Here is a 144,179-nt window from a genome sequence, read left to right on the forward strand (position 1 = left end):
GGGACAGTCAAAGGTTAGAGCAAATCACTTACACCAGCTTCATTCAACAACTACGCACTGTTTTTGAACACTCTGAAGGAGGAAAGAGCGCTGGGGAACAGCTGCTAGCGTTGCGACAAGGAAGGAACACAGCCGCTGAATTCGCCCTGACGTTCCGCACGCTGGCTGCACAGACTGTATGGGTAGAGGATACTTTGAAGGTGCTGTTTCGCCAAGGTCTGAGCGTCGATTTGCAGTCGGAACTGGCCTGCCGGGATGAGGATAAAACTTTGGACCAATTCATTGACCTGACTATCCGCATTGATAATCTGATTCGCTCACGGAGACCCCCCCGAGTCACACACAGCGCTCAGTTTGCTCCAATCAATGACCACGAGGAACCCATGCAAGTTGGCCAAGCTCGTCTGTCTCCGGAGGAACGAGAACGCCGGTTTAGGAATCACCTCTGCCTCTACTGTGGTCTGTCTGGTCATTTGAGAGGTGAATGTCCTACCCGTCCATCACCTTCAACTCGCAGGGTGAGTTTATTGATTTCAGCCACTTCCCACAACAACTGCTTTGACTTACCAGTTACGTTAACGTTTCAAGCACAAATTATTACTTCCAAGGCATTAATAGACTCCGGGGCGGCAGGCAATTTTATTGATGAGGAGTTGGTACGACAACACAGCATCCCACTAATCCCATGTAACTCTCCTTTGGCAGTGGCAGCGCTAGACGGGCGCCCTCTGGGGACCGGTCATGTACGACACACCACCACCGACCTACGTCTTCAAGTTGGTATTCTACACACCGAAACCATCCGTTTCTTTGTCATTCACTCACCTCATAATCCGATCATCCTGGGCTTTCCGTGGCTACAAGACCATAACCCACAGATCTCCTGGCAGGACAAACAGATTCTGCAGTGGAGTCCCTCATGTCTCTCCCATTGCATCCGACCCGTCAAGCCGCTTCCTGTCCGATCCACCATCATGCATCACACCCTTGATCAATCACCCGGTATTCCCTCAGAGTATTCAGACCTCATGGAGGCATTCAGCAAGGATAAGGCATCCCAGCTACCTCCTCATCGCAGCAGCGACTGCACCATTGACCTGATGCCAGGCACAGTGCCCCCTAGGGGGCGCATCTTCCCTCTCTCTGAGCCCGAGGACTTAGCCATGAAAACCTACATCCGCGAAGAACTGGCCAAAGGGTTCATCCGATCATCCACATCACCCGCCGCTGCTGGTTTCTTCTTCGTGGGGAAGAAAGATGGAGGTCTTCGTCCCTGCATTGATTACCGAGGTCTCAACGATATCACTGTCAAATTCAGATATCCTCTTCCCCTGGTACCAGCAGCCCTAGAACAACTTCGAACGGCCCGCATCTTCACTAAGCTCGATCTTCGCTCAGCCTACAACCTCATCCGCATCAGGGAGGGTGACGAATGGAAGACGGCTTTCTCCACCAACAACGGGCACTACGAATACCTCGTCATGCCCTTCGGGCTGTCCAACAGTCCTTCAGTGTTCCAATCATTTGTTAATGACATCTTCCGAGACCTGCTCAACCAATGCCTGATAGTTTACATTGACGATATACTCATCTATTCAAATTCCATGGAAGAACACGTTCAACACATACGCCTAGTCCTGCAACGCCTCATCGACCACCAGTTATACGCCAAGGCAGAGAAGTGCGAATTCCATCAATCCACCGTTGCATTCCTTGGGTATGTCATTAGCGCTGAGGGCGTGGCCATGGATGAGAAGAAGGTGAGGGCAGTCGTTGAGTGGCCACAGCCAACAACCTTAAAAGAATTACAGAGATTCCTGGGGTTTTCCAACTTCTATCGGCGGTTCATAAGGAACTTTAGTCTGGTTGCAGCACCACTCACATCCATGACAAAAGGGGGGAGTAGCAAACTCAAGTGGTCCGCCGAAGCCCTACAAGCGTTCCAAGATTTAAAGGAGAGATTCACGTCAGCACCCATCTTGCACCATCCTGACCCACAACTACCGTTCGTGGTGGAGGTGGATGCATCCAATACGGGCATCGGGGCCATCCTCTCGCAAAGACAAGGTAACCCACCTAAATTATTCCTGTGTGCTTACTTCTCAAGAAAACTGTCTCCCACAGAACGCAACTATGATGTAGGCAACCGGGAACTGCTGGCGATGAAGGCAGCATTTGAGGAGTGGAGGCATTGGCTCGAGGGAGCAAGACATCCATTTCTAGTTCTAACTGATCATCGCAACCTTGAGTATCTTCGATCAGCTAAACGCCTCAACCCCAGGCAAGCCAGGTGGGCTTTGTTCTTCACTCGATTTGACTTTTCCATCACTTATATTCCAGGTTCAAAGAATACCAAGGCAGATGCCCTGTCACGTCAATATGACAACACGCCCACAAACAATCAGCAAGACCCCATTATTTCTCCCACTCTTATCGTGGCTCCAGTTCAGTGGGACATCATGGCAGAGATCGCCCAGACCCACCAACAGAATCCACCTCCCCTAGCATGCCCAAGGGACCGGACATTTGTTCCGCCGGAATTCAGAGAGAGAGTAATGCAGTGGGTGCACGCCACCAAGAACTCCGGCCATCCAGGAATCACTACCACAGTCAGATTACTGAGGAACCGATTCTGGTGGGATACATTGCTAGCCGATGTCACCACCTTTGTGAACGCCTGTCAGGTCTGCGCCATGGCCAAGACACCCAAGCAACTTCCCGCTGGTCTACTGCAACCGTTACCCATTCCACATCGCCCATGGTCACACATCGCCATTGATTTCGTCACAGACCTCCCAGCCTCTCAAGGTAACACTACTATTCTGACGGTCATTGATCGTTTTTCTAAAGGATGTCGTCTCATCCCTCTACCCAAGCTTCCCACTGCCTTCGAAACTGCCGAACACCTCTTCCATTACGTATTCCGATACTATGGACTCCCGGAGGACATCGTCTCAGATCGGGGACCACAATTCACCTCAAGGGTATGGTCAGCCTTCTTTAAATTGCTCAACATAAACATAAGTCTCACTTCTGGTTATCATCCGCAGTCTAACGGACAGACAGAAAGACTTAATCAAGAGATATCCAAGTTTCTCAGGATGTACTGTCACCAGAACCAGACAGACTGGAGTCGCTTCCTTCCCTGGGCGGAATATGCACAGAACTCCATCCTTAAACCAGCCACCAAACTCACACCTTTTCAGTGCACCTTAGGATATCAACCGCCGCTGTTTCCTTGGTCCGGGGAACCATCTGAAGTCCCTGCGGTCAACGACTGGATGCAACGCAGTGAAGACATCTGGAACCAAGCTCACGTACACCTCCAGCGAGCCATCAACCGGGCCAAAGTCCAAGCAGATCGTCATCGACGTCCACACCCCAATTACGCTCCGGGCCAGTGGGTTTGGTTATCCACACGCGATCTGCGCCTTCGACTACCCTGCAAGAAACTCAGCCCCAGGTATGTGGGTCCATTCAAGGTCATTAGACAGATTAATCCAGTTTCATATCGTCTTGAATTACCAGCCACTTACCGCATCTCTCCTACTTTCCATGTATCTCTGCTTAAACCGGCTGATGGTCCGAGGGTGGAACAGGAGTCCAGCGAAGCAGGCCCCCCACCGATGATCGTGGAAGGCGAGGAGGCGTTCTCTGTGCGGGAGTTGCTAGATTCCAGACGCCGGGGACGCTTCATACAATATCTGGTCGATTGGGAGGGGTACGGTCCGGAGGAACGGTCCTGGGTCAACTCAGAAGACATTCTGGACCCCAACTTAATCAATGACTTTCATAGGACTCACCCGGAGAAACCGGCCCCACGACCCAGAGGAAGACCCCGGCGTCGGAGGTGCGCCCGCGTCAGGAGCCGCTCGCAGGGGGAGGGGCTCTGTCACAACCGCTGGTGAAGAACCCACCGTCGGCCATCAGAGGTCACTATCACCGGAATACTGACTCTCGTTCCCGGACTTCATTTCCCACAATCCCACATACCTGGCCTGATCACCTTGCACCTGACTCTCATTACAGACTATTTAAGCCACACACACACACACACACACACACACACACATTGCGAAGTCTTGTTTTGCCCCGGGCGACATTTCTGAGCGTTCTTCCTTGTTTCTGATTCTGCCTTGTGTACAACCCTGCCTGTTCATCGACTCTGATTGTTCTCTGCCTGCCCATTTGATTATTGTTTGCCTGGACCTTGATTTCTCGACTGTTTGCTGCCTGCCCTGATCTCTGCCTGTTATGACCACGATTCACGTCTTGTCTCTGATAGTGCTGTTATTCCTGGATAATCGATCTAAGCCTGTTTGCACTGTGAGTTTGTCTAACTTTAATAAACTGCGAATGGATCTTACTCAACCTGAGTCTGTGTTACAGCTATATTCCTCATATTAGCCTAACATATTATTGTATACCTCTAACTGTAAAATTCTGTTCAAAGTAATAGCCGTCTGTATATTTATTCATAGTACATAGTCACCTGTAAATTCTGTTTATAGTAATAGCCATCTGTATATTATATTCATAGTACATATTCACCTGTAAATTCTGTTTATAGTAATAGCCATCTGTATATTTATTCACTGTATATATTCATCTGTAAATTCAGTTCTGCTTATAGTAATAACCATCTCTCTACTTATACATATTTATATATATTCAGAACATTTTTATGTCCTGCACTTACGCAACCATTGTATATCCTGCACTTGCTGCTATTGCACTTCTGGTTAGACCTAAACTGCATTTCGTTGCCTTGTACTTGTACTTGTGTAATGACAATAAAGTTGAATCTAATCTAATCTAATTATGGTACTCTCTAAGAAGAAGAAGAAAAACGAAAGTGTGAAGGCCAAGTATGTTAACCCATACTCAGAATTTGTCCTCGGCATTTAACCCTTCTAAGTAAATGCACACACATTAGGAGCCATTTTTGCTGTGGCGCCCGTGGAGCGGTTGGGGGTTAGGTGAGAATCGAAACTGCAACCTTCGGGTTACCAGTCTGATAGTTTGAAATGTAGCAAACTGGCAGCTCCAGTAGTAATGAAAAGATTTATCTTAAACTCTATCATGGAAACTAGCACGTCAAAACCTTAATTAAACTATTTAATAATCAATAAAAAGGGATTTATGCCTGTATGATATTACGATGTACCCACATTGGACCAGCGATTTGGAAAATGGATGGATGATTCAGGGACAGGTGCCATCTTTTGGAGAGACATGGAAATTAATTTGGCGTGACCGTCACCGTGCATTATGGGTACTCTCTAGCTATCGAGTGTGCATCGATTATACTTGTCATTGCAGTGCACTATGGGATTAAATGAGAGCCCTCGATAACGCCCACGTTTCTTAGACAAATGGCACTACAAGTGGCTGTTCCCTCAAATAGTGCACTTTTTAGGTGCACTATATACTGTATATATAGATTACACAGCAGAGCCAATGCTACATACACACACAGATGAGCAACATATATATATATATATATATATATATATATGTGTGTGTATATATATATATATGATAAAGGTAATATAGTACATGTAACATAGAGCTCATGCTGCTCTGATAGACTTACTGCTGATATCAAGTGTTGTTTACATTTAAATGAGCCTCATCATTCTATGTCAGTTGAATAATATCGAGTTGATATTTGAAATCAACACAACTATTTCTGAAGCCTTGAAGCCTGATCACACGTGCTACAAACTCTTCACAACTCTACAATTTGGTAAGTTTTATCAGTTTGTCCAGTTTGGAAAGTGTGTCTACAGTCATCATCATGAAGCAGCGTCGCCAGAGAAGAACCAGGGCTCTTCCCAAACACCTGAGAGATCACTCTTACAGCTGCATCTCTGAGAAAGCTCAAAGTCCCACAGGTTTGGAAGAGCGCTACGTGAAGAACGCTGCTGTCCTTCCTGACATCCGTCCACGTCCAGCAGCCTGGGTCTCTTCAGTGGACGTGTGTCAGCAGGAAGAGCCTGTCTCCATCCACGGCTACAGCGTGGAGGAATACCAGGACATCTACCGCTCTGTGGTGGAGCCCATGCTGAAGACACGCAGTGGACGGTGCCATCGCTACAGTCTTGAACTGGGACTGAAGATCAAGCAGCGGCTGTGGGAGGCACTCAACCGCCCTTCAGTGGTGGAGACGGAGCAGCCTGATGGACACGTCCTGATCACTGAGAGCTCCTCCACAACCAGCAGAAGTTGCGCTCCTCGAATCCATGTGGACATCAGTGAAGAGCCCGAGCCTGAGGAACCCCGAAGAAAGAAGCCCAGACACTGATTCATCACAGCGTCACCTGGAGTCTCCCCCAGCGGGACCAACCTTTGTAAATACTGTATATAGTTATAGAGTAAGCTTATAGCTCTATGAGTAAGTTTTATTTTGTAGAGCCAATTTTATGTTTATAGAGTAAGTCTTTTGCACATTGTTGTCTGGTTGTTAGGATGTTTCTGGTGATTGTCAATGCGCTGATATGCGGTTTCTAGGTTGTTTGAAGTGGTTTTTAGCGCTTTGCGTCGTGGTTGTCGGGATGTTTTGTGTGGTTTCTTGATTGTTGACATGCGTTTGCCAAGGTTTTCTGTGCGGTTGTTAGCGTGTTGCTTTGCGGTTGCTGGACACTTCTGAGTGGTTTTTCATGCATTGGTACGTGGTTGTCAGGATGTTTCGAGTGGTTGGTTAGGGTAGGGTAGGTTAGGTTAGGGTAGGTTAGGTTAGGGTCTCTCACACGGTTTGCAGCTTGACGTGCTGTGAGGGCTTGTGTGCATCAGTGATGCTGAGAGCTACGCCACTGGTACTTCACAACTTCTGATAGGGTCACCCCATAGTGGACAGGTCTCAGCTGAGGTGCCAGACGAAGACAAACCACCTGATTCTGGACAGCAGAAGATTGACCTGATGTTCCTGGAAGAAGATCACTGTCTTGACACAACAACAACAACATCAGAATTACCTGAATGGAAGAAAATTCAACCTGATTATGTGTGGAAGTCATCCATGGATCGATGGAAGCAACCGATGGAACAGAACAAGGTAACACAAGTTGGTTTAATATTAGCAAAGGCTTCTTTCTTTCTTCAGCATTTCTGTAACAGCGTTCGGTCAATCAAATCTGAGGACCACTAATTATATTATAATTTCTTAAATTCTTGCATACTTGTGATAAATATGAAATAATTAACTTCAAAATTCAGGCACAATCGCATATATAAAGGCGAGCAGAGAAAATTATTAAAATACAATTAATAACAGGTAAACACTATCACAGTAATCTGAACTTCATAAACTGTTCTTCATACATCAATAATCAAAATGTACGTTAAAAACCAGAGGTGGACGAAGTACTTAAAGTACAAAAACGTATAAAACATTCCTCCAGTAAAAGTATTTAGTACCCCTTTTCAATTTTACCTGAGCGAAAGTACAGAAGTACTTGATTTTTAATGATAATTAAGTAATGTTTATTTTGTCATTTTATACAGGCTTATATAATTTAATTTAATTTCATATTATATATATATATATATATATATATATATATATATATATATATATATATATATATATATATATATATATATATATATATATATATATATATATATATATATATATATATATATATATATATATATATCCATAATCCTTTTTCTCAAAATAATTATGAATGATTATGAATTGGTAAATAGCCAGCACTAGTCAGTAGGGAAGATTAGTGGATGCAGATACATAATATGTCATGTGCGTTGACAAACAATATAAAAACAGACACTAAATGCATAACATTTGCTATAGCAGCGGGGAAGATGAACGGGCATGTGTTATTTTAATCTGTGTTAGAGATGCTCGATTTGGGATAAAATGAGAATCACAATTTTTTTTCAAATAGAGATCATGATTCTCCCACGATTCTGAACGAGATGTTCACCCCTCGGGTCCAGACTGCAAATGAATGTGGGAAGTTTAGCCACCGCTGGCTGATCCTGCCCTGGCTTACATTCAGGGCGGGATGTAAATGTAAAAACAATTAACCTGAATTTGGGTCAAACTAGTTACCATCATTTTCTCACATTGCCATTAACAGTATTTTCTAATGTCTCTTTTTGGTCAATTTAGATTGTTAACGCAGATTTCATACAAAAAAAAAAAGTTAAAATGTTATGGTTAAAAATGTTAAAAAGACCAAAAAACAAACTTAAAAAACAAACAAACAAACAAAAATAAATAAATAAATAAAATAAATAAAATAAATAAAATAAATAAAATAAATAAAATAAATAAAATAAAATAAAATAAAATAAAATAAAATAAAATAAAATAAAATAAAATAAAATAAAATAAAATAAAATAAAATAAAATAAAATAAAATAAAATAAAATAAAATAAATAAAATATAAAATAAAAAAATAAATAAAATAAAATGAAATAAAATAAATAAAATAAAATATAAAATAAAAAAATAAATAAAATAAAATAAAATAAAATAAAATAAAATAAAATAAAATAAAATAAAATAAAATAAAATAAAATAAAATAAAATAAAATAAAATAAAATAAAATAAAATAAAATAAAATAAAATAAAATAAAAACTTAGTAACTCCGCCAGAGTGTCTCTTTTGGGTCACTTTTGCCGGTCCCAAGCCCGGATAAAGGAGGAGGGTTGAAATTGTAACATTAAAAAAAACAAGAATCAACAGAAGAAAGTTCATTTGTAGTTTTAAACATATTTAGGGTGTTTTTTTAGTCACTATTTGTGTCTCTCACGACGTTACTCCTCTCTCGTACAGCGTCCATAGACTTGATAGACTAGTTTGTTTAGGCTAGACTATAAACATGAAATGCGCAGAGTCTAATGTCAAGCATTAATTTACAGCAGTACCACGTTTAACAAACATTTGTCAAAAGCCTAAAATCCAGTTATTGATGAGCTGTTTGGCATCAATGACACGGGTTTAGATCAAGTTTAGAAATCCGTCAGTTTTCGGTTGTCTTGCATATATGTGGCTTTATCTGAATATTTAAAGGTCCTATGACGTGGACTTTTTAATTATTTTTATAATGTTTCCTGAGGTGTACTTATATTGTTAGTATGATTTTTACATCATAAAATGTCATAATTTAGAAATAAAAGGAATTTTTCTATCCTGATTTCAGCTCTGGCTTGAATGCTCTGTTTGAAGGGGTGTGAGAGGCTGTGAGACTTCAGTGTAAACGCCCACTGCTGTGATTGGCTGACATTTTTGCATTTGAAATGCATATTACATGTGGAAACCCTCTCGAATACTTTGACTACGTTTTTTTTACTATTACAGCTGTCGAGATGAACGAATCGTGAAAGTGTTGATTATGGCATTATTTTTAGATCTTTCCCATCACATGAAAGTCTGCAGTGATGAGCATTGAGTACACCAGGGCCGGCCCGTGGCATAGGCGGAATAGGCAAATGCTAGGGGCGCCACTCATCCATAGGGGCGCCAAAATGTATTTCTGATACTATTTTATTCATATTAATTTGAAATATTACCAAATAAAGCGCAAAAACACTTAACTAAACCCCCCGCATCCTCCCGGTCCGCTTCATCAATCTCCCCCGCCGAGCTACTTGAAGTGCGTCAGAAATATAACGCGTGATCAGTTTAACGTTGGGAATTTGTTGTGTCGCGTCGCCTCTCGCCGCATCTAATGTACACAGGATTGCTTTCATTTTTTAGGGTGCTTGGCCGCTCGCTCCAGGTGTAGACACGGTGAAAGTTGCCTGATAATTTATGACGGATGGCCGAATTGTAGTGTCATAAAAAACAGAAGCCCTCTGATGCAGGCAAGATAAGGGAAACACTGCAAAAATGCTCTTCTTATTTAGTATTTTTTGTCTTGTTTCTAGTCTAAATTTCTAAAAATTCTTAAACCAAGATGCATTTACTAGATAAGTAAAATAATATTTTTTCTTAAGTGAGTTTATGCTTAAAACAAGCTAAATTATCTGCCAATGGGGTAAGAAAAATAATCTTGTTTCTGATTGAAATCTTGTTTCTTGTTTCTGTCCCAAACAGAAATAAGATCATTTTTCCTCACCCCATTTGGCAGATAATTGTGCGGTTTAAGCTAAAACTCACTTCATTTTGATTTTTTCCCCCCAGAAAACAAGGGAAAAATGATCTAATGTCATTTTACTAGTAAATACATCTTGATTTAAGAATTTTTTGATGTTTGGACTGGACACAAGAAAAAATTACTAAATAAGAAGAGCATTTTTTGCAGTGTAAAGACAGAGGTAAAGTGATGAAATGAACAGTTTATTTAATTGCATAGTAGTAAAATACTAATGTACGCTAATTAATTCCAGTTTTACCTTAAACTATATGCAAGCAGCTGTTCTGGGTTCTCCAGTGGCCACAGACAGTGTATTTTGTCAAAAAAAATCATATCTGTTTTTTTAAACGCATGTAATATCACTTTTTTAATAGCCTAATGTTTTTACTCTACAGTTGTGCAGTTTTAAGGGGACATATGGACATATTTTAAAATGTATTTGCAGAAATTAGTGATGATATTTTTATACAGGTTTATTTAAAATAGCAACATTTTATGTACATTTCACTTTTAATATAAAAATTTCTCAGTTTAATTCATGGTGAAAACATGAATGTGCATATTAGTGGAAGTTTGCTGCCATCTACTGGAAAACAAACACTTTTTCTAGTTCTCAATAGTTTGTGCATGAATGCTAGATGCAATTACTTGTTATTTGTGTTTAGGCTGTAATGTGGCGTAGGTGCTATTTTTGTATAGTTTAACTATCATCAGCCTTTTAAAAAAATTAATTAATAATAATATCATGAACATAATGATGGGGTAGAAAAGACTGGACATCATATAAAACAACAACAATAACAATTCAAAAAACATCAATGCATTAAAAAAATAAAACAATACCAGTGTTTCCGCAACTTAGACTGAAAACATATAGTGCTAAACCTTGATACAAGGGGCACCAAGTAAAATCTTGCCTAGGGCAGCAAATTGGTCAGGGCCGGCCCTGGGGCCAGTTGCATAAACTAAGCCATTATGTTAAGACAGTGTCTTAAGATCTAGTATGAGCCACTAGCAGTTAGGCAAGTGGCATGCAGTCTTACTTTTCGTATCAAATTAAGCCAGTTTATGTTTTTATGTAACTGATTAAAAAAAATTATGAACAGTCTTGAAGAAAAAAATGTATGTCTAACTTGTAAGACTAGTCTTAACGGTTTATGCAACCTGCCCCTGGAGTACACAGACAGTCTGTTGATCGTGTGAATACAGTAATCTCGTCATTGCAACGCTATTTCTCTCACAAAATGCTTTCACCCCAACTAACAGCAAACACAACATCGATATGAATACAGTAAGAGCTTCATTGTGCAGCATAACAGCGTCATTCATTATAACGGCAGTTTGGGCAAGTGTGCAGATACACTCGCGACGTGTGATTGACAGATCCGAACATTATAAAGAGAGTGTTCTTCGATCGGTCTGGCTTGATTCACTGATGCATAAACAGTATTAAACGATTTAGAAAGAAAGTCTGTGTGAACTTGAATAATTAGCTACACATCAGAAACCACTGATCACAGATCAGGCATTAAGCCTGTGCTGACATTGCGACTGAATTAAATGTAAAAAATAAACTGAATCCATTTCTCCAAATTCTCTGGGTGGGAAAAGCAGAGAAAGGGGAGGTAACCTTTCCCCGTATGACGACATATTGGGAAGATTCTAGATTGGCCCATCTGAGCTTTCATTTTCTCAAAGGCAGAGCAGAACACCCAGGACTTGGTTTACACCCGTCACAATTTCTAGCCACTGGGGGACCATAGACAGGCTAGGGGCACTCACGATAAAAAAACTCATAAAGTGACATTTTCATGTCATGGGACCTTTAATACGTTTTTCTTGTTGGTACAGCCATGCACAAATTCATTAGTTCAGCATTTACAGTTTACAAAGCAAATTTGGAGTTGACATGTCAGTGTCATTACATTATTCAAATTACTGACAATAGCAAAGTTTTTTTATTAGCTTTTGTAAGGCAACCGTATTATTACATTAATAACCTCACGCATTCTGTCGCTAATACTCTACATCTCCCCAAGTAACACTGTGGTGATTTTCATGTTGCTCAACTGTTTTATTCTTTAATTCTGTTTTATTTGGTCATGATTTTGGCATATAATTATTAAAGAATGAAACAGTTAAGCAACATGAAAATCACCACAGTGGTTCTTGGGGAGGTGTAGAACAAGAATCATGTGATTTAATTTGATTTAAACATGAGGGCAGGAGAGCTGTCAGTCAAATAAATGTGAAAAAGTAACTCAGATATTTTGTTGTAAATTTGAAAAGTAATGCGTTACTTTACTAGTTACTTGAAAAAGTAATATTATTACGTAACTCAAGTTACTTGTAATGCGTTACCCCCAACACTGGCTGTATGTATGTTTTTGACTGTACTAAAGCCTAAAAATACCATAATATGTTTCAGTGGCGTAACTTTGCTTTGAAAAGTGGTGGGGACACCGGGACACCGCACAACTTGTTTTGCTATGTGTTTATTTAAAACACACACGTGTTTATTTAATACGGAGACGCATTTCTGCCACATACATATTATTTTTCCACTCAATTATGTAGTAATAACGAGATCTTATGTCATAAAAACGACATAATTTTCTTGTAATAACGAGATTGTATGTTGTTAAAACTACATATTTTTCTCCTAATAAGGACATGTGTTGTATAGTGATGTGTGTATATATATATGTCTGTATCCATATTAGAGAATTTATTTAGCCCATGCCTTTGTCACTTGTTTGAAAAGCAGAAGCAAGCTCAGCGTAAAATATCTCATCCGCTGCCTGTATCGGTGGCAATGCCCATAGCACGAAATTGTTGTAGCCTAATTTATTGATGTAGCCTATAGTTCTTAACAGAGCAGGTGGCCATGGACCGCTCATGTGGCGTAACTTTAACCTTGTAATGACGGACCCCGGTGCAGCCACAAATATCATAACTATCTATAAGGCCTACTGTAATTAAGACATTTTAGAAATGTATTAAAAAGAAAGACGCTTTCAGCCTTACTCAACGGCTGCGGAAACAGGCCAGTGGGTTCAATGCATTCCCGGCGTTCTTATTTTGCTTCCGATTTATTAAATATAGGCTACAGGCAATTAGTTTATGAAACCTTGATCAAAATTAAAATACAATTCACTTTTCATCATCAACATATAAAAATTAAAACAATAATATAATAGGCTAATATTTAAACATAACTATGAATCTAAATAGGCTACGTTTTGCATGTAGCCTACTCCACTCCAAACGCTTAAAAAATGTATTTTGTTTATTAAACAAAACGTTTTTAATTTCAAATTTAATTTCTAAATTCAGTTCATATTTCCAGCAAAACGAAATTCCAAGCCAAAATAACAAAGTGGTAAAAAAAACTGCAACAATGAAAAATATTAAAGAATTCGTGGGTGCTTTCGTCGGCATGGAGTGGGGTCAGACATGATTTCTATTGAGTGTTGTTTTGCAGAAATCATTTCTTTAAAGTGAATTTCGTTTTCTATAAATTGTATTTTAATTTTGATCAAGGTTTCATAAATGAATGGCGTGTATATTTAATACATAAGAAGCAAAATAAGAACGGGATTGACGTGCGTAACGAATCCACTGGCCTGTTTCCGCGGCCTTTGAGTAAGGTTGAAAGCATCTTTCTTTTTAATACATTTCTAGAATATATGTAGCTATTACAGTATAGCACACAATATACTGTAGGCCTATTATAGAGTTATGATATTTGTGCACCGGTTATGCCACTGATGCTATGGCACCTGTTACCCGTAACGAAGTGGTAAAACTTTGAGTTACCACCATGCAATTTCAAACATTTTGCTCGTCTCTGTATGTGGCAGGCTGGCAGCAATGCGTCATAATAACCTGCCGTAAAAGTTGATCATTCTTTACAGATGGCGCGGTATGTTTGGAAAGAAGACGAGTTCTTTATTAAACTCATAAAAAAAACAATAGAATATAAAATGCCACAATTTATCAAGACCTTGAAGCAGATAAGAGAGAGAAACACCTCGTATGTACCGCTCAAGTATAAGGGGCTTTCCTTGCCATCAGTGCTTGAATAACACACGCGTCTCCTTCCAGTTAAAATAATGCGTGCGGTGGCTGGGATATACATAAACCTAAAAACATACGTGGCATAATTTTTGGAATGACTTATCACGTGAGGAAAAAAAATGTTTTAGTCGCATAACATCATGATGGAAACGCTGTCATTTCGCAATATTTTTTTTATCGACTATTAGGAAATATGGCAAAAGTTTTGCAAAAATCTGTAATGGAAAAAAAAGCTTCCGACCGGCGGAAAAATGTGTTAAATGAATGTATTACGATTTGTAGATCGTGCCACACCTTCCGCAATCTATATTTCAATTACTTTTAAAAAGTGGTGGGGACAATATCGAGCCTGGCAAAAAGTGGTGGGGACATGTCCCACCCGTAAATTACGCCTATGATATGTTTGCAGATATTAAAGAAACATGCTGAGTTCACAAACTCGTCTATCTGAAAAGCAATGCTATAGCCAGTTATTTTACTTTGAAATGTGCGTTCCACGTCAGAATGTCTGTGTTTGTTTTGGTCTGTGCGATAACGCACATTGCCAGTTTACCCAATAGTATTTTGACACCACAGGTAGCCGGTTTGCATAGCATAATTGCTGCCATGGAAACAAATAGCAAATAAACTGGGTCAGAGATCGCAAAGCCTCGGCATCCATCTAAAAATCTCTATGAACGGAAGCACATTAAAATGCGGAAAAATCAACTCATCAACTTACAGTGTGTAAGTCTCCTCGCGGTCCTGTTGTGTGTCCTCACAACCCTGGCAACCCGCTTGAGTGTCGAGTCTGAGGAGGAGGAGGGGGCGGGGCAAACAATATTTTGAATTTGGACTGCAGTACCCATTTCAAACACAAAGATGTCCTTCTTACATACAGCACCTTTAAGCATTTCAGTGGCCTTAAACAGATCAGATTCAGTTCACAAACAATTGACAGTTGTGACCTAAATATTTTCAGTTACAATAATTAATCCTAAAATTCAAAATTAGTAACTTCCTTTTCACCATTAGCCCCACACTCAGAGAGGATCTTGGCTAGTTTTCAGTCAGACTTGTAAATTCCGTTCACTGGAGACTCGCTCTGAACGAATCATTGAATCAATGAGTTATTGACTCGAGAACAGCTGCAATCCGATCAGTCCAATTCACAAATTAATTGTTTGATGTGATTTGCGAACTGATTTAACAGGATGATCGGACAGCGCTTTTGTGTGTCTGAGCAGCAATAGGTAACAATATCTTTTATGAAATGTAGTGGAGTAAAAAGTACGACCTTATGCTTTGGAATGTAGTGAGTTTAACAGATAGCCTACTTCAAAAAAATACTTTGTTACTGTCCACCACTATTAAAAACTAGTGATGTGAGTTGATTAAAATAATTAACCACAATTAATCACAGGCTTTGAAAGTGTTTCACACTTTCACACTAGTTTTGTGTTTCACAGAAAAAATAAAGGCATAAAGTTTTGGAGCAACATGACGGTGAGTAAATGATGACAAATTTTTACTTTTGACTGAACTGTCCCTTTAACGTCGGTGAGCTTGATTTCCTGAAGGCCAGTTTAAAGAGTGCTCTGCTTTTGCTTCACAAACTCGATTCATTTTTGAACTGGATAATCGACCTGCAACCCCTTTTTAGGGTTGTGCTCTACCAGTTATGAGCTCAACATCCAATGAAGAGGTTATTAAAGAGTTCAGAAGAAAAAACGTGTCTATCTGTGTACTGTAGAAACCATCAGTGAGGGAAACATCTAACAGCAGAGAATAAAGCATCACTTGCCTCTCATTACTGATGTCAACGAATGCTACTGCATGACTGAAGACAATCCACCTGATTCTGGACAGCAATACCTGCACAATTCAGCATTTACAGCCTTCATGACAGACACACTGTGACATTTTTACTCCTCTTCCTCTTGTCAGTGTCATCATTTCTTCGTATTTTTTCCTTTATGATATTTTCGTCAACAGTATGTTTGAATTAAAAACGTTTAATTAATGTTATCATTCATATTCTTTGTCACGTTTTATCGTTGAAATAAAATAAAAAAGTGGAAGTCGTCATAGTTGGGTAAACTTCTATAGCGGTGAATGAGAGACTATAATGTGTGTGTGTATATATATACAACTGCAAACCAAACGTGCAGTAAGCATGATTTATTTTTGTATATATGTATATACACATTTTTTTTTAAAAACCTATTTGACTCTAAAATTGCCAGAAAATCAAAGCCATAAGTCTAACCAAGATGTATTGCCTGAATAATTATGTGCCAAATACAGTAAAAAATTAAATATATTTACAGAACAACCTGTACATGATTTTACATAAAAAATATTTTAAACCAGCAAATCCAATACATTTTCTCTGCTGAATTAGCAAGGCCATGTTGCTACTGAAATCTGTTTTGAACTTTTAACATATACTGACATCATACTGACATTAACTTCTTTTATTTTAATTTTAAATGCCCTTGATGGTTCGATCCCAGAGATGTGGACATGCAGTTCCATGAGTAAATTGGTAAATTGTACACATTTTCAGAACCAAATGTGGGTCAATTTGCATACAGCTGGTACTTATTTTCTTTTAAAGAGGAATATCTGAAGAACAAAATAATTATGAAACTAGAAATGTATCTCGTGTTTTTCTATCAACACAATTGCATAGAACATACAGCATAGAACACCAGAGTGCCATAAATATTCCTTTTTCCAAAGTTTGCATGCCTGTAACTCAATTTAAGATATCTTAATATCTTTCTAGATTATCATTCTTAAGCTTTCCTTTCGAAATCTTCATTTTCAAGGTCCTACATAGTTCAGTCCCATAGTTATTTGGACCGCAATGTGACTCCATGTCCAAGTTGTTGAATTTTACCCATTTTCAATGGTCAAGAACCCAATGTGGGTAGCTTTTTAAACAGCTGATAGTTATTGTGTTTAAAGAAGAATGAAGAATGAAGGACAAATAATATTGAAACTAGAAATGTATTTTTTCCTACTGAATACAACACACCTCTCTGAGTGCCAAAAACAAACATTTTCCCGAAGTTTACATGTCTTTAATTTAAGAAGTCATTTTACATTTATATGATGTCATTTTAGATTCTTGTTCTTTATTAAAACATTTTTTAAATCTTCATTTTTAAGGCCCTATGGGTCGATCTCATAGCTATAGGGATGTCAATGTGGTAACGCGTAGTTACGATACTGCGTATTTGAACTCTTGCTAGCTTCAGAAGCTGTTAAAATGAACAAAATCCCTTCTTCCAAATATCCCTGAAACTGATTCAAATATAGAGTTATGTTTTATGAAATTCTTTTAATAGAGGTAAACAAGATATAGTTTAAACATGATTTATTCTTCAGTCATTCCTCTTTAAATGCAATAAGTCAGCTGTGTGCAAAGTGAGCCACAACTGGTTTTCAATCACTAAAAATGGGTAAAATTCTACAATTTGAACATGGATCTGCTTTGAGATCCCCATATGTATAGGACAAAACTATATAGGGCCTTAAAAATTATGATTTCAAAAGGAAAGTTTATTAAGAATGAGAGGATATTAAGATATCTTGAATACTTTTTGAATTACAGGCATGCAAACTTGGGAAAAAGAATAATTATGGCACTCAGACAGGTATGTTGCAATTGTGTTGATGGGAAAACATGAGATACATTTCAACATTATATGTTCTTCAGATATTCAAAAAGAAGTAAGTCAGCTGTATGCAAAATGAACCATATTTGGCTTTTGGCCACTGAAAATGTGTACAATTTACCAATTACAATTGGCCACATTAACCATATCTCTGGGATTGACAGGGGCTTTAAAATGAAAATGCCAAAAGGAAAGTTTGTTAAGAACCAAAATCTAAAAGGATATTAAGATATCTTAAATACTTCTTGAGTTACAGCAAAAAAACACAAGAAGTGCCTTTTCCCATTTTTTAACTATCACCGTTGGCATATAATGTTACAAAGATTGCTAAATCAAAAGATTTTAATAGACCTTAACTTTACTAATAGGCCATCTTTCTAAAGTAATTTTTACCCCTCTGTAATTTGGCTTCAAATCTCAGATGAAAGTTGTCATTTTGACCCCCTCTACAAAATAGTGGATTTATTTTAGTCATTATTTTGGCTAATATTTCATTCGTCTTTGTACAGAAAAAAATTGAGCTGGGGAAGTTTCTGAAATTTGGTTGATTTGACACGAAATTGCCCAATTGGTCTATAACATATGGGGCCCTATCTTGCACCCAGCGAAATTGAGCGCGCTTTTCCCTCCACAGAAGCACGTCGCTAAACTAGTGAATGAACTTGCGCTACCTGGGCGGTTCAGCGCAAAAAAGGAGGCGTGTTCCGGCGCAAACAATCCCTGGTGCTATTTTGCTGTTCCATTAAACAATTGCGCCACTGACTAGAAAAAACCTAGTCTAAAGTCAGTGGCGCGTTGCGCGTTGTTCATTATGCTATTTTAAGGGCGCATGCTTGACCATAATGTATAGCGTGCACAACGCGCATACACTTTGCTCATGTAATCTACACAGATGCAACAGTTATTTTTGCAAAACATAAATTGTTACACTAAAAAATATTAACACATGAGATGACGGAAATCATTGTGGTGTGCCACGAAGATGTGAAAAAATAGGCATAAATCTAGCTTACAAATGATTCAGGCTAATTGTAGTCTAATAATTAAGGAGACCTGTTTGCCCAATAGTGGCAACTTCTGGCAAGACATATATGTATATAAGGACATCTAACAAATTGGTTTGTCCGTCAAGAACCAGGAAAAAAAATCGCTGAGGGTGGACGCAGCGATGTCCTCTGCTGGCGTCAGGTCCTGAGTAGAGGCAGATCCACCTCCCGTTACACGGCGTGCCCGATTGATGCTGGCAAGCTTGGACTTTCCCCGTCTTCTGATGTCATTGTAGCGCTTGCGGCACTGGTGCGACGTCCTGGGGATGCCAGCTGATGAAACAATTGTGGCTATTTCCTCCCATGCCTGTTTAACCGACGCTCTTTTGGGTGGGTTTCTTCCATCCCCATACAACACAACTTCTCTGTCTTTCACTGCTCTTACAAGCACCCCAGCCAGCACAGTCATGTGGGGCCCATATGGGCGTCACCTGGGCTGTCTAACTGGGGCCCAGCCAGTTTTGTCCTCAGTTTCCATGTAGGCCCCACATGGGCTAGCCCAGATGAACTGAACACTGCTCAGTGTGCACACTACAGGCTGTTAAATGTAACTGAATCAGTGTTGGAGTTAATGAGATAATTAAGTTATTAATAGAGTAATGACTGAATATTACTGAAGACTCCTGATGATAACAAGCAGAATCACTGAAGGACAGAGAAACACAAAAGACTTCAGACACAACTTCACAAAAGCATTATCAGCTTCCCTTTTTACCTATTAGATTGACTTTCTGTCATCTTAGTTTTTATTGATAATTCCCACTGAGCAAAGGCGTCCGTTGAAAAGACGTCCACTGAGGAGCCAGAATGAAAGTTTTTATGACGTCTGTTTTTGACGTGTTCTGCACGTCCGATATAGACGTTCATGGAACCTCAGGGTTAAAAACTGTTTGAATGTGCTCATTGTGGACATATTTTCCATTTGTAATTGCAAAGCAACTCACAGACAGTGTGTGTTTGTCCAGAAATCATGAAAATAAAAGAAACTTAGCTCACACCTTTAGACACTTTAGACAATTTAGCATCTGTAATTCACACATCTTTGGATCGTGAGAGAATCGTGGGATTCAATCCAGGATCTTCTTGCTGTGAGGAGACAGTGTTTCCCACTGAGACACTGGTGCTGCCCTTAATCACAGACATAAGACACACTTTGACTATTTCTGTCAGACGTCTACAGAAGCTCTTACTGAGAATTAACAGAGGTTTAGATGTTGATGTTTATGGTGAATTTGAAGTCACCATTGTGGTGGGAAGCGTTTGCTTTAGTTGGGCTCTTGGTCCCCATATCTGTGTTAGCTTTTCTTTGGATGTTATAACTGTGTGTGTGAAACACAATACTTATGGCTGAGAAAGCAAAGATAAAGTGACTTCAGGTGTTGTCAGCTCCTTGTTGATGACTAAATCATCAGAAGTCTAGAATCTGATTTTGTGCTTTTGAGTTTTAGGTTCTTGTTCGGCAAAGAATAATTTGTTTATATAATATAACCTTGTGAATCCACTGTATTGACACCAATAGCAATAAACAAATCACTCATCCTGAAAGATAATAAAACAGCAGGTGCACATTGTTTTGAGAAAATATTTCACATAGTCACACGCAGACATCAAGATTTTGCATATGATTCACAACAACGGTGACAATCAAGCATGAGTTTTGTACTTTGAAGCTACCCATCATGCATTGCAGCATGAAGTTTTTTTTTGTTATAATTTGTCACCGTTGTTGTGAATCATATGCAAAATCTTGATGTCTGCGTGTGACTATGTGAAATATTTTCTCAAAACAACGTGCACATGCTGTTTTATCATCTTTCAGGATAAGTGATTATTTTATTGCTATTAGTCCCGATACAGTGGATTCACAAGTTATAGTATATAAACAAATTATTATTTGCCAAACAAGAACACAAAACTCAAAAGCATAACATCAGATTCTAGACTTCTGATGATTTAGTCATCAACAACGACGACGAGCTGACAACACCTGAAGTCACTTTATCTTTGCTTTCTCAGCCATAACTATTGTGTTTCTCACACACAGTTACAGCAGCCAAATAAAAGCTAACACAAGTACAGGGACCAAGAGCCCAACTAAAGCAAACGCTTCCCACCACAATGGTGACTTCAAATTAACCATAAACATCAACATCTAAACCTCTGTTAATTCTCAGTAAGAGCTTCTGTAGACGTCTGACAGAAATAGTCAAAGTGTGTCTTATGTCTGTGATTAAGGGCAGCACCAGTGTCTCAGTGGGAAACACTGTCTCCTCACAGCAAGAAGATCCTGGATTGAATCCCACGATTCTCTCACGATCCAAAGATGTGTGAATTACAGATGATACGTTTTCTAAAGTGTCTAAAGGTGTGAGCTAAGTTTCTTTTATTTTCATGATTTCTGATTTCTTTTGTCTGAAGTCTTTTGTGTTTCTCTGTCCTTCAGTGATTCTGCTTGTTATCATCAGGAGTCTTCAGTAATATTCAGTCATTACTCTATTAATAACTTAATTATCTCATTAACTCCAACACTGATTCAGTTACATTTAACAGCCTGTAGTGTGCACACTGAGCAGTGTTCAGTTCATCTGGGCTAGCCCATGTGGGGCCTACATGGAAACTGAGGACAAAACTGGCTGGGCCCCAGTTAGACAGCCCAGGTGACGCCCATATGGGCCCCACATGACTGTGCTGGCTGGGACATCAGTCTCCTCGGTTGAGAACCGCTCCTGGCGTGCGCCTGGTAAATACGCCATAATAATAGCAATCCATAATGGAACTTGCGCACCTGCTTTTACAGGGAATGTTGGATGACGCTCTGATTTAACGTTTATTCACGTTACGCCCAAACCACACCTATGAATAATGAAGCTACTTCAGACCAACCCATTTTAGATTTGCGCCGGGCGCAAGAGCCATTTATCCCGCCGGGAAAATAGCAACAGCGCCGAGACCCGCCCACAAAGTTACTTGAGCTTCGCGCTTTGACACTTGCGTTTCAGATCGTTAAAATAGGGCCCATGGTCTATAATGCAATAAACATTCATTTAACAGCCTAGAACCTAAAATAAACATAATAAATACAATTTGTGTCAGGGAATTCTGGAAATTTCAGTTTATGGTTTTCACTGTAAATTATGAAATGATTTGTTCTTTTTACTACATTTAACTGTATTTTAAGATAAGCTCTATTACAGTCTTTTACAGTTAAAATTACAATATAAACACACTTGAAATAAGACAATTTTGCAATCATCTGGAGATAGTGCATAGCTCATTTACAAATTGAGTCTGTGTTGTCTTGAGATTCATGTGGAAGTGGTAAAGCAGACGTTCTAGAAGACCTGTGAGGGGTTTGAGGACGTTTAGGCTACTTTCATAAACTGTAACCATTCCCTGAAGAAATCGGAAAATTTTTATTGAGCTGTTTAATTTACCCAAAAGAAACTTTATAAGAGCAGAGGGCCCTTGAGGCTTTATCTTCGTTTTATCTTCCCAGATCTTGCTCACATATAGTGCTTTTAGCTGAAAATATGATTGTGGCGGGGTGGGCGTGGTCCCGCGAGGTCTGTAGCGGGAGAGAGAGGGTGGAGCCGAGCGGTCGGTAAGTAGGTCAAGTGCAAATGACGAACACCTGTCTCTGATTGCAGTAATTGGCGTGGAGAGACCGCATATAAGCGGCTGCCGGGAGAGAGATGTGAGAGTGAGTTGGACTGGGACTTGCTGCAGTCTGTGAGGCTGAGAGAGACCTGGACTCGGACTGCACACACCTATGGGAAGGAGAAAGTGATCCTGCAAAGTTATGAGTGAAGAGACAAGCCGTCTGATAGAGAATTGTTCCTGAGAGTTTATTGAGAAATTGAAATGCCCACGTGCGTCCTTTTGTTTTGAGTTTACCAAATAAAGATTGCAAGTCCCAGTCTCGCCGACCCTGTCTTCTTCCTTCCTGCCCACGAATACAACGAACCGCGTTACACTGGTGCCGAAACCCGGGAAGGAAGAAGTTCGCCGCCGCCATGCTAACTCCGCCAAGAACGCCACTTGCGGACATCGTCCAATCGCTCGCCGGTCTTCATCAGGAACACCATCAAGACCTGCTGGTCGTGAGGGAGGAGCAAGAGAAACGCTTCGAGGCTCTCCTTCGCGCCCAGCATGAAGACCGCGAGCTGTTCCGGAGCTGGATGGACCGGGAGGTTCGGGCCGTCCCCACCCCCACAACGGACTCAACCGCCGCCGTGCCTCTCAGCAAGATGGGTCCACACGATGACCCAGAGGCCTTCATCGACCTTTTTGAGAGGTCCGCCGAGGTCCAGGGATGGCCCCAGACGGACTGGTCAATGCGGCTACTGCCGCTGTTGTCCGGAGAGGCGCAGATAGCCGCACACCAACTACAAGTCCAGAACCTCCTGGTCTACAAGGACCTGAAGAATGCCATCCTTCAGCGGGTCGGCCGGACCCCCGAACAACATCGCCAACGCTTCCGGACCCTGGCACTCGACGAGTCCGGCCGGCCCTTTGCGTTCGTGCAACAGCTCCGGGACTCCTGCCGCAAGTGGCTGATGGCCGACGGAGGCGACGTCGAGGGAGTCATCGACCGGGTGGTGCTGGAACAATTCGCCGCGCGGCTCCCGAGGAAGACCGCGCAGTGGGTCCTGTGCCACCGCCCGACGTCGCTGACCCAGGCCATCCAGTTGGCGGAGGACCAGATGGTGGCGTGCCACGGGGTCGGCAAGCCCCTTCCTTCGGCTTCTCTCTCTCTCTCTCTCTCTCTCTTCTCCTCCCCCCCCTGTTCTCTTCAAGCCTGTCCCTCTTCCCAGGTCTCGCAGCGGGCTCCTGCCCAGGCCGGCACCGAGGTGGAGAACAGGGCTGCCCGCGGAGGTTCCGGCAGCCCCTAGACCAGCAGCTAGGGGAGGCGGAGCGACCAGCGACCCGTTCCCCACCACATCCGCATCGGCGCTCTCTCCGTGCCAATTTGGGGACCTGCTGCCAGCCACTAGAGTGGCGGGGAAGTCTGGGCCGGCTTGTTGGCGTTGTGGGGACCCCGGGCATTTTATCGATCGGTGTCCGGTGATGGAGGTGGGGACATTGATCCGGGTCCCCGACGCGCTACAAGCTGCCCCCGATCAAGCTGGCCTGTACCAGATACCCGTGAGTATCAAGGGGGGTACTTATCAAGCTTTGGTGGATTCAGGTTGTAACCAGACCTCCATCCATCAAAGTTTGATTCAACCTAAGGCGTTGGTTAATGGCCGCATGGTTAAGGTACGGTGTGTGCACAGGGAAGTGGTGAACTATCCGTTGTTGCCCGTGGATATTCAATTTCGGGGTAAAGCGCATAGTGTGGAGGTTGCAGTTAACCCGCACCTCCGGCATCCACTAATTTTGGGTACCAATTGGCCAGCATTTCATAAACTATTGGGGCACTTGTGTGTGGATGCCTCTTGGGGAAAGTGTAAAAAAAGGAAAGAGACGGTTGCTCAGTTGGGAGAGGTGGATTCGGGACCTCTGGGTGCTCTTCCGGGGGAACAGAGCGGTCTGGAGCTACCCACGCTCACAGACCGCGATGATTTTCCCCTGGAGCAGTCCCAGGATGAGTCGCTTAAACATGCGTTTAGTCAGGTCCGTTCCATCGACGGCCACCTCCTCCACCCTGACCAGCCGCTCTCTTATCCTTATTTTTCTGTTATAAAAGATAGGTTGTATCGGGTGACCCAAGACGCCCAGACAAAACAAGATACAACCCAGTTATTAGTGCCTAAAAGCCGTCGGGAAATGCTTTTCCAGGCGGCTCACGCAAATCCAATGGCCGGGCATTTAGGACCAGCGGCTACACTTAACCGTCTAATGGCCCGGTTCTTCTGGCCGGGCATTCACGAGAATGTACGCAGGTGGTGTGCGTCTTGTCGTGAATGTCAGTTGGTGAATCCACCGGCCACCCCAAAAGCACCATTGTGCCCGCTCCCTTTGATGCAGGTCCCCTTCGAACGAATTGGCATGGACCTCATCGGGCCATTAGAACGGTCAGCACGTGGGCATCGCTTTGCATTGGTTCTGGTGGACTATGCAACACGATACCCGGAGCAGTTCCGCTCCACACTATTTCGGCGAAAAGTGTAGCGAGCGCACTGTTTTCATTAATCTCCCGGGTGGGAATCCCGAAAGAGATTCTCACCGATCAGGGCACGGCGTTCATGTCACGGATGATTCGCGAACTGTATGAATTATTGGGCATTAAATCGGTTCGCACCAGCGTCTATCACCCACAAACAGATGGTCTGGTGGAACGATTTAATCGCACGTTGAAATCCATGATTCGTAAGTTCGTTCACGAGGACGCCAAAAATTGGGATACGTGGCTAGAGCCTCTGTTGTTCGCTGTTCGCGAGGTACCGCAAGCCTCCACGGGGTTTTCCCCCTTCGAGCTTCTCTATGGACGCCAGCCTCGGGGGGTGCTGGATGTTCTTAGGGAGGCTTGGGAGGACGGACCTTCAGCGAGCAAAAATGAGATTCAGTATGTCCTGGACCTGAGAACAAAACTCCACACTTTGGGGCGGCTATCAATGGAGAATTTGTTACAGGCTCAGGACAAACAACGACCGCTCTACAACAGAGGCACTAGACTGCGTAAATTTTCACCGGGAGATAAAGTCCTTGTATTACTCCCTACTTCGAGTTCTAAATTACTCGCAAACTGGCAAGGGCCCTTTGAGGTCACACGGTGAGTTGGCGAGCTCAACTATGAGGTTGTGCGGTCAGATAGGGACGGGGCACGTCAAATCTACCACCTCAACCTCCTTAAAAAATGGTCTGAGGCGGAGTCAGTGATGCTTGCGACGGTAGTGAGTGGAGAGGAGGATCTCGGGCCGGAGGCGGTCCAAAAGCCTCAATCTATCGCTCTGGCCTCGGGTGGCCTCGGGAGGAGACCACCTCTCACCCTCGCAGCTCCCTGACGTAAGTCGGTTACAAGCAGAGTTTGCTGACGTGTTCTCGCCCCTACCCGGCCGGACCGACCTCATTCAGCACCACGTTGAGACGGAGCCGGGCGTGGTTATTCGCAGCCGGCCTTATCGCTTGCCTGAACACAAGAAAAAAGTTGTTCAGGCAGAATTGGAAGCTATGCTAGACATGGGGGTAATAGAAGAGTCCAACAGTGACTGGGCGAGCCCGATTGTTTTAGTACCGAAATCTGACGGCTCGGTCCGGTTCTGTGTGGACTACCGTAAGGTAAACGCGGTGTCAAAATTCAATGCTTATCCAATGCCAAGGGTTGACGAATTGCTTGATCGGCTAGGTACTGCTCGTTTTTATTCGACACTGGACTTAACAAAGGGATATTGGCAGATCCCCTTGTCTCCCTTATCCAAAGAAAAAACAGCTTTCACCACGCCGTTTGGATTACACCAATTTATCACCCTTCCTTTCGGCTTGTTCGGGGCTCCTGCGACCTTCCAGCGTCTGATGGACAGAATTCTCCGGCCGCATGCTGCATATGCCGCTGCCTATCTAGATGATATCATCATCTATAGTGCGGACTGGCAGCGTCATATGCAGCACTTGCGAGCTGTCCTGAAGACGCTGAGAAGGGCGGGGCTCACGGCCAACCCAAAGAAGTGTGCGATTGGGCGGGTGGAAGTAAGATATCTGGGCTTCCACTTGGGACATGGGCAGGTGCGTCCCCAAATTGATAAGACCGCAGCTGTTGCGACCTGTCCGAGACCCAAGACCAAAAAGGAGGTTAGACAGTTCCTGGGGCTAGCGGGATATTACAGGAGGTTTGTGCCTAATTATTCGGAGCTCGCTAGCCCGCTGACTGATCTAACTAAAAAGGAGGTACCAGATACAGTTCAGTGGACGGAGCGGTGCCAGCAGGCTTTTACCCAGATAAAGGCTGCTCTATGTGGTGGACCGCTCCTACAGGCTCCTAACTTTTCTCTCCCTTTTTCCCTACAGACTGACGCCTTGGACAGGGGGTTGGGCGCAGTCCTATCCCAGGAGGTGGAGGGTGAAGAGCGGCCGGTGCTGTACATCAGTCGCAAGCTCTCTAAGAGAGAGACGATGTACAGCACCATAGAGAAGGAGTGTTTGGCCATCAGGTGGGCCTTTCTCACCCTTCGCTATTACCTCCTCGGGCGGGAGTTCACCCTCTGTTCGGACCCCGCCCCCTTGCAGTGGCTCCACCGCATGAAAGATACCAACGCGCGGATCACCCGTTGGTATCTGGCGTTACAACCCTTTAAGTTCAAGGTGGTCCACAGGCCGGGTGCTCAGATGGCTGTGGCCGACTTCCTCTCCAGGAGGGGGGGGGGGGGGGGGGGCATGCAGGCCGGATGGCTCCCCGGCCTGAGACGGGCAGTGGTGGCCGTGGTCCCGCGAGGTCTGTAGCGGGAGAGAGAGGGTGGAGCCGAGCGGTCGGTAAGTAGGTCAAGTGCAAATGACGAACACCTGTCTCTGATTGCAGTAATTGGCGTGGAGAGACCGCATATAAGCGGCTGCCGGGAGAGAGATGTGAGAGAGAGTTGGACTGGGACTTGCTGCAGTCTGTGAGGCTGAGAGAGACCTGGACTCGGACTGCACACACCTATGGGAAGGAGAAAGTGATCCTGCAAAGTTATGAGTGAAGAGACAAGCCGTCTGATAGAGAATTGTTCCTGAGAGTTTATTGAGAAATTGAAACGCCCACGTGCGTCCTTTTGTTTTGAGTTTACCAAATAAAGATTGCAAGTCCCAGTCTTCCTTCCTGCCCACGAATACAATGAACCGCGTTACAATGATTTATAATAGAACTTTCCCAGCAGAAGTAGAATTTCAGCAAGAAAGATTCTGTAACAAGTCGGCTGTGTAAATGGCCTCTGCCTTTCTAATTTATATGCTACTTTCCATCAAAAGTTGCACAGCTCCTTCGAATTATATTAAAGTCGCAGGACAGATTTTACTTTGTGTGAGTTGTGTCAATTGCATGAGAGAACATACATTAGTGTCTTAAAGGGATAGTTCACCCAAAAATGAAAATTATGTCATCATTTACTCACCCTCAAGTTGTTCCAAACCTGTATGAGTTTCTTTGTTCTGCTGAACGCAAAAGAAAATATTTTGAAGAGTGTTTGAAATCAAGCAGATAGAGCAACCATTGACTAGCATAGTATTTTTCCCCCTACTATGGTAGTCAATGGTTCCTCTATCTGCTTTGTTACAAACATTCTTCAAAATATCTTCTTTTGTGTGAACTATCCCTTTTAGAGAAAATACCACTGAATATTATTTAGGCTTTGATGAAGTCATTCACTCACTAACATTTACTTTTTAAAGAATAAAGTGGAGGGATTACATTGAGTAATGTAATGTAAATTCCTCTGTGGCCCCCTGAACTGCCTGATCCGCCATGGCATCCCACGCCTCGGGCCCAGGTCCGCCCACGCCTCGGGGCTCAGGTCTGTGTCCGGTGCCCCTGCCCCTGTGTGTGTGTGTGTGTGTGTGTGTGTGTGTGTGTGTGTGTGTGTGTGTGTGTGTGTGTGTGTGTGTGTGTGTGTGTGAGTGAGTGAACATGCTTGTTCCATATTGCATTTGTGCTCTAGTATTAGTACTTCATTTATGTATGAAAATCTTTCAGATTTATGCCAGTTTTGTTGATTTTATTTGCCAATTTCAATAAAAATACTCTCTGTTGCAGTCACACACATTTGTGTGTGTGTGTGTGTGTGTGTGTGTGTGTGTGTGTGTGTGTGTGTGTGTGTGTGTGTGTGTGTGTGTGTGTGTGTGTGTGTGTGTGTGTGTGTGTGTGTGTGTGTGTGTGTGTGTGTGTGTGTGTGTGTGTGTGTGTATGAGATAGAAAGTTGGCTCTACTTTGTGTTTATGCTCTAGGACCAGATCTTGAAATAAATGTGGAAATTTTCAGATTTATACTGGATTTAGTTAATTGGATTTAGTTTTTGACAAAAAAAGTGAAAAAAAATATATATATTTTTTACACTTTCCCATTCATTTTCAATGTGGGGTCAATCTGACCCCGAGGGACTTAAACTGTAATTTTTTTTTACACACCTTTAGAACAACCAAATCAAGCCCAGATTTTTTGTGCATGTTTAGATAGATTATTTAGGAAAAGTCACCGAGTCTCATGGCCCTGAGATGAAGGGAACACTTTTTAAAAATGGAGGAAAAGTCCAGTGGGGTCAGCTGGACCCCAAGGGACGATTAAGGGTTAAGCCTTCATGTTTGCCATGTGTCTTTGTCTGATATTGATGGTGTAACCACTGTTGGTGAGTTTTATGGTTTGCCAAGTCTTTGTTTTATATTTTGATTTTGGAATAAACTGTACTTGGGTTCTTCAACTTGCCTCTCAGTGGATTAATGTTATAATATCGTTCTTTGAACAACTGTTTGCAAGTTTTATAATTTGTTAATAACATGCAACATGAGGATAGCTGATGTTTGAAGTTTACACTGATGCTGTTTTTCTCAATGTACCCTGAAGATATAGGATGGTGTATTATGCATATAGCTTTGAGATTGACATTCCTGTGATTACATTCTCCACAGGTTCAAAGAGATATCATTCTTTCTTCCTCAACCTCGCTCATCAGTCATGCACGACTGAATTATGACTGTGGAATATATGGAAGAACTGCATGCACTTTCATTTTCATTGCATGCAAAATTCTTACTTAAGTCCTTTTTAACATATTAATATAATATTAAATAAATACATCTCTTTTGTCACAAGAGCTTCCATTGTAATATATCTGAGCATAACTTTGAGAGTATTAGCAAATGTTCAAATGAGTTTGATATTTGAGAATATTCATGCTGTTCAAAAATTAAGCAAGGGTGTTTAATATTCTTCAAGATCTCGCCTGTACACAGTTAATAAGTCATTAGGCAGCGATCAAAGATTGTGCCAATTCACAGTCCTGCTCTTTTGAGTCCTTTATATCAAGTGTTTAATTTGATGTTTCTAGAATTTGCTTTGAATAGGTTTTTCTAGTGAACAACGTTTTAGAAAAAAAAAGGGTGGGGGGGGGGGGTTTAGAACGTGTATATGTGGTTCAGAAATGTTACAGATGTAAATTCACTGTTAGTATCTGCTCTTAGATGCTCTGGGTAGACAAATCTAAACAAAACATTAACTAAGTAAAACATAATTAACTAAATTAAAAAATCTAAATACAATTTTATTAAATTATGTTTACTAGATTCTGTTGGGTCGGGGTGACCCAGCCAACAAAGGACCTTCACATGCACATATATGCTTAAAATTCAGATCACACTGCCTCTGTCTCACTGAACACCTTTTGGCTTTAGTGATACTGTTTCATAATGTTCTATCTGTGCATCGATGGGGGTGAGCAGTGGTATGCATCACATAAAAGCAACATAACATAAAATAATCCGGAGGATAAATTTACGATTTTTTGTTAAAAGAAAGCTTGTCAAAAATGGAAGGAAAAAGAGCAGGTCTGTCTTGTTAAGGAAGAGAAATTCTTCCCTACTGTTATTTACATCCAGGTGTTCAGCAGGGGTTAAGATGGTGGATAAAGCACTGCGTTTGATCTGTAGGGAAGAATACGTCATCCATTCTGGATAAAAAGTCAAAAAACAAATGTGTGTGAAATAGATTGGAATAAAGCAAAGACACAAAATCCATCTTACCTACCTAGAGACAGAATGCAACACCCCCACACATCCATGATGGAAAGAGAGATGATGGAACTAAAAGATCTTCCTTTTCTCTCTCCCACTAACAGGACAATTAGTATCTGTACCTACAGAGCTGAGATCAAAGCAGGTGTGGAGATGCTGCAGAGGATGGTCATAAGGTGTTTTTTTTTTGTACAATAATGTGTGATATGTGGGCTATTTGGTCAGTGAGTAATGCTTAGTTGGGAAATAGTGACCACAGCACATAGCTTTCTTCTACTTGCTTCATGTGATTTTAGATCCATCTATCCTTGGACACTGAGTGGGTTTTCAATGCGTGTGTGGTTCCCAAAATGTCCCCACAAAGATGGTAACCCTTACAAAAAAAGACGTTTATTCAAATGTGCTATTAGTACACTTCTTTTAAACAAAAAAATAAGAAAGTGTATTTTCAGTCTACTTTTTATGTACGTCTCAGAAATATAGGCCTACGTAAATTTTCACCTAAGTATACTTGATTTATATTTATACTGAGAAAAGTCTAAGTAGGCCTATATTTTGACTACATGTACTCAATCTTTTGATCGAGATATACTTAAAAGTATAGGCCCTAAGTAAAGGTATTCAAAGTATACTTGGATTGTAGTTGTGTTTACTCTTTTGATCGAGTGGCCATACTTTTATAAACTTACATCGTTTGAAAATATTGATTCATAAAGAAAATAGATATGTTCTTAATTCGGAATTTTTGAGTATGCTAGTCCACTGGTAGTGTATAGGAATTTACTTCAAATCTTCTTTGCTCTTTCCCCGCCACTGCCTGAATCTCCTGACTACTGACACTTAAACTAAAGAGAGGCAATACATTTGTACGTCTTCATATAGGCAAACTGTGCCATGTAGGAAATCTCTCAGATGCCAAATGAGTTGCTCTTCCTCACGCTGTGTCAGCATGATTTCCAAGCCAATTAGGAATAATGAGCAACACCTTTCTCACATCACACCATATGATGCGTGTGTTAACATGGGCAGCACAAAAATTACAGAGGAAATGCAACACAATGCAATATTAGCACTACACTCGTTCCTCAACAACAACAAAAAATGCTGCTTTCTTTGAGCAGTCTGTGTTGCTCAGCACGTTGTGTTCAACTTCCATTTCATTGTAAAAATCTGAATTAGATTTTGGTATCACTAGTTGTAGTCATGTAAGTTATAAAATGTGTATGTGAATTTCAGACAACAAAGCTAACAAAAAAGAACATTCAGAACATTCGTCTCAAAAGCACCAAATCGAAGTGACAATGAATCTCACCTTGGATGAAATAAGTATAGCTTGATGTGAATTGTGAGTGCTTGCAAAGTGTCAGCATGACATAAAGTTCCTTTGTGAATATGATGGCTATAAAGGCTTTTATGAGACGCAAACTAAATACACCCCAATCTGTTCCGATACAAAGTCAACTCTGCTGTTGACATCCTTGTAATTGAGTGATGGTGTGACGGATGTGTTTGAAAATGCTCTCTGATGGTTCACTACACAAATCATATTCCCCTTGTTCCCTGTGCTTAGCAATTTTCAGAATAAATGACTGGTGATTACTCTTCTTTGACAAATCCAACAAAAACAGATATATAAAAAAGTTTTTCAGCTAAATTGTATGCATAGGCCTATATAACAATTGCTTGCGATTTGCAATTTACTTCTGATTAATCATGCCCGTCTTTGTTTAAACAATAGATAATTATTTTTATCATATTCAACAACCCACATATGTATAGGCTACCTCAGTCATTTTTTATTCAGCAGAGTTATTTGAGCAGTACGATATGTACATTTTTGCCGCTAGAGGTCGCTTATTCAAAACAAAGGCGTAGCTTGATGACGGCTTGATTTCGCGGGGCTTTTATTATGCCACGGATGACCGCTTCTGCTTCTTCCGCTCATGCCTATGTGGGTAACCTTTTTTTTATCACATTACATTTGAGTTTTGAAAGTTATGTTATGTGCGTTCGCTCGCCGACTTCTATGAGACACTTGTTGCACACTGCAGTAAGCTAGATCGATATTAGGCATAGTAAAACATGGTGACTTTACTTTAAAATATATAACATTATTCTAGTGTTTTTTGGATATTTAAATCCAAAAATCTTACATACATATGCCTTCAAATCATTTTTCAAACTTTTGTAATAGAAACTAGAAGTGTCATTTAAAATGATTACTTATGATTAATATGGTGTAACCAAAATTTGTAAAAACTGCATGTTTTTAATTAAAATAAGTAATATATCAGTACATGTTGTACACTTCGATGTTTAGCTATTTGAATATCATTCAATTATTTTAATATTTAAATAATTCAGTTAACTCTTTGGAAGGCCCCTTAGTGGGCCCAGACCCCTGGTTGAGAACCGCTGCTTTAGATCTTCCCCTTTTCACTGGTTTCCGACTAAAAATATACAATAAATAGTGTATTTTCAAGTTATTAATTGTGAAGGAACACAGGATATTTCGTCTGTCTCTGAGATAAACAGCATTTCTCTGACTATGTTCATTCTGCCCATTATTACATTTTGCTTTTACCATGACAATTTAAAGCAGCAAGTGCTGTAGACCTCAAAACTATTTCGCTTTATTTATTTAGCTCACGATATTTAACCTACAAGAAGAGCTTAAAATTATATGCATTTTAAATGCTTATTTACTTCCCAATTGAGCCTGCTTTTTTCTCGTTTTGGTAGTTTGGTAGTTTAATATTAAATCATCCTCAAACACACTCCATCTAAAACTGTTTCACATCATTGCCTAAAAATAACAGCAATTTCAAATAACCTTGGCATTCACTGACTTTTTTACTTAACCCTCCATACCGTATTGATCACTTGTTATTGTAGAAGGGAATTGTTCCTGCAGTCACCTCTTGCGGGTCTATCTTTGCCCTTATATAATGTGCGAGTCATTCTGACAATCCCATGTATACTGACACTAGAAGGAATGAAACATCATTCACCTTTAAGACCATGTCAAGATCCGTTCGAAAGACCTTGAAAATAATATAAAGCACCAGGTTTAAACCACACAATTTAGAGAGTCTGCCAAATGGACCGGATCGCTATTTGCTGGGTCAAAGCATGGTCAATTACTCAAAGCCACCTGCTACAAGAGCAATCCTGAGTTCTGGTCAAGCTCTCCACACCTCTCTGACAAAAAGCAGACAGACTTCCAGCTGTCCCATGATATGCAAAATAAAAGCATTGCACAAGTTCCCATTGACTAGAGAAACACAAGAGCAATAAGAGAAGTTTGACTGCTGTTTCTGACCCTCACACAAGTTGAAATGTGTGAGTAACTGAGGACAAGATTAGTTTTTTTTATAATGACCAAAATGCTGTTCATTGGCTAGCGATGCTTAGAACTTCTCATGTTGTCCTGTAGATGGCAGTTTATCCTCTTTAACCCTAAAATGGGAGTCACAAACATTTGAGAGGCTGTGTGGAGAGGCAGGGAGAGTGTAGGTCTCATTTCTTGGTTTCATGTTGAAAGGGGGTTTGTTGTGAATATTTAGATCTGGTGACTTTGTTTAGCTCATGGGCAGCATTTAAAAACAACATGACCACCTGTAGTGGGAAATCTACTCACCTTCAGATAAAAGGAGATATTTCACATATTTACAATATTTGGAGGGGACTTGCATGTATAAAAAAATGTTGATAAGCGTTAGCTTATAACGTTTATGTTGACATTTTATGAATTAAATTTTTTACTTAATTTTACATAATCTGTCTGTAAATGTTTGTATCCCACATGATACGTGGCTCGTATATGCAATTCATTGCAAATCAATGATAATTGAGAGATGGACAAATAAATGTTCCCCAAAAGCCTGTTGTGTCATATTTGTAAAAAAAAAAAACGGTGTATGAATAATGAAGTAAACCCAAACTTCAGTCCTGTAAATATTTATTATTTACTTGATAAAAACCATTAAAGATTTCTGAGCAAAAAAGACTTGATTAATAAAAAGTAGAGACAGAAGGCATGAATCAGTGTATACAACAGTTTTGATCATTTAGATAATTTATAGGCCCTAGAAATGTGCGTGTTACATATGATACAATAGGCTATAATATATTCATAAATATAGGCATTATGCTTATTGTTCAACAGAATTTTACAAAGAATGTTTAGTTTACCAACAAAAGTTTATGATCCCTTCACATTTTTTTTCATCGAGAATCACAAATGAACACAACTTTTATGAATTTTAAATCCTAAATACAATCGTCAGAAGTAAAAAGCTGTTAAAAATGAACTTGTCACATGACTTTAATGTCACCATCACTAAACTTCTGACTTTTCTTTAATTCTTCAGTTAAAAAACATTTCCCCCCAACCTGTTCTGCATTATGACATTCTGACAACCCTGTAGTCCCATTTAGCCACTTGTTAACAAAAGCCTTTTACAAGATAAGCAAAAACTTTTTTTTTTAATTACAAAGAAGTATTACTGATGTATGCTGCAGAATAAAACTGGAAGTGCTTAAATGCTGACTCGTTTCGGGGTTTTGGCCTACAAAAATACGTCATCCCTTAGTTGTCTTTTATTAGAAGAAAATTACGTGTGAATCCATCACTTGCAGGAATTTAAAGATTATTAACTTCTTCAGCTGGCAGCGACTCAGTGCTTCTCCTCCTATCAAGATGCAGTCCATATACTCTGTCCACTGAACAAGCTCCTTTTGCATTATTTCTTAAAGCACATTGCTAGACAGTCAGAAGAAGTGAAAAAAACAGCAATGCTAATCGCTTTCTTTAGTGTCAAATCTTTATCAAGCTGCATGCGTTTGTACAAGTGCATTTCTGACACCATGTTGTATTTTCTTAGAAGAAAATCACATGTGAGTCCATCACTTGCAGGAACTTTAAGTTCAATTCAATTCATATTTATTTATATAGCACTTTTCACAATACATATCGTCTCAAAGCAGCTTTACAGAAAATGCATGCGTCTGCATTACAATTTAGAGTGATTTGTTATCAGAGGAGACTGAGTCCAAGTTATGGATTTCAGAAAATACATACAATCGTAACAATGTATTAATAAACAATGTAATAATTTAAGGCAGAAACAATGGGCTCATTAAAGAATACATGTTAACAATGATTATATAGAAAATGTTTCCTTGAGGTAGAGTTGAGAGTAAAATCTTTATCAAGCTGCATGCGTTTGCACAAGTGCATTTCTGACACTAAATGAAATTAAATCAGGATTGAATCAGGTTGCCAAGCTCCAAAATTATAAAAAGCATCATAAAAGTATAATAAAAGCAGTCCTTACGGCTCATGAGAAATATTTTAAGTCTTCTGAAGCAGCTTAATTTAAGTCATTATTCACTGAAAATCTATAGTCTCCTAAAAGCTATTCATAAGAATTGTTCTTTTGAGTTGGTCCTGCCAATGAATTGGTTGATTCAGTTCACAAAAGCTGTCTAAGTTATTCACTCATAAATTAGATTGATTCTTTATCTCGCTGATGAAGATATCATATGGCTTCAGAAGACCTGGAGAAAAAAAAGGTGAGATCAGAGTGATCTCTTATCTCCTAAAGAGATCCAGGGCTTGACATTAACTTTTTTTGCTCACCAGCCAAGTTACTAGCCACTCAGAATTTTCACTGACCACAATTTCGACATTGATACCATGGGGAAAAACTGCCATGTAGACATTTTTAATATTATCTCATAATTTGGCAGCAGGTAGCCTTTATTAGGCTGCTGTCACTTTAAGACATATGGATACACTATACTGTTACACATGCATTTTCTTTCTAAACTGTTCATGTTCATTTAAAAAAAATGGCGGCTTTGGGTGTGCGCACAAAAACTGCGGGAATTAGTCAAATTATGCGCAATACACCAAATCCCACGCCGAAATTCAAGCCCTGTAACACCAACAATATTCCTCCGGAGCAAATGAAACGACTGAGTGAAGGGAGGCGAGTTTGTTTGTCAACTCGCTGATAGAGATATGAGAAAGCGCAGCTGGTATGATGTATCTATTCTGCGGAAAATGAGTATTAGAAGCGTTATTTCAGTATCGAAAAATCTATATTTTTTGACAACAAAAATAAACAGAAATGTATTGTTTATTTATTTTTTTACATTTTTAAAGACTAATGTATACATAATAAATGTAGCTTATATATTATATATAAAATTCAATACACCAAAGTGGCTAGTGAATGTGTTACACACCACTGCTGAAATCCACTCGTATTTGGCAGGTGATAATGTCAAGCCCTGGTTGTATCGGTTACCCATTTCATTCACACCTTACGTTTTCATTTCCTGCTGCTTTAGGAAATTCAGCCAAATGACATTCGTCACAGATTACTGCTACGCTAGATGGAACAGACGTTTAAATGGGCTTTAGATAATATCTATCTAAGCCTTTACGTCTTGCAACAAAAAATACTTTAGAATTTCTATAGCTTTTGAAAATATCAAAAACTCAGGCTTGAAATCAGCGCATTCTGTTGTCTGGTCAGTTGATGTTCTGTTAAAACATTTGACACAGCTCTGATAAATATCATGGAAAATCATCTGCCTCACAAGATCCCACCAACCGAGGTGCTGGATTCCTGTCGTTCTCCAATCACCGACACCAGACCAAGAAGAGCTATTTATGTCTGTGCTGAAACACGAGGTCTGCCCGTGCTGGTCACTACTGGCATCAGCACAGGCTGAGGCTTCAAAAACTTCTGAGTAATAAAAGTTCTTAAGACAAGGCGGCTCTTCAAAGCTTTATCTATAATGATAACGGTTAAATGATCCCACAGACTGGATGTTTGAGGGCAGTCGGGACTAGGGCGAAAAACAAGCAATAAAGCATTTCTTGGAAGCAGGGTTGGTGGAGTTTATTCTAACCAAGCAGCTTTGCACATTCCATGGACATTTTCCACCTTGGTGTGAAGAAATGATCAGTTTATGTGCCACATTCACCTTGTTTACAGAACATAATGCAACAAAAGCCTCTTAAAACCACTTTAGTACCCACTGAAAATCAAACTTTCTAGTGTAATATAACAGAGAAATAAAAATACTCGCACAAATCACTTCACAAAGACATGAAGATATAAAGGTTTGAAGTAAGTACAGCTTTGTGTTTAGCACTTACAATAAAAATCTGAACAGCATGTGCAACAAACATCTAACATTACATCATCAGCAACTAGCGTCTTTCCAAACTGTACCAAAAAAAAGACAAATATATAAAATTATTCTCTTTTTCATTAAAAAACTAAATATGTTTGACCAAATTGCAAAACTTTTTTTAAATTATTATTATGGCTAATACTTTGCTGTCAAAATAGCTCAATACAGAAAACAAAAATACATTGTAATATATATTACATGGTCCTTTTTCTCCTCAATTTATATATTATTTTAAAAACCAAACAAAGCAAAACATTTTCTATTTACATGTTAATAAATAAATCAAAGTTAAGAGAAGATTTTGGTCCGTTAATGTTGGGAGAACTACTTCCAGAAGCTGTTGAAACTGAATTATTTAATTTTCAATTTATTATTATATGGAAACTACTCTGTGCTTCATATGCATTATAAATGGGCCTATATCTAAACCACACGGATAGGCTTTGTTTGCATTCAGCATATTAAACGGCACCTCACTTTTTTCTTGACAGCCACTCTGAAGGCATATTTGTTCAGAATACTTGTTGTAAATCATTTGTGGCATGAAAAATGATGGAAACGGTTGCACACAGAATGGCAAAGGTTGCCTGACACAGCATATCTCCCAAATTCATTTAAAGTCCACTCAGGATTACTGTAAAGCACTGCTTTCATCACTCGGCAGGACAGGTCCACATTTCCAGGCCATTACCAACCCTGGCAGGATCACTTCACTGTTTCACTGAAACAAAAAGATCATTAGACACATCCATTTGAACTAAAAGTTGACCTGACTTCCAAGCAACCAAGGTCTGAACAGCCACACATGTCAAACAAGCATTTTATAATTTACACGACAACGCAAGCTTTTAAATTAGGGTTTCCAAAGTGCAAGTTTTTGAAAACAATATCGTTATATTCTCTGTGTAAACAACAAAAATACGAATTTGAGAAAATGGTGATGTCATGCGCATGCGTATTATGTCTTCAGTCTATAGGAGTGTAGTGGCATCGCCATCTACTAGCCTGGCAGCATAATAAAAAGTGTTTAGTCGTTCACATGGATCCTTGTGAACGGAGAGCGGTTTGACAACGTTGTCATCTGTACGCGAAAAAAGGAAAAACTTTGTTTGTAGAACATATAGTTGTTGTATAAACAAATCCCTAAAAAACAATTAGCAAAACTATGGCAGATAAAAGAAAATATGACACAGATTTCATTAAAGGGTTAGTTCACCCAAAAATGAAAATTCTGTCATTAATTACTTACCCTCATGTCGTTCGACACCCGTAAGACCTCCGTTCGTCTTCGGAACACAAATGAAGATATTTTAGTTGAAATCTGATGGCTCTGAAAGGCCTCCATTGGCACAATGCACGGTTCACTCTCAAGACCCTTAAAAGGTACTAAAGACGTCGTTACAAAGTCCATCTCACTACAGTGGTTCTAAAATAACTTTATGAATCGGCGAGAATAGTTTTTGTGCGCAAAAAAACCCTAAATAACGACTTATATAGTGATGACGATTTCAAAACGCGGAATCATGAAGCTTTGAAGCGTTATGAATCAGTGAGTCGAATGAGCAGTTTGGATCGCCAAATTTCAGCAGTTTGGCGGTTTGACACGCGATCCGAATCATGATTCGACTCACTGATTCATAACGCTTCGAAGCTTCATGAGGCCGTGTTTTGAAATCGTCATCGAGTCATTATCAAGTCGTTATTTAGGGTTTTTTTGCGCACAAAAACTATTGTCGCCGATTCATAAAGTTATTGTAGAACCACTGTAGTGAGATGGACTTTGTAACGACGTCTTTAGTACCTTTTAAGGGTCTTGAGAGTGAACCGTGCATTGTGCCAATGGAGGCCTTTCAGAGCCATCAGATTTCAACTAAAATATCTTCATTTGTGTTCCGAAGTCTCACGGGTGTCGAACGACATGAGGGTAAGTAATTAATGACAGAATTTTCATTTTTGGGTGAACTAACCCTTTAAATACAGGTTCACTTGAAAAAAAGATAAATGTGGCTTGTACTGACCACAGTGTGTTTTATGCAGTGAATTATTAGTTGCAAACAGCATGAAATCCTAGAAAGAGAGATTCAGAAACCAATAATACCCCAATTAATTAATTAATTAATTAATTGTTCTGTTCTGTTGTCACGTGATTTAAAGTCTGAGTCCTAAACTATTTGAAAACCACTGGTCCTAATGCAATACAGAGGCAGGAGAAGAATGAATACTCACTTCATACAGCATTAGTGTCACATGTGTCGACCGGAGCAGCTATATCTTCATGTGTATTTAGTGAACTGAGCTTCTCATCTTCATCACTTGTTTCCTTTTTTCTCTTCTTCTTTCTACATGGTTTATATCGTTTACTGTGAAACAAAATAGGAAGACGGTAAAAAGAACAACATTAAAGATGAAATAATCAATGAAGACCGACACTTTTAAAGGGGTCCTATTATGCCTTTTTTACAAAGTCTTAATTTTGTTTTTGGGGTGTACTAGAATATGCTTTCATGCTTGATTGTTCAAAAAACACATTATTTTTCACATATTTTACATGATTACAGCACCTCTCTCCCCAGTCTGGCGCCATTTTTTTCATTTATTTCTAGTTTTGCTGAAGCCCCTCCTTCTGAAATAGGAAATGTGTTGTGATTGGTTAGCTGGCCCAGTGTGTTCAGCACGGGTTCGGGAAATGTCATAACAGCAAACTCTAGTACTCAGATGTTAATATTAAGCATGGCGTCAATTTCAAACCAATTCAAGCTTGATTCAGACTTAAGAATTTTAACAAACGAGGATCGTCCAAAACGGATTTCATGCACAGACTTTGTAAGCACGGATTTCACAGGCCGTTTCAGAGTGGTATGTTTGTTTTTTTGTAACTTTCTTATACATTTTAGATACTATGTTATACACCATTTAATCATGATATTTGTCAGAAAACTATGGTAATACAAACAAATTTTTCGAAGGGCCGGTGAACAGCCTTACAAAAGCTACACTAAACACTATATCAACAGTAATGTTGGCTAGCAGGCGAGCAGAGGCAAAGCTCTACCCATTGTTTACATCGTAGCAACAACATAAAACATATAATTGGAAAACTACAAATAATAAGACATACAAGTTGTGATCCACAAACAACAGATTGTCCTGATAAAGTGGGAACTGCTCCATTTCAGGAGAAGCTTTTGTGCGTAGCCTGTATTGTACGAAATACTTTATATATAGAAAGACAGTGCACTCTGATTACTTATGAATGGGAGAAAGTGTAACGCCCAATACAGCGAATAAGCCCTGCCTTCTAAATGAAAGAGCCAATTGTTGATTAGTAAAGTTATTGCTTCACTGCAGCTGCCATTAGAAGATCCAGTTGCTATGGAAACAGGCAGTGTTCTGTGGCGCGCATTTAGGATTGCGCATGCGCATTAGCTTTGTCCAGGCTGAAAAATTTATTTTTTTGTCATGATTCAAGCGTTTAGAAAATAAAATTCATGAGCCAGTTGTCAGATTTCATTGGTGATTTCAAATATGAAATTTAATCGTAAGTTTGGCAAACAGTTTTGGAGAAATGTATGTTTCCCCATTCAAAGAGATAGGGGGAGCACTTGCATGCCCGAGAGGCGTTTCAAAGATGGCCACCGAGTGAAATGACTTGCTAAATGAATTTTAGCAGCATCTAGCGGTGAGGTTGTGAGTTGCAAAAACACACCTCTCACCCCTCCCTTTCGAGGCACATAAAGAAGCTACAGAGGCCGACACAGGAGAAAAAGGTCGTCGTCGGAGAGAGCAGAGAGTGACGAGCGCTCTTTAGAGAAGTTTGTCCGTTTAGGGCTTCTGTAGAAACATGACGGCGCAAAATGGCGATATCACTGTAAGGGACCCGCGGTCTATGTAGATAGAAATGGCTCATTCTAAGGTAATAAAAACATAACGGTAAATTAAGTAAGGTCTTTATACACAACTAAAAACATAGTTATGTATATTATATTGCATTTCTGTTAATAGATCCTCCTAAATACTACACAGGGACTTTGATTGTTCTGGAAGCTGTTCTCCATAAAATGTGCAGCACACAGATAAACATTGCGGTTATATGTTCAGGAAAAGTGTTTAAAATCAATTTAATAGTTCGTCAGCCTTAGGAAGGTCAAACAAATGAGTTTTGGAAAAGTTGTGGAAAAAAACAGCATCTCTTCAACATAGCGACAACACTGTCTTCTCTAATGAAGCTCAACCAGGCCTCGCCCCCTTTTTTTGCGTATTCTGTGGGCGGATATTATTTAAATTAGTAACATTGTGACAGACACAAAGCCTGGAAAAAACGTCTCAGGTTACTGGTGTTACCTATGTTCTCTGAATTGGGAACGAGACGCTGCGTAGCTTATGACGCAATGGGAACGCCCTCTGGGTGTGCCGATTGTCTGAAGCCCTTTTAGAATCACGCCAATTCATTGGCTGATGGCGCGGGCGCGCGCTCCATCTGCTCCTCAGATTTCTCTGCCTAAAAGGAAGGCCTGTCGCCAGTGTTGGGAATAACGGCGTTATAGATAAACGGCGTTACTAACGGAGTTATTTTTTTTAGCAAAACGAGTAATCAAACGAATTACTGTTTCTCCTGTTACAACGCCGTTAGCGTTACTGAGGGAAAAAATGCGGCGTTAGTCGCGTTACTATAATTGAGCTCACTGAAGCGCTTTTCATCCGAACAGGCTCTCTGTCAGTCGGACCTGCAACGTGTGTGTGTGTGCGTGTGTGTGTGTGTGTGTGCGCGCGCACCAGCCATGCGTGTTGGGGGTGGGTGCGGTTGTACACATCACTGATGATGATTGGTGGGTGGGAGACAAGGTTGAAGTTGATAGGTTGAGTTCACACCTATTTTTTTCACGGTCTATGGTTCACACACACACACACACACCTATGACGCACACGCATATGCACATTCAGCGATGGTCCAACGACTTCAAAGGTAGCTTTCGCAAACTGGAAGTATAAGCGCTACTTTTCCCTCGTTGAGGTGAAAGGTAAGAATATTTAAGTAACGTGAAGCTTATGCCCAGGAAGAAAGAGTCTCTCCACGTCGGTGGCAAGTGATTCTGAAGCGCCTCACATCATCATATGCCACAAAATTAGTGGCTAAAAACCCAGGTGATAACGTGAGCTCCACCAAAGGAAAGTATAGTACTGATAATATTTACACAATATTTGTCTCTCACATTGTCCCACAGCAACATTACAATAGTGTACATTAATGTACAATGTTTTATAATAATAATTTATTCTATTTAGTGTCCAATTCATTCATTTAACATATCTAATATTGGGGGCATCCAAGTTATTTGACATATTTTAACGTTTGAAAAAAAAAAAAAAGTAACGCAGTAATTACTTTCCTTGGTAATTAGTTACTTTTATAATGATGTAACTCAGTTACTAACTCAGTTACTATTTGTAAGAAGTAACTAGTAACTATAACTAATTACTTTTTTAAAGTAACGTGCCCAACACTGTTACACCAGTAACCCGAGACGTTCTCTTTCAAAGGTTCACTCAACGCTGCATAGCTTATGACGCAATGGAGAACGATATACCACACACGCCAAGCTAAGCGTTGCCATATCTGGCTCAAAGAATACCAGATAACCTACATGGCCGGATCAAGCAGATAGAACATGCGAACCCGGTATAGAATCTCACAAAAGTGTGCGGGGAGGACCAACCTGCCGCTACACAAATGTCCTCCAGAAGAGACCCTCTAAAAAGCACTTGAGAGGATGCCACACTTCTGGTAGAATGTACCCGAATGCTAAGAGGTGAAGGTATACCATGCACCTCATATGCCAGCGAAATAGCCTCCGTCACCCAATGGGAAATCCTCTGCTTCGATGCGGCAAGCCCGCGGCGGCCAGCACCGAAGCATACCAAGAGCTGGTTTGATTTTCTCCAACCGCCAGACCGATCCACATAACACTTCAACGCTCGGACAGGACAGAGCAAATTAAGCTTTTCATCCTCTTCTGAGGCGAAAGGAGGAGGGTGGAAAGAGTGAAGGGTGATAACCTGAGAACAAAACGAAGTGGACAGAACTTTGGGCACATAACCTGGCCTAGGTCTTAAGGTTACCTTGACTAGACCAGGAGCAAAATCCATACAGGTCTCATTAACAAAGAGGGCCTGTAGGTCGCCCACTCGTTTCAAGGAGGATAAGGCTAACAAAAGGGCAACCTTGAGAGTCAGAACCCATTCTGGAGCTGACTCAAAGGGCTCAAAAGGAGCCTTTGTTAGCCCCTCCAGGACAACTGAAAGGTCCCAAGAGGGAATACCAGGGGAGTGTGCTGGGCTCAGGTGCCTAACCCCTCGCATAAAAGACGAGACTAACTTATGTTTGCCCAGAGGGACCTCATCCAACTCCCTACGAGCAGCAATGGCAGCGACGTAAACCCTAAGGGTGGTGGCTGCTGCTCCAGCGGCAAACTTCTTCTGCAGGAACTCCAGTACTGTACCCACCAGACAGCTAACTGGGTCCACAGCATGGGATGAGCACCATGACTCAAAAACCCTCCACTTGGAGGAGTAGAGCCTCCTAGTGGAAGGAGCTCTCGCACTCGCAATGGTCTTCTAAACATCAGCAGGGAGACCAGCGTCTAGAGCTAATGGCCCTTGATGGGCCATACCCACAGCTTCCAAATCTGAGTGAGGATGCCAAATCCTGCCCTGAAGCTGAGACAGTAGGTCCTCTCTGACCGGGATCTCCCAGGGGGGAGAGTCTAGAAGGAGAACCATCTCTGAGAACCAAGTCTGGGACGGCCAGAATGGGGCCACAAGCAGGAGGCTGACTCTGCTCTCCCTCACCCTGCACAGAAGCGCCGTTTGATGGGCGGAAATGCATAGAGCTTCAGACTGGGCCATGGGTGCGTGAAAGCATCAATCCCCAGTGGCGCTGGGGAGCTCAGAGAGAACCAGAGCCGGCACTGGGACGATTCTTTCGAGGCAAAAAGGTCCACCTCCGCTCTGCCGAACACTTCCCAAATCTGAGATACAGTTTGAGGGTTCAACATCCATTCCCCCGACCTGAGCTTCTGCCTCGACAGAAAATCTGCTGCGAGGTTCAAGACCCCAGGTACATGGACTGCTCTCAGGGACAGGAGTTTGTCCTGAGCCCACAGGAGGAGACGGCGCGCATGCCTGTCCAGGGTGCGTGACCATGAGCCCCCTTGGCGATTCACATGAGACACCACCGCCATGTTGTCCGTCCTGACGATGACATGGTGTCCCATGAGAGAGGGGAGAAAGTTCCGAAGGGCCAGGAAGACAGCTCTCAGCTGTAGGCAGTTTATATACCAAGAAGGAACCTCCCCCTCCCAGACTCTGCATGCTGGTCTGCCCTCGAATACCAAATACCGAAACCGAAGGGCTAAAAATGGCCGCTTCGTGAAGGCAGAGAAATCTGAGGAGCAGATGGCGTGCGCGCCAGTATAGTGTTGCGACGTAAGAGCGTCGGGGCGGCGCCCGCACCATCAGCCAATGAATTGGCGTGATTCTATTAGGGCTTCAGACAATCGGCACACCCAGAGTTCCCATTGCGTCATAAGCTACGCAGCGTTGAGTGACTCTATGAAAGAGAACACATTGTAGTCCAAACGAGTTGTTCGTTGTAGTTCTTGGAAAGTGAATTCTGTTAAATAAAATATCTCCCTTTGAAGTGGACCTTGAGCTTTGAACCTTCCAGATCTTTTTTATGCTCAAACAGCAACATTACACACTAACTAAAGTTAATAAAGTGAAAAGGCATAATAGGACCCCTTTAAGCTTGACTATGTGCAATGCTCTTAACAGTGTAACACATCACTCACTGTGTACAGACGCATATGAAGACGATGAGCAGAATCAGAGAGACCAATCCTGCAACCACACATGCGATGACTATTTTTCTTCGTTCTTCCATGCGGTACTCAAGATCAAGATATTCGCACCTACTGCCGATATATCCTGTTTCACATCTGTGCAAAAGTATAAAAAAAACATTATTCAACTTCAACTTTTAACTAGCTCTGATTGGTTGAGTGATGGACAGGTCAAAATCTCACCTGCATGAAGGAATGTTCTGCTCCTTCAAAAAACGACAAACACCATGGATACAGTAATGCCTATAATCTTTTGGACATATAGAGAAGTGCCCACTCCATGTGTGGTCATCTTTTGAATCTGTAAAGCAGGGATATATATCACCATCAAACATTCACTACTGTTCAAAAGTGTAGGGTCGATGATTTTTTAATGTTTTTGAAAGCAGTCTGTTATGTTCACCAAGGCTGCATTAATTTATTTATATACAGTAATATTGTGAAATATTATTACAATTATTATTATTATACTTTTTAATAGTTTTTAAAAAGCTGCATTTTCATAATCCATTACTCCAGTCTTCAGTGTCACATGATCCTTCAGAAATCTCTAATAATGATGATTTGGTGCTCATGAAATATTTCTTATTTTTATAAATTTTGACAGTTTGAAAGAACAAGATTTATTTTAAATAGAAATATTTTGTAACATTTTAAATGTCTTCACTTGCACTTCTGTGCAATTTAAAGCATCCTTGAATAAAAGCATTCAATACTATTTTGTCTAAATAAATAAAAAATAAAGGTTACACTTTATTTTCAAGGTGATGTAGTTACATTGTACTTACTCAAATAAGTACTGAGTAATATTAATTGACTACATGTACTTACTATAAAGTTACGGTTAGGGTTTGGTTTAGGGTTAGTTGTAATAATGCATAATTTACTGTGTTTACTATAGTAACGTGTAACTACGTCACCTTAAAATAAAGTGTTACCAAAATAAACACCAAAAACTAAAATCAGTCAAGTGAACTTAGGCATCACAACATTATAATGTACAGCATGAAAAACGTTTTATTAGCTAATAATGGCAAAGGTAATCTAAATATAAAAATAGAAAATGTGAATACACAATTAAATATCCAATATCCATCAAAGTAATACATTAAAAAACAAGATCAGCCAAATAACTAATATAATATAAAATACACAGTACTGTAATTAGGGTTGTCCGTTTACTCATTTACAATATTGTGTGCGTCAAAGTTCAAAGGACTGAGCTAGAAAAGAGACAGCCGTTCTACAGAAACTGAAACGTGAGCTCTGACTTCAGAATGAACTAAAAGTTGAATGGGAAAGGATCTAATTACAACCTCTGGCCACGTATAACATGATCTGAGGATTACCTGCGGTACAGAGATGCTAAACTTGAGCTTGGGAGTATAATGCTATCACTTCTTAAATAAAATGACATGGTTTGAAGGGGACTAAGACGCTGCATTGTTATCATAACAGTCCAATTTTCCTCAGTAAACAGATTATGAGCTAATACCTTCATGTTAGTGAATACTTTGACAGAATTTTGTGATCAAATAACACCAGCTTTTGCATGCTATGAAAAAATCTTCTCATTTAATATTCTATTTATCTCTTCAGCAGGTGGTCAAGCTATCAAGACTTTCATGTCAGGATGAAACCCTCCCCTTTTTCAGTCAGTGTTTTCTTCAAAATACGCTTTCTTCATGAGGTGGAATCTATAGAAAATATCTCAGGCTTGGCTTGCTCATTATTTGAGAAGAACAGGTTGGGGTGCCATTGATATTTACCTGTGCAGTTGCTGCTGTTGTCATGGTGATTGCAGGACACAGTTCTATTCGCCGGGGCCTTTGTGGTATTCCATTCAGCCTGGGAGTATTTGCATAGGACAACAGCTGAGGGCAGACAACAAACAAATCACAGGTTGCACCACGCATGTTTCCAGAACTGGCATTAGATTGCTTTGCAGGATTCCAGGCAAATGTTACACTGGGTTATATCGGCCTCTCGCTTGTAGTTACACTTTAAAAACCCTCCCTCCATGATTAACCAATAGAAGGTCTTGTAATGAGCCAAACTGAATTCCAGTGCTAAAAATAGAAACTGTCATATAGTATAAAAGAAGTTAACTCTCGATGCCACGAGCACATTAAGTAAATAAAGAGCTATTTAAAGAAGGAAAAGTTGGCAAACGGGTACTTCTAGAATCTACAGTCGCTTTGTAGACGAACAAAACAGTTAAAGGCGTTGAATACAAACCAACAATGGTGAATCGTACCTGTGATTATTCCCCAAATGAACCTGCGCGTCCTGTCCATTTGTATTTCGCGTTGCGCGTCAAACTGAAGACTCCAATCCCCGTGTGGCTTCAGATTCAGATGTCATGTCGTTCATTTTTAAAGCGATTATTTTATTGAACGACTACAGTGAGTTGCTAATAACTTTCCAGCAGTCTTCCCAAAGTTTACATTCGGGTTTCGTCAAGCTTAGAGGAGAGTGAACGACGGGCTGCCTGGAGATTTTTGAGGCGTGCGTGGGAGGTGCTAGTGCCGATTTTCTCCGCCTATATGTGTGAATGACTTCGGGTTTTTATACTATTTATTAAGAAATTATTGTATGTATTATTATTATGCCTTCTATTAGGCAAAGGATTCATTTTGATACATAGGTCTATTGCATAATGATATTTGGATGCCTATTATTTCATAGCTTTTGCTATGGTTATGCAAAACAATTATCTACATTTAAAGATCACGAATAAAAAAAGTTTACTCAAGAAAAATAGTTTGAGATCAAAAAAATAATTGACAGTAGCTACTGTAGACCACCCATTGGAAACCACAGGACTCCAAAAATATAGCCATAGGCAAAAAAATCGCAGCAAGTGTTAAAGAGAGAGAGGAACACACGTTCAATAAAATAAAATATTTTTTTATTGAGTGCTGGATGAAAGAACCAGCAACATCACACAATATTATCCTGAAGTGGAGTACCAAACTCTGACAGCTTGTTGAACCCCCCCCCCCCCCCCCCCAGAAATCTCAGAAGAAAAATGCAACAGAAAAACGTCAGAGACAGACAGTTTTCAGATTATTGAGCCACACGGGACGAATTGCAAAATTTGAGAGAGAAAATACAAAGTTCTGTCAAAGTTCATATATTATGTTTATGATTTATTAACAACCAACATGTTTCCAAGAAGAACAGGAAAAATTGAACACTTCGTATTTGTGTGCCCTTGGCGTCAAAAGTTTGAAAATCCCTGGTTCAGATTCATTAGTGTATAGAAACTTCAGTCAGGCTAGCCCAAGGGGAATCCTGAGTCTCTGACGTTGCCTAAATCCCCTCATGTTTCCAGACGGCGCCTCTTAATGAAGCTGAGAGTGCTCTGTGGACACGGCACGCTGCTGGGGCGAGGGCTTGTGTTCATTGGCCGTGGGATTTCTCGTGGGAGATGGAGAAGATGTGTGGCTGGCAGGGGTCGCCAGAGTCTGCTCTCCCCGTCGCACACAAGCCGCGTATTATCAGCCCCTCTGCAAACAACGACCCCTTCAGCAAATGTCATGCCCAATTTAGCACAGACACCGCGACCGCAGTGACACGCGTTCATGAGAGATGCATGTAAACCACATTTTCAGTAAAATGTGTACTCATATAATAGTACAGAATGATATTATTTATAAATATAATTTAGAACTGAACATGTATGCTATATAGACTAGAGAACAACCACAACAAGGATATCTTGTAAAATAATAATATCCTGCATAGAATTGATGAACCTCCTTAATGAACCTTTGGGGCAAAAGGATATGCCAAGTAAAAGATAAAGGATTTATCCCAAACAAACTAAAACAACGAATAATACCTGTGGTCTTCTTCATTCATACATGAACTGTAATGTGGCCTGCAAAATTAATCTTGGCCAATTCAGCGTCTCAACAGCAGTAAACATCGCCGCCTGGTGGGCAAAACCACCCACTGCAAGGTTTATTTATCCACTAATTTTGATTCACAAATTAGGCATTTAAGTGATTTAAACTTCAACTGCAAAAAGAGTTTAAAATCCCCTTAGCAAACCGACAGGTGGCTTACGAGTAAAACTAAAGTCATTAGCCTACTCGATAGCCACCCTCTTTGGGACAATCAATATGCTGGTGGTTTATTTTTAGATGAGGTTATGTTCTTTCAATCCAATGCTCTTTAAATCTTTTGAAATGTTTACATGACAAAACTTGTCACTGTAACAAACCTCCCCGACATTTAAACAAATTGATTTTTTTTTCAGATTTACACAAGCATCAAGAGTGTAATCACAGTCTAGCGATATTTATACCAGCTGTGTCCTCACTTAAACCCAGATGTTTCAACCCTCTAACACACTCTCTGCTACAATCATCACCTCACATAGATTAACAAGTGCAACGGGAAATCTTAAGTCTGCCTTTGAGAGGATTCTCAAAATCTAAATTGAGCTAAATCTAGTGCTTTGCACATAAAGACGTGAATCACACAGACAGAAAATGACTAAGAATCAAAAGGCTTGATTGCTATAGTGCCTGTCTGCATGGATACTCGATCACTTCCACATGTCAAACAAAATGTCCTGACAAACGAGCGCTTTGCTGAAAATCAGTTTATTTTAACAGACGTAAAATAGATTAAATCCAGTCCCTGTTGAAACATTCTTGAGTGGCTTCAACACGATATTTATAATAAATAGAAATTTTCATAAATAAAAAAAATGCTGATTTCATATTAAGAGACTGATTAATTTCCTTCAAGATTAAAGTTTCCTCACGAAAATAATCTCACAGCAAAATATTTTGTCATTACACATTTCGTGTCCCTGATTCTCCAGTGAAAGCAGTCTTTATCCGAGCTCATTTGCATACTGGAGCTCGTGCTTCAATCAGAACATAGAATGCAAATGAGAACCCAGGCAGCTTAATGTGTTCTCCAGGCGGCAGTTCATGTCCCTCCAGTGGAGGAAGTGTTCGGTCATCCACCATCTTTAGCACTTGTCCGTTCAATTTGACTGACCTAGAGATGGACAGATTTAACAGTCTTTAGGTTGTTACCATGATAGTTAATGCATAACACATCCAAATGCTTTAATCATTTTAGGTGTTTTTTCACCATTTTTAATGACATTGACTCATTTTAACCAGTCTTGAGGTGACTTTACAAATGACCTATTAAAGATACATTACATTACATGTAGTCGTTCTAATCTTCGGCTAGCAAACAGATTTATAGTAGTCCAGTCCAAACATTGTAAGATCATGAGACATTACCTGGAATAAAGGCTCTGTTCACCGGCCTCAGCTGACTGTAGCACAAATGCTTCAATGGTGCTGTTGGCCATATGGACGGGCAGACTAATCGTGGCTTCATTTTTGTTTAGGTTTAAGGCAAATAAGGTCACGGCACCTTGTCTGTAATGTGTACTGGAAAGGATATATGATATGTTAAAAAGGGTTAACCATTGTTTCTTTAAAGGTCCCATGGCATGAAATTTTCATTTTATGAGGTATTTCAACATTAATATGAGTTCCCCTAGCCTGACTATTGTCCCCAAGTGGATAGAAATGTTGATCAGTGTAAAACCGAGTTCTGGCTGTCTCTCTCTGCCTTTGAGAAAATGACAGGCCAGACGAGCCAATCCTGAAGTCTCCTGGTTTGACGTCCAAGCAGGAACGGTTACCCAGAGGTGGACAGTAACGAAGTACATTTACTTGAGTACTGTACTTAAGTACACTTTTTGAGTATCTGTACTTTACTGGAGTATTATTTTTTAGAGATACTTTTACTTTTACTTCACTACATTTGAAAGACAAATATCGTACTTTTTACTCCACTACATTTATATCAAGATCCTCAAAGTCAAAAGTCGTTTCTGTAGCAGCTTTGAAAGTCAGTGGATGATTTTTTTCTTCTTTAAAATGTTTTTTTTTATTTTTTATTTATTTTTTTGCAGATAGCCTATCAGTAATCACTCATGTAGGGTCATGTGAAGTTTCCTAAAAAATATTTGAACACTGATCAGTTTATAGCAAAATGGAAGAAGACGGTTCCTTGGCACAGTGTGTGCATCCATACATGGCCAAAAGTGTGTTTCAGTTTTCTCAAAAGATTAAAGATTAGTTTAGTTGGCATATACTTGACGCATGTCTCATAAAATGTAAAAAAATTTAAATGTCTGGGAGAAAGAGAAGAGTAAACAGTTGGGAGAATATCGGATGCATATCAGAGTATAGGATCCATGCATTCAGCCTTAAAGTAACAGCAGCTTTATAAAGAGAGTTGTAACTTTTACACAAGTATTGAAATCAGACATCCCAAGTCTCCCGGAAGTTCTGTCAGTCTCCCGCAAATTGATAGCGGCTCCCTGATGCCCGCAAATTAGTTAAAATCTCCCAGAATCTAGAGCGGGCACATGCGCACATTAGAGAGGGAGGGGGAGCGAGAGACCTTGCGTGTGTGCCTCGAGAAGCGCATGTAAGACAGAGAGCATCCTGATTTCGGCAAATGACATTTCGCAGGTTGGGATGTCTGTGAAATGAGTTTAAGGTAGTCGTATGCTAGGATGTCGGATGGAGCATCACTGACTGGCTTAAACCACCGTGATGGCATAATGTGCATTTATACATCAATGCAACAATAATAAAATAATGCATTGACATACAAAATAAAATGTACTTTTAATACTTAAGTACTTTTAAAAACAAATACTTCTGTACTTTTACTTAAGTAAAAATCAGTTTTTAGAACTTTCACTTGTAACAGAGTAATATGTGACCAGTAGTACTTTTACTTTTACTCAAGTAATGGAGTTGTGTACTTTGTCCACCTCTGCGGTTACCTCCCTTTCCTCCGCCCAGAGAATCTGGCACGCCCATGCAAACGCTCAAGAGATCATTACTTGTGAACGAGTGAATGCTGGCAGTTTCTCAGTGTTTGGATGTACAAATGAAAACAGAAGTCTTTTTTTCAGTTCCTTCTGATCTGTGATCAGTGATTTCTTATGTGTAGCTAATTATTTATTATTCGTGCACACACTGCGGCCTCTCTCTCTCCCGACAGAACGGTGTTTTCGTGTTTTCTATTTTGTGAGTCAGTGTTTTTGTACGTCCTCGTCGCGTCTATCTGTTCTTAAATGTGCATACAGTCGGGAGTTTCTGCTTAACATCGGCAGAGCCACATCTTTAGAGATAAACCTCACGCATGCCGAAGCTCGGCCTTCAACATCCCCGACCCCCAGTACTGCATCTGGCCCACAGCGGAGGCACCAAACGCAGCGTGAGATTAAGCAGAAGGGGGGTAAGCGTGAGGGTATCCGGCTAGGCTAGCCAGCTTTCCCCACAATAAACTGGATTACATTCGATTACTGCTGTTGTGTCTTTGTTTGCGCTGTGTAAGTTACTCAATGCGCGTCACTGACGCTTTTCATATGATTGGAACATATCTAGAAATAATGCTTTAATCAAACTTACTAACTCGTTCATCTCGCTGTAGTGGTACATTGGATGTGTTACAAAGTTGGTAGAATAATGATGAAGACGGACTCGGCGTGACTGGGACTCGTGTTTATTCAGAACTCTCAGATACAAACACAATAAACTCGCGCTGACAGACAGCGCTCTCATAACTCAGTAGTTACTATAAATAACTTTGTTAGCAATCGCTCCGTCTCCGTGATGTCCGGTTCGCGAACGAATCATTCTTTTGAATCGGTTATTTTTAGTGAACCGAACCAGTTCACCAAATCGGACTGAATCGTTCTAAACGGTTCGCGTCTCGAGTCAGCGCTGATCCATAATTTACTAAAGTTACTAACTTTCTGACATGAGTGACAGCCCCTCCGACTAGAAATAAACTAATAACCTGAAGTATATTCTAGTAACTACAACAGTTCACCCTGAACTGAGACATGCTGAGAGAACTGATGAGAAGTGAACTCAGGTCCATCCGTCTCTGGCAGCAGCTCGTGCGTCGTAGACCTCGTTAAACCACGCCCCCTCCGCTCATTTCAAATGCAAAGATGTCAGCCAATCACAACAGTGGGCGTTTGGGGGACACACCTCTTGAAACAGGGCAGTCAGCCACAGGGCAAACAGCAGTATAGACAAAATGCCTTTTATTTCTAAATTATGACATTTTATGATGTAAAAATCATACTAACAATATAAGTACACCTCAGGAAACACTATAAAATAATAGAAAAATGCCATGCCATGGGACCTTTAAAAAAATATTGTGAGTAAGAGAATACAAGTACCTTTTTCTGTTAGTGCAGTGAAGGTATACCCGTACTGGTTTCTTTAGTCCAGAATATGTACGAACTTCTGCTTTTAAGACCTCTGGACCGACAAGCCTTTTGTATAGCAATGATAGCCAGTAATCCTGCCATATGCACAACATAGTTTAAAAGAGAGAAGGAAGAAAAAAAAGATAATTGAATTGTCCACATTCCTGGACTGATACAGATGTTATGCAAGAAAAAAAAGAAACACTCACTGGAAGGGGATCTAGGTTATCATCCACTAAATGGTACGTGCCGGAACCAATTAACACCTGTCTGATAACGACATCCAAACCAAGCTTAGCAGCAAGTCCCAGTTTGTCCAGCCACCTTTAATAAATATACTTTATTTATAGTGTGCATTTATTCAGATAGGATGCATTACATGGATCATATTTCATACGTGTACATTTCAAATGAATACTGTTGCTTTTGTACTTTCTTGTTCATCAAAAAATCCTTAAATGTGGTATGGCTTCCACAAAAATATTAAGCAGCACAACTGTTTTCAAGATTGATAATAATAAGGAATGTTTAATGAGAACCAAATCAGCATATGATTTCTGAAGACTGGAGTAATGGCTGCAACAAAATCGATTTCTAAGATCTAATAATAATCTTTCGTAGTATTACTGTTTTTACTGTATTTTTGATCCAATAAATGTCATTGTGTCATGTTCTTATATTTAAACTGTTAAACACATTATCATTACTTAAATGCAAAACCATTTAATTTAATTATTACAACAAATGGAAACTCATGTATAAATAGAGTAGAACTGACTTTTTCATTGTCATTTTTATAAACTGATGCAAAGGTGCAGTAAGCGATTTCTGAGAAACACTTGATATGTAATACCCACCCAAGCAAACACACCCCTCCCTTCATTGTGAAGCCCCCAAAATGCACAAACACGCGATGCAAGAATGGATGTCTCTTTATCACGGCTGAAGCAAAGCAAAATAATGATTCACGCAAAATAATGCAAAGATGATGTCAGGACTCCTGGGTGATCGTGTGTGTATGTATGTCTTACCTGTTGGTGGTGGTTCCTCACTGGTTCACTGGCTCCTCCCACTCGTTTCAGTAATTGTTCACCTGTCGTGTCTCATCAGCTGTTCTCTTTTTATAGCACTCTGTCCTGTCTCTCGTCGCGTGCTCATTGTCTTGGTTGGTTTCAGTCTCGCTGTCCGAGTCCAGTCGGTAGCTCTTTCTGTTTCTTCAGGTTCGGTCGCAGGCATCTGGAGGCTCGTCTTAGCCCAGAGTTTACCCGCCTGTGGATATTGTGAACTTGACCTCGAGTGAACTTTGCTCTGTTTTCTGGTATTACTGGTGCGCTTTGTTTTCAGGCGAGATCCAGTATCATCCAGGTTCCTGTGAGCTACCTTTTTCTGTCGGACGTTGTTTTGCCTTCCGTCCAGTGTTCTGAGGTTATCGTCAGTCTCTCGCCGTGTGAGGATTTCTTCCCGGTCACCGACCAGAGTGGATTACTTCGTGGGACGCCGCGGGTGGTCTCTGTGCCGGGGACTGTGACTTTGTGATTCATCTGACGCTCTCTTTATTCCTCTATAATAAACATTGAGAACTTGCATCTGACTCCGAGACTTATTCTGACAGAATGAGCACGCCACCGATGGAGTCAGCGAGTTCGGAGAGTTCGGATACGATGTACACCGCACTTCAGCAGCAGGGAGTGATCATTGATCAGCATGCATCTCTGTTGAATGAAGCTTCCAGAGATTTTCGTGTTCTGTCCGGACAATTTACTGAACTCAGTACCCGGGTAGACCAGATGGTTTCCCAGGTCGGTGAGCGTTTTCCTCCTGCACCAGTCGAAAGTGCACCTGCAGACCGCGAGCCACACGCGGCGACACCCCCGTCCTTCGATGGCGATCCCAAGTCTTGCCGGGCTTTCTTACAGCAGTGTTCCCTTGTCTTTGCCCTTCAGCCACGGCGGTTCGCCGCTTCATCATCTAAGGTGGCGTATGTACTGACACTTCTCACCGGAAGGGCAAGGCAGTGGGGAATGGCTGCATGGGGAGCCAGGGCTTCGTGCACGGCTTCGTTTGAGGCTCTTGAAACGGAGATGTTGAGTTTATTTGATCGGTCACTTCATGGGGACATGGCAGCAGCCGAATTAGTGAGACTTTTGCAACGGACCTCTTCCGTCACGGATTATGCCATCGCGTTCAAGACGCTAGCCATCACCTGCGGCTGGAATGACGCTGCATTACGGGCTCAGTTCCTCGAGGGTCTCAACCCTGCTATCCAGGATGAGATCGCTGCACGGGATCCGCCGACATCTCTAGAGACGGCGATCGATCTGGCGTTGAGGATCGAGACACGCCACCGTCAACGTGACATCCGCCGGTCGTTTCGTCATCTCGCCGTCTCTGAACCGGTGGAATTCCCCGCATCTTCTCTCCAAATGGAGGAACCCATGCAACTGGGCAAGCTCCGTCTTACTGCCACTGAAAGACATCGTCGTCTGTCCTGTGGTTTGTGCTTATATTGCGGTAAGGCGGGACATATCGCTGCTGTGTGTCCGGTAAAAGAGTCTGCCCGCCGATGACTTCGGGAGTTTCGGTGGGCGTGTTGTCATTAAAGTCTCCCGTAAGCTGTACCACACTTCCAGTAATCATAAACTATAAACAGTCTTATCATTCACAGGCGTTGCTGGATTCTGGTGCGGAGGCAAGTTTTCTGGATGCCGGTGTGGCCAAATCATGGAATATTCCTTTTATTCCTCTGTCTTCTTCTCTCTCCGCCTGGACTTTAAAGGGACAGCATATGGCTGTTATCACCCATCGCACCCCCCCTGTGAGTCTGTTTGTTTCTGGCAATCATCGTGAGGAGATTGAATTCTTTTTATTAGAACATTCTCAATCACCCGTCATTTTAGGGCATGATTGGTTGACCAAACATAATCCTCACGTTGATTGGCAGAACGGTGTTGTGTTATCTTGGAAGTCTTCGTGTCATGTTTCTTGTCTCGGTCCTGCTCCTTCTCCTGTTGTGTGTTCTACTTTTCAGGTTCCGGATGTTGATCTCTCGGGAGTTCCGGCGGAGTACTCTGATCTGCGTCGGGTGTTCAGTAGAGCTCGGGCCACTTCCCTACCTCCTCACCGGTCGTATGATTGTGAAATCAAACTTCTCTCAGACACTTCTCCGCCTAAGGGTCGCATATTTTCCCTATCTAAACCAGAGAGAGAGGCTATGGATAAGTACATTAACGAATCTCTTAATGCCGGTCTCATTCGCCGCTCCTCATCTCCAGCTGGCGCTGGATTTTTCTTTGTCAAGAAAAAAGACGGGTCTCTTCGTCCGTGCATTGATTACAGAGGGCTGAATGACATTACTGTTAAGAATAAGTACCCCTTGCCTTTAATGTCATCAGCGTTCGAGTTATTACAGGGAGCGCACGTGTTTACCAAGTTAGATCTGCGCAACGCTTATCACTTGGTACGTATCAAAGAGGGCGATGAGTGGAAGACAGCCTTTAATACACCATCAGGGCACTGGGAATACTGCGTTCTTCCGTTCGGTCTTTGTAACGCACCGGCTGTCTTCCAAACCATGGTCAATGAAGTGCTGGGTGACATGATTAACAAATTTGTCTTTGTGTATCTCGATGACATTCTCATCTTTTCTCCCTCTATGCAGATACACACCCAGCATGTTCGCCAGGTTTTACAACGGTTGTTAGAGAATCAGCTCTTTGTTAAGGCGGAGAAGTGTGAGTTCCACCAGGAGTCGGTTTCGTTTCTGGGTTTCGTAATAGCCGAGGGAGAGATTCGTCCCGATCCCGCTAAAGTTAAAGCGGTCGCCGAATGGCCAGTGCCCGACACTCGTAAAGAGCTTCAGCGATTTCTGGGTTTCGCCAACTTTTATCGGCGTTTCATCAGAAACTTTGGTCAGATCGCTAAACCTCTTACCGCTCTTACTTCCTCTAAAGTGTGTTTCCGTTGGAATACTGAAGCTCAGGAGGCCTTTGATGAGTTAAAGTCCCGTTTCATCTCTGCACCTGTTCTTTCTATTCCAGATGCGGCGAAACAATTTATAGTGGAGGTGGATGCATCTGATGTCGGGGTAGGCGCCGTTTTATCTCAGCGATCCTCTGTTGACGGGAAAGTGCATCCGTGTGCTTTTTTCTCTCATCGGTTAAACCCAGCGGAGCGAAATTACGACATAGGTAATCGGGAGCTGCTGGCGGTTAGACTCGCTCTGGGTGAGTGGCGTCACTGGTTGGAGGGAACCTCGGAACCCTTTCTGGTCTGGACGGATCATAAGAATTTGGAATATATCCGTTCAGCCAGAAGATTAACATCTAGACAGGCTCGCTGGGCACTTTTCTTCGAGCGGTTTAACTTCACCCTCTCGTACCGGCCGGGGTCTAAAAACACTAAACCTGACGCTCTCTCCCGTCTGTTCGAGGGTTCCGGTTCGGAGCGGACCGAGACCATTCTCCCGGAGGGGAGGGTGGTCGGTGCCCTCGTGTGGGGAATCGAGCAGCGGGTGAGAGAGGCCGGCCGAGAGGGGGAAGTTCCGGAGGGGTGTCCGGCGGGTTGTCTATGGGTTCCTGAGCGCCTACGTTCCGATGTCATCCGGTGGGGTCACGAATCCAAGTTTGTCGGCCATCCAGGAATTCGGAGAACGTTGGCTGCCATCCGTCAACGTTTTTGGTGGTCTTCTATGACTTCGGACGTCAGACAGTTCGTATTAGCCTGTTCAGTCTGTGCTTGTAATAAAGCATCTAATCAACCTCCCGCTGGTCTGCTTAAATCTTTGCCCGTCCCCTCCCGCCCCTGGTCTCATATAGCCCTTGATTTTGTCACCGGCTTACCGGCGTCGAATGGTAACACTGTCGTATTGACTGTGGTGGATCGTTTTTCCAAAGCGGTTCATTTTATTCCCCTGCCTAAACTTCCTTCTGCCAAGGAGATGGCTCAGGTTTTGATTAATCACGTCTTTCGGTTACACGGTATTCCGACTGATGTAGTTTCAGATAGGGGTCCTCAGTTCATCTCTCGTTTTTGGCAGGAGTTTTGTAGACAGATCGGCGCTACTGCCAGCCTGTCTTCTGGTTATCATCCGCAGACCAATGGGCAATGCGAACGGGCTAATCAGGATCTCGGTCGAACGCTTCGCTGTCTGTCGTCTAAATATCCGAATTCTTGGTGCCAACAGCTTCCTTGGGTCGAGTATTCTCATAATTCTCTTCCCGTCGCATCCACTAATTTGTCTCCGTTTGAATTATCTGTCGGTTATCAACCTCCTCTTTTCCCATCACAGGAGCCCGACGCAGCGGTTCCGTCTGCTTTAGCTTTCGTGCGCAGGTGCAGACGCACTTGGAAGAAAGCTAAATCACTCTTGTTGCAAAACTCCAGACGAACCAAAGCTGCGGCTGATCGTCACCGGCGACCTCCACCCCGTTATGTGTGTGGACAAAAGGTATGGCTTTCCACCAAGGATCTGCCTCTCCGTGAGCCTTCTCGTAAGCTGGCTCCTCGTTTCATTGGGCCATACAGTATATCTAAGGTCATTAATCCGGTAGCGGTCAAGCTTAAGTTACCTCCTATTCTTGGTCGGGTTCACCCAGTTTTTCATGTATCCAGGGTTAAACCTGTGATTTTTGCCCGGAACAATCCCCCTGTCTCTGCCCCTAAAACCCCCGCCCCTCGTCTAGTGGATGGTGCTCCTGCCTATACTGTTAGGAGATTACTAGATTCTCGTCGCAGGGGCAGAGGTTTTCAGTATTTAGTGGACTGGGAGGGTTACGGTCCGGAGGAGAGGTCTTGGGTTCCGGCCCGGGATATACTGGACCCTGGTCTGATCGAGGATCTCCGTCGGCGACAGGGTGAGTCTCCTCCATGCCCGTCCGGTGCCGGTCATGGGGGGGGGGATACTGTCAGGACTCCTGGGTGATCGTGTGTGTATGTATCTCTTACCTGTTGGTGGTGGTTCCTCACTGGTTCACTGGCTCCTCCCACTCGTTTCAGTAATTGTTCACCTGTCGTGTCTCATCAGCTGTTCTCTTTTTATAGCACTCTGTCCTGTCTCTCGTCGCGTGCTCATTGTCTTGGTTGGTTTCAGTCTCGCTGTCCGAGTCCAGTCGGTAGCTCTTTCTGTTTCTTCAGGTTCGGTCGCAGGCATCTGGAGGCTCGTCTTAGCCCAGAGTTTACCCGCCTGTGGATATTGTGAACTTGACCTCGAGTGAACTTTGCTCTGTTTTCTGGTATTACTGGTGCGCTTTGTTTTCAGGCGAGATCCAGTATCATCCAGGTTCCTGTGAGCTACCTTTTTCTGTCGGACGTTGTTTTGCCTTCCGTCCAGTGTTCTGAGGTTATCGTCAGTCTCTCGCCGTGTGAGGATTTCTTCCCGGTCACCGACCAGAGTGGATTACTTCGTGGGACGCCGCGGGTGGTCTCTGTGCCGGGGACTGTGACTTTGTGATTCATCTGACGCTCTCTTTATTCCTCTATAATAAACATTGAGAACTTGCATCTGACTCCGAGACTTATTCTGACAGATGACAGGCGAACGAACGACAAGAGCAAAAAACTAACATACAGTACACAAGAGTATAAAGCAGCACACCAGCTCCAGACAAACAATGGTGTCAAACCAAAAATGTCTTGTTACTAGTGCTGGGCGGTATACCGGTTCATACCGAATACCAGTATTTATTTTTGTTATGATATGAATTTTGATTATATCGCAATACTGGTATATGTCACTTAAACAACGTTCGGAACAAGGCGTAGTGCGCATAGATATACATAATAAAGGCTAGATGTCTCACAGCGGAGTCTCTAACTGAAAATAGTTCAGTGCAAATGTAATTTCTTGCAGCTTTCTGAATGGTTGAGACATACGTCATACGTTATTTTATCAAAAATAAAACAAACTAAAGGCATATGCATAAATCCCATGATTCCGTAGCTGATGAATAATTTTTTACAATGAAAACAACTTTCCCCAGTGGACAATTAATACATCTATCTATCTATTTATCTATCAATCTATATTTCTCCCTAATTGTCTATCTCTCTGTCTATCTAATTGCATCTATATCTGCTCCGCCAGACGGACACATTGACGAGAATATCAGTTTTGTACATTATTTCGTTCTGTTTACCATATTATTTATGAGGATGAATTGCATAACATGCCAATATTATTGCAGAACCTATTTCACAAATATGTGTTAATTTGCATTTCTGTTGTAATTTTCGTTTGATTTTGTTTGTTTTACACTGCAGATCGATAAAACGGGTGTTCGTGTAGGCTGTTGATTGTAAGACTTGCTTTGTGAAGTCTTCATGTTATTTATGAGAGGCAGTAGGCTATTGCCATTTCTTTTACACAACGGTCTACAGTTTCACACACTTTCTTCCATCTGCCGACGGTGTCGCCATTTCTCATTTCACCCGTTTTTGTGCGTACGCCTGGGTCAGAGCTTCCGTGAAGGACCGCACATATTCCCGTCAAGTTTGCTTTTTATAAATACCAATTATTGCGTAGAGAGCGGCGTACGCCTTCTTTTGTGCGTATGCAACGTTTATAAATGAGGCCCCTGGTCATGCATAGGGGGGGGGAAATACCGCCATATACAGCGAAACCGATATAATAAAAAAAAAATACTGTGATATAAAATTTTGGTCATACCGACCAGCACTACTTGTTACTGTAGCTAACATTACAACAACAGCATATATTGGTTCTGTGAAACAGCAAAAACCAATGTTACTCACGTATGGAGCAGAAACTACGTCTGTTTTCAGGCCTTCCCGCTTAGGTCTCTCCAGTACTGGAAAGATTTTATAATATTAATGCAGGTCCTAAAGCTCATGCTTGATCATAACCCTTATAGTTATATTCCTCTGACCTTGTCTCTTTTGTAATGTCTCTCAGCCATCTCTCTTTCTACGGTATTTCTTCAAATCTCCCTCTTGCTCACGCTCTCTCCTCCCACATCATGAGTGGACACGCCCCCTGCTACTGATTGGCTACGAGCAGTGTTGGGGGCAACACATTACAAGTAACTTGAGTTACGTAATCAGATTACTTTTAAGTAACTAGTAAAGTAACATATTACTTTTAAATTTAAAACAATATCCGAGTTACTTTTTCAAATAAGTAATGCAAGTTACTCCGCAAGCTTGAATTTGCATTTCTTTCAGCCTGAGGCTTAATTATTTCACTTTTGGTGTGAAAGGGCCTTTACATTAGCCATAAATATATCTTTTTTGTTGTTATTAAAAAACAAACAAGCCCAGCCCAGAGTAAAAGTAACACAAAAGTAATGTAATGCAATTAGTTTATTTTTTAAGGAGTAATGCAATAGTGTAATGCATTACTTTTAAAGGCCCACTGAAGTGCCTTGAAACGCGCAGCATTATTCAATATGGTGACGTAATTTCCCCTGAAATGGCTCCGTTTCGTTAATACCGCAGTTTGACTAGAGCCTTTCTGTTTGGTAAAGCCAGTTTCCTCCTTATCTCTAACCGTTTCTCATCATAATATCCTCCATATCGCTTCGAAATACAGCATTCTGTGCAGAATTTAAATGGGTCCGATATGTTTTGTTGTCTGCGTCGACTCGCGCATATGATCCGTGCTACGCTCTCGTGTCTCTAGTCAGTGTCTCTGTTCTAGACTATGTGTGTGCGCAGCGGCGGTGCGCGTGAAAGTAACGTGAAACCAGACTTCGTTCGCCTCAACTGAAAGTGCGCTATGTGCCATTCCATTCACCATGTAGAAAATAGTAAATGTGTGAACAGCTGACCGATTTCAGCAGCTGCTTCAGTGTCTATTTATAGTGTAGGGGGCGGGGCTTCAGATTCTAGAGAGCATTTGATTGGACAGAAGATTTGATGAGAAGGTGAAGTCTGCGATGATGTCATCAACATCTATGATCCATTTTAACGGAAGTGAGAGACTGTAAGTTTTGAATGATTATATCTCCAAAATGCTAATTTTGTAATTGTTTTGGAACACATCAGCTTATTCATAACCTTAAGGCTAACATAGTCATATCCTAAAAGCTAAAAAACTTCCATTTTGATTTCAGGGGGCCTTTAAGAGTAACTTTTTAAGAGTAACGCTCTGATCCACTTTCAACAGTGTTTCTCAGAAATCACTTACAGCACCTTTAAATACACATTTAAACATATTGGAAATTTTAATTTACTGACAGACTTCAAACTGGTCTGAAGTGAAAAAAAATTGGACTCACATAAAACCAGCTACAAATGTGTCTGATAGACCAATGGCACCTCCACCATATGCCGAACTTGTCTCTCCCAGCCAAACCTTCTTCCCCGGAGAAACAGATTCAACCATCTAAAGGCAGAGTGTTTATCAGTTAATTTCAGCTAATTTATCTCTCTGACATTTCTTACCGTTTAATGTGAGAAATTTGGATGCCACAAGAGAGTTCCTATTTTAATATATTATGCAGAATTACTCAAGTACCTCGAGGACCTCATTAATTTTTGTTGCCAGAGTATCAAGCACATGAGGGTCAAGGAAATCCTGTAAAGATGTGTCTCTGCCATTCACATAATAGCTGTTAAGAAGGAAAATGGAAAACAAGTTCCAGTACGAAGACTCAAATATGATTTCTTTCTGATTTTGCGTAAGGAAGTAAATCATAACTTACTGGTGCCAGGTGCATGCAGTAATGGCCTCTGCTCCAGTCTCCAAAAACCTATAAAAAGTGAATGTTCAATCGTGTCAACTTTATTTGATTGCCAAATCCAAAAGACAAGAAGCCACTCTGAAAATATATTTTAAAAACACTTACCCAGTTAACAAATCTTTGCGGTGATCTCGTGGCTGACTAACATCTGGTCCATATAGACCTGATGAGCTGTAGACCGCAGATTCCTGAAGGATTTGATGCAAACGGACAAAATCCTGACCGAGCTGGTACCCATCCACTCTGATCCCAGCTTTTTTCTCATAGCTGTTGGGTTCTAAAACAAGAGATGTGATGCTGAGGTGCCAACTTAAATACAAAATAATACCAAAATATTATTAGCCAATTCAAAATTACAACATCAATCCTAATCAAACAGCAATATCCCAAATCCTACCATTTCCCAGCTCCCAGGACATCACATACTGCCTGGACTCACAGTACTTCAACAGCAGTTCTGCATTCGTGCTGTCCCATGTGTTTTCACTGGTTCGGAGCAGAGCGTTCAAACCAAAGATGAGGTCTAAACCAGAGCAATTTGCAAAGGCATACAGCAGATCGACAGCATATTCTAGGAGAAAGACAGACACTTGACTTTCCCTTTGACAGTTTTGATCATGATATCATTGAAAATATGAATACATTAGTTTCGGATCAGTTGATGGACTCACAAATGTTTTTCTGATTTATTGATCATGATTGTTGAATTAAATGTGTTACTAAAGCAACTTTACAACTGATCATGGAAACATATACTTTTTTTATTTTTTTTATTTAAATTATAAATATCCACGGTTTCACAGACAAGGCTTAAGCCTAGTCCCAGACTAAAATGCATGTTTGAGCTGTTTTTACTGAAAGCTACTTGGCCATGGCCTATCTTAAAATATGTAACTGCTATTGTTTTGTCTCAAGATGCACACCAGTTATGTTTTTTTTTCTAAGGCATGTTTATAAAAGCCACTTAAATGTCCTTATTAAACCAAGGCCTAATCCTGGCTTAATCTAAGATCTGTCTGTGGAATCGGCATATGTTTTTGACACATAAAAATATGGTCCAGCATGAAACTTGTAATTGTTGTGCCCTGACATGACATTTATATGTTGCTAGAGAAGTGAGAACACTGTTTTGCTGTACTGACTCATGATAAATTCCCAATTAGGTAATTATTTGACAGAAGTAGAAATAAACTTACCAGAGAATTCCGTCTTTTTGTAGTTTCCCTCTAGTTCCTCCACAAGTAAAGTCTTTGACTGTAAGACCCATTCTTGCTTTAACCTATTTTCCAGCAATGGAGGCAATTCAAGTCTCTTACATACATTTCCTGTAGGAATGACATCAGATGTGCTAATTAAATTAATCCCATAATAATAATATTTAAAAACACACACAAATGAGTAAATATTATTTAAGTGCAATGTCTACAGTGGCCCTAAACAGTTTTATATTAAATATATATATATCGCTTTATAATTAAATTTACATAAATATTGGTCGAAAACTTAATACAAAGAATTTGGACACATTCTGGTTGTCAGATGTGGAACATGATGTATTTTGCTAAGAAGACACCCGTGTGAATGACTTGCACTACAGATCACCGTGGACCCAAGCCCAAAGCGAAGGTTTAGTGCCCAAATAAATCCAATACTAAACGATAAAATAGATCGTACATTTGTAGTATTTAAACATACTATTAAGCAAGGAACTGTCTGTCTTCGTGGTGTTTCGTGTGAAATGTTCCCTCATTAAAGCAAAACTGGAATCATGCTGTTAAAGTCAGATGACAACACACCGCAGTCAGCTTTCTGACTGGAGGATGTGGTTTAACTCGTGTTATTGATGCTAAGTGAAAGAGGTTACCTAGAACAGCTCTGCTGCTGTTTTCCCCGGCTTGAAAATATCTTCCGCGTGGGTTGAATTTCATAAAATCTTGTTTGGTACCTCCAAATCGCAGAAACGCTGGCATCAAGGCTTTGGCAAGGGTTCTTAACTTTGGTGAACTACATAAACATCACATCACTTCTTTTAAATTTTCATCACAGCTTTATTTATTTGAGGTCTGCTTTAAAACTTTTAAAGGACTTACTTTAAAAGGTTCAAGAACTTCTCCTCGGCTATTAAACTCGCATCTATAGCCACGGAGAGAAACCTTTCGTCCACCCTTCGGGCCACATTGGACAGATCCAGATCAACACGTATGGACTGAACATCTTCGGCAGATATCACAGTTTTGGCCTCGTCACACAAAGAGCGAAATAAAACAAGAGCGACAATCGTGGAAACTGCTGTGGCTGCAGACTTCATCTGTTCAATCTGCCGGTGTCCTCATTCAGTGGTTAATTGCACCGGTTTCACGCGCTCATCTAAAACACACAGGCGAAATAAATATGTTTTTTGGCACCTACTTCCTTGTTTCTTGTTTGACTGTACAAAAGGAACCGGTCTATGACAAATTATTTGAAATATCTCATGCCAGTGACTCATAGGCGTGGCTCATGGCGCATGGCGCATTCATTATTTGCATACCTTACCTGATTGGCTGGAACTCACAACATTAGAGGCAGTGCTGGAAATGTAACACGCTGTTTGTGTGACTGACTGGTGGTTGTAAAATCGTTGGATATAAAATAACACATGATCATGGTAATCAATAACAGAGAAGTTACAAAAATCGGGGTTACTTCCATTTTTATTTCAGCCAGACATATAGGCACAGAATAGTTTACATAATGCCGTATATATGAAATAATATACATACTATTTACAACATATAAATACAAAATAAACATAATAATTTACAAAGATGGAAGATCAGATGGCAGCATAAGCAGGTCATCCACCTCCTCCTGCAAGGCCTCTGCTTTCTCTTTTATTAACATCTGAAAACAAAGTTAACATGAATGAACAAGTGTTTTCTTTTATACATCATCCAAAAATGGAATTCCTTTACTCTGAAAAAAAAAAAAAAATCTGATGTAGAAGGAAAAATGTACTTAATGTTCTGGGCTGCGTTTCTCAAAAGCATTGTGAGCCATGTAGAGACTATTGGTGGCAATGATTCTACGATTTGGCTTAACTCAGTCAGCTGGACTTGACGATTTGGCATGATCTTGGATTGTTTGGTTCTTTGAAGCTCATCCTGGACTTGCTGTCATAGCAACAGGTCTGTAAGCTTAAATCTGCTCAGGAGCAGGATTATTTCATGTAAACAGAATTCGATGGCATCTTTTTAAGCAGTGTTGATGCTTAAAATTTGTCCCAGCCACTGCCACTTTATTACAAGAGTTCCTAACTGAACCAGGGACATAAATACTAATAATATAAAAATGTATTTGAAAATAATCTTATAATGTTGTGTATAATACTATAGACACAGCCACTTCATTGAGAGATATATTTGTGATGGAATAATTACTTTATAATTTTATTGGAGTCTTGCACGCATGCTGTAAAGTTAATCTGAGCCGTGCATTAATTTGAGTGATGACGGATATATTTTCCGATATTATCCGAGTGGCTTGATGCAGCGCAGGAGATGCAGATAACTTGACTTTATTAATACTGTCACGTAACAAATCTGCTTCAATTTTTTTTTTAATTAAATTCATTGCCAATTACAACATTGAAATAAAAATGTAAAGGGTGTACAAATACTATAAAATTGTGAATATAAATAATTGGGAATCATGTTAAAAAAAAACATGATGCACATTTAATTTATCTATTATAACTTTTATGTTGTTTCCTTATAAGGTCCAGAATTTTTTTTAATTATATGATGTCCAATGCCAGCCAATCGCTGCATTGCTGATCATGGTTTTGAGTATCGATACATCTGCCCTCTTCAGGGAACACAGGAACGTGCAGTAATCTCAGATTTAATCCAGAATTGAATCCTTGTTTTGCATCTTTTTGAGGGGTGACAACCCTGACATACTTCATTATTTCTTTTTTGTGTGTTCCACAGAAGAAATAAAGTAATGTAGGTTTGGCTTGAGGATTAATACATGATGACAATTTTTATTTTGGATAAACATTTTGCATGTTAATATGGAAATATAATGATGCTATATAGTGCAATATTGTACTTACTTTCGCTGATGCAATTATTTGATTGGCTTGTCTCTTGAAGAGGTTTTCAATAGTTTGGACCAGAATTTGTGGATCTGCGTTGGCGAGATGTGCCAATGTCTTGTAACCAGCGTTATATAGCTGCTTAGCACGATGCTGAATGAAGAAGAACAAAATAAAAACACACAAACTGAGCTTTAAAGCAAATATTCTGGTCATAACTATTCTAGAGAAACTGAGCAGCAAGAACACACACCTCCATGACTCCACACACCTCCATGAGTGGAATGAGCTCAGCCTGCACACAGTAAGTCAATCTACGGGTCAGCTCTGAGAGAAGAGACTTATAGGCCCAAAACTCCTCCAGCTCCTGAAATGGACAGACAAGTCTCATAGCATTCGAATCAATAATTAACTGCAAGATAAGAGCAGATGTAGATATGTAGGCTGATATGTCTTAGGGCGTAATCACACCGGGCTTGTTTGAAGCCTTTGTTTTGGAACCTGGCACTTTTGTCTCCCTTAGTTCGATTCAATTAGGCATATATACGGGGGGAAAAAAAGTGAGTCTCTGCCCGCTTGAAAACAAACTCTGGAGTGTGAAATGTTGTCGAATGGCTCTTCACAAAACAGGTGCATTGCAAGAATGCGTTGATTCCCATCACAGCTAGGCAGATAAAGCCACAATAAGCCCATGGAGCTAACTTGTCAAACCATCTTGATGGATGATACTATGAGGAACATAAACAGGTGTACTCTGACCAATAAGAGGATAGTTTCACTCACGTGACTTACATTGCATAAACAATTTTGGTACGCTTTGAAACATTACCAAGAAGAACGTCTCATTAAAGGGATAGTTTACCCAAAAATGAAAATTACCCCATGATTTCCTCACCCTCAAGCCATCCTAGGTGAATATGAATTCTTCGTTAAGACGAATACAATCTGAGTAAAAAATATCCTGGCCTTTTCAAGCATTCTAATGGCAGTGAATGGCAGACCAAAAAAGTGCATCCATCCATTATAAAAGTAATCCACACGCAGTTCCGGGGGGTTAATAAAGGCCTTCTGAAGTGAATTGTTGGGTTTTTGTAAGAAAAATATCCATATTTAACACATTATAACGTAAAATATCTAGCTTCCGGCAGATCGCGTTCTGTATTCAACTTTCAAAAAAACGTAGCTGGCGCGATGATGACGTCGGACGTAGCGTGCACATTTTGAACTGCAAGAGGCATTACACTTTCTTCGTAAGTTGAATACAGAAAGCGGTCTGGCGGAAGCAAGATATTTTACGTGATAAAGCTTTAAATATGAATATTTTTCTTACACAAACCCATCGATTCCCTTCAGAAGGTCTTTATTAGAAGGCCCCCAGAGCTGTATGGAGTACTTTTATAATGGATGGATGCACTTTTCTGGGCTTCAAATTTTGGGCTGCCATTCACTGCCATATATAATGCCGATTTTATTTGTCTGACATAAGAATGTCATATACACCTAGGATGGCTCGAGGGTGAGTAAATTATGGGATAATTTTCATTTTTGGGTGATCTATCCCTTTGTTTCAAAACAAAGAAAACAATCTACAGGCCTGAAAAGCCCTTAAATGCTGCCTAGATGTGCCACAAACCTCAGTGAAGTGCAGCACGGAGGACCCGAAGGCAGAAGCCGAGCTGAGGAGAGTCTGAACAAAGCCTCTAGTCAGCTGGAACCTATCGGACACGTTCCACAGGTTTGTCTCCTTCAGTAGAGAGTACAGCACTAGTGCCAGATACAACCTATTCACTACCACAATGTCCACAGACTGAGACACAAGTAGAAGAAAGAGGAACAAACTCAATCAGTGTGAAATCAAATATAACAAATATAAAAAAAGAACGTTTCCCCTCAGAAACTTAAGTAGGGCTAAATGTAGATTTAGCGTTAACACTGCAAATCTTTTAAGAGAATTAGGATTTAAGTAATACTATATGCAATTCTCAGCTAATGATATCTTTCTTTTGAACTCTTTGGCTTATTATATCTAGGCTGTTTAATCCCAAACAAAACAAGGTCATGAATCGGCCATATGTATTCTGAAGCATGAGAGGAATGCTTTTTTTACTAACCTTCCTCACGCTCTGCCCCGCTGCCTTTCTAGCCACAAAACTTTCAGGCACTCCGACTGCAGTGGCCATCTTCTGCTCAGCAACCGACAAATTTGTAAACTGGTACAATGAAAAAAAATCAGATACACATCAGTTGAGACTAAGGAAGAGCACAATAATAGTCAACAAACACTGTTACACTGTTGTTGTTTTTTTAAATAAATTAATAATTGTATTCAACAAGAATGCATTGAAAGTAAAGACATTATAGTGTTACAAAAACAATCTACTTTAAATAAATGCTGTTCTTTTGAACTTTTTTATTCATTAACCTCTTAACAAGCGCCCCATTTTTGTGGAATTTTTTGAAAACGATATACCCAAATGAAAATGTCTGCAGCTCTTAAACCCTATGGTCTATATTCATAAACCTGGTCTTATTTTAAACTAGACACTTGAAATATTGCTACCCAAGAGTCATAATAACTCAAAGTAATATGGGAACAGAGTAATATACATGTAAATATACATGTAAGTGACTCACGTTTTTTGTTTTTTGTTTTCAATTAGGGAAAAAAATATTATAATTTAATGTTAAGAGCCTGAAAATAACTTAAATATAAAACTGAATGTCTAATCATGTCATGATTCAAATATGAGGATGATTCTCTCAGTAATGTAGCTTCTGTGAGCTTTTATGTCAAGAAAAGTCTAGGCGTCATTTCAAAAAGGCCATTTATTTCAGAACATTTGCTATTGTAAAGAGTAGTTTTTCATTCAAATAAATCTGCAATAAACTGCAATATACTACTAATTATAATGGATAAACAGTTACTGAAAAACTAAAGCAACTATTTACAGAGATTACAAAGTGTAAAAAACTCATTTAGCTGATGGGAAGCGTCAGTGACAGACTGCGCGCTCCACTGCAGTTGCGCCATGGAGAACGTGCAGCCAGCGCGCAAACAGTATTCACCAAAGCCTACTTACGCAAACTGCGCAAGATAATGCCTTTTGATTGGTTACTAAGTCCATCAATCAAACCTTTGTTGAAAAGGCATTGGCTGGGCACCGAGTGCCTTTATCCAACGAAAACCATGGGCGCAATGATTGACAGCTCACCAAGCCTGTAAGGTATGGAGTCAAAATAGGGCCACATATATCTGCAAAATAACACAATGTTTTGCAAACAAAAAATATGTTTTGCAAAAAAAAAAAAGTTTTGCAAAAAAATAATAATAATTTTGCAAAAAAAAATAGAATATTGAGAAAAAAATGCTTTTTTGCAAGTAAAAAAATAGTAATTGCAAAAGAAAAGTTACCACTGAGAGGAAAAATAAAGTTTAGCAAAGTAAAACTTGCAGCATTGACTTTGCAACACCTTTGCGCCGCTCCTTTAAATCTGCGTTTCCGTCATCCGTGCCTCTGAGGCGCAAGCTTTCCTTTGCGCTTCATTTTTCTTTGCGCCTCGCTTTGTCCCTGATTTGACGTGGGGGAGGAGTCAAGAGGTTGGGGTGTGTACATGGGTGTGTACAAGGGACGAAGGCGCGTCCTTCTCGTTACGTCAATCAATACAATCTGACTTAAATTTGGCCACTCGCCCTTGAGGCTGAGCAACTGTGCTGATCTCTCGCTGTCTCAATTAATTTGCCCAATCTCATTCACTTTCTATGCAGAGGATGATCCATCGATGTCTAGCATTCTGGTGTAAGGGTTATAAATACCCATGTTGCATGCATGCAGCTCTCAGCTATGTTAACTAACCAAACTACATCAGGAATCATTTCTTGAATCTGTCTGACACATCATCAGTGTTGGGGTAAAGTGTTACAAGTAGAGCTGTCAATTTAACTCATTAATTAAAAAAAAACACATGATTAAAAAAATGTATGCAATTAATCATGCCCAATATATTCTTGTGTTCAAAGACAGTTAGATGATATGCAGCAAAATGACACACAGAGGTCTCGAGATCCATACGGTCTGGGGCTCGCGCTGATGACTTAACGAGAAGGACGCGCCTTCGTCCCTTGTACACACCCATGTACACACCCCAACCTCTTGACTCCTCCCCCACGTCAAATCAGGGACACAAAGCGAGGCGCAAAGAAAAATGAAGCGCAAAGGAAAGCTTGCGCCTCAGAGGCACGGATGACGGAAACGTGGATTTAAAGGAGCGGCGCAAAGGTGTTGCAAAGTCAATGCTGCAAGTTTTACTTTGCTAAACTTTATTTTTCCTCTCAGTGGTAACTTTTCTTTTGCAATTACTATTTTTTTACTTGCAAAAAAGCATTTTTTTCTCAATATTCTATTTTTTTTTGCAAAATTATTATTTTTTTTTTGCAAAACTTTTTTTTTTTTGCAAAACATATTTTTTGTTTGCAAAACATTGTGTTATTTTGCAGATATATGTGGCCCTATTTTGACTCCATAGTAAGGCACTTCCTCTATATGATGCATCCCAGAAGAGTCTCTGATTGAAGGAGAGAGACGGGGGAGGGTTTAAAATACGTGGGAGAAGCCATTCTAGCAGGGGGAGTTTGCCAGACACGGAATAGAATCGATATTTCATTGAAAATGGACATGATTGATCACGCTAACTCAAAACTCTCTTGCAAACAACGGAGGATTTTTAGTTGTTTCCCTATTTTTTCGTTGTTTTGGATTAAAAAGTGGGATGCATTTTGAAGAATGGACTCTTACACAGAGATGTATGCGGGTGTTTATTGGATTCGTCCGATCTGATCTGAACGACAGGAGATGAAAGATGAGTAACGCTGATATTTTTCTAATGTTTACATGGCCGGTCCTTTAGTGTTTCATTTAACCCTTTCCTCTCTGGTGTATTTATTGCAAAAACAAGTTCAGAACATGAATCTTGAGTGTTTTAGCTTTCAAATGATGCATAGTTTGTGATAGTTGATTGAATATTTTGTATAAAACAAAAGTAGATAAAAGTACACACCCCCCCACTTCCGTCAACCCCCCCCGTCCACGAACCGGTGCGGGTTAAGAAGTTAAAGAATACTGAAAAAATGCATCATGGTTACCAGAAAAAATATTAAGCATCACAACTGTTTTCAACATTTATAATAATAATAATAATAACAATAATAATAATAATAATAATAATAATAAAAAAAAATTCTTGAACACCAAATCAGCATCATGTGATCATGTGACACTGGAGTAATGATGCTTGAAAACTCAGCTTTGCCATTCACAGGAATACATTTTATTTTACAATATATAAAAATATACAACAGTTAAAATTTTACTGTTGTTTTTGATCAAATTAATGGAGCCTTGGTGAGCATAAGAGACTTATTTCAAAACATAAAAAAATCCCCAAAATGTTGCACATTGTATAACTAAAACAGATTTAACCCGATGAAACATCTTACCAGTCTGAAGTAGATCATCCAATCTGGCTTGCATTGGTGCACCATGTCATATGGAGTAACCAGATACACTAAGTGAAGAAAACTATTGAGGAGTAAACCCTCCAGCCCCTTCGATAAGTCTCGGTACAGCAGATCGCAGTAGTTTAGGTCTACTGAACCTGAAATGGCAAATAATAATTTAAATGAAAAACATTACAAAAGGGAGGCTCTAAAAAAACAGTGATAAATAATAAAAACAGACAGTAGAAATTAACTGACTGATCTCTAAACAAGGTCATATTGCCACCCAGTGGTAAATGCATTAAATTCCTTCAGCCACACTCTATTTTACCTTTGAATGTTGCTCTCCCAAGCCTGGTGATTTGGAGAATGGTTTCATTATGTACATCAACAGAGGCTTCAATGAGGCTCTTCTGCTTCAAAGTCTCTATAGACTCCACTGTAAGATCCCACAAACTCCTCTCTGGACTGACCTGAGCATCCTGCACACTAAGCAGTGTGCCTTTCATGAAATCCCTCACTTGTTCTACAGTTGTAGTTATCTGAAATAAAAGGAAACAGTTTAGAGTTTGCAACTGTAGACCAGACATAATTTCTCATTCATTATTACATTAAAACATTGCACATACTTTCAGGCCGACGAGTGACAGGATGAGACTGAGGAGGCCCCTCCCTCCATCATGCAGCAGGTTACTATAACACTTCTCCATCGGTGCAGACAATAGATCTTTGGCCTGATGAACATTTTTATATAATTAATATAATATAATATAATATAATATAATATAATATAATATAATATAATATAATATAATATAATATAATATAATTAATATAATATAATTAATATAATATAATATAATATAATATAATATAATATAATATAATATAATATAATATAATATAATATAATATAATATAATATAATATAATATAATATAATAATATAATGCATATTTTTGTGTCCAAGTGCATAATTTCCCTTTAAAATAATTGGATAAATTCACAACATTTATCACTTTATTCTATAAAATAAAAAAATGTATTTAAATTTAAATAATGAATATTATTTTATGTTTTTAATCATATTAAACCCCCAAAATGTCAGGTGGTGCAACTGTCCAAACAAATGAACAGACTAAGAAAACTATTTAAAATGGTGTCTTAATAATAATAAAAATACTATGGCATCATTTTAGTTTGAAAACTTTCATATAAACACATTTGTATAAATATCAGTAGTTTTAAAGCTGTTGAGATAATTGGAAAACATTTTTCAAGCAATTTTTTATATTCTCAAATGCTGGTAAAAACTGCTAATTTCAAGCATGGGTAGGTTGGGACACTTTCCATGTCAGATGGTACAACTACAGTATATACATGCAACTATTTGGTTGTACTGCCTGACATAATAAAAGTCAAAAAATATATGTAAACACTGAAATGTTAAACAACTGTTTAAACACATGTTCATGGCTCAAAAATATGCATTACATCAGGTTTGAATCTGTATTTGTCAATGACCCATATTAACATATATCTGTGTGTTTTTTTTTGTTTTTTTTTACCATGTTTATATCTTTGTCCTGCAGGATCAGGATACTCTCACCCATGGCATCAATACCCGCTCGTCCTGCTCTGCCCACCATCTGTTTGTACTGACTTCTCTTTAAAAACTCTGCAGCTATATATGGGGACCTCAAAATCACCCTGAGAAGTGGTACATGCACAAGATTAAGAAACCCCTTTCAAGTATTTTTTCAATTCAGTTTTTAAAATCTCTTTTAGTCCAGGTTTGAGAACAATTTAATCTGGACCACTTGGGTTGGAAATGCACAGGCCTAGACAAACCTGCGTGCAGGGAGGTTGATGCCAGCAGCAAGAGTAGAGGTGCAGGTGAGGAGGCAGAGCACTCCTGAGGAATAGGCCTCTTCCACCAGCTTCCTCTCATCACTGGTCAGTCCGCTGTGGTGGTAGGCCAGGCCAAAGGGCACAGTCTTCTTTAGCACAGGACACAAGGATCCATTCCCATTGCTCTTCAGTTCACCCAGAAGTGTGGCTTTCTCTGCCTGCTTGTGTTTCAGAAACTCCCTTAAAAAAAGCAGAGGTTTAATTTAATGTCAATGACAAAAAAAAATGTAAAAGCACTTGAAGGACTTTAAAGGTCTACGCACTTATTTAAATACTTGCAGATCATTCCAGCTAGATTCTCACAGTTCTTCTTGGTGGCACAGAAGATGAGGCAGGACTGCTGCGGGATGACTTCAGTAGCCAGAGCTATGATGTGGTCAGGGTCCATCTTCTGCATTCCACTGGAGTACTGGGAAAGTCAATCGCACAAAAGTTCAATGAGCTAAGCAGATCAATATCTTATTGAGTAAAAGAATTTGGTATTGAAGAATACCTTGAAATCCAGGAGTCGTGAGAAACTGAAGCATGTCTCTTCCTTTGGTTCAACATCATATATGCTATCTTTTATTTTTACATACTCTTTCAGCTCAACCTACAGAATAACCAGTTAGTTATTTGAATTGAGTTAATCAAACTCAAAGACTTAAATCACAGTCACACAGAGGTCATTCTTACAGGCCGAAAGTCATTGGTGTAGTTTTCAGCATTCAGGAAGGTCTGAAGATCTCCCACATTTCCTAGTGTTGCACTCATACCAATAATTTGAGTTGACTCTGTGTGGAAACAACAACGGGGTTATCAGAATCGGTAAGGAGTGACCATTACAGAGGTGAAGTATATGTGTGAGTTTAAGAATACTCACTGCTCATGTACAGAATCTTTGATAAAGTCATTTCAAGAATTGCTCCCCTGCTCCCATCACCAAGCATATGGAGCTGAAAATAAAAAAAAAGATACATTCATTTAAAAAGCTTATTTTACACTACCAGTCAAAAGTTGTTAGAAAAACATTGTTAGAAAAATAAATTCTGCTAAAAAGTATTACGGTTTCCACAACATTATTAAGCAGCACAACTGTCGCTTAAAGAAGAAATATATCTTGAGCAGCAAATCAGCATATTAGAATGATTTCTGAAGGTGTAATGATGCTGAAAATTCAGCTTGGTCATCACAGGAATAAATTACAATTTCAAACATATTAAAATAGAAAATAAAATTGTATTTAAATTGTAATAATACTTCACAATATAACAGTTTTTACTGCATTTTTGATCAAACAAACAAAGCCGGGGTAAGCATAAGCATTAAAAATCTTACCAAATCAAACGAAACCTGTATCAAAACTAAATCAAAACACAATTGGTTTTAGAAATAATATTAAATACTTTAATAATACATTTGTGGTACACACCTCATCCACAACAACCAGGCCAATATTCTCTAGACGGTCATTTTCAATCAGTGAATTGACAAGACTGTGTCCCTTCTCAATGGTTGTGATGTACACAGAGTTTTTATTTCTTCTCTTGACTGGAGGAAACTTCCCTTTACTGCCAGCATACTCCTCGACCATGAAGTCCAACTCAATTCCAAAGCTAGACAACCCTCGAACCTAGAGGCAAATCAGTGCATCATACAATGATACGTGGATTAATCCAAAACTGCTTAGATAATACATAAATCGTGCATAAATACATACCTTTTCCTGAACCAAGGATATGTATGGCAAAATAAGCAGGGCATCTTTCTTTCTACACAAGAGCTCTTTAAATATGAGAATCTCTGCCACTAGAGTCTTTCCTCCACTTGTTGGTAAAGAATAAATTAGATTTCTCCTTTTTTGCACCGAATCCAGACTCAAACACGTTTTCTGCCACTCTGAAAGCAAAAGAGAATATAATATAATAATAGAATTAAAAACACTGATTTACCAGCTGCAGATGAAAGAAAACCAAAATGGAGAGAATGTGAAACACTTACCATACAAGTCCTGGATTCCCTTCAACCTCAAAATAAGATCTTTAACCTTGGATGGGAGACCAAAAAATGGGCCCAGGTCTCCCTCAGCTGATATGGACTCCATAGCCTGCATGGCAAAACTCATTTCTTCCGTCATCACAGCTTCCTTTTGTTGTACTGTCTTGGAGACGGTGCTGGATGTTGCTGCATTATCTATCAGCACTTTCTTAAGATGATCTTTCATGCTTCTTCTGGCTTTTGAGGGTGGCTTGTTGACATTGAGATCTGCATGATTGACAGCTGGCCTGTTCACCAAATCAGGGGTAGAGGTGTTATGTGCACCTCTGGAAGGGCTTTTGTGCGGGGTTGTGATCGCTTTTTGAAATTCAAGTTGAGAGCTTGGCAAAGCTCTCGGTGGTGAGTCTCTGAAATCCTCTGCTAAGATAGAGTCTGAAAGATCATCCTCACATGGGTTTGGAGTCTGCTGATCACGACACTGCCTCATCTGGAGCTCCACATCTTCAAGCTTAGCCAGAAAGGAGCTGTCACCCACAATGCTGTCATAACCGTCAAATAAGTCCTCGTTGTCACTGCAGCACTGGTCAAAAACAGAAAAGCCATCAACATGATTGAAAGTTGAAACGTATATCTTTCAATGAAAAGAAAGAAGAGGCTGCTTACCTGCTCTGTGCCTTTATTCTCAGCCATGTCTTCTCTGGAAGTGCATTTAGTTGATGTGAAACTGGACCGCTTCTTGGCTGGAGCGATGTGACTTCTTATGCTATCCCTTGATCTTTTTCTTGAGGACGAAGTGTTGCGTTTTACCACAATGTCGTGTATGTGGTTGTCAGAATACATTTCTACCGTAAAGATACTCCTCACTGAGATTACAGCATTGTGTGATATTACTGACGCGGGGTCAGTAACTGACAACAGCAACAAAGAGCCAAAGCTGTTTATTCATCCATTGCAAATCTGTATCATAGCGAGGAAACGTTAACTAACCTTAGTCAGTCCATGAAAAACCCCAACCCTAAACAAATAACTAAATATATATTGTTGCATAAAATAACGCTGGAATACTGAGCGACGATACAGTAACTAATGTTTACCAAAAAATGAAGACTTTCGAAAAGCGGAATGTTGGAGATAGCCAATGGAAGTTCGCCTTTGGACCACGTGACTGTTAAAGTGTCGAGACGAGAAAAAGTAGAACAAAAGTCCCTTTAGAATGCAAAAAATATCCATATATCATATTTTACTTCCACTAATTCTTTATTATTGAAATGTTATATCCACTTTTTAAAAATGCATTTAAACGTAATCTGTCTGAAAAAAGAGTTGCAAAATGATCAAAAACACTTGTAAAATCTTTAACACTTCAAGAGCTTTTTATACAAATGTTCTATTCTTTATTCTATTTTAGTTACCATTGATTCATCATCTGTGAAAGTTAAAGTTTATATTCAACAACATTTTTCACATGTATCTAAACCTCCTTCCAAAAAAAAGGTGAAACACGCTGATTGTGAAACAAGTCTTTTCACATGTATTTAAACTTCCTTCCAAAAAAAAGGTGAAACACGCTGATTGTGAAACAAGTCTAATGTTAATTCTTGCAAGATGTTAATATTTTACTTCAGATATTTATCAATTTCCATCTATTTATCTTTCCCAACATAGTTCGCTTACTCCGACCCTGTAGGTGGCGGTAGATCACAACAAACCCTAACGACTCTGCAGAAGAAGAAAGCAGAAACTGTCATGGTGGCCTCCTAAACAGACCGAGAAATGTTTGCCCTTTCTTTTAGTCGCCTGGTATTACAGGCTCTTCCCAAACAACCAGTCACACCAAGGGCTACAGGTATCTTTGCAACACATTTTTTACCCCAACCTTCTTATATGCAAGATGTTTTGATAATTATTCTCTTTTTAGTAATTAATTATTCTCGTACCCAGATGACAAGTACATTTTCGTGAGCACGCTTATGAGATTAGCAGTAGACATTTAATAATGTGATTAACATAGGCGTTAAAGCAAGATATAAGAAGCGGTCCTGATCTGTTTAACAAAATTTGAAGTATGGCAGCATGTCAGAATATTTCATTTGATCTGTTCCAGCACAATGCATCAGAAGTGTGACAACATCTCAACAAGATCCGCCTAAGAAAGATGATATGGTAAGCTTTTTACACGTGTTAAATTGTAGTTTTCTTAAACGGTTTGAATAATTATTTGCATTAATATTGGAAAATGATGTCTTATCCAGCCTATCAAAATGGAAAACCCATACAAGCAACCCCCTAAAACTTGCATCCTCTGCAATATAACTGTAGACTTTAAAAACGTTCAGGTTGGTCAAATGAACAAGAATATGAATATTTGTTATTTATATGTTTATTGTCATAGTAATGAAAGCACTTGTTTGGATATCTTTCTCCAGCTGTTGTCTCAGTTCATTTCACCACACACGGGCAGAGTATACGGCAGACACATAACAGGTGAGAGGTGTATGGGTTCAAATATTCACTTTAATATTTTTTTAATAAATGTGATTCAGTGATTAAAAACATAACTCTTGCTCACAGGCTTGTGTGGTCGAAAGCAGAAGGAGGTATCGAAGGCAATAAAGAAATCTCGTTCAATGGGTAAGGATTCATATCTGTAATTTGCTGATTCCGTTTTTCTTTTTTTTACTTTGACAATGAAGTAAATATGCCTGTGCTTTCACTAAAATATCCATGTATATACAATCAAACCAGAATATTTGACTAACAAAGCTTTGTCCTATCCACAGGTTTTATGTCAGTCACTCTGAAGGATCCACAGTTTATGAAAGACCCTGATATTTGTGGTATTAAACACATTGAATAGGTTCTGTATGAAGACTGTGACTTTGTAGGCCATCTTTGTGTTATTGTTTCTGTAAATCTGTGGTTTGTAAAAACATACAAAATGGTATGTAAGAACTCCTAAACATTGAAACAATTATAATAACCAGAAGTTCATGTACTACTAAAGGGAAAACACAAATAAAATTGATCAATTAAATAAAAACACCACATTTATAGATTTCAGTTTTTAATTTAAGGTAACATTTACAAACAAAGTTTAAAAAAATGATATTAAAGAAAATAGTGCAACCTTAGTTAAGCACGCATATCAAGATAAAGGCAACCTTCCAGGTATAAAATTTGTAATGCTTTCCAGTCATGGCTAGATAGCTGTACAAATAAGAACAAGCTCGATTTTATCCTTTAAAAGACAGGAGAGTTACTTCTGCTCTGTCCATTCATCTCAATCTCTGTATCTGACCCGCTCTCAGAGGCTGACTCGCTGATATCATTAGTTTTCCTCTTCCTTTTAAGCCTCTGAGGAAAACCAGCAGCGAGGCATTTTTTCCTAAGTCTGGGGGCTACGTCCTTCCTCCTGGTATGTTGATTCTCCAGAATCAGAGGCAACTTGGTGGGAATATCAAAGTTATGGTCAGAATTACAGCACAGTTCTAATACAGGGAAGCCCTGAACAGTGAGGGTTTGTGTCCGTAATGAGGGCGCATTGGGGAAGAGAGTTCTCAGTGCTGAGCATAGAGGAATGTTCTCTTTGGGTTCTTCTGGAGAGGCACACTTTTGGGCTGAAATACAATGTTATTCATAGGGTTACAATCTGTGATGACAAAGCCTCAGTTCATAGTGTACTAGCCGTAAATGATTTGATCTGAAAATCAGGATATTTATGGTATCGAACACTTTGCATAGGTTCTGTATGAAGACTATAAGGGGATGTTTACACGACAGTTTTTGTTGTTGTTTTTTTTCTAACAACGCAAAACTCTGCATTGTAGCTGTTCATTTACACTCCAGCGGTGTTTTGGAATCCAGAAAACTGGTGCCATTATCATCTATGTGTCAATGTGTTCAGTCTAATTTGGTTCTTCAAACAAATTTGCGGATTTGATGAAAATATCTGGATTAACTGGTCACAGATTGGCAAATTAAAGGGATAGTTCACCCAAAATTGAAATTATGTTTATCTGCTTACCCCGAGGGCATCTAAGATGTAGGTGTCTTTGTTTCTTCAATAGAACACAAATGAAGATTTTTAACTCCAACCGTTGCAGTGTGATAGTCGTATTAATGCATGTCAATGGGGATATTTTATTTCTGCGAGAAACCAAACAGTATTTGTTTTTTTTACCTCTTATCAGACGAATGTCATCTAGTTTTCCCAGCGCCATAACTAAGGATAAGGTTAAAATACTGGCGCGATCAAAGTTATATATATACTTAGATGCCTCATTCGACCTATCCGCGCAGGCACTAATGTTTTTTGGGTGAACTATCCCTTTAATGACAGATGTATCGATACTCAAAACAGTGATCAGCAATGCAGCGATTAGCTGGCACCAAGACAGCAACGTAATGACATACATTTAAAAAAGACATGATGAATTTCTGGACCTTTATAAAGAAACAGCCAAGATACATAAATGTTATAATAGATACATGAAATGTGCACTTTTTTTTTTTACATGATTCCCAATTTTTTATTTTCAAGATTTCTAGTATTTGTACAGCCTTTAAATTTTTATTTCAATGTTGAAATTAGCTATTTCATTTGATTATTAAATAAAATTATTAGTTATCTGCATCTCCTGCGCTGCATCAAGATCATGCCAAATCGTCAACAATCAAATCCAGCTAACTGAGTTACCGACGTACAAAGAATGGACCCCTAGATTGCATAAGTGTTTTTGTGGTTTTTGCAGATCCGCGTTGAACGGGGATCATTTTGACAACGTTGTCGTCTGTACATGAAATATGCAAAGGAAAAACTCTTCCCTTTTAGGACAATGTCGTGTAAACATACCCTAATATGCAGACCATTTCATGTAAATCTGTGGTTTGAAAAACCATACAAAATTATATGAAATGAAAATTATAATAATTTGATAAAACAAATGAATGTTGTATTATACTACTATCCGGTTGTTAAGTCTGTCATCACGTGGCAGCGCTTCTGGGTCCAAACGCTCTCTCTCATACCACAAGAAAAACAACAAACGGTGCTAATATACACACACAATGTGGTGTAATACTACAAAAAAAATTATAATCATAACCTTTATCTCCATACCAACATTCCAGACGGCCAGACAATGATTCATCTTTTATAAGTCGTTAAAATATTAATGTCTGTGACGCTGTGAGCACAGAGACTGTTGTGTAGACTGTAAGTATTTAACTTTCTAAAATGTTTGATGTTTAATATTAATAAATAGCGCTCCTAAACGGCCGTCGATGGCATTCTCAAGTGAAACGATTTGAGGCTTGGACCCAGAAACGGCGTTCCTTATGTCACGACTTAACAAGCGGATAAAGAGAACAAATAATATTCATCAATTATATTTAAAAATTAGGGTTACAACTGCTACATTACAACAAGATCTGTATTCACACACTAAAAGACTGAAGCTCTTTTATGTTTTAAATCTGCAATGAGAAGCCTCAGTTCACAGTGTGCGATTGGCCTTGGAGGCATCAATATAAAGTGCACTAGAAATAAATGATCTTACATTCATTTTTCTCAGAGTGTCTCTTCTGTTTCCCAATCGACTCCTTTAGTTGTGTGACGTCTTCTTGAAGCTTCTCAACTGCCCTTTCACTCTTCTCCACTTCTTTGCACACTTTCTGTATCAAAAAGATGGATATGAAAGGTTATATGATTACAGATATTCAAATCGCACAGGAGAACTTTCGCAACTAATGTGAAATGTAGTTACTAACCTGCATTTCTGCTAATAAAGCATCGTTCATGTCGCTGACATTTCTGACCTCTTTTAAATCGTCCCCTGAGCAGAAGAATTTGGTCCTGGCAGATAATAAGAAATTATTTATCACTTCTAAAGAAAATGATTATGTGGTCGGCCATGTGTTTTTATTGCATTGCTATGTGGTTTCAAGGTTAGTTGCCCATGATTCTCTAGTCCTCTTTGATCTCTAGATATAGAGGATATGCATGTGACGTCACCATTGACCGGAGTGACCGTGTTTCCCACTGAGTGGCAAAAAGACTGAGCATTGGTTTACAGCGTGAAAGCAGCGAAAAACACATCTAAAACGGGAAAGAGCTTTGAGATTGACTGTACAAATAGAGTTGACAAAAAATCTGAGGTATACTTTTACAGACTGCCGAAAGCTACAGAAAAGAGAAGCAAATGGATCAATTCTGCTCACTGAAACAACTAGTCTCCACGCAGCGAAATGATTTGCAGTTATCATTTTGTGTCAATATGTTGAATTTTGGGGTAAAATCATACCGTATATATTGTATTGACAACTCATGAGTTAAATATCCATAATCTTATATTCTGCATGATTTGATGGTTTTAAATAAGCACCGACAAAAACTATACAAGTTTTAGCGCTGGACGATACGACGATATATGACATTGATATAAGTGATCATCCGGATTTAGACCTACCTATATTGCCAATTTGCTTCATGTATTTCCCCAGCGTTGAAATCAGGAACATATAAATGTCAGGAAACACGATTCCTGGCTGCATGTCAATATCCATGGATCACTAGATGCTGGGTAAGTTGTAAGGAACACTATATGGAGTCCAAACTTTATTTTAAACTGATAATCATTTGTTTTACTCATATACTCATATGTTTTCACAGTTTCCCCTATTAAATCCAGTCACGCAGCAGCTCTTTTGCCACCCAGTCTGGCTGGGGGGGCATGTTCCGGCGGGAAAGTGATGTGTGATGAAAGTCAATGCATACCCTCTATTGATATATATATATATATATATATATATATATATATATATATATATATATATATATATATATATATATATATATATATATATATATACATACATATATATATATTATATATATATATACACATACAGACATACATACATATATATACATACATACATACAGTACCTGTCAAGTATGGAAACATTACAATTTTGTAGTGTTCTTGAAAGAAGTCTCATGCTCACCAAGGCTGCATTTATTTAATCATAAAAACAGTAAATACTACAAAATATTAATACAAATTAAAATAAGTTTTCTATTTGAATACACTTTGAAATGTAATTTATTCCTTTGATGGCAAAGCTGAATTTTCAGTATCATTACTCCAGTCTTCAGTGTCGCATGATCCTTCAGAAATCATTCTAATATTTGATTAATTTATTAAAATATAAAGGCATTTTTAATATTAATAATATTTCACAATATTACAGTTTTTAACTGTATTTCTGCTTAAATAAATGCAGCCTAGGAGAGCATTAGGGGCTTCTTTAAAAAAATATTTAAAGAAATTTAAGTTTTCCAAACTTTTGACAGGTACTATATATGTTTGCTTTGGCAAGCACAACTAAAAAGCCTTTAATTGCAATTAAAATGTATTTTCTGAATGTACCTGTGTTGATTAACAGCTTGACTCTGTCCTAAAGATGGACATGTGCCTGAAACTCTCCAGTAGTCTTGTTGTTCTAGGTTTCCCAGGTTGCTCACCAAGATGGGGATATTGTTGTACTGGCTGCATGGAGATATCACGTACATTCAATTACATTAGTTCTCTACGCTTCAAAAGTCTTATTTATGTTTGTGTGCCAGAGTTGAGTGCATCTCACCTGCTGTGCCATAAGAACGCTGAGAACTCAAGGCGATGTGTGGAGCCTGAAGCTGTTGCCTGAGAGGGTGTGAGCAGCATGAAAACGAGTTCCTGATTGGACAGAATCTTTCTCATATTCTGATGAATCACTTGTTCCATGAAGGTCATTTGCTGTCTGGTGTTTCTTCGTTGTCTGTACCACCCAATCACATTCTCCTTGACACAAGTAAACGTGTAGGAAGAAAAACACGATTTGTTAATGCAAATAATGTTTTGATTTATTCAGTAGTAGTAAAAAAAACAAATGGGTTTAGAAAGTGGAAAATACCTTTTTGTACTCAGACAAAATGTGTCTTATTTTCTGCTCACTCACATCGCCAGCATTACTGTAGAAGCTTTCAAGAGGATTGAGGCAATGGTTAAAAAAAAAAAAAAAATAGGCCTATATCAGCTTTTAACCTCTATATCAGTGATTCTCTGATAACTGCTGAATGTAAACATAGTAAAACTGTATACATGTATACTTCTTTTTTGTAGTTCATGGAAATATGAATACATTAAATATTTGATTATCAGTACATATTTAATCATTTCTGTATTATAAACAATTTAGTATAAAATTGCCTAACCACTTGATGTCCAAATGTAAAATCCACTACTGCTTTATATGAAAAGAGGTTTGTGGAAAAATCCTAAACAATTCACTTACCTATGCAGTTTATGGCAAGGGATATGTTTTTGAATATCTGAAAAAAACAACAACAACATGACACTAGGGTTTTGTTGTTATGGCTGTCATTCGTCATGTGATATTGGTTCCTTCTGAGCATACTTTGAGTTTCGGGTTGTGACTATTATATGAAAATTTGAAATAAGTAGAGTCAACTTACTTATAGTGTGCTCAACCTGTATGTGATCAATTTGTGAATCTGTAATCCTACAGTTCTCCTCCCCTACACTCTCTCCAAGAATAAGACCTTCCTTTAAACATAGTACAAATATAAACAGAAGTTATGAGACTGAGGGGATGCTTAGCGAATGCATTTGACTTCTTAGGTTTGCTATTTAGTGCAACCCCAGTCCCACGGTCACATTAGGACCTTTGCCACTTACCACATCCGCATCACTGTTCAAATGATGAAACATCAGTGAACTCAGCACGAAACCCGATATTCGGACAGTTGTGTTGAATTCCTCCATGCTTTAGGAATAAACCGTGAGTTAACTATCGCAACATCATGGTTTTAAGTTAGAGTTACTAGGCTACATGTATAAACTTTCTGCTCTTGTATGTTTCGTTTAGTTATTCTCTCTGCTCTCGAGACGGCAGTTTACAGCTTAACACTTGCTTATGCTGCCGCCATGTGGTGCGGAGAAATGACCACATAGACATGTATACGTAGATGTCACATTCGACCGCTCCAGGCGCGTCGGCGTCTCGGCGCGCCCGCCATCTTGGAACGGTCAGCCAGTCGTCACACTCTTCACTCACAGTATGATGCCACAAGACCGCGCAGCTTCTGGTTGTGAAACCGCTTAGATTTAAATTCCTTAAGATATGGGATATCCGTTCACAGGTACGAATGTGTTGGCTTGCGTTTTATATGTATTAACTCAATATTACAGATTTTCACTATAGTGTTTTATAACGTCTTTGCTATGGTAACCTTTTAATGTCGTGTTAATTGACGCATTCATCTTGTTGTATTGTGTTCGTTTAGCAAAATCATCTGCTTAAGTCTATTGCAGATATCGATATGCATACATGCGACTACGGTTGCAGATGCTCAGTCAACCTGTTCTCGAATATTCACGGCTTTGACCGTTCCAATATGGCGGACGGCTTACGTATAGCGGCCCATAGAAACAGCTGCTAATGAGGAATCTATGCAAATATTTTTGTGAGAAACCAGCCTTGACATTATGTGTATTTCTTTCTTTTTTTCTTCCTTGAAAGTGTGTCTTGGAAATTACTTGTGATTAAGTATATTTTATTTTGAGGAAAACACTGGCAAAAATACTGGTGGTTTGTGGTTGTACTTCTCAGTAAGCCTAAACGGCTTGTTGTTGTTTATCTGTTATTTACTGAAACTTTTGGCAACTTTAGGGTATTTTATGACAAACAGATAAACTTCTCGTTTAACAAGAAATTTAGCGTTTATAAGGGCAAAACAACACGATTATGATCAAGTATTTTGAAACGTGACACCTTTTTTTTTTTTACCACAAGGAGGCGCTAGTGCATCATTTATAACCATATGTGTCCGAACTTTGTAACGAGTCACACGAGAACTTTTTCGGACATAGTTACGGGATTTGGGACATACAGTAACTAACTTAAGACGTGTGGAATGAGGAAATGAATGTTATCCTGGTATTGTGAAGGTGTGTGTACTGATTCTTAATCTTTGTTTTGTTGCTATTGCTTTACTGCTCATGTGATGCTGTTGTTAAGCTCTAATGGCACGGGAGTTTCTAATAACGGAAAAGAAACAGACGGACCACTCAAGCCTTAAAAGTTTTCGATAATTAGGCTACTTCATATGTGCCATTACAGTTCGTCAAACTCATCCAGTAGAATTGTAATGAGATAATATGTCTGATGTCGTTTAAAGAGCAACTTCTCTACATAAGTTAAGGGGCCGAGACCCTTACATAGTTTCCGCCGAAATTCCATTGTTACTACAGCTAGACACAAATTGCATTAATAAATAAATAATAATTTAAAAACACCACTGTTACTACATAGAGAAATCATAATTGTCAAAACAAATGAAATATAAAAAATACCATAAGTACTACACACATTTTAGCCACAAACGTCATTAAAAAAACAAAACAAAACAAAAAAATACCAGTTACTACAGCTATAAAACATAAACTAAAAATACTATAGTTACTACAGCTGTTAACCACAGATGTCAAAGAATAAATAAAATATAAAAATGGCATTGTTACTACAGCTAGTCACAAATTAAATAAAAATAATAATAGTTACTAAAGCTGTTATTATACTAAACAGGTAGGCCTATCAGCTGCCGCTATAATAAAAATTAAGAACAAAAATATTCAGAAAGGTTCTTATAAGCTGTCAGATTTTACATAAAAGTCTAGTTATGTAAAATCATAATAGATATATATGTGGGATCGATAATTAATGAAACATTATTAATTATCATTTAGCTCAAATTGGTTGCAAAAGTACAACCACATTAGGTTTTAGTGAATTTCTCTGTCACAGTTTTAAGTCTGGATGTCCCATAAAGAGTACAGTCAGAGATACCATTTGTTCTTTAAAATGACCGAAAGATCAAATTTTGAACTCTTATGGAAATATAATATTTTGTAATTATCATTTAAATCTAACTAATTTTTAAATTGTTAGTTATAAATCAACATCTCAGGAAAATGTTATGGGGTTTCTAATCAAAATATGACTTTGTTACAAAACAGGGCATTGATTTCATACATCTTCACTATAGAGGACACCAGGTTTAGCAGGCATTTGGGGAGACAAGTGAATAGGGAAAGAAATTACATATCAAATTTCCTATAAAATATTATATATTATTATGAAAATGTTGCCAACTATTACTCCCATGATTACACTTCTTTTTTTCATTACATGTTGCTCCAAGAACACATTAATATGCAAATTAGATAGTATAGATACATTGCATTGAATGGGAAAAACCATGTATGGACATTTTACCCACATATTTCATAAAGTCAAATGGTATATCAATTCATTCCGTTACATCTTTCATAACATAGCTGAGAATCATCTTTAAACAAAGTTTGGTTTAAAATAAAATCCTGAAACCAGAAATCCCATTGTTTTTGTCATTTCATTTTTTAAAGACCTGGTGTCCACTTACAAGGACATAGCATAAGAACATTTCCATTTGTTTCTTATGCCCTAAACAATGTAATGACATGGGGAAAAAATACTAAATTCACTTTGTTTTCCTGGGTCTTGGGAGGTTAAATACGGCAACAATTCAGCTGAGATTTTCTAAAAATGATTACAGTCTATTTTGTTAAAAGTTAACTCTGCAAAAAAACGGGTCAGGCGCTGTACTGTAATACAGAAACAGGCATACCACATGAGAAAAAAAAAATCCCCAGAGACAGTACAAACCCATGGATTACGACATGGCCTTTTAAACAAGCACCACCTCTGTTTTGGCTTTTACCTTCACCCATTTGAGCAGATGGCCTGAGCCCAGAGCCCAGTCCCACAGACTGACAGGAAGGAGAGCAAAGATGGAAGGTCTTTGGGACATCGCATTTGTGCTCTTCCAGGTGTGGCTATCCATAGTAGTGGGGCTCATCATGTTGCCTGCTATGTTTGGTGTCTCTCTGGGATTCACAGATATCTACATAAAGGTGCTGGTTAAGATACTAGAGGTAAATAAAGGCTATAAATCATCTCATTTTTAAAGACATATGAGTATTAATTGCTTTCCTTGCCTGATTGTATTTTGAATTATTTGTTCTTTAGACATGACAGTAGTTGCAAGCTTGCACAAGAGGGTCAAAAGGCATGCAATGAAAATAAAGTCATTGTCAGATGTTTCGTTTTCAGTATTTATTTCAGAGGAATACATATTGCACTTTGACTTGTGCATGTAGGAAGTATTGTGTCACAGGTTACCCATAAATAAACTTCTGTTCTGTGTTTAGTGGGCGACTCTCCGGATCCAAAGAGGACAGAAGGAACAGCCAACTCTGCCATCACAGCCAGCCAACGGTGAGCGAGGGTGTCTGTCCATGAAAAATATTTATGACTGCGAGACATCATGTGCATAAAACATAAGCATTTGATTTCAAGATAATGTCATGTGAAGCCACAGTTTCCTCTTTGGTGTTATTGATGCTGCATATTACACAATAATTGAAAAGTTTGCTTAAATTTGCTGCCTTTTTGTTTGTTGTTTTATTTAATTATTCATTGCTCATATTTATAAGTCCTTATTTATAAGTTAATTCTTTGTATAAGAAAATGTTTTAAATGCTCGTATTATTGGCCTGATGCCTGTCAGTCATGGTGAGTCTGTTGAGCATACTGTAATTGCTATTGCAGCAAGTGACGGATTTCATAATTTCAGTTGATCTTATTTATGAACTTTACCCGGCTTCAGGCAGGGTATTTTTCGCTGATCGACTGTATGAATCCTGATCTCAGGACACGCATGAGATAATACTTAGATTAGAAATCATACTTGCTCCAGAAAACTAAGAAATTAAAGTATATAGAGGCAATTAATTGTATCACAAAAGCATTGTGTGCTCGAGAACAGAACTAATTTCAAACTCGCAATGTCTTCTCAGGGATAATCGAAAAAGATGACGGCTCTATGGAGGAGGAGATTGGAGAACTTCGACGGACCCACCCCAAAAATCTGGCGGGGGGAGACTTTACTCTGTGTGATGTCTTCTATTTTTGTAAAAAAGGCATTGAGAACATTGTTGAAGATGAGGTTACTCAGCGCTTCACGTCGGAAGAACTGGCTTCCTGGAACCTCCTCACGCGAACCAACAACAACTTTCGCTATATCAGCGTGCGGCTCACCATCATATGGGGCCTGGGAGTTTTTATACGTTACTGTATTTTAATGCCTCTCAGGTGAGATTGGACTGATATTTCACTCATTGGATGCATTCAATTGATCAAAGGTGACAATAAAGACATTTATATTGTTACAAAAGGTTATTTTTACTTTCATCGAAGGTTTCTTTCTATTCACCAAATAATCCGTAAAAAAATTATTACAGTTCCCACAAAAATATTAAGCAGCACAACAGTTTTGAGCAGAAATGTTAATAATAAAAAATGTTTCTTGAGCATCAATTCAACATATTATAATGATTTTCTGATGGACCATGTGACCGACGACTAAAGGAGTAATAATGCTATAAATTCTGCTTTGCAATCACTGGAATAAATTATGTTTTAAAATATATTAAAGAGACTTTAACAAAAAAATTATATTGAACCATCTTTGTGAATATATATATATATATATATATATATATTATATTATATATATATATATATATATATATATATATATATATATATATATATATATATATATATATATATATATATATATATATATATATATATATATGAATTACACTTAAGCTCATTTCCCACTTTCAATTCTCATTATTGTCACCTGGAAATGTGTTTTTTTTTGTGATTCGCCCATATGTATATTAATCATACTATTGCTCTTTGTCATAGGGTCACTTTGGCTGCTATCGGATTGAGCTGGTTGGTGATAGGAACTACTCTTGTTGGATTGCTTCCTAACAGCAAGTAATTAATATTGCATGCCATAATTAATTATAGCATATTCGCTTGTCTTTCATTTATGGACTGACTGAGTAAGATATAGTATGTTAAACTTGAACAAAAGTGTTTTCAAATATGTTTGTTATACGTATATGAATGGAATGATATTTTAATATGTAGACTTGAAGCATTTCCTAAAGGGAAGGGTGTGTGTCTCTTTCAGTGTGAAGAACTGGCTCAGTGATTTGGTTCATATTACATGCTACAGAATATGTGCCAGAGGCCTGTCTGCTACCATCCGCTATCATAATAAGTGAGTTGCTGCTTCTTTTTTTATCCCAGTCGTTCCACTTTGATCGTTGTCTCACTGTGTCAGTTTCCCTCTGCTTCTCAAGTGTTTTTCTCCAGCGTTCTCCCTAGCATGCAAACTTAAAACATACAAAAACATATGCTAAAATATCATTCACTGTGAACCTTTTTTATATCTGTTTTGCATATTGCATCCTTTGCAGCACTTTTAGAAAGTAAAATATGTCTGAAAGTATAAAATCCTAAAGTATTTTCCCAACTAAAGAAATAAAAAGCTAAAAGACGACTGCAGTGAATACAAGCAATTTAGTGAGAAGATCAGAGAGTTTTAGTTAGAATCTCTAGAAATTGCGGTGACTTACAATGTATTTGCTGAGATGGAGAAAAGGGTCAAAGGGTTATGTCATTCTTGACCATGCATACATCTTTTTCTATTCAACACGCCCTAATATAGTGAAATGAACCTTGTTTCTTATATTTGTCTCATGGGATGCATAACAGAGAGAATCGTCCGAAAAAAGGAGGTATCTGTGTTGCCAACCACACCTCCCCGATTGATATTGTCATTCTGGCAAACGATGGATGTTATGCTATGGTGAGTCACGCTGACTATATCAGATGTGTGACGTTGTGTGTCTGGAGAAGGTCTCAGATGTCTTTAAATCAGTTTTATTCTCCTCAGGTAGGTCAAGTTCATGGAGGCCTCCTGGGGGTCATTCAAAGGTCAATAGTGCGATCCTGTCCTCATGTGTGGTTTGAGAGATCAGAGATGAAAGATCGCCATGCGGTTGCCAAAAGGTGACAAAGTGTGTATTTATTAGTCTTGTGGAGTATGACATGTCCTCGCTTAGAACATAAAGCCTCAGTTTTGCTTTTTTTCACAGGTTGAAAGACCATATTGCTGATAAAACTAAGCTGCCAATCCTGATCTTCCCAGAGGGTAAAAGTTATATTCATGCGATTGTGTCCTATAGTATCCATATAGTAATCATGCTGTATAAATCTACTATAAAAGAAAGTATAAATAGTATCATTGTATACATATTTAATTTACATATACATACACCTCTATGTCACTTGTGGTCTGTCTTTGTGTTCATTTTAGGCACTTGCATTAATAATACATCAGTCATGATGTTCAAGAAGGGAAGCTTTGAAATTGGTGGAACTATATACCCAGTTGCAATCAAGGTATTGAATGCCAACAAGCCAGTGTTTTCCTATGGCAGTATTAAAGGTACACTCTGAAAGGGACACACCTCGTGTACTTCTCTCTTTCAGTATGACCCTCAGTTTGGAGATGCCTTCTGGAACAGTGCCAAGTACAACATGGTGAGCTACATCCTCAGAATGATGACAAGCTGGGCCATTGTGTGCAATGTGTGGTACCTCCCACCTATGACTCGACAGGTAAGCAGAAACATCCATCCATCCATCTGTCTCTCTGTCTGTTGTAAGGTTCCAGTCTGTCTGTCTGTCTCTTTCTATCTATCTGTCCGTCCGTCGTAAGGTTCCAGTCTGTCTGTCTGTCTCTTTCTATCTATCTGTCTGTCTGTCCGTCGTAAGGTTCCAGTCTCTATCTGTCTGTTTTTATCTGTCTGTCTGTCTGTCTGTCCGTCCATCGTAAGGTTCCAGTCTGTCTGTCTGTCCGTCGTAAGGTTCCAGTCTCTATCTGTCTGTTTTTATCTGTCTGTCTGTCTGTCTGTCTGTCCGTCCGTCGTAAGGTTCCAGTCTGTCTGTCTGTCCGTCGTAAGGTTCCAGTCTCTATCTGTCTGTTTTTATCTGTCTGTCTGTCTGTCTGTCTGTCTGTCCGTCCGTCGTAAGGTTCCAGTCTGTCTGTCTGTCCGTCGTAAGGTTCCAGTCTCTATCTGTCTGTTTTTATCTGTCTGTCTGTCTGTCTGTCTGTCCGTCCGTCGTAAGGTTCCAGTCTGTCTGTCTGTCTCTTTCTATCTATCTGTCTGTCTGTCCGTCGTAAGGTTCCAGTCTCTATCTGTCTGTTTTTATTTGTCTGTCTGTCTGTCTGTCCGTCCATCGTAAGGTTCCAGTCTGTCTGTCCGTCCGTCGTAAGGTTCCAGTCTGTCTGTCTGTCCGTCGTAAGGTTCCAGTCTCTATCTGTCTGTTTTTATCTGTCTGTCTGTCTGTCTGTCTGTCCGTCCGTCGTAAGGTTCCAGTCTGTCTGTCTGTCCGTCGTAAGGTTCCAGTCTCTATCTGTCTGTTTTTATCTGTCTGTCTGTCTGTCTGTCTGTCTGTCTGTCCGTCCGTCGTAAGGTTCCAGTCTGTCTGTCTGTCTCTTTCTATCTATCTGTCTGTCTGTCCGTCGTAAGGTTCCAGTCTCTATCTGTCTGTTTTTATTTGTCTGTCTGTCTGTCTGTCCGTCCATCGTAAGGTTCCAGTCTGTCTGTCTGTCCGTCGTAAGGTTCCAGTCTCTATCTGTCTGTTTTTATCTGTCTGTCTGTCTGTCTGTCCGTCCATTGTAAGGTTCCAGTCTGTCTGTCTGTCTCTTTCCATCTCTCTGTCTGTCTGTCTGTCGTAAGGTTCCAGTCTGTATCTATCTATCTATCTATCTATCTATCTATCTATCTATCTATCTATCTATCTATCTATCTATCTATCTATCTATCTATCTATCTATCTATCTATCTATCTATCTATCTATCTATCTATCTATCTATCTATCTATCTATCTATCTATCTATCTTAAGGTTCCAGTCTATCTTAAGGTCCCAGTCTGTCTGTCGGTCTCTTTCTTTCTATCTATCTATCATAAGGTTCCTGTCCGTCTGTCTGTCTCTATCTATCTATCTATCTATCTATCTATCTATCTATCTATCTATCTATCTATCTATCTATCTATCTATCTATCTATCTATCTATCTATCTATCTATCTATCTATCTATCTATATCTCTATCTATCTATCTATCTATCTGTTGTAAGGTTCCTGTCCGTCTCTATCTATCTATCTATCTACCTATCTACCTATCTATCTATCTATCTATCTATCTATCTATCTATCTATCTATCTATCTATCTATCTATCTATCTATCTATCTATCTATCTATCTATCTATCTATCTATCTATCTATATCTCTATCTATCTATCTATCTGTTGTAAGGTTCCTGTCCGTCTCTATCTATCTATCTATCTATCTATCTATCTATCTATCTATCTATCTATCTATCTATCTATCTATCTATCTATCTATCTATCTATCTATCTATCTATCTATCTATCTATCTATCTATCTATCTATCTATCTATAGTAAGGTTCCAGTCTGTCTCTTTCTTTCTATCTGTCTGCCTGTCTGTCTGTCTGTCTCTTTCTATCTATCTGTCTGTCTGTCCGTCGTAAGGTTCCAGTCTCTATTGGTCTCTTTTTTATCTATCTGTCTGTCTGTCCGTCCATCGTAAGGTTCCAGTCTGTCTGTCTGTCTGTCTCTTTCTATCTATCTGTCTGTCCGTCGTAAGGTTCCAGTCTATCTATCTGTCTCTTTTTATCTATCTGTCTGTCTGTCCGTCCGTCGTAAGGTTCAAGTCTATCTATCTGTCTCTTTTTATCTATCTGTCTGTCCGTCCGTCCGTCGTAAGGTTCCAGTCTGTCTGTCTGTCTCTTTCTATCAATCTGTCTGTCTGTCGTAAGTTTCCTGTCTGTCTGTCTGTCTGTCTGTCTGTCTGTCTCTATCTATCTGTCTGTCTGTCTGTCATAAGGTTCCTGTCTGTCTGTCTCTTTCTATCTATCTGTTTGTCTGTCGTAAGGTTCCTGTCTGTCTGTCTGTCTGTCTGTCTGTCTGTCTGTCTGTCTGTCTGTCTGTCTATCTATCTATCTATCTATCTATCTATCTATCTATCTATCTATCTATCTATCCGTTGTAAGGTTCCAGGAATGCTGGAGCCTAAGCAGAAACATGAATTCGGCTCATTTTCTCTTGATCATGATATTTTGATTTTAGCATTTTATGCCTAAAAGCTTGAAATTATATTTGTAGACTGTAAAAATTGTGCCTTTCTATAATTTGTGAATTTCTTAAAAAAAAAACAATCATTGATGTACTTCAAAACTGTTTTAAAGCATCCCAGAATGCATCAGAGCATGCTGAACTGTAGTTAGACATAAGAGACATAATTCCCTACTTTCATGTGTGTTATTTCTTAGTTTCAATTACTTTTATGAGCATTTCAGGTGTATCTAAACTTTTAACAGGTGGAGCCTTGATTCCATTATTATTTATTTCATTGTATCTGAATATCTAAATGTGTATTTTTTTTAGGACGGAGAGGATGCTGTTCATTTTGCTAACAGAGTAAAATCAGCAATTGCACATCAGGGAGGACTAATTGATTTGTCCTGGTAAGAAAATAAATGTATTAATACATATATTTACACTTGCAAAAAAAAAAAAAAAAAACATATGCATGTACATGCACATTATGCAAGCATCTTTTATTATTCAATTTAATTTAGCTTTCTCTGGAGATAATTGATTATTTATTTATAATATTTAAATGTGCATTAAAGTTTTTAGTACTAGTGGATGGTCAATATTAGTGGCAATATAATCACAAAATGATCAACTATTAACCTGGCAAGTCACAAATTGCTATAGATTATATAGATTTGCTATAGATTAAAGTATTATTATGTTGCAGGGATGGAGGGCTGAAGAGAGCAAAGGTCAAGCAGTCATACAAGGAGGAGCAACAGAAGATGTACAGCAGTATGGTCGTAGGCTCGGACTGTCCCGAAGACTTTGTCGGTCCCGCGTAAATCACAGCTCACAGTATTAATGAACTTGATCTGAACAAGATTTCTAGCTAAAGCTCCCGGACACAATCGATCAGCACCCATCGGCACAGTCCCGTTGCTGTGCAATGTTGCTCTTTTTGATTCAGCAACTTTTTTAAACTGGAAAATATATTCTTGAGATCTGAACTTTTCCTTTTTTGTGTACATAAATCTTAAATTGTTGGTACATAGTTACAATACTTGCTGAAACGCGTCAGATTTTCACTTTGTTCTCAATCGCTGTTGGGTGTTAGTATGGGCGTTTCCCCCACAATACAGTGTATAGATTTGCGTGTTAAAATATTCACTTTGTGCATGTTCATGTTTTATTCCTGTAACATGAATCCTCAAAGATCCTAAAGCTATTACAGAATGTGAGCCGCACACACTTTTCTCAGGTCCAGTGGGCTGTTCCTGTGTGGACACTAGAGGTCACTGTTACCAAACACTTGAGCCACATCAGACAGCTCACCATCACGAGTGTCTTTCCTAATAAAATAATGAAATGAAACATTCATCTCTCAAACAATTTATACGATATTTAGCAGTCGACCTGTAATAGAATCACTCCTATCCTCAAAGTACACAACGCAAGCGAAGCCTGTGTAGAATGTAACAAGCACATCAAATATACAATAATTACATTAAGCCAGCGGGCACTTTTCAGCCCTCTGCGAAAAGGCAAATCTGTCTCCCTTGTGTCAATTAGTGATGGGTGATGCACAAAGCACCATTGAGCTTTTGATTGCAGGAGCACCAGCTCATTTTACTTAGAGCTCCATCGAAACGTCTGCCATTATAAAGTCATTAGGCGCTAACATTTTGCTGCGGAAAGTCGACAGAAAGTTTCCCAGCAAGGGAAAAGGAGAGGGTGCAGTCACGGTAAATTCAAAGAGGAGACGGTGAGCAATATGTGCTTACTGTGATGGCAGTTTAATAAAGAAAGCATAGAGTGTGAAATAGAACATAGTTATTCTCTGGCACAGAAGGGCTGAAGCAGGCTTAGCTATCCCTCGCTCTCTCTCTCTCTCTCTCTCTCTCCGTCTCTGACCGCAGCACATCCCCAGACGATCCTCCAGCCCCCGCCAAAGGCAGCAGCGGGCTTTAATAACAGTCCTGCAACTTAAATTGCTTGAACAGAAATGTTTGTTCTCCCCTAACAGGATTGTAAATTATTAATCGGATCTGAAGCCGATTTTATAACCTGATTGTTGAGGTGGGATTCTCCACGAGCAGTGCTCTGGCACACCATTTACTGTGATGTATGTGTCTGCACATCTTTATATCCAATTTAATGTGATTCGGATAGATTTCAAAGCGACATCATAAAAAGCATGGAAGTGACCCCGGCAGAGCCTCGAATGTAGACTCCGTGCGACAGGCGGCCACGTCTCTGTATTTTGATTCGATTTTCCCGATTTCTGTTTTTACCCAGATGTGATCTATACAAATGTAATGCCAGTACACTCAGTAAATATGAATAAATCACTAAATTAGATCATTTTCCTGGAGAATGTAGTTCAAGCGGGACATCATTTTAAATCACAGTTTGCCTGGAACTGACTGGCTTACCTAATCACAAGGGTAAATGACCTTGCTTCTGCCGAGGACCTGCCATTAGTTAGAGCCGAATGTTTTTTAAATACATTGTTCTACCATCGTTCCTGTGACTCGAGTGGACCTCCTACACTAATGCATGAGATCTTGAGGTACAATACGTCTCGGAGGGGAAAATCAATAGAGGAATCCTGGAAGAAGTCTCTGCAGACTCTCTTTTCTCCAAAAGCTCGGCACCTCACAAGGAGTTTTAGTGTTTGAATGTGCTCAGACACAACCTTATTAAATACGGTCAGTTTTATGATAAAACATTACTCAAGGTTTGAAAGCATCTGCTAATGTATAGTGGTTGTGTACGCCTTTCTTTACAGTTTAAGTACATCATTGACCTTATTTGGACAATTAAATAGCATATTTTTTGTTTATTTGAGCACTTAACAATTGATGCTTCTTAGCTTGTTTCCAGCCCAAAAATTGGATTATCAAAAACATATACGGTCCAAGTGAAAAGGCTGGCGGGGTGTCTGAGGAGAGGAAAAATAATACAATGAAAGAAGTGTGCTCGGCTTTTGTCGTGGTCTTAGACATCATGTCCTCTCCTCGACCATAGCTGGAACCAAAAGATGTGCATGATGCTTTAACATGGTACACTGTGAATCCGGCAAAAAAAAAAAGCTTGATTTTATAACTTTATAACATAAAAGTAATGTGCGATTCAACAGGTGGGATAATATGCACTTGATCAGTCCAACAGATGTCACTATGCTTGTAATAATGTTTCATCAACACTGTCTACTGTATATCGGCAGCGTACAAGAAGAAAAATCATAGGCCCAACTCATTTGCAATTCTACCTGATTAACATACCTTAATGAAATAGGCTATAATTAGACCACATTGATTTTTTTCCCCTTTTTGATTGAGCTAAAATGGAGTCGGAAGTTCTTTGAGCCCGAGAGCTGATTGATCTGCGGCGAGATTCAAGACTATGAAAAATAATTAAGTTCTTATAATCAGCTCAAATTTTTATACAGCATCTTTGCTTAAGGTGAATCTTTTAATTCAGGGCTGTTTCCAAACAAAGACATAGAACCAAGCAGGTAATGCATTACAAAGTAATCGGATTACTTTTTTTCAAGTAACTAGTAAAGCAATCTGAGTTACTTTTTCAAGTAAGTACACTCTAAAAAATGCTGGGTTGAAAATGGACTAACCCAGCAACTGGGTTGTTTTAACCCAGCGATTGGGTTGTTTTACCCCACAATTGGGTTGTTTTAAGCAAACATTTAACCCAACCGCTTGGTTAAAACAACCTAATTGCTGGGTTAGTCCATTTTCAACCCAACTTGGGTTATTTTTAATAGTGTTACTCAATTACCTTGTTCTCCCATTAATTGACTGTCTACATGTTGAGAGAAATTGGGCAAAAGGTGCAGAGGCGTAAACATGATGGTTATTGTAGTTCTAGAATAAAAATGTACTAATCTCACTTGCACCAAAACAGATTCAGTATTCCTCAAAATGAATAAAAATACAAACTCAATATATTACGCAAACCTACTTTTGTTATGTATTACTTTAAAAAGTCTAAAATCTTTTTACAACACTTCTTGAACCAAGGCTTAAGAATCAAACAAAACAGACTAAATTACTTCAGATGCCATAGTACATTATTTCACATGTGGGGTTAGGTATTCATTTGAACTAGTTTTAATATTATGTGTGACTTTTAGGGCTTTCAAAGAAACCAGACTGATTCGGCTCAAGTAACCAGATCATAAATTGTTTGCTTTCTGAGCGTATGCATGTTTCTCTTTTTATGGAGAGGGAGGCAGAATTTCACCTTGAATGCGAGAGCTGTCGCGGTTCACCGTTCCAGGCGTTTTACCCTTTACTGTGATTGCTTTTGTTTTTCGGGTCAGCTCTCATCTATGCCTGCAACTTTTCCAATTTATCAGGACTTGTTATATGAAGACAAAAGCTACAGTCGGACGGCAGAGCGGGCAGATTGTACACAGAGCCATTTAAGAAACAGCAGCAAAGATCCGGAGTGGCACACGTTCATGCTTGGTGAGCAGTGCTTATAATCACACCTCCGTGAAACACACTGTGCAAGTTCATCAAATGAATAATGAAATAATGGTTGTGGTCCATTAATAGAAAATTATCCTGCCTCATGATTAATTGCATTAAACTTATGAAAGTGTGTTTTTTTTGTACAAATCAAAGGCAGGAAATGATGGATGATGAGGAGCCATGATGAATGAAGAAAGGCTGTGAACTAAATTGAAAGTGTACTCATCCGTTCTCCGCTCAAAACTAATGATGAATTGACCGTGTCACATTGAACAATACACATTGAGCTTTAAACATAATCCCTGTTTGAAAGCAGACACGGCCACAGCAGGCACAGGTCTTGAATCACAGTTGTACTGGACAGCATGCAAAAAACAAAAAAAAAATTCTGATTATTGATGTTATTTCTCTTTCATTTCCATTTAAAATCAGCAGGGTAGGACTGATTGAACATTTTATTATGAATGATATATTAATATATCACTATTACAGATGATCAAGTAATTATATTTCTGAACGCATTCAAAAAAATATTACGCAGGCCAAATATAAACATAGTAAAGCTTGACCGGCATTGTGGGGTCCAGCCAATAGTCCCTGAAAAATTGCTCAAAAACATACTAAATCATGTTTTAAGGAAAGTCTAAAAACACAAAAAGAGTTTAGGGTTAGAGTTAGAATATAATATAATAACTCAGTATAAAAAAATAAAAGGGGTTGTGGGTGGCTGAATGGCAATTATTAGTTTAGTTATTAAAGGGTTAGTTCTGTCAGAAATGAAAATTATCCCATAATTTACTCACCCTCAAGTCATCCTATAATTCAGCCGAACACAATCGGAGTTATATTTAAACATATCCTGGCTCTTCCAAGCTTTAAAATGGGAGTGAATAGTAAAATATCCATAGTTATAATTTTATAAACTAGAATCAGTGGTGAGTAAATTATGGGATCATTTTCATTTTTGGGTGGACTAACCCTTTATTTTACATGGATAAATATCTGGAAAAATCACAATGGAAAAATCTCTGACTGTTTTCTACAGTTATAATGTTCTTTAATCTGGCCATTAGGATATTAATAACCTTTGTTTCAAACTTTTACTTATCTATTTTGATTACTCTTAGTATCATTCCCTAAATCTGACTCTTTATTATTATTTATTTAATCTGGCCGTTATGATATTAATAACCCCATGTTTCAAACTTTTTATATTACCGTCTCATCTGATTACCCTTTGTCTCATTCCCTAAATCGAACTCTTTGTATCGGTTTACAAAGGAAGATGGGACAGGCAAAAGAAAACAAAATAAACAGATTGTTTTCTTCATACTGCAAAAAAATGGACTAATTGACAAACTGCCAAAGTTACAGATGATCAAATCCATATTAAGACAGCATCTGGCCGGGCTCCAAGCAACATTGTGTATTGTAAATAATATTGCCATCTGTGAGGTGCCGACAGTTGGGAATTAATAAATTACATGATTGTAATTAATGTTGAGAAGATAAAAGACGTAGAGTGTGCATAAAAGTTCTTCTCCTTGTTTGGTTGATTGCCTGCCTGTCATGTGACCAATCCAGAGCCATTCTCAAACTTTGAACAACTATTCAATCCTTGACATTAAAGGAGTGCATTAAAGTGCAAACCCAGCATCTACACTGTTGTATTAAATAGTTTTAAAAATATTTTTTAAATATACACTACACTTCAAATGTTTGTGGTTCATACGAATTTAAAAATTTTCTGAAAGAAGACTCTTATGCTCACCAAATCAAAAATAGCCTACATAAAAAACAGTATTAACGTATTGTTAAAATGTTATTTATTCCTGTGATGGCAAAGCACATTTTCAGCATCATTACTCCAGTCTTCAGTGTCAGAAATCATTCTAATATGCCGATTTTGTAAACATTTCTTATTATGATCAATGTCGAAAACAGTTATTTTTGTGGAAACCAGGATTCATTGATGATATTTTATTTAGAATGTATTCACAACACAAAGGCCCTTGTTAGGTCACAGAGAGACAATGATGGCAGTCACACTATGTACTTCCTGCACCAGGCCCAACAGCCGGAGCGCTGGCGATATTGAAATGCACTGCTTCAATTTCATCTCCAAAGAGAGAGGGAGCGAGAGAGAAAAAAAATGAAAACTATATCAGCTCAGTGAAGCTGCACACTGCAAGTTCACACAGAAATGAATATTCTCTTTAATTTGTTGGGCTGCGACGGGTTTGGAGCCCCCAAGACAATGTTGATGGATGATGTTTTAATGCTGCTGAATGTTATTTTTACCGAACAGGGAAAACGATGAATTTTTACTTCATTGGCAATGATCGTGCCCTACACATAAAAGTGTGGCAGGCGAGCGTCGCCCATGAATAAGCACCTCTCGCAGCAGATGTTACTTCGCTGAAAGCAATTCTTCAGATAAGATTTGCAGAAGATTAATTGTGTACAGCTGTTTCATGGCCCGGTGCAATCTTAATACATTTATGATAAGTTTAAAAGCTCACTAGACGCAGCAGACGCTCCCAAGTGAGACTGCACGGAGAAAGGCGAGCTTTATTCCCACATCTGGATTCATATCCTCAATCATATTCATTATTGCCTTTGTGCCAGCTGACGACGGCAGCGTGGCTTATTATTGTGCAAAGTGCAACAGCGCTCGAGTCTTCTACCCGATTCCTTTATCGCCTCTTTCTTTCTCCTCGCCCCATATTTTCTTTTTTTTTTCAAGGGGGCAAATTATTCAAATCTGTGCAAATGAGTTGTTTCCATTTCTCGCCCCTCTGGGTGGAAATTGAAAGTGACCCGGGTTGACCCTCCTCCATTAATCGTGGCAAATTGCAGCAAGTGCACAATCCGGATCATAGTAATGGTACAGGGTCCCCCAATGACTCATTAATGAGGGAGATATGACCCAGCTGGATTCTCTCACTCGCACTAGTTAAGAACAATCGTGGTGTTATGACCCAAACCAGGGGTCTTATGAAGTAGCTTTTCATTTTTCCAAGGACGGATAATCGGTGTGCTCGGCCTCGTCTGTATGTCAAATGTTCCACGTAAGGAGCCAGTTATTCAAAAGAGGCTTTTGAGGTCCCCGAGTCAAAAGAACAGCGGTGAGAGGATGTGATCTGGCAAATGTTTAACCTGGAAAGATGGCAGATCCCCTGAGGATTGCAGGGATTTTATTTCACCTTGCATAATAAAGGCTGGAAAAACTAACTCAAATATGTCGTAATAATGCCATTTTCTGTCTGTCTTCAAACAAATGTAAGCCAAAGCAAACTGCAAAAAAAGTGAAACTGGATTCTACGCGGCACTCTTTTCAATAATTTTTTTTTTAATAATGGCGAAATGGTTTATAATTATGACATTTTCATATTGTAACGGGGTAACTGAACTAAAACCATAAAAAATATATATATATATTACTTATAATATATAAAATATATCTTAACTGAAATGAAAAAAAAAACATATATATAGGCTATATATATATTTTTTTTAAAGCTAGTTGGCAAGGCAATATATCTCATTTTCATTTAGTTTAACTTGATGTAATAAAATAAACTAAAACCAAAATAAAAATTTATAAAAACTATATAGACCTTTTTTTTAAAACAAAAACTAATAAAAAAAGACTAAAACAGACAACAGAATGACTAAGACTTTAACTAAAATAAAAATAAAAACTAATTAAATGTTTGTTTTTTTATAAAAACTATAAAATAGTATATCTCAATGATAGACAAATAATACATTAAATTATCTCAGCAATCAAGTAAAAAAAATAAAAAAAAATAAAAAAAATCACACCATCAGATATTTATACACAAAATAATCTTTTAAAAAAAAAAACAACCATTAATAAAATAAAATAAAACAATCACACCATCAGACAATTGTATTGAATTATTGAATGACCCCAAAGTAACAGACCATAGGTTAAAAATGAGATGCATCTGTGTTTTGTGCACAGCTTTAAGACTAATCAGTCTCAGATAGCATTGGTTCTGCCCTGCTGTCCAACACATCTGTGCCATCATCACCCTCATAACTGCGCTTCATATTATTACTTCCTTGCACATTAAAGTGCAATAAAAGCCAGTTGAGTATTAACTGACAGATATGTCATAAATAACACGGACTAACCTTGAGTAATGCCTCACTTCACGGCCACCTTGTGCATCGAACATGACTTAATATGGTGCAATAAAATGAAACCATCACTTCATAAATTTGCATGATTTATATGGGAGGTATTAAATTAATTTAACGCTATGAATATGCAACAACATGAAACCGATGTAGCCGCATAATGTTCATTTTTTCCCAATATGATGAGGGGAGGACTTAATTAGCGATTGGGTGCTATTTCCTTCTCCTTTTCGCTCAGGAGGAAAAAAAATAATTAACTTAATGAACTTAATTACTCGCCTCCACCAATGCAGTCTGCATCTCATTTCACTTGCTGGGGCGAAACTTCATTTTATAAATATGTGGAATTATTCAGTCCAGATGTATGTGACTTACTACGCTTTTATGGTGACCCAAGATGTATGAACAGGAAGCCAGAACACATTCAGCAAGATATTTGCGATGTACATCTGGAGAGGGTACCGAACCATTCTATGCGTCATCAGTGTTAAATGATGATCCAGTTTAGGATGTAAAATGTGCCAGACTGCATCGCCAGCAAGCAGCCACCAATAAATTCCCCTTCCTCTATAAATACACACGGTCAGAGGGGCTGTGAGACTCTGCATCCGCCATCCTTAATCTGACATCATCATTCTGCTCCACCTCCCATCCCACCTGCACACCTTCACTCAGATAACTGTCACATATGAAAAATAGGATGCCTCCTTAGCAAATGCCTCATTCTCTGCAGATTATTTACTTTTAATGGGCGGGGAATGAGAAAAGCACTTAATATGTGGTCACTAAAGATGTGATTTATGGGGTCAGGGGAGCGATAGTGGCACCCTCCGTTTTTGCTCTTTTGTTATAAATCTATCAAAGCCCAGGGATTTTTGTAACAAATTGTGTTACAAACATTCCTACTAGAGACAAATCGCTCAACAGAAAATTAGATTATCTGTTTCTACTGTTTTGTTGTACAGATAGAATAGACCTGCTTAATATAGGAATTCAAAATGAATGGACGTCATTTATTGCATTAAAAGGAAACGCTCAGAAATCAAATATGTGTTCATATATGAGAGCGTGTCATCTGTTTGACATTGGAAAGCAATGACTGAATATTATAACCAACGTTTCCTGCACGCTTCACCACAGATTTTTAGCATCATGGCAAACTAAATCATATTTTACCTTGTTGTGAATGTTCATGTCTGCATTGAAATCGTATTTAATAAAAACATTGCGCATTGCGAAATAAGAGACATCTTTCTGTTGAGAGGTCCTCACAGCCTGCGTGCAAAAAAAATATATTAACGCAACCAAAAGCACGAATAAATGATTCTTCTATGCCAGCTCTTTTTATTGAATCAAATACAGCGTAACCGATGTAGTTCAAATCACGAACAAATGACTCTTATGAACTGCTTCTTTTTAGTGAATTCAAAACATTCAGCACGATCAAAGTAGTCCAATTGAATTAAGTGTTCGTGCTGCGTTAACATTTTAAGTTTAGTCAACTCAAATATCCAAGATGCCAACTTAAGATTTTAAGTTTAGTCAACTTAAAATGTGAAGGCAGCATGAACACTTTAAGTTGAAACAATTTTTTTTACAGTGTGATTACCAAACAAACAAGCTGGTTGGTCTAAGTAATATAGTTCAAATAAGACAAGTTTCCAGTTTCAGAACACTTCACTGAATCAACATGTGGCTTATTTACTGAACTGAAAGTTATTATTTTCAAAGATGTCCATATCGAAATGAAGCAAGTTCATGTCAGTATAATTGATGGCTGTTTTTCATCGTTGTTAAAGAAAGACAGTTGTGACAGAGAAAATATATATAAAGAATTCTGTAGGAAACACAGACATAACCACAATTACATGGCACTGTCGTTATACATTCAGCTGATCAAATGTACCTGTCTGCTTTGAATTTATTCAGCTTTCAAATGATTGGATGATTGACTGTATGAGAATCCATAATTTTATTATTAATATCCTGTATAGTGATAAAAGAAATATTAGCTTATAAGTCCTATTTAAACACAGCGAGATGACTTCTATCGTTTGTCTTATTTAAATATCAAATGATATCACTTCATAAAATGATTAATTTTCTAGACTTTTCTAAGTGCTAAATAATCACAGCCATTTTACAAAACCTTAATCAAAACTAGGGAAAGAAAGTCATCAATCTTCTTAAAAAAGCTCTATGGAGTCATTTGAAATTTAAATTCATTCCCTTTGGATTTGGACCCATATTTTAGATGGGAATAATTCATCACCGACAAGGAAGATCTAATTGCATTGTGTCATATCAAAGTTGAAGAGGAGTTCAATTAAATGCATGTTTTGTATCTCCTCCCCATGTTTAATAGTCACTCGTGAAATCTGTCTTTTTCTCCGCATTTCTTGTGCAAAGCCTTGTAAAATTCCCTCTCATCTGGCTATGTCCTGATAAGAGTCACTTTAGCAGAAAAGGACAGCTTGTAAACTGACACTCAGATCAAAGCTTTGATCAAGCCAAAGTCTAAATCATCTTCAGACAAGTGCCATCTGACAAGAGGAGGGACCTCACAAGATAGAGAGTGCTTTCAAAAGTCTTATTATTTGTGTGCAGAGAGAATATTCGCAATATAGCTTGTCACAGATTGGATTTCTTCACGTCTAGTTATAACCTTCATAAAGCCGATCAATTGAAATGCATCAGCGGTTGCTGTAGCGAGCGAGTACAGGATCCCTGTAGTAAGTGGACTGAGAATGTGATGTGACTAATGTTTGTGTTTAGAAGGTGAAATGGACAGAGTAGCTCATTATTGGGGACTTGAGCCCACTGCCACTTGTTGATGGGCAGGGCGAAGATGAATCACTAGATTATCTCAAGGCCACGCTCTCAGAAGATGAGAAAAAGGGCATTTGCCTGCCCATGTGGCTGCATTCTCATCATCCTTTTAATAACCTGTAATATTGTAGCGGGAGATGTTTCTCGCCATGAATGTGATTGATGGCCTTTAACCGTGAAACATCACAGCGGCAAAGTAAATTGACCAAACAGCTAAACATACAAATGATTAAAAAAGGCGGGGGTCCGCTTCAGACCTTTTATTTAAGATCACGCCATTTCCAAGAGCAATTTATAGTCTATTGACTCGAGACAGTTGCTTTTCAGGTGCGGAAATTGTGTTACATTGCAGATGAGATGCTGGCGCTGGAATCACGGGCATTGCAAGAGCAAACATCGCATTAAATATCCAGGAAGGGGAGAGATGATATCTGGCCAAAAAAAAGTGTTGTTCGGGTCACGCTGTAGACCATTTTAGCCCCGGCGGCAAACAAAACCAGCACTTGATCCCCGCCTGACCACACCAAGTCAAACATTTAAGCTGATAAGGAGAGAAAGAGAACAGCATGTTCCTCCCCGAAGCCGATTCAGTCGCTGCCAAGCGAGGAAAATTTCAAGTGCCGTTTCTCATTATCTCCCAGCTGCTGATGTCTTGACAGGAGAAGATCCTTCTCTGCCACTCAAGTCTATCAATGTCAGAAGAAGGCTTAGCAACAGACTCATACATTTGGATTAAACAGTCAAAGTCATTATACAGAATGTAATTGACCTTTTAAGATACAGCAGTAATAGCTTTCCTCTCCTCTCGCCTTGTCGGCCTTAAATGGCAGTTTTCTTATGAAGTCCCTGCAGGATTTTCTCTCAAATTAGAATTTGATTTTTCAGCGGGGAATGTCAGTGCACCGTGAGAAAAACTATGAATTGTACAAACAATTAGGATTACAAGAAAGAGCTCTAATTTTACGGCAGCTTGCTGTGCAGATCGGGAAGTTTACGGTACGCTGGCACGGCATAAGTGACGTGCTCATGTGGAAAATCAAAAAAGGAGACGCTACGACAGCACATTATTTACCTCTCCATCGCTTTCAGTGATATTTTGCGCCACATACCATATCGTGCTCGTGTAAGTGAGTGGGTTTGTCAACATTTAGTATTTCCAAAGACCCTCAAAGACCTCTCTGCAGCAATATTCAGTACGATACTTTAAGTTTTGGGACTCGCGTGAGCGATCGGCAGAGACTCTCTCACCTGTCTGCTATCAAAGCCGAGCCAGTTATTCACCATCTCATCAGCACTTGCCTTTTTTCAATTTCAGGCCCAAGGAAGCTACAGCTCTTTGTACAAGCGGCTGGCGTAATTGAATTTGCCGCAGAAATGGCAGGCTCCAAGATTTCATTTTCTGCGTGTATGAGTGTCGGAGAGGCCCAAGCAGACAGACGGCCCCTCTCTCTAAACTTATCTCCCCTCTCGCCCATCCTCCCATTATGTTCTGCACTAGACTGAGTTCCGCCGCTTGTGTTTTTCTCGCGTTCGCCCTCCCTCAATCCCTCTCTCTGTCTGCAGGGCACGTTATGCTGGCGAGGGACAGACTGGATCCCCCTTCTCTCAGTCTTTGTCCAAATCCTTGTCCTCTGATAATCTCTGCAAGCAAGGGGGCTTGTCAGTGTGGCAATTCCCCCTAAATGCCTTCCACAAATAATGGTTTTCAGAATGAGCATTAACAGGTTTGATTACATGGAATGGCCCTTTTAATTTACAGCGGGATTCTATTGATCACAGGAGTGCAGATTAAAGCGTTCAATGAAGCCAGTGATGAGGTATTAAGCACCTGAAGCCCCTCAGGGGAGCCGCGAGGAGCAGGAGGCAGGCGGGCGGCCCGGGCTGTGTACAGTTATTCCCCTGTAATGAAGTGCCTCTATGCGGCGGCATGAAGCACGGGCGGGAAAAATAGATTGGAGATGATGAGCTCTTCAAAGTCATTTCTCGCTCTCTCATTCCGACGCATGCTCCCATCCTGCCGTGCCACTCCTTCGGCGAAATGCCCCGGATTTACTCAGCTGGACCAATGCAAGTTTTATGACCTTATTGCTTTTTTACCATGGTAATAGTTTTGAATCAATTTATCAATCTGCAGGAACCATCAGGCATGTTGACCTCAAAGATCAAGTCCAGGTCATTCCATCAATTCACTGAGGAGGACTGAGATGGAAAGTGAAAAAATGTGAAGAGAAAAAAAAAATCCCCTCCCCTCCCACAAGCACAGTCTGCTATAAAAGAAGGTGTTCAGAAAACAAGCTACTCTCATCTCTGACCTGCGATGAAGAAAAGCCTCTAATTGTGGTTTAATTCGAGCATGCATGTTGCGCATGAGTTTAGCAAGGGTCGGGCTCTTTATGTCTTTGAATTATAAATATAATCCTCGCTGCGTGCACTTTCATGAACCACTTATTTTAAAAACATTTTCTAGTGTGTTTGCTCATTTTTCCAGGCTGTGTTAGTCCTTGGAGATTTATTCTCTGCGTTTGAAAGTCTTTTAATTTGGTAATATTCCCTTGGTGTCCTTTGTTTGGCTTGAACAAATGCCAATTAATGTTCCATTTCCCCAGTCAAATGGGATCTGAGCTCCCTAATGCAATTCAATTGAATTATCTGAACTGGCTACTGTACACCGAGTAATGGTAATGCAATAATGTGATAATGACAAAAGAGCTTTTAAGACCTGCCGTTCAAAATGCGCTGCATTTATCAGTAATTACAAAAGCATGCATTGTTAAAGTCCTGCTTTTAAATCACATTTCATAAATATAATTGTATTCTCTCTGATCGTTTTAATATACAGATAATTAGGTTTAATCGTTCAAAACTGGTTCCATTAAAAAAAATTAAATCGGAACCGAAGGGCTCTCACACATGCAGACGGAGAGAAGTACAGAGAGAATGTGTACGGAGATACTCTGACAGAGTTGGACAGGCTACTTAATTAACGGCATCGCAATAATGCTACTGAATCCACGGCGAGAAACACACAGCGTGAGCAGTATATCCAATGAGCCATTTCTCTTTGGTGAATCAAAAACATACAGGCTGGTGTGATTCCTAAATAAAAACGATTCTAATGAGTCGGTTCTTTTTAGTGAATCAAACAAACAGCTCAACCAGTGTAGTCCGATTCACCAAACAAATTTACAACAAAAATTGAAGTTTTACATTTATTATCAAACTGATCTCATATAATTTGGCAATGGAATTGCATTTCCCAAATAGTTTTTTTTCCTAAAAGAAGCGTTAATGGATACATTAAAGAACTAGAATCATTAAGAATTGTTCAATTCTTTACAATTTCCATTCCTATAAGTAAGACAGTAAGAATGCATATCGTACTAAATTTGTTTGCACACACACAGACACCATCTTCAATTTCATTCCTCCTATTTTTATAGCTGAGCCATGTGAACAAATTGTCCATTGTGAGGATCTACCCCTCGCTGTCTCTGGTGGCCTTTTCTCCTTCTCCACAATGGGGCAATAAGTCTCTGTGAGCCCCAGCAAATCAGATCCTAATGAGCCTCTTTAAGGCTGTTTGAATTTCTAATGAATAACTCAGTGCACAAAAATAAACACGTTGCTATTGATCATGCCATGAAGATTTACACTAATCTAATAACTGTGGTCAGTATTTGGCTGATGTCTACGAACTCTGTGTTTTATCCACGGGGAGCTGTTGTCTCTGCCCTGTTATTACTGTACGGATCATCTGACTAGATCAAAACCCAGATTTGATATTCAAAACCCCTCTCTACATGAAACGGCCTCAGTGGAATATTTATTTGCCGTCAGTGTGTTCCATTAGCCAGTGCTGGGAAAAGTGGGATCCACTGAATGGTGTAATAGTGGAATAGCGTGTGTGCGTCGTACATACATATTTTTGGAGTTTACCTCGCTTGAGTAGGCCTATATTCATGTTTCTTTAGTGAGAGAAAATAAATGATAAGCTTTGGAAATTAAACAAATACTTTGTTTGGGGTCAGTCGGTACCTGATGGAATGCAAAAGAAGACTCGGTGAGATTCTGACAGTGCTTTCCCTATAGAAATATACATTAGAGTATTTCTCTTGGCAGAGATTCAAGACAAGATGTGAACAAAAATAAAGGAAATTGTTATTCAGTAGGTGTGTAGCAGCAAAAGAATCTTTTGGTGCCATTTTTACCCTTTATGCATTCACATTTAAGGATGAAATGTTAATGGCAAAAAAAGGTTAGAGAATTACTAGAATGACTAGAATAACTTCTGCACGGTCATTCGCAAATAATATGCATATCCTCCTGCATGCACTGAATTCTATTATATACACCGATAAAAATGATTCTGTGGTGAAGTAAATACTACAGAAAAAAAACATGACATTTCTGAAAGGCAAGAATAAAAAAAACAAAGTAAATTCTATATTCAATTCAAGCATGTAGAAATTAATGCGTAAATATCAACGTTATAAAATTAAGTAAAACTACTCAACTTTATTGGGTGGGTACTGAGTTTACTATTATGCAGATAAGGTGTCTACACAATATTTACTGTATTATTTAGTAAAGCATACATGTTAAGAGTGTGGTTTAATTCAGTATTATACTGTTCAACTATTTAGAAATAAGTCAACATACTGGCCAAGTTAAAATGACTTATTTTCTTTGTTCATAATATCATAATTAATTATATAGCTTCTATAATCTATGTCAATAAATAAACAAATGAATAAAAACCACACAAACAAAAAAGGTTTCACTTCAATTGTGTGAAGAAAACTTGATAAAGCAGGATGCTTTGATTCCTCTGTTAATTCTGACTTAATGTATTGAAGTAATAAATGATTGCAATCATGGGCAAGTTCCATGATTGATTATTGGACGGTAGTTTTTAAACTTATCCCCATGCAGCAGTGCTGCTTCATCCCTTGGGTACGGGATGGCGATGGGTCTTTAGGGCCTGCTGTAATGAATATTTAAAATCTATCTTACATGCAACTGTGTCAAGGGCACTCAGTGGAATACAGTTTTAGAGCCACTCATGGAACCATCGGTCTGTGAGAATGCATTTGTTTGCATGCTAAATAACCAAATCTAATCTAAAATGATAAAAACAGATTCTGGATACAGTGTGTTGCATTTATATCTTTAGTGGTGAAAATGTACATGCATCTTGCATGCAACCATCCTCAAGACTGTAAAAAAATTATTGTTGGTTTAACTTAAAAAAGTAAGTAACCTGGTTGCCTTAATTTAATTGAAATTTAAAATTTTACTTAATACAATGGAGATTGGTTTAATCAACAGACACTATAAACATTATGTTATCTGAACCACACCATTAATTATCTAAGTTAATTTGACAAAAGTAAAACTGTTGTGATAACAAATCATGAACATTTTACATTCAATCAGGAATAAATTCCCAGCCAGGGATCTCCGGAACATCAGATCAGGTCCGGCGGTGCCGCCATGTTTACTGTGATGCATTCCGAATTCCATAGGTGGAAAATCAATCTCTCGCTGTGATGGCCGTGCACTGATGCTCTTTTAAAGCACAGGGAGTTTGTGTACTCTGATAGAGAGGTCACTGTGATGGGCACTATATTCGGCGAATCCAGAGACCTCTCCCTGCCCTGACCTACAGCATTCCCAGAAAGAGGTTCAGTGTACAATGACTATTATTAGACTAATACAGCTATCTCTCTCCCCTTAGAGGTCAGCATTAAATTGAGCTTTAAGCAAATAGCTAATGGAATTTAGAGGTATAATAATACAGGGATATGGTGAGACAATTCTATTAACAAGATATAAATCATGTTGAGTGTGAGGTAAGTGTTTTTTAATTGATTGATGGAAAAGACGATCCATTGGTTTTCTGAAGACTAACAGCCATTTACCGTTTGCTCCGCAGTAAAAGAGGCAAAAAAGGAAAGATAAGGAAATTACTCTGTGCAAGGGGATAAATTATTCAGAGAAGATAATCATTTTGTGCTGACATTACTAATGTGAAGAAGCATTTAATCTCCACTCCGTTGGGACAGAGGACTTTGGGTGAAGGTTTTTATAAAGATTAAAGCTGTGTCTTCCAGATGGTCTACAGTTACTTTGGTTTACCTGTGTTCAAATCAAAAGACTACACTGGATGTAATTGAGAACATGACAAACGTGTGTAAAAAATGCTGAGAGCTACTATGACTAATCAAAAAAAGGGAGAGAGGGAAACAATATGATGCCACGATTTTAAAAAAGGGGTGAAAATAGAGAAATGGTTTACATAATAAATATATAAAAATGTATAAAGTTTATACAAAACAATAATTTTAAACAATGTAATATTAATATAAATTATTTTATTAGTAGTAGTAATAGTAGTAGTATGTATATATTTAGAATATTATTCTATATTATTTGTTAAAAAACAAATTAATTCAAATGTTTGTTTAAAAATAACAAACAAATATTTTAAAATAATTTAAAAATGAAAAAATAAAAACTTTTAATAGAAGTGTGCAAAAATGTTTAAAGCTTCTATGACTAAATCTTTTTTATTATTATTTACCTTGGATTACCACAACTTTTCAAAAGAGGAAAACAATGGAGAAAGAAGGTTTACATTATTAAAAATATTTTAAAACGTAAAATATAAATGTAATAATTAATAATTTTAAACATATCAATACATAAAAAAATATTATTTATATAAACATAACAAAAGCAATAATTTTTTATATATACATACATATATATATATATATATATATATATATACATATACATATATATATATACATATATATACATATACATATATATATATATATATATATACATATATATATATATATATATATATACATATATATATATATATATATACATATATACATATATACATATATACATATATATATTTATATATATATATATATATATAAAATGAAATTTAGGTGTATTTCATTTTATATATAATAAATTGTTTAAAAATTACAAATATTTTCCAGATTTAATATGATTTAATTAAAGCAGATATGCATCATCAGCCTGTGAAAAGGGCCCATATTTACTTTGAATTATAAATGGTTGACTTTTATTTTGGCATCACCTGGCCATAACGTCTACCATCTTTTTTCTGTAACCAAAGAAAGAAACCCAATCAAAATATGCCCACACAAAGTAAAGTTTGGAGAACAAAGTGACCCCATGTCAGGACAAACACTCACTTATCTGTTTTGAGGAATGGCCAATATGTTCTGCCCAATATTAACTGAAGAAACAAGAGATTTCTCTGTCCTAGGTGTAAACATCCTGTATCTCCTGAATCAACAGATGTCTCCATGTGCCCTCTGCGTCCTCCGATCACTCATACGTACTTGCATGTGTACGCAAATTCCCTCACAGTATACACACATTGATCTGGGCATGGATCCGTCGTGTCAGGATGATGTACATTATTTACAAGTGGCTGTTCTCCTCCTGTGCTATTTTTCCCTCACCTCTCCTCAGGGGGCAAATTAGAGGAAAGGGGGGAAAGAAAAAAAAAAGGAGCTCTCCGATAGCCATCTAGCTTGACGAATTATGAGTGTTACAAAATAAAATGACAAACGGAGCCTGCTAGACTGGAAGTTAACAAGGCACTGATCAGCTAGGGCCGACGTTATCTTGTCTTCATGTTTATTGCAGTGAGGGGCTGTTATTGCCCCTGCCCTGACATTGATCGACAGCTTCTATTAAGCGTCCTTCCCCGAGCAGCTGCCAGGAGCAGATACATTAAATAAAACAGTTATTGCTTTTCATTGGCTGCGCTGTAAAATATTGCCGCTAAATAGCTCCTGCCATCAGATGCGGTTCGCTACAAGGTTTTAATTTGAGAGACTGCGCATAACGCAGGCGCAATTGACACCAGCCTTTGTTTCCCCGCTGTAATGATCGTGTACATATCGTTGAATTGATGGTCTGTCGCCTTTGTTCGGCTTTAATGTGTGGCCTGTTTGTCAGGCAGAGACCGATGCCTGAACACGGATTTTATCTCTCCTCCTCCCTCTGCGTCGGATGTTTCCTCCCTTTCCCTTATCGAACCGTGTCTGTCCCTTATCAGGGAGCTGGTGCGCTGTGGCGGCCTTAAGCTCTTGTCTAGCGACAAGATAAGACGCTTTTTACTGGTAGGAGACAACAAAAGCACGGGCCGTTACAACTCTTTTCTGTGCGTGGAGTGCACATATACATGCCCGAGATGAATTATGGACGTGAAATGGGCTTCAGATGTTTGTGCAGCACAGATATATTTGAATCCGGACCCCCCTCCCGCCACCTATCAGGCAGGGCAGCTGCGATCTGAGCATGGATGTCATGTCCCTGTTTTGTGCGCTGCATATTAAAAGCTTTATGGAAGCAATTAAATGCATACTTAATGGCGAGGAGTTGGCAGAATGAATGTACAATTGAATTAGCAGTTATGATGGGGCACAATCCAAGACAAAGTAAATGGAATTACCTCACACATTTCTCTCGTCCCCATCAGGTTTGGCAGCATGACACCACTTAATTACCCCTTTGTCACATATATTCTCTCATTGATCTAATTTTCACACAGCCTGTTTGGAGGCCGAAAGCAAGTGCTCTGGATATCCACTGATATTCTCCATGGATTTTTTGGGGGATGCGATATATTGGAGCTGACTCATCCCAATAATAATTAGCCCGCTAAGTGGCTTCAGCGGAAAGAGAGGGAGATCAAAACAGGTTGACCAAATTCAATTATGTGGATACTCTCACACAGGCCTGTCGGATCACACTTAGCAGCTGTTCTGTGTTTGCTGCACGTCACAAACCCGCCATCGTAACACGTCTAGGGTAACAGCGAGAGACGACAGCGTTTTTATGCGTTTTGGCCGTTCATTTACACAGGCGCTCTGGGAGACAAACTTTTGAAAACGGGTTTCAAATTGCACATTTTTGAAAGCGATACCGTTATCGTATCTGTGTAAACTACAAAAACGCAAATTTGTGAAAACAGTGACGTCATGCGCATTGCATGTTCAGTCTACAGGCGCGTAGTATTTCTTTACAAAGTGACATCGCCAACTACTGGCCGATTTGGCCGAAACTACGACGTTTTTAGTCGTTTCGCAGATCCGTGTGATCGTTTTGATAATGTTGTCATCTGTATGCAAAAAAAGCGAAGGAAAAACTGTTACGTTTTTAGTACATCGGTTTTGTGTAAACGTACCCATAGCTGAAAAAGATTTTTTTTTTAAACACTGAAAATACTGTGTAAATCAAAACCTCACTGATCATTCTATACCGTTCTTTTTTCCTTTCCAAAAAATTAACACAATTTTATTTTGTTTTTTTATCCCATACTGGTAACTGTGGTAAACAGGAAGTGTTAAGAAAACATTTAAAAAACAATACTATGTGTAAAATAATTAAAAAATATTAAAGTTTTGTTTTATTTATACATGAAGCTTTGTTCACAAAGGTTATCTTTAAAAATATATATATACTGTTCAAATGTTTGGGATCTATAAGACTTTTGAAAGAAGTCCCTTCTGATCAAATTTTGATAATTTATCTAATCACATATTACAGCGGTAGTATATTATTAGTTTGAATCAATGGAACAATTTATTAATTATCAATGTTGAAAACAGCTCTGCTTCTTAAAAGTTTTGTGGAAACTGGATTCTTTTCTATTTAAAATAATAATCATTTTTATAAGAGAACATTTGAAAAAATAGATTTTTTTGGATCATTATAAATGTCTGTCACATTTGATACTTGCTTAACTTTTTTTTTTTTTTCAGGGATACAGACTGCAGAAATATAATACTTGACAGCATGAATGCCAAGGTTTATAAATGAGAGGAAGATGTCACAAACCGTTGTATTTGTCCTCCAGTGGTCACCCTCAGATGAGGAAGAGTATTGAAATCATGCATCAGCAGCTAACCTCTGTCAAGCCATGGACAGTGAAAAGTGCTGTGTACATTCAAACTCTCCTTCAACTGAAAAGACTCTTGAAACATTCTGTTCATAAAACATTTGAGTAGTTTTTCCACATTTGCTAAGACACTAAATCCCATTTTCTGAACCAAATTCTCAAAGGCCTAAACCCATTTTTCAAATATCTCACTCTTTCTGTCAAACCTTAAACAAGTTCAGCCAGTTAGACATCTCATGCACCCTTTTTGCAAAACTCTATACACATTCAGAGTCACTAAAAACACATTTTGCACCATGATTCACTTGTGTTGCAAAAGTTAAACACAATTAAAACAGTTGTCATCGTTTAGATACAACGGCTCAAAATTGTTCACACTCATTTCTAATGAGGTGATTAAACAACTGCACAAAATAAGCCAGTCCAGAGTGCACAGATGGCACAGGTGCACTGAATGTTGACAACAATAGATGGAAACAATCTGAAAAGGAGAGGAGGAAGAGTATGTGGAAGAGGTGGTGGACGAGGAAGAAGAAGCTGAGGCAAAATTAATCTCTCACTGACTTTGTTTTTGCAGTTGCACAACTTTTTTGAGTGTACTGTAACTATTTTTACAGTATGCAAGTGCTGAATATACAGACAGTTACAGTTTTTTTCAAATTGCTTATTGACTAAAAGTGAAACCCATTCAGAGAGACCATTCACTCATGTACCTAATTTTCAGACCAAGTCAGCAACTACAAGCACATTATACACTTTACACTGAAAAACAAACTTTTTGCAAAACTCTAAACACAGTTCTCTACATTAGACACATCACTCAAAACTAACAGCTTGTGTGTTTCATTTGGGAAACACTGCCATTTAAATGCCATAATAATTTCCCAATTACCTACCCCAGTGATCATGTGTGAAAACACTTATACATAAATTGATCACTTTGAAATCAAACCTCAATTTTTTGAGAAACAAATATTTTTCACCCTTGCATTTATGTTTATTTTGTAAATACTGAATAAATATACCTATAAGTCGTCACCTTTTAGTGCTTTATACAATACAGATTGTTTCAAAGCGGCTTCACAATAGTAACAAACTCAAATTCTCCTGAAAAGCAGCTCTAACAAGCCAAAAGTGTCATTATTCAGCTCAAGTCAGTTCAGTTCCATAACGGTGAAATACATAAATTGTGCATACATGTATACAGTGTATTTGTGCACACGCACGTGTGACAAACTCCTGTACACTCCACTGCACACTGAACAAGCAAAAGACAAAATACAGTAGTGTATTACATTTTTCACATCTGTGTGTAGTTTGGTGTGTATGTGGCTAATCATTTGATGTTTGTGTGTGGAGTTAGTATGCAAAAACACTGTTTTCGGAAGAGTTTTAAATGAAGTGTTTTCTTTTGCAAGAGACATGTGACGTTTTGCATGTTGTGTGCGTGTTTTTGCGTGCAAGTTTTGAGAAATGGAGCCATAGTTTCAAAAAAGCCTTTTTGAAAAACTGTAATAATATACAATATTCAATACAATACTATAGTTTCAGTACATACAGTATACAATATATTCACCTTGCGATTACTTTTTTACGTAATTGCAGATTTTGTTTGCTAAATAAAATATCATTTTTTTTCTGTAACTACATGCTCTGGATTCTGTGTTCTTCCTTTTTTTCATGTAGTGTCTAATAAATGATCTGTAGTGTGTATCTTGCCTGATGTGTGTATGATCTGAAAGTACAGGCAAAAATGTTGAGTACAGACAAAATGGTTTTGAGCCGATTGTTTGATTTTGCTACAAGATGTAGTTTGAATATTTCGTTTTTGTGTTTAATGTTGTGAGTAAAATGGGTGAAGGTTTCGAGAAATGTGTCTTAGCAATTGTGAAAAACTGTAATATAAAACTGTTACCTAAAGTCTGATGTATCTATACTATTCTCAAATGTAAAAATTAGACTTCTGGCAGCATCCGGGTTAGTGAGACTTTCTGAATCTGGAAATTTTTTTTAACAAAGAATAACAGAACAGATCATAGCAGTATGATATTTTGGATTTGATGCAAAGAGGTTTATATAAAATATATTATTTATCATAAACTATTTAGAAAATATATTTATTAAGCATCTCCTTGCATTTTATTTCTTAAAAATAAAAAAAAGTTAATTATTTTATCAGTTAGTGTACACCCGGATGAGACCCGGAAGTGGAAGTATATCAGCCTCCTCCCTTGATGATTCTCAACCCTGGTCATCCCGCAGAGAGTAGACTGCAGCTGAATATGACGTCCTTTCAGATTAAGTGGTCACTTGTTCAACTTTCGCCATTAACCTGAGTGCACCGGGCAGTTTGCACTCCCCGCTGGGCTGCATTGGCACATTTATTGTCTGGGGACAGACTAATGGATCCCAGTTAAGGTGTGTTAACAATTTTTCTATCGATTAATGAAGGGAAATCATAGCCAGACGAACTTAGCCCACAAGATTTAGTGGCTTTTAAGGTAGTAGGGACGAATATAATGCTTTAGAAAGAGCTACTGTACATTATATATAAGACACCTGCTACATTAAGTTACATTAAGGTTTAATACGTCTTCATTACTGGCAGGGCGCCCAACCCCTTCAAGGTTGAAATAGAGATCCACCTTTCATTATGCCACTTCTCATTGCTCTGCGGAGAGATATCAAATAATAATGGAACTATTGAGACAGTTCTGCTCGAGCTGTTAATGCTAATCGATGTATTAAATATTGAGCATTTCCATAGCAGAACTTAGAACAGCTGCCACGCCATTCGCCCAAGATGATTCAGGATGCTGCCACGGGCCTTACTTTTCATTTTTGCTTAATTAAACAAAGTAGACCATGATAACAGCCCTATGACCTCTGAACTACAACCTCTGGTGAAAAAGGCTACATATACTCTGATGTGATTTATGATACGTCTAGAGATTATAAAACTCGGCTGCTTTAGTTTGCAAGGAAAATTGTGCATTGCCTTTTCTGATATTGTGGTTTTTGCAGATAGAAATGATGCCTCACATTCAAAACCTCCCTTCAAAAGTCCCTAATGCTCACGAAAGCTGCATTTATTCGATCAATATATGTAAAACACAAAAAACTGTAAAATTGTGAAATATAATTACTAGTGGTTGACTGATATATCACTTTATTGACTTTTATTTTGACAGGTGAGAACAGCAGAGCCTGATCACACAGAGCAAACTTTCTTCTGTTTAACAGTCATATCTAATACGTTATTAAAATATACATCATTTATACCTGTTAAACAAAAAGTAAACGGTTCGCGAAAAAGTATAGTGTTTGCTTTTATATTATTAGCAATGGAAAGGCTAACAATAGGCTATAATGCTTTCTCATTTACCATCAACATTCAGGGTACAGGCCTACGCATCTATATAGTTAAAAGAAATCTCTGAATATCCAATAAACATTTAATTTCACAATCCTTTCAGATTTAATCGAATTCAGCTGTGAGATTTTCTGAAGTGCGCATTTGTAGCCTGCATTAATGTGTTTCTGCGGGTGGCGGTCGGGGTGAAGTGAATGCGGACAGGAGAATTCAGCTTCACTGGAGACGCAACAAACTTTAAATCCTTGATTTTAAAATATGCTGTGCTATTTTCAGTAGACCACTATGTTATATTAATGTCATTTACACAGTGCTGTATGTAAAATTTGTGGTACCTTGTCTGTATTTGAAACAAATATGATTACCAATGCACACAAACTTACTAGAATACTGAGAGCCCCGTCAGCCCAGTGTTTACTTTCTTTTTATTCATATATTTTTAAACAATGACTTTATTTGTGGAAAATACTGTAATATAATTGAAGAATCAAGAAGTTGCCACCTAAAGTATAAGCATGTTTATTTTAAAGATTTTTTTCATATTTCAAATTTATTAAATATGAGTTAAAATAAATATAAATTACGTATATTATATATAGGCTTTATATTGACCATCGGTCACCCCATATATTTTAAATTGTAATTTCTTCCTGTTATGGCAGGACTGAATTGTCATCAGCCATTACTCCAGTCTTCAGTGTCACGTGATCCTTCAGAAATGATTGTAATATGCTGATTTGGTGCTCAAGAAACATTTCTTATTATCAGTTTTTTTGTTTCAGGATGTCTTCACTGTCCTTTTTGATCAATTGAATGCATCCTTTTTCGATGTATTCGTTTCCTTAAAAAAAAGAAAAAAAAAAGAAAATTGTACTGACCCCAAACTATTGAACAGAAAAAGTGTGTTCCCCTCATAATATGTTCATTTCTGGTGTGATATCAAGCAGGTCAATTCTCTTCACGTCTTTTCAGAGACACCCAAATCCAAATCCCTCACGTCCTCTATTTACATATATGCACAAACACATGACAAACATCAAACAAACACTCAGTAGGGGCGCTCAGAAAGCAAAGATCCCACGGCGGAGCTTAAACTGAGCGTCTCGGGCAGACCGCGAGCAGGGGTGGCCATGTTAGATTCCTGCGTGCCGCACACGACGCAGCTCAAATAAACCCAGCACAGTAAGCCGGGGTCAGGCCGCCTCTGCTCAGGGATGCACTGCAGTGCCAGTTGTATAGAAAGAAAACAGGGTACCCAGCAGGACGTCCCGCACAGGGCCCAGCCAGCCAGATATTCAAGCCCGCTCCCTGTTTCTCTTTCCTTCGAAGTGTCCAAAGCATTAGTCATGTTTGCCTTGCTGCTCTTTGATGAGAGTAAATATCTTTTGCTCTCAGACACTTTGATTCTGTCAAAAAAAGCAGCAACTCGACAATAATCTTCAGTCCAAAAGAATGTAACGTTCTAGGAAAATACTTCACTCAACACAGCCTCTAAAGACGAGCAATGCACAAAATATCAGTACCATATCATTATCGGCTTTTAAAGGAACACTCCACTTTTTTAAAAAAATAGGTTCTTTTTCCAGCTCCTCTACAGTTAAACAGTTGAGTTTGATCGTTTTTTGAATCCATTCAGCCGGTCTACGGGTCTGGCGGTAGCACTTTTAGCATAGCTTAGCATAGATCATTGAATCTGATTAGACCGTTAGCATCTTGCTCAAAAATTACAGAAGAGTTTAAATATTTTTCCTATTTAATACTTGTCTCTTCTGTAGTTACATCGTGTACCAAGACCGACGGAAAATGAAAAGTTGTGATTTTCTAGGCCGATATGGCTAGGAACTATACTCTCACTCCTGCGTAATAATCACGGAACTTTGCTGCCGTACCATGGGTGCAGTGGGGCAATGATATTACGCAGCTCCTTAAAATAGGCTAACTTCCGTCAACATAACCAATGTGACAACCTGCTTGCACAGGGAGCATGCTGGGGACTATTTTCAGGAGTTGCATAATATCAATGCGCCTGCTGCACCAATGGTACAACAGCAAAGTTCCTTGATTAGTACGCCAGAATGAGAGTATAGTTCCTAGCCATATCGGCCTAGAAAATCACAACTTTTCCTTTTCCGTCAGTCTTAGTACACAATGTCACTACAGAAGAGTCAAATTTTAAATAGGAAAAATATTGATGCTAACGGTCTAATCAGATTCAATGATCTATGCTAAGCTATGCTAAAAGTGCTACCACCAGACCCGGAGATCGGCTGAATGGATTCGAAAATGGTAAAATTAAACTGTTCAACTCTAGGGGAGTCGGAAAATGAGCCTATTTTCAACAAAAGTGGAGTGTTCCTTTAATGTATTGTATTGGCCGTTATTGGATATATAATGGTGCATGCTCTACAATTTCCCTTTTTTAAACAATCAATCATCGAAAACACATGTAAAGTTAATCCTAAAAAACAAATAATTTAATAACACTGTTTAGCATATTTTCTTGCTGTACATTGTAATGTTGTGATGCCTAAATAAAAAAAAAAGATTAAGGTGTTTATTTTATTTTTATTTAGAGAAAAAATATTTGAATATTAAATTAAATTAATATTTTATAATATATGATGTATACAATATTATGATGTATCATAATTCATATTGGACAAAATATGCAAATAATTATCAGCTTGCCTGTACTGGCCAGAATTTAAATAATGTTGCATTTTCTCATGGAGAACAGCCATTTTAAAAACAATTAATTGCCAATCTGGATTATTTGATCATGTTTTTTTCAACATAAGTTTTACAGCTTTTAGCTATGATGCAATTTTTTTATTTATTTAAACTTGATTTTATGAAACACAATTTAAAAGTACAAAGCTGAACACAAAATGCTGAACACTTTCTTGTTCTGTGGCACATTTGCAATCTGTGCCATTGTGGAATTTATTTATTTTTTTAGCTTTTTATTAGCACCATTGTGGAATCGTTGCCAATATTTTGTACTGGGCAGATGGGCGAGCCAGAGAGATGATCAGATGCCTCATAAATTTCTGTTTGCCACCAAAACTGAGGAGAGACACAGCTATCTGTGCTTTATTGCCAGGGCACAGAGTGGGCCTGCCAAATGCAACAGTTTAAGCCGTTTATACAAATTATTCTCGATTCAGCACAGTGAGTGTAACTGATTCATATCCCATCTTTTCCATGAGTGCTGTTTTCTATAGCTAAACAAAATGTTTATCACAGTGCATAGTTCAGTGTCATAAGTGGCTTTTAAGTTCACTAAATATTGTTTTTACTGTATTCTCATATTTTCACTCTATTCTACTGCCCCCAAAACCACATTCTTTTCTCTAGCTGCTATAAACAGTAATCGAGTCGTAATGCTTAAAATAGCTGCAGTTCAAGGTGAAATTTGAATGTTTGTGTTTCTATGTCATTTATGTACATAAATGGTTGATAGAGTCCTGGAGTTTTATATGGCAAACAGATGTCGGGCAGAGCACAGAGCATTTCGTAGCACCTGCTTGAGTAAACAGAGGCCTGCTGAAGCCTGGAGCTCGCTGGTTTTCTTTCCAAAGACACCTCGCTGCATCCAAGCAGAGACAGACCTTCCTCTCCCCCCTCTTTAATTTTAAATTAATTTTTAATGTTAAAATTGTATTTAAAGCCACAATATGTCATTTTTCGCCGCTAGAGGTCGCTTATTCGATAACGCCTTGATTTCGCGGGGCTTTTATTATGCCGCAGACGACCGCTTCGGCTTCTTCCGCTCATGCGTATGTGGGGTAACGCATCGCTGTTTTATTATATTAGATACATTCGAGTGTGTTGAAAGTTATGTTATAATGCTGCTCTCTGTATTTTTTTACAGTCTATGGGGGTAACGCAGCACTATTTTATCATATTAGGCTGCGTTTACAATTGGCATTAACATGCAACCTGTATCCGGGTGTTGTCCACACACACATTGAAAAGACAAGTGTAAACGTGTTTCTGATCGGAATGTTACCCGATCAGCGTGTCCTGGTCCAGAGGTAGTCGAGGACGCATTGTGATCGGATGTCAGGGTAATGTAAATGCAAACCAACCATCACATCTGCATTCACAGGTCAACGTAATATAATTCCCTGCCCACTCTCTCTGAAAGCTGTTGGAAAATAATGGAGCGACGCAGTTTTGACACGAAATTAAATGCATTTCACCTTGACAATAATTTAATACTGGTTATTTACACTTACATGATATCCTCTGTGCCATCTTTCATTTTAATTGTGCAACAATATCTGAATGAGGTCATTGTCACTCAGCACTGCCGGTGTAAATCAGTCGTGAACAAGAGCTGCACGCTGCACAAGTTAACGTTACTTACTGCCAGAGGAATAATCGGAATACACATATTAAAAATGATCTTCCATTTTTGTCCACAAGCCTATGCATTGTACGCTACAATCTTAGCACTTAAACCTGGATGATAGGACTCATTTAACATGGTCAATCCAGTTAAATAATCAATGTTGGAAATATTTCTTCACTTAAAAAACTTTGATCTAAATTAGATCGTATCAGAAAGTAAAGTGAATGAAAGTACGCATTGCTTCATTTGTAGCATTTTTACTCATACATCAATAAACCATGTGTTGCATAGCCTACCCTTGTTTAGTTTTAATTAAAGCTCTTTGTGATTTGTTTTAATGTTGTATTTCTTTAATAAAAAGGATGCGTTTTCTGCATGTAACACATAGGCTAGTAGCCTATGCTTGTGCGCTCTCATCGGAATAACATTTTTCTTTGTTTCATCATACAAGATTGTTGAAAAAAAAACTTAAACTGGTAGATTAAGTACCCTATTTGAGATGTATATGAATAAATCTCAAAAATCCTGTGCTATATGGGCACAGCCTATATATATATAGGGTGAATTCAGGTTGATTGGGACAGTTTTCCCCATTGAGATGACTGGGAAAAGTGTCCCAATCAACCTGAATTCACCCCTATGTTATATAGGACATTTAAGCAACACAGAAAAACATGTATTATATAAATGCCACTGCACTTCTCCGGTCTTCGGGGTCTTTTCTGACCCAAAAGGACGTCTGATCAAATTTTTAAAAAAAGTTCCCTTTGTCCAAATGGCATGAGACTTTGTACGGTTGTCAACACTCTCTAGATCAGGGGTGTCCAATCCTGCTCCTGGAGGGCCACTGTCCTGCAGAGTTTAGCTCCAACCCCAATTAAACACACCTGTACCAGCTAATCAAGGTCTTATTAGGCATACTAGAAACTTCCAGACGGGTGTTGAGGCAAATAAAGCTGGGCATACACTGTGCGATTTCTGTGCGATTTCAGCAAGGTTACCTACTCACACTGTACGAGTAGATCGCATGCGATGTAAAGCCAAAGCTCACAGTTTATGTGCTCACACTTTGCGGTCCGATCGTCGAGCGCGACTTGTCTGCTCACACTGTATTATTTACACTGTAATACTGTATTACACTGTATACACATTATTTAAATACATTTTGCCCAATTAAACAAGGAATTATAGGCCTATAATTACAATGATTATCAGTCTATAATATGTCAGAACACTGCAATAATATCAGTATTATTATTATCATCAGAAAGTAAGAGCAGCTTTATTTCAAAAACAACTTGTTTAACATGAAATGGGCCTAGACTTCTCTTCTAATTTGTTTCACAATATGGGCCACAAGATAAATATTAAGAATATATATTAAGACAGTTATAGGCTACGTTATCAGCATATGTTAAAGAAGATGTAGCCTATTGTCTCTGTGAGAATATGCGCCGAAAGCTCGTCGGATTTGATTTTCACTTTCACCGACTTTCACGCACATTACGTTTTTGTGTGATATCCACTGACTCGCCTTTATGATTTAAAACGAAAAGAAAAAATATATATAGCCTATTCTCTTTTGTCAAATGATGGACAGCGGTTCACATTTTTCCCATGATAATACAATTAAGTAAATATTAAATAATAGTATATAAAATAATTTGTGAAAGTAAAACAAGTAAATTAATATTAAAAGTTAAATGAATAAAAGAGGCACTGATGGGCTAAACCCGGTGGTTTGAACGTCTTAGATTATCCATTTTACAACACGAACTGGAGGCAAGCAACAGTTTGCTGAATTTTATTTGATAACTGCCTACAGAACTTAAAGATCTCCCTCTTTTTGTTTTCTTTCTTGCTGCATTAAAAATGAAATGATAGACTCCAACAAAATTAATTAATTTTAATTGTTATAATCGTGATGTCATAACATTTAGATATGAGTCCAACTGAAAAATACTTGTGAAAAGATGTCTTTCAGTCAGTCAAATAGCACATAGCAAATAGTGGAGCTCTGCAGCCTTTTACTGGTAAAAGTATTTTTATTTTTTTTATTTTAAAACTGTATTTTCCAAAAGATGGGCAAAAGTCTTACACTAAAACATGTCATATTATCCATGTTATCCCCACGAATGAAAGTTAGAAATGTGGGTCTTTTATAAAGTGAATTTTATATAAAAAACTGATTTTGTGTAAAAAAAAAAATATATATATATTTTAATTTATTTATATAAATAAAAATATATATTATAAATACTCCAAACACTGCACAGATGTTGTGTAAAAACATTAATAAACAGAGTAAAATTACATTTGTTCTAAAAAACCCCTATTGTTTTGTTACAAAATTACATTTTGTTGCCTGGGGTCTGTGGCGACCCCAAAGACTCAGAGTGTAATTCCCAAACAAAGACCGTACAAGGGTTAACAAACAAAACATCAAACTATGTGGATTTTATTTAAATGTTTTACATTTTAATTTCAAGCAAAATACTAATACATTTTTATTTTATTTGGAGATCAAAATTTACTGTGAAAATGGTTTAGAAAAGTCCTGAAGAAAATGTCTAACATAATTTGTTCGCAAATGACTCTTGATTTCAAATTTAATTGAACTAATTTCATACATTGTTAGTGTCCAAAAGGGTCATAGGTGAGGTAACCAACAAATTGCTTTATATTGGTACATTGTAGTGTTGTTTTTGTTTGGACATTTGGTAACAGCACTTAAAGTGTATCTCCTGCAAGCAGACATCTGCCTGACCACTGCTTTATTCTGTGTCCTCCTTTACCACAATTGACTTGTCATGTATTTCACAGCTAATTAGGCCTTTACAAATGAGGCCAATGCTCACTGATAAGGACGCTGCTAAATTGACCGTAAATGCTACCATTCAATCAGACACAATGACCACCCCTGCAGCAATAATTAGAATTAATTAATGCTGCTGTATTGTGCACAGATGCAGTGGGAAAACATCTACAGCTTTGACAACACCAATATAAAATTGTGAAGTCAAAGGTGAGTATTCATTTACAAAGGCTTTCATTGTCTTTTCAGGATTTTCAATCATACATCTAATGCATTTAGTCGTCTGAACATACAATTAAACACGATTTTCAGCATCTCCTTGTGTTACAATTCAGCGCGCTTCTCATCGCATGCTGGTAGAGTATTGGGGTCCGCCTGAATGCCCCTAACTGTCTCTTCCCTTTAGTACTCGCCTCACAATCTGCTTTGAGTACATAGGCATCAAGATTACTTGTGGCGCCACTATTTTTTTGGGATTAAGATCCCTTCTTTCTAATCAAGTCAAGCTCTCCCGCACCGTCCGAGAACAGTTTGGCGAGATGGCGGGGAATCTCTCCAGAGGGAACAGGCCGAGCTCCTCCGTAGCCCCTATTCCAGAGCTAACACAGTGTTTGTCTCTGTGAATTGTTAGGACACATGCGCTGATGCCTACCTGGCAGCGCTGCCTGACTGAAACCATCTTAGCCCCTCGCATCATCAATTCAGCATGGCGGCTGTAATTCAGCGGTTATCAGGATAGTTATTTGTTATTGTTCTTCCTCTTAAACTGACAGTGGATATTTCAAGACTATACTGGATAACAGCAAAGGAGTGCTGATGTGTTCGTTTAATTCCCTGGTAAACCGGTTGCAGCCACAGATCTAAAAGTAGTGATGTAAAGTCATTAGCTAGTGACTTCTTCTGCTGTCTCTGTCATATCTTTTCTTGGATATTACAGTGCATTATTTTCCATTGTACTAGAATGGATTGCACTTTTAAAATTGCAGCTCTGAAAATGGGGGTCAAACGCATGAAAACAATATTAGTAAGTTTTCTGCCATTAAATAAATCCCCTAAATGGAGCAAAATAGTTTTACCCATAGGTCAATCAAAACAAAATGGACAGAGAATCGAGAAAGGGCTGAGTCAGCAGTTCACAAAGATAGCCATTATCCATGTCCTCCTCCTCCTCTGGAACAATGAAATCACTAATAATTATCATGACAAAAATTATTGTAAAATGCAGACATTCGGCACTGAGATCTATTGAATGCTGTCAGTCGATTAAACAAATTAGATAATTCACATTTATTCTGTGATTAAAAACACTTAAGTTAATATATTTTTATAACGTAATAATTTCACAGTTAATCTACAAATTAATATAGAAAAAATAAAGACAGTATATTTTAAATACTTTTTTAATGGCATCTTTTTATGAATGAAGGCCAGTATCACTGAAACTAATGATGTCTCGATGAAAATGATTTCTTCCCCCCAATTTTAAAGATTAATTATAGCCATTCAACATTACAGTGTAATTGAAAGCTATCAATTTTTAACATTTATTTATATATATATATATACATTTTTTATATATATATATAAAAAAGATAACTTTTAATTTAAGTGAACTTAAAACAATCCTCACATAAACCCATTATAATAAAATGTCATATTTACCTGTGGCCTTCCTACTGGTCTAACAGGTAGGAAATATACAGAAATTGAATAAATTTCACACAGTCTGCACTGCATAAATTAAAATTAAATATAGATTCATACTTATTAAAGCTACAAAAGTTCTTTAGTCAAGAGCAGTGAGTAATTTTGTCTGTTACCATTGTTCTTTGATTAACTTTAATGACAGACAGTATTAGTGGCTGCTGTAACTTTAAGATCTAACGCTGCCGCACATAATGCAGATCTCACAACTCTTCACATTCATTAAGACTTTATTCAACTCATTTAAGACTGTTCTTATGAGGATACTCGACAAAACTGACATTATGCCATAATTGGTTATTGTTTGTTCAAGCAAGAAAGAGAACTCGATTCTGGTGTCTTTGTGTTTAATTCACAGACAAGTGCGTTCTCTTTTGACTTGTTGTACTTGAATGGTTTAAGAGCATTTGCGTGAATAAGAGCGTGATCATACAATGTCATACAATATATATACACACACACCGGTCATAACATTATGACAGGTGAAGTGAAAAACACTGATTATCTCCATCACAGCACCTGTTAGTGGGTGAGATATATGAGACAGCAAGTGAATATTTTGTTCTCAAAGTTGATGTGTTAGAAGCAGGAAAAATGGGCAAGCGTAAGGATTTGAGTGAGTTTGACAAGGGCCAAATTGTGATGGCTAGACGACTGGGTCAGAGCATCTCCAAAACTGCAGCTCTTGTGTGGTGTTCCCGGTCTGCAGTGGTCAGTATCTATCAAAAGTGGTCCAAGAAAGGAACAGTGGTGAACCGGCGACCGGGTCATGGGCGGCCAAGGCTCATTGGTGCATGTGGGGAGTGAAGGCTGGCTTGTGTGGTCTGATCAACCAGGCAAGCTACTGTAGCTCAGATTGCTCAAGAAGTTAATGCTGATTCTGATAGAAAGGTGTCAGAATACACCAGGGTGGGAAATTATCTTTGTTGCCCACCAGCCACTGGTGGATGCCCAATTTTACCAGCCACTTATATTTTTTACCAGCCACTTTTTCCGGAATTCGAATTTATAAAAGAAAGTGCACTAGCATAGTATGGGGTGAATTCAGGTTGATTGGGACACTTTTTCCCCCAGTCATTTCAATGGCAAAAACTGTCAGAATCTTTTGATCTGATACACACAATACTCAAATATAGCCTATAGCTCAAACTGGCTGTCAAAGTGCAAAATGGCTATAAATTTAACATCAGTGCAAGAACAAAATGTATGCAACTTAAATTAAATACTCAGGAGTCAGGATTAGTCTAATGCAGGTTAAACTCACAGCACATGCAGTGATGGAGCTCGCAGCATTCTGAACAGAATGAGCTGCTCATATGAACAGTGTGCTTTGCTTTCTTTTCGTTTCAAATTGTTACATAATCGTTTAAAAAAGGACATTTCATGCTTTCTATACACATATTTCTCATGTCTGAGAAGTAGCCTATACACTGAGTTTCGGATTATTTATGAGACGCGCTCCAGTTCATGTGCAACGCAAGGGATCGCTCCCGCGCCTCCATGTCACGATTATTGTCTGCTATAGCCTATTTGCTTTTTATTTATTAAATCCAGGCAATTGGCTGATGAAACATTGATTAAAATTAAGATACAATTTATACTAAATTAAATTCACTGGCTTTCTACAAAAACGTAATGAAGTGGTCAAAATCATTTCTGACCCACTCGGTCTTTGACATATTGCACATCTTTGCACTTTTAATAATATATATAGCCTAGATTAAATTTAAAAATAGCATTATAATATTTAAACATAAATATGAAACAAAATGCATTGTACTGTAAGCCTACTATTGTAGCCATACACAGATACATTTCATGTCTGATTAAAGAAACCATAGCCTATTTAGTTTCAAAGTTAGGCTGTTTAAATATTAGCCTATAATATTATTGTTTTAATTTCATATGTTTATTATGAAAAGTGAGCAGCAAGAGTAAGATGCTGACTCCGCGGCGGGTCTCTTAGTAGGGGATATGTCGCCACCCTTTTTTTAACCAATATTTTCTTTTTGCCTGCACCTCAGCTCAGCGCTGAAAACCAATTAAATGAGTGACTCGACAAAAGTGCATTATTGTTACTAGCAACAGCACTCTTTGACAAAAAGCTGTCCAATCTGTTACAAGGAATGTTTTGTTTTAAGTAGTAACCAATAAAAATGTTTTTCAATCCACCCGCCACTGTGGCTGGTATTGAAGGCAAAGTCACCCGCCACTTTGAAAAAGTGCCCGCCATTGGCTGGTGTCGGGTGCTAATTTCCCACCCTGGAATACACAGTGCATCGCAGTCCATAGCCGCAGACCAGTCAGGGTGCCCATTCTGACCCGTCCATCGCAGAAACCGCCAACAGTGGGCAGGTGAGCATCAGAACTGGACCAGGGAGCAATGGAAGAAGGTGGTCTGGTCTAATGGATCACATTTTCTTTTACATCACGTGGATGGTCGGGTGCGTGTGAGTCACTTACCTGGGGAACACATGGCACCAGGATGCACTATGGGAAGAAGGCAAGCCGGCAAAGGCAGTGTGATGCTTTGGGAAATGTTCTGCTGGGAAACCTTAGGTCTTGCCATCCATGTGGATGTACCACCTCCCTAAGCATTGTTGCAGACCATGTACACCATTTCATGGAAACGGTATGAAAGCAAAAATGGTTCAGGAATGGTTTGAGGAGCACAACAACGATTTTGAGGTGTTGACTTGGCCTCCAAATTCCCCAGATCTCAATCTAATCGAGCATCTGTGGGATGTGCTGAACAAACAAGTCCCATCAATGGAGGCCCCACCTTGCAACTTACAGGACTTAAAGGATTTGCTGCAGCACACCTTCAGGGGTCTAGTGAAGTCCATGCCTCGACGGGTCAGGGCTGTTTTGGCAGCAAAAGGGGGAGCAACACAATAAAAATCAATGTTATGTCTGATCGGTGTGTGTGTATGTATATATATATATATAGGATATATAGGCTCACCTAAAGGATTATTAGGAACACCATACTAATACTGTGTTTGACCCCCTTTCGCCTTCAGAACTGCCTTAATTCTACGTGGCATTGATTCAACAAGGTGCTGAAAAAATTCTTTAGAAATGTTGGCCCATATTGATAGCATCTTGCAGTTGATGGAGATTTGTGGGATGCACATCCAGGGCACGAAGCTCCCGTTCCACCACATCCCAAAAGATGCTCTATTGGGTTGAGATCTTGTGACTGTGGGGGCCATTTTAGTACAGTGAACTCATTGTCATGTTCAAGAAACCAATTTGAAATGATTCGAGCTTTGTGACATGGTGCATTATCCTGCTGGATGTAGCCATCAGAGGATGGGTATATGGTGGTCATAAAGGGATGGACATGGTCAGAAACAATGCTCAGGTAGGCCGTGGTATTTAAACGATGCCCAATTGGCACTAAGGGGCCTAAAGTGTGCCAAGAAAACATCCCCCACACCATTACACCACCACCACCAGCCTGCACAGTGGTAACAAGGCATGATGGATCCATGTTCTCATTCTGTGCAAATTGTAGCCTCTTTTTCCTGTTTGTAGTGGAGATGAGTGGTACCCGGTGGGGTCTTCTGCTGTTGTAGCCCATCCGCCTCAAGGTTGTGCTGTGGCTTCACAAATGCTTTGCTGCATACCTCGGTTGTAACGAGTGGTTATTTCAGTCATAGTTGCTCTTCTATCAGCTTGAATCAGTCGGCCCATTCTCCTCTGACCTCTAGCATCAACAAGGCATTTTCGCCCACAGGACTGCCGCATACTGGATGTTTTTCCCTTTTCACACCATTCTTTGTAAACCCTAGAAATGGTTGTGCGTGAAAATCCCAGTAACTGAGCAGATTGTGAAATACTCAGACTGGCCCGTCTGGCACCAACAACCATGCCACGCTCAAAATTGCTTAAATAACCTTTCTTTCCCATTCTGACATTCAGTTTGGAGTTCAGGAGATTGTCTTGACCAGGACCACACCCCTAAATTCATTGAAGCAACTGCCATGTGATTGGTTGATTAGATAATTGCATTAATAAGAAATTATACAGGTGTTCCTAATAATCTTTTAGGTGAGTGTATATATATATATATATATATATATATATATATATGTAACGGATCGCAGTTGATCCGTGATCCGTACGGATCACGACCCACGGTTCGGCACGCACGTGACCCGCAGATTTATTACGCTTTTTTTTTTTACTTGTGGATTAATCTGAATTGTGCGATCGCAGACTAAAAGACAGTTTTTCTGCAGATATTGCTTTTTAAGTGATCGAGTTCCTTTAAACTCGATGCTGAGTTTCAGAGAAAAACATGTGTTCACGTGAACAGGGCATGTTATTCAGTCAGCAGTGGCTAGCGGAGAAGTAGAAGAACTTGAAAAGCCTCCCGCATCATTAAAATTGCATGTATGGGAGCATTTTGGCTTCCCCATAATGATGACGGAAGAAGGGTGGTGGACAAAACTCTAACAGTATGTAGGCACTGTGGCACGAGAAAGCCGTATGAAAGTGGTGCATACGTCGAACATGGCACCTGCTGACGCCCGTTTCACACTCCGTTTGCAGTGCGTATTTTTTCCGTACCCTTGTTAACAGATACAGCTTTCACACTGCACGCAGTTTCGGTCCATCAGTGCGTTCCAGGAGCGCGTAGCCATACAGCTGTGCTGCGCCTGCGATCAAACAAACATGTATCGATGCGAAAATCTAGTAATTCCACCACAGATGCATATATTGTAGTCTACTCTGTTTCAAAGTCAACACATGGCTTTTTGCCTCGAGTAAAGCAAGGAAAACGGCCTTTAAGTAAACAAGGAGAAATAATGGAGAGCACCTGTCCTTTCTTGGAGGTGGAAAAACAAAGTTATTTATGACCTGCAGGATTTCTTGTAAAAAGATTTAAAAACGAAAGAAAAAACGACAGTCGGTTTTTGTCTATCGTAAGTTTTAATTTAAAATGTTTGTTTTTTTAACATAGTCTATTGTCTGTTTTGCAACTTGCATGACCAACGTAATATATACATCTAAAGTAGGTACTGGGCTATATAAATATAAAGCAATGAATTCAATAAAACGTTTAAGTGTAGTGCGTTTAAACATGATATCTATAAAATAGTGTATAGGCCAACAAAGAGAATTGCAATGCTGATAAGTATGAGAGGTCTACTCTCTCCCTGAGAATATTGACATCCTAATCTTTAAAAAAAATTAAAAAAAAAAAATGGGCTCAGGCCCATTTTCACGTCTCAGGTTGTTTTTAGTCAAATTTGATTTATTCAGATGGTTATTTATTATTATTTTTTTTGTTAACACCAAAAGTTTTCATGTAATAAATGGAAAGCAAATAAAAATAGTCTCCTCCCCCTTTTATTCTGATCCGAAAAATTATCCGATCTGTGACTCATGATCCCTAGTGTGATCCGAACCGTGAGTTTTGTGATCCGTTGCACCACTAATAAATATATATATATATATATATATATATATATATATATATATATATATATATATATATATATATATATATATATATATATACACACACACACACACACACACCTATAGAATAAAAATCATCAACTTTTTTTATGAAGATCCTCTAAGTAGTTGTGCAGCCGTCTAAAAAATAAACGCAAGTATATACAATGACTGAAATTCTCTTTAGATATTTCCGCACTAATAAAATCATATTATTAGTGCATTGTATCTCACATTGTATCTCTGTTCTGGAAATATTTCTCAGTTCGATCAGCGTGTTATCTGTACGCATTTTGAGCTATCCGTGTGTATGTCTACGCCGTGTGATTCCGCGTGTATGTGTACGCTGAAACGAACCATCATTTCTGCATGTATGTCTACGCTAGACATGTGCCGGTAAACGGTAATACGATATACCGCAATAATGAACATGCACAATATTGTTATCGTGGGCACTTAAAAATACAGTGAATAATTATTTATTACGAATTATTCAGATTTTTAGAATGAATTTTAAGAATACTTTACCCATCAACCGTTTAAAATGAAAAACACGTCAAAGAGGAACGCGCACTGATGTAAATAGACCGTGCATGAGCCGAGCACATGGCGGAATGAGGAGACACGCTGAAGTGCACATTCATTCTTCGACAGCAGAGGGCGCTGACGGAACAGCAGAAATGCAGCTGTTTCCCCAGTAATCACATAACCTAATACATAATACTTAAAGACTTAAGGCTATTAATTTTCAAACTTGCATTTTATATTTTAATCTGGACTAAATTACATGCCCTAGATATTGTTTGAATATGTTCTGACTGTTGTTCAATCACACACTTTACAAGGCTCCAGTATTTAACATTAGTTCCTTCATTAACAAACTGACAATGAAAAATACTTCTAAAGCATGTATTAATCTTAGTTAAATGTACATTTCAGCATACCTATTGTTCTTTATAATTCTTTTGCACTTTAATCTGTTTTAAATATTTGTTTACTTTATACATTTTTGTGTATTGCTTTATTGTATTTAAATGTTTGGTTCTTTTGTTATAAGAAAGTGATTTAACCTGTTATAGTATGACAACACTTTTTTTGCAACTTATTTCAATATCGTGATAATACCGTATACCGTGATAAAAGCTTCAGCAATTAATCGCAACATGAAAATTTGATACCGGCACATGCCTAGTCTACGCCATGTGATTCCGCGTGTATGTCTACGGCGTGTGATTCCGCGTGAATGTCTATGCCGAAACGAACCATTATGTGTGTGCGTGTGTGGTTGCCCACAATGTAAATGGATTTATAAACATACTAAATGATGTTTTTTAGAAAATGTAAAAATGCTAAATGTTTCTTGTGATGGGTAGGTTTAGGGGCAGTGTGTGTGTGTGTGTGTGTGTGTGTGTGTGTGTGTGTGTGTGTGTGTGTGTGTGTGTGTGTGTGTGTGTGTGTGTGTGTGTGTGTGTGTGTGTGTGTGTGTGTGTGTGTGTGTGTGTGTGTGTGTGTGTGTGTGTGTGTGTGTGTGTGAGATGGGTAGGTTTAGGGGTAGGGGCAGTGTAGGGGGCATGCTAAAAAACGATTATGCGCCTTGATAGCATGCCAAAATGGCATACGAATTGGTATACGCCATTTCATGAGATCAGTCTGAGCATTATGGTCACTCCCAACAATTCCAGTCTATCTTGAGATGCCGTAAAATACTTTAAAAATCCAATCTTGTTTAAAACAAAACACTATCACTTAAAGTTTCTGTTGATGACAATAAAAAAACATCACCGTAAAATCTGATTGAATCCTAATCCTAATCTCATTCTCTGACCATAGAGGGATTAGCTACTGTTTTCAAGTGGGAATGACAAATTAAGTGATCCTTTCCCTTCCCCTCCCCTCCACCATGTTCTTTTTTCTGTCAGCGGCTTCGTCCTTCATTCCTCCGGTGACAGGGAGTGGTGAAGGACGCCTTGACTAGCTGACACTGCAGTTCCGTCTGCTTCTGGTCTGCCTGCTGCCAAGAGAGCTCACACTGCCTTGCAGGCACTTGATGAAGAAAAGGAATCGATGGAGTGAAGAATGATGAAGAAATGAAAGTGGGAGACAGACAAGCTGCAAAAACGAGTGTGGCACTTTTGCTGTGACAAAAACCACTAATTAGGAAGAAAGGAAGACGGTAATAGGTTTCAGAATGATCTTTCTATTTAAAGCTTTTTTCACTATAAAAATAACAAGAATATAAGAACTAACTAAATAAATTGTAGTATGCTACAATTATACTACACACTAAAAATGATGAATAAATGTCCAAAATGCATTTAATATTTAGAGAACAAATGCTATATTTTTCTTCTGGCTGAAAAATAATAAACATATGGAAAGAGACACAAATTGTTTAATATGTCAGGTTTGGCACAATCGATAGAACTCAAAATTTAGTTTTCTTCATGACAAATGGTCTGATTCTGCCCATTAGGATTATTCTGCTAACTGTATAACCAAAAACACAATGGACTTTGTCAAGCATCACAATTTAGGCATTAGTCATTAAAAATTACATTTGCTTAATGGAGGACAATAGGATCACATCCATCTCAACTAGCGCAGTAAATATGGCATTTTAATGTTTACTGCACTGTTTGGATTTCTGGATTATTTGAGTGGTGCTACAATTCATATAACATGACTGGTTATTCTGATGGTCCACGTCGAAAATCATTACTGCAATTATCCTGTGATGCAGTTGGAAAATGACTGATGAATGAACAGAGGTTTTGGCTGCTTTTTGGCCGCTCACCAGACAAACGTGGCGTATTCGTCTTCATTTCGTGGGAGTCCGTCCCTGAGAAAACCAGTTCTGCGGGTGAATGCCAGTAACTCTAAGCAAACACAAAATATTACCCTCAGCATCTATCTATTTCACAGACATTTTAGACGTACGCTGCAAAAGTTACTCACTTTAGGCCATTTCAAAATTTAGTTAAAAACCGAGGAATGACCTGTGTGATGGATTGAGCAGATCTCAGCCCTGTTTTAAGCCTGGTGATGTTTTTTGAGTTAATAACACTCACTTTTTATTCATATTCTAAGAAAAATTAGTTTTATGGAGATTTAGGGAGATTTTACCTGACGTGAACATGCTTCAAAAGTGAAAGGGACCTGAACGTAATCTGCACACTCATGTCCCATAAATGTCTTTATGAATACTTTGCGCATCGAATATTTAACGCAAGCGGTGAGATGTCATAGCGCACCAATACACATGATCAAAAGATGGGACAAAATGACCCTGCTACAGGGATTCCTCTATTTCCTGCACAATTGATTTATTTCACATTATTAATGAACTTTGCTGCAGCTCCACTTGTCAGGGCTGCTGTGCAGAGGTCAATAACCAGAGGAAACTTGATGTTAGTAGATCCAGCTTAAGTGATTCTGTCGCGCTAACGATTCAATATATCAGGACAAATGTCAGGTGCTTTTAATATGTTGATTCACCGCCTCTAATCTGCATAAGCGCAGTGCTCGCGGAGATCCAGAACCCCGCCGAGCCAGGAGATTTATAAAGCCTTGCTGAATTTCCCCCTGCTTTCAGTAAATATTTGAGGTTGTAGGTAGAGGAGGCCAAACAGCAGAAGAATTTAAAACATTTTTCCTATTGGTCTAGTGGAATGACATTCAGGATTAGTAGAGAAATACGGTTTATGTGTTCATTTTCAATCATTATGAAAACATGGAGAAATGTTCTATTAGCATTTCCATTAATTTGACTGAAAGAAAAAAAATCCCTAGTAAACATCTACCATGATATAAATACATTGCTTGCAAAAATAAATAAATAAACAAAGCAAGCAAGCAAAAACGTGTGCACATGAGATAAATTGTATTATTTTGGTTACTTGGTCATTTTTACTAGATAGGTTAATACATATTACTTTTTATAGCGCAAATAATCAACAAAACAATCTTTCACATTAGCATTAGCATATAAAAAAAATCTATGTACATGAAAAAGTGCATTTAAAGCTGCAGTCCGTAAGTTTTGCCTCTTTGTCGCCATCTCTGTTTGAAACCTGCAATTGTAGTTATCTGCGGAATTATCATCTTTACGTGGCTTGTGCATCGGCATGGCATGAGTATGTGCGGCTTGGATACTGTTCTTCGGAATCACAGATTCTACGTCTTGGAAGTATGACCAAAATAAACATTTTCACCAGCAAAAGTAATCAGAACAAGTAACATGTCTGCCAATTTTGTTCAGACCAACTGAGAAAAAAGGCATTACAATAAATTGCGCAAACAAAATTATACTTTGTTCTCAAATTGTTAATGTTAACAACATCAGCATTGCATGACTGTGTATTTAGTGTGTATTAGCATTACCTGTAGAGTTCAATTTCTGTACAGTCTAAACTTTTGCTTTGGACTACGGGTAAATCTCCAGTTGTCAGTGATGATTGACCTTTCTGGATTACAATCCCGCCATCAAAATGATACATTTAATTATTCCAGCTGCTGTGAAAAAAGGCTATAAATGATCCGCCACCTGCAGCATCCTCACAAGCGATAGCCTACTAGCTGGGACTCCTTTATGTATACAGACGTGACGTAATGATACAAAGACGAAAGCCAAAATGCTCAAATTTTAGCTACCAGTACCACTCAAATTATGACACATTATTACAAAGTTAAGGAGATCATTTTGAAAACTGGCTGCTTATGTAGGCCTACTAGCTTAAAAATTGATTTTGGATATTTTTTTAACCAAAAAAAATTACGGACTGCAACTTTAAAATAGACATGTTTAAAACAGTTGTCGGATATCTGATACAATGCTATAATATTACATAATTACGGTCATCTAAGATGCCAGGTTACACTGTAAGAAATTATATTTCGAAGGAAATAAAACACTAACAATATTGCACCATTTTACAAGTAAATACTATTTAAGTTTTTCTGCATGTTTAATTCAGTTACTTGCAAATCTTTGTAATTGTTTGTAAAATCTATTAGCAATTTCCGAGTGAAAATTGTTTCTATGCCAGTCTGTAATTGTAAATTTGATTAAAATTGATTAAAAAGTAGAAGTGCATATATTTAGTAAAAAAATAAATTAAATAAAAAACCCTGGGAGGCAGCCACGTTAACACTAAAGGTGACTAAACTGCTGGCTGCATTTTTCTGGTCGGTTGCAGAAATCAGTGCAATGGATTGGCAGGAAGAGATTTAGTTGCGCGTGGCAGAGGTCAGTGTATTGTGTGTTCTGTGCAGTCAATAATAAAGTAAGGACTTATGCCTGCTGAAAGTTAATGAGCAATCACAAGGACCTTGGAAAGTCATTTGCATCCTTACATCGGCTGCACACTTTGGCTCTGAAAGGGCCCAAGGGATCCAGAGTCATCGGAATGCCACAGCAGGCAAGATGGAGGAGATAGACCTGCCGCAATGATCCCCAATGCCTCTAAAAGCAAGAGGATTATCCATAACAAAAATCAGATGATAATGCTCTTTTGGAAGTTTCAATGCACATAGTGTTCGATGCTGATCTCTGCAAACCAATCAAAAGACAATTAGCAGTTTGCTACATCATATTTTTACCTACAACAGGCAATTTTTAAGGATTATATACACTATATATCCAGAAAGTTTATAAGCGTTCTCTCTCATGACATTAAGTGGGTTAAAGTAGCATACTACAGCCACAAAAGCAAACACCATCAGTCATATGGCTGACCAAAATCTGAATTACCTGGGCGTTCAGGGTGTTTGTTGCCATAGAGGGTCATATGGAACAATCGTCAGGGTTAGTGGAGGGTGGGTAGTCAATTGGAATATTCAGTATGCCCTTGAAGTCAACAGCCATCACTGTGCATGCATGAAGGATTCACTTTATCAAAGGGTGGCACCCTGCCATACTACACTGGTCATGTAATCAACCTTGCTGTTTTCAAGTCAACAGCATGTGGATGTAATCTAGAGCCACACAGAACAATGTTTGGTTCTGTTAACGGTTCTCCACCGATGCAGACGCTACACTAATATACTCTGACAGAGTTTTCGGCAATACTACTCAGCGGCAGCGTACGGAGCTCTTAAAGGGACATGGTGAAGGAAAAATAAATGAGATGGGAGGAAATGTTTTGCGTTCCCCCGAAGAAACGTTGCGCTTGCTCGCAAAGAACACAAAAGTTTTGTGAGTTTTTTGGGTGAATGCGAAACTTTTGCAAGGGGGTGCAAATGTTTTGCAAGTGAACGCAAAGACATTGAAATGTTTTCCTCCCATCTCAAATGAATCTACAGTGTGCTATAAATTAGGGGTGTTGAAATGAATCGTTTCCACGATGCAGAGGTGGAAAATGCAGTAATAGACCATAATAGATTATAGCCTTATACCCTACTAACGTTTCTCTGACATCATTTGTCGCATACGTGCTTGTCGTGCTATAGCGTAAAATGGTGGAGGAAGGCGAAACACAAAGCGAGTAATAAAAAAATGCACCCACTATTTTAATACTTAAAGCATGTGAGCATGTGCGTGCGAGTGTTATTGTAACTTAAGTACACTACCTCACAGTTTTATGCACTTGTAGTATCAAGTGTTTATTAGTTATTAATGCTCCTTAAGTCTTGTTTGATGTTTGCTACATTCAGGAAGGTTACTTTCTTGGAGCAGATTAAATTAGTACATATATCTGACTGCTTGCATTCATTGACGAAAATGTAGGAGTGCAATATTGAAAATTGAGGATGCAACACATCGCAATGCATCGTGATATTGATTCAAATCGAATTGTTGACATGATAATCGCAATCAAATTGAATCATGAGACCAGTGAAGATTCACACCCCTATTATAAATGGACAATTTGTGTAATCCGATTGTCATGCAGATGACGACTTTTATGAGCCAGTTCTTTTTAGTCAATCAAAAACATAGCTATAATAATTGTTTAATATTGTTATTTAATCTACATTTATGGCCAGTTCTTGGACTGCATTTATGCTGCTACTAAAAGTCTGTGAAAAGTCTTAATAATGTCTCTAATTATTGTAAAAGAGTGTTTGCAAACTTATTTACTATTGACATCATCTCATCATTATGTTGTCCAAATATTTATCTCTTGCAACTCATCCTCAACAAATGTTTTAACAAAAAAGATTTTGTAAGTTTGACTAGTTGATTTGCAAATAATAAATGATGATGATAATGTATTATAGGTCTTGCACTGGTACTGTATGTCTTACTAATGTCTAACTGTATGCAACTTACTGTTAATTTGGTTGAAGAAAATACAAATAAATAAAGAGAACGAGCTACTGGAGCTACTGTCTAGTATTTAATGTATTTGTATTTAAACGTGCCTCCAGGTCTCTAAAATACAAAAGTAGGAGAGGAAAACAAATCTCATTACTTTGCTTGGTGCTATTTTTTTCGAAACAGTAATGGAATATCATGGCAAGAAACAGATTGTTTCCCAGCCCACATCCAACAAGCCTTATTCTAATGTGCCAAGGCCATGCGACTTCTAGCTTTGTTACAGTCAAGTGCGAGGCCTTCCTCCCCTCCTATTTTTAATATATCTGTATAGAGAGAGTAGATCTTACACTGTTCTGACAAGAGACAAATGTTTCATTCAAATGTGGCTTTCGCATATTGTGGAAGAAGTAATGAATTCCCGTGCTCCGGCAGGCCCAGTTCACCGTGTCAAGCCTGCGCAAGGTGGAACCCGGCTGCAACAGCAAAATTAAATTTAATGTTCCAGCCGCCACTAGAAAGGTGCATAAATCAAAGCTTTTGATTTGCATGGACTGTTGCGAACAACCCTATTCCACGCAAAAATAAACCAAGCCTCAAATATGATGTCAGCCCAAGAACAAAGCAATCTTAGGATTCCTAATAAAAGTGAGAAAGTGGCAGAAGAGTTTTAATTTTCACTGGTATTCCGTCGGTCTGATGTCAAGTGTGTTATTAAAAACACAGCTTATATTCTCTTTTCATTTTTAAAAGAAATCGATCACAAAAAAAAGTTATATTTTTGTTTTAGGGAAAACAACACGCAAAGCAGTGAAGCTTCTTAAGTGTTTCTTTGACCCTTCAGCCTTTTTATTTAATTATGTTTATAATATTATTTATTACAGGTCAAATAAATCAACAAATTCTAATTAAATAGTTTTCCACCACAATAAACCAAAGCACAAAACTTGAAAATTGTCAAAATTACACTAGCTAAGCCATGTTTTCATCCACCTATTTATTTATGTGAATTTTGGCATGTCGCTTGAAAAAATGCTGGATGGAAACACCAAGAATAGCATAAATTCTAAAAATGCGCATAAAAAAAACATGCTCTCAACTGAAGAGGATAATTTTGTATCCAATAAGACGACATTTGCATAAACTACAATGGAAACCCATAAATCAGTGAATAGGCCTAAATCCCTCAATGCACAACAAAAAATGTGACTGCCTCAGCAGAAGATGTGATTGGATAACTAGACTAACCAGTGGACCAATTTCATTGCAGCATCTCAAATGTTGGTTTGGTCATTCTGAAATTCCTGACCCAAAGTCTGTCATCTGTCATCTGACAACAAAGTCTGTCATGATTTCGGTATAATATCCTCCCAGTGTGTATAGCGTGTAATTTTATGATGTATGAAAAAAAGGGCCACGGGGAAGCCCCCGAATGCAGCAACTTGCGCCAAATTTGCAGCAATTTCCCAGGAAGTGACTGTTTGGTGGGATGGAAACGGTGCTTTATGCTGGGTTCACGGCATATCGTAATTACCTTAATTATAAGATGACAAAATGTGACATTCTCCTCGGAATTATGTGTTTCTATGGCAACACTATCAACGCCAAAATGAATCTGCAGCGGTCAGGGTGGCACAGTGTTTTAATTACGAGCTCTACAAGGACGTGAACGCTTTTTACAAGTTGGAATCTCGTAATTACGGTGATTATGACATGGAGTGAATTAGAGCTGCAACTAACGATTATTTTTTCTGTCGACTAATCTAACGATTATTTTTTCGATTAGTCGACTAATCTAACGATTATTTTTCCAGATTAATCTTATTATTCTTTTTTACTGATTATTGTATTTCAAAGAGGGTAGTGAATTTGTATATTATTTTAACATGAAATCAATGAATGATGACAATATTAATTGTATTTCAGGAAGGGTAGTGTACATAGTGTGCCATTTTATAATGAAATATATGAACAAAAGAAGCTTTTTAAACATAATATATAATGATACTATTCATCATAAAATGTATACAGAGTAGGCCTAATTAGGAAAAGTTGTTTACTATAGTAGTTGAGTATGAATTACTTATTGATTTGTGTCAATAGTAAACGAAAATGCACTTGTATTTATCTGCAAAAGGTTCACATACAGGAGCTTTCAGCATAGTGTTAATGTATAACTAGTCGTCTATTTTGAAGATACATGTGCATAAACAACGACTAAAGCTGCCAGAAGTTTTTGCCCAAACTTCAAAGACACATTTAAATTATTAAAGCTAGAGGCATATCTTAACTTTAATGTTACTTTAATCATGTAAACTACCTATATACAACAAGTTATTATGCATATGTGTTTGGGACAGAGCGGAACCAGGTCGCATTAACAGCAGATATATGCAGCCCATAATAAATAAAAGCACGAGACGTACTGGGGTCGGAGAAGAACCCAGGAAAATGTGACCGTCTGTTGCAATACACGCGCCACGG

The 144,179-nt window shown here is 38.8% G+C and overlaps 6 protein-coding genes across 8 annotated transcripts; 2 read left to right on the forward strand and 4 right to left on the reverse strand.

Moving 5' to 3' along the window:
* Window positions 1–35,454: 35,454 nt before the first annotated feature.
* On the reverse strand, window positions 35,455–48,206 carry btc (betacellulin, epidermal growth factor family member). Its single transcript, XM_079835297.1, has 6 exons — window positions 47,911–48,206; window positions 47,423–47,527; window positions 45,837–45,954; window positions 45,603–45,749; window positions 39,982–40,115; window positions 35,455–38,476 (listed from the first exon to the last, which is right to left on the reverse strand). Exons 1-5 carry the CDS (start codon window positions 47,948–47,950, stop codon window positions 39,983–39,985), a joined length of 543 nt encoding a protein of 180 aa, XP_079691423.1. The 5' UTR covers window positions 47,951–48,206; the 3' UTR covers window positions 35,455–38,476; window position 39,982.
* A 2,044-nt stretch (window positions 48,207–50,250) lies between these two features.
* Window positions 50,251–66,119, reverse strand: hpse (heparanase). The gene is made up of 12 exons (XM_079835298.1): window positions 65,732–66,119; window positions 65,506–65,645; window positions 64,838–64,966; window positions 64,039–64,212; window positions 63,747–63,918; window positions 63,603–63,650; window positions 63,416–63,509; window positions 63,177–63,283; window positions 54,153–54,267; window positions 53,914–54,038; window positions 50,930–51,082; window positions 50,251–50,675 (listed from the first exon to the last, which is right to left on the reverse strand). The coding sequence occupies exons 1-12, from the start codon at window positions 65,947–65,949 to the stop codon at window positions 50,516–50,518; spliced, it is 1,635 nt and encodes a 544-aa protein (XP_079691424.1). The 5' UTR covers window positions 65,950–66,119; the 3' UTR covers window positions 50,251–50,515.
* Window positions 66,120–66,316: 197 nt separating this feature from the next.
* On the reverse strand, window positions 66,317–78,253 carry helq (helicase, POLQ like). Its single transcript, XM_079835299.1, has 18 exons — window positions 77,765–78,253; window positions 77,105–77,681; window positions 76,824–77,002; window positions 76,536–76,736; window positions 75,987–76,059; window positions 75,800–75,897; window positions 75,618–75,716; window positions 75,388–75,533; window positions 75,065–75,304; window positions 74,782–74,923; window positions 73,843–73,947; window positions 73,545–73,755; window positions 73,214–73,371; window positions 69,831–69,929; window positions 69,353–69,526; window positions 67,973–68,086; window positions 67,738–67,872; window positions 66,317–66,524 (listed from the first exon to the last, which is right to left on the reverse strand). Exons 1-18 carry the CDS (start codon window positions 77,939–77,941, stop codon window positions 66,441–66,443), a joined length of 3,012 nt encoding a protein of 1,003 aa, XP_079691425.1. The 5' UTR covers window positions 77,942–78,253; the 3' UTR covers window positions 66,317–66,440.
* Window positions 78,254–78,822: 569 nt separating this feature from the next.
* Window positions 78,823–80,020, forward strand: mrps18c (mitochondrial ribosomal protein S18C). The gene is made up of 6 exons (XM_079835301.1): window positions 78,823–78,947; window positions 79,206–79,264; window positions 79,354–79,437; window positions 79,528–79,585; window positions 79,673–79,732; window positions 79,882–80,020. The coding sequence occupies exons 1-6, from the start codon at window positions 78,875–78,877 to the stop codon at window positions 79,956–79,958; spliced, it is 411 nt and encodes a 136-aa protein (XP_079691427.1). The 5' UTR covers window positions 78,823–78,874; the 3' UTR covers window positions 79,959–80,020.
* Window positions 79,476–86,051, reverse strand: abraxas1 (abraxas 1, BRCA1 A complex subunit). The gene is made up of 9 exons (XM_079835300.1): window positions 85,840–86,051; window positions 85,617–85,707; window positions 85,436–85,472; window positions 85,055–85,121; window positions 84,746–84,942; window positions 84,532–84,651; window positions 82,871–82,955; window positions 82,660–82,774; window positions 79,476–80,718 (listed from the first exon to the last, which is right to left on the reverse strand). The coding sequence occupies exons 1-9, from the start codon at window positions 85,924–85,926 to the stop codon at window positions 80,342–80,344; spliced, it is 1,176 nt and encodes a 391-aa protein (XP_079691426.1). The 5' UTR covers window positions 85,927–86,051; the 3' UTR covers window positions 79,476–80,341.
* A 141-nt stretch (window positions 86,052–86,192) lies between these two features.
* On the forward strand, window positions 86,193–96,631 carry gpat3 (glycerol-3-phosphate acyltransferase 3). Of its 3 annotated transcripts, none has more exons than XM_079835303.1 (13): window positions 86,193–86,303; window positions 88,941–89,136; window positions 89,413–89,479; window positions 90,061–90,355; window positions 90,980–91,054; window positions 91,254–91,343; window positions 91,841–91,934; window positions 92,022–92,137; window positions 92,224–92,279; window positions 92,445–92,530; window positions 92,621–92,749; window positions 95,609–95,688; window positions 95,988–96,631. In XM_079835303.1, the coding sequence occupies exons 2-13, from the start codon at window positions 88,993–88,995 to the stop codon at window positions 96,103–96,105; spliced, it is 1,350 nt and encodes a 449-aa protein (XP_079691429.1). In that variant the 5' UTR covers window positions 86,193–86,303; window positions 88,941–88,992; the 3' UTR covers window positions 96,106–96,631. The 3 variants fall into 3 exon arrangements, with proteins under 3 accessions (XP_079691429.1, XP_079691428.1, XP_079691430.1); XM_079835302.1 differs by lacking the exon at window positions 86,193–86,303 and adding an exon at window positions 86,954–87,111; XM_079835304.1 differs by lacking the exon at window positions 86,193–86,303 and having other exon boundaries at window positions 88,847–89,136.
* The last annotated feature ends 47,548 nt before the right edge of the window (window positions 96,632–144,179 follow it).

This window comes from Gobio gobio (assembly GCF_949357685.1).
Source record: "Gobio gobio genome assembly, chromosome: 14".
Taxonomy (NCBI): Eukaryota; Metazoa; Chordata; class Actinopteri; order Cypriniformes; family Gobionidae; genus Gobio; species Gobio gobio.

Coding starts and splice junctions, on each gene's coding strand:
- btc (XM_079835297.1), bottom strand. CDS start 47,950: ATGGACAGGACGCGCAGGTTCATTTGGGGAATAATCACAG. Junction 45,955..47,422: donor CAACAGCAGCAACTGCACAG/GTAAATATCAAT, acceptor CCTGCTTTACAG/ATTCAAAAGATGACCACACA. Junction 45,750..45,836: donor CAGAACATTCCTTCATGCAG/GTGAGATTTTGA, acceptor ACTTTTGCACAG/ATGTGAAACAGGATATATCG.
- hpse (XM_079835298.1), bottom strand. CDS start 65,949: ATGAAGTCTGCAGCCACAGCAGTTTCCACGATTGTCGCTCTTGTTTTA. Junction 63,919..64,038: donor GTCCTGGGAGCTGGGAAATG/GTAGGATTTGGG, acceptor CTCTTGTTTTAG/AACCCAACAGCTATGAGAAA. Junction 51,083..53,913: donor CACTGCACTAACAGAAAAAG/GTACTTGTATTC, acceptor TATCCTTTCCAG/TACACATTACAGACAAGGTG.
- helq (XM_079835299.1), bottom strand. CDS start 77,941: ATGTATTCTGACAACCACATACACGACATTGTGGTAAAACGCAACACT. Junction 76,737..76,823: donor TATCCTTGGTTCAGGAAAAG/GTATGTATTTAT, acceptor ATTTGCCTCTAG/GTTCGAGGGTTGTCTAGCTT. Junction 69,527..69,830: donor CGGGGCAGAGCGTGAGGAAG/GTTAGTAAAAAA, acceptor CTTGTGTCTCAG/TCTGTGGACATTGTGGTAGT.
- mrps18c (XM_079835301.1), top strand. CDS start 78,875: ATGTTTGCCCTTTCTTTTAGTCGCCTGGTATTACAGGCTCTTCCCAAA. Junction 79,265..79,353: donor CGCCTAAGAAAGATGATATG/GTAAGCTTTTTA, acceptor TGTCTTATCCAG/CCTATCAAAATGGAAAACCC. Junction 79,438..79,527: donor TAGACTTTAAAAACGTTCAG/GTTGGTCAAATG, acceptor ATCTTTCTCCAG/CTGTTGTCTCAGTTCATTTC.
- abraxas1 (XM_079835300.1), bottom strand. CDS start 85,926: ATGGAGGAATTCAACACAACTGTCCGAATATCGGGTTTCGTGCTGAGT. Junction 85,122..85,435: donor CCTTGCCATAAACTGCATAG/GTAAGTGAATTG, acceptor TCCTCTTGAAAG/CTTCTACAGTAATGCTGGCG. Junction 82,775..82,870: donor CTTTATTAGCAGAAATGCAG/GTTAGTAACTAC, acceptor TTTTTGATACAG/AAAGTGTGCAAAGAAGTGGA.
- gpat3 (XM_079835303.1), top strand. CDS start 88,993: ATGGAAGGTCTTTGGGACATCGCATTTGTGCTCTTCCAGGTGTGGCTA. Junction 91,935..92,021: donor ACGATGGATGTTATGCTATG/GTGAGTCACGCT, acceptor TATTCTCCTCAG/GTAGGTCAAGTTCATGGAGG. Junction 92,280..92,444: donor AATCCTGATCTTCCCAGAGG/GTAAAAGTTATA, acceptor TGTTCATTTTAG/GCACTTGCATTAATAATACA.